This window comes from Oryx dammah, unplaced genomic scaffold (assembly GCF_014754425.2).
Source record: "Oryx dammah isolate SB20612 unplaced genomic scaffold, SCBI_Odam_1.1 HiC_scaffold_27, whole genome shotgun sequence".
NCBI lineage: Eukaryota > Metazoa > Chordata > Mammalia > Artiodactyla > Bovidae > Oryx > Oryx dammah.
This window is the reverse complement of record NW_024070211.1, coordinates 106,837,696-106,978,590: the sequence shown is the minus strand read 5'-3', so window position 1 is coordinate 106,978,590 and position 140,895 is coordinate 106,837,696. Positions and strand designations below refer to the sequence as shown.

General features: G+C 37.7%; 1 protein-coding gene and 1 pseudogene across 2 annotated transcripts; both read right to left on the bottom strand.

Moving 5' to 3' along the window:
- Positions 1-32,145: 32,145 nt before the first annotated feature.
- LOC120854876 lies at positions 32,146-33,018 on the bottom strand (annotated as a pseudogene).
- Positions 33,019-43,692: 10,674 nt separating this feature from the next.
- XIRP2 (xin actin binding repeat containing 2) lies at positions 43,693-118,734 on the bottom strand. 2 transcript variants are annotated; one of them, XM_040229265.1, is made up of 9 exons: positions 118,576-118,734; positions 92,417-92,577; positions 86,501-86,638; positions 64,501-64,611; positions 64,053-64,125; positions 62,766-62,896; positions 52,786-62,104; positions 50,296-50,429; positions 43,693-45,628 (listed from the first exon to the last, which is right to left on the bottom strand). In XM_040229265.1, exons 2-8 carry the CDS (start codon positions 92,471-92,473, stop codon positions 50,335-50,337), a joined length of 9,924 nt encoding a protein of 3,307 aa, XP_040085199.1. In that variant the 5' UTR covers positions 92,474-92,577; positions 118,576-118,734; the 3' UTR covers positions 43,693-45,628; positions 50,296-50,334. The 2 variants fall into 2 exon arrangements, with proteins under 2 accessions (XP_040085199.1, XP_040085200.1); XM_040229266.1 differs by lacking the exons at positions 52,786-62,104; positions 118,576-118,734 and having other exon boundaries at positions 92,417-92,569.
- Between the last annotated feature and the right edge of the window lie 22,161 nt (positions 118,735-140,895).

Below are 140,895 nucleotides of genomic sequence, written 5' to 3'. Positions count from 1 at the left end.
AGGAGGAGAAGGGGATGACAGAGGATGAGATGGTTGGATGGCATCACCAACTCGGACATGAGTTTGAGCAAACTCTGGGACATGTAATGGACAGGGAAGCCTGGCGTGCTGCAGTCCATGGAGTCATAAGGAGTCGGGCACAACTCTTTAAAGAGTCGGCTGAGTGACTGAACTGAACAGAACTGCCGAACTGCTAAGACAGTGCCACATATTTTAAGTTTTTGCTTAGTAGCATCCCATTTCTGACACCAGTTTCTGTGTTAGTCAAGGTGACACCAGTTGCTATGACAGATAAATCTAGAAATATCATTGGCTTAAATTAGTGGATGTGCAGGTCCTGCTCACATAAAGTTAATTAGGTGTGGGTTATGGTGGAAAAGGGCCGAGAAGAAAAGGAGTATATTAGAAAGGTTATAGATGAGGCACTGGGTGCTGTTGAACATGGAAACTCCTAAGAAGAAACCAGCCAGCTCCCGTGCAAAGAGGGCCAGGGTGACAGAGAGCGCTGCCACCAGCCTGTAGAAAGGAACAAAGTTGGCAATACTGAATCCATTCAAGAATTCAGACTGATAGAAACCCAGGGGGCAAAAAGGGAAGGAGATGACATAGCTGATGTTTATGAGCAAGGCCTGGAAGTAATATGTACTCATGGCCTATTAACTGTAAGGTAGGCTGAGAAAGAGCTTCTCTGGTAGCTCAGTTGGTAAAGGATCTACCTGCAATGAGGGAGACCCCGGTTTGATTCCTGAGTTGGAAGATCTCCTGGAGAAGGGATGGATACCCACTCCAGTATTCTTGGATTTCCCTAGTGGCTCAGATGGTAAAGAATCCGTCTGCAGTGCAGGAGACCTGGGTTCGATCCCTCAATTGGGAAGATTCCCTGGAGGGAGGGCATGGCAACCCACTCCAGTATTCTTGCCTGGAGAATCCCCATGGACAGAGGAGCCTGCAGGCCTCATACAGTCCATGGGGTTGCAAAGAGTCGGACACAACTGAGCAACTAAGCACAACACAGTCTGAGAAATGTGGTTAATCTGCCCAGAGGAAAAGGAGATGGGTTTCCTTAACAGCTTGCTAGTTCCTCACCAGATGACTTCAGTTCTTACTGATTTTTCATTACACTCACTGTAACACCATAGGAGATGATTTTTCATCACACCAGGATCTATATTTGTGTCAATTCTTCCTCATCTCCATCCAAAACAGAACTGTTTATATACAAACATAAAGCATATAGTTGATTCCTATTTCTGTATTGATAGTTGAGAAAGCTTAGGCTCTTGAATCAGTTAGTCCTGTGTTCAAAATCCACCTACACCATAAATTAGCTGTGCCATTGGGTTACTGAACTTCCCAGAGTATCAGTTCTCATTTATGAAATGGGAATAATCATAGCTACTTTGTAGGAATTTGGGAAGATTAAAGGATATAATGGCAAAAGATAAGGTGTATTTTTTTCCCTAGGTACAGAAAGTGAAAGTGAAATGGTTAGTCTCTCAGTCATATCCAACTCTTTGCAACCCCATGGACTCTAGCTCACCAGGCTCCTCTGTCCTTGGAATTCTCCAGGCAAGAATACTGGAGTGGGTAGCCAGTCCATTCTCCAGGGATCTTCCCAACCCAGGGATCAAACCTGGCTCTCCTGCATTGTAGGCAGATTCTTTCTGTCTGAGCCACCAGGAGAGGTACAGAGTACATACTAATTTACTTGATTAAATTATAAGAATTGAAAGGCAGTTTGCATATGCGATCTAAAATGGAATAATAAATGTAAGCCTTTAATTTACAGTATATCTTTGCCCTGACTATTATCAATCAAGGGTAATCTAAGGGACTCAAAAGACCCATAACCTTGATCTTACTTGTAAATTTTACCTTTTAAAGATAAAAATAATTCAGTGATGCTATGATTCAAATTAATTCCCAATTTTTTTTCTCTCTGAAGTTCCATTCTTAGATTTTTAAGCCTTCTATTTTATACCTCAAAGAACTAGGCCATACTTTCAGAAGCATAACCAAAGACATGTTGGCATTCTGATCATCTTTAAGCATCCAGCTTGTCAGTGCCACAGTGGTAGCAGTGGAATAGAAATTAAATTAAGAAGAGATAATCAGGAAAATACAGAGACTATAATGGGAGTTGTGTGTCAGATGACACACTCATTTATTCATAAAACCAAAAACAATTTTTTGCACTAATTTTCTGTTTAATGATCTTAGAAAACATTTAACACTCTTTTCTCTGTCTGAAAGTATTTTGCTTTTTTAATTCTGGATTTTCAAACTATAAGAGTATATTTATTAGCAAGGAATATGCTCAAAACGTATTGTTAAGTGGAAACAGCAGGTCAAAAACAACAAGCCTGATCCATGAAAGAGAAAAATTGATGTTGGACTGCATTAAAATTAAAAACTCTGCTCTGTGAAACACCCAGGAAAAAGAATGAAAAGACAAGCCATACACTGGGACAAAACATTTGTCAAATACATATCTGATAAAAGACTTTTGTATGCAAAATATACAAAGAACTCTTAAGCCTCAGCAGTAAATTGATACCCCGATTTTTAAATGGACAAAAGTTCTGAACAGATACCTCATAGAAGATATACAAATAGCAAATAAACATTTGGAAATATCCTCAAGTCATTTGTAACTAAGGAATTATAAATTAAAATGATAAGGAGATGCCTGTACATGCATGTTACAAGTGACTAAAATCCAAAAACCAACTGCTGGTGAAGATGCAGAGCAACAGGAACTCTCCTTCATTGCTCCTGGGAATGTAAAATAGTGCAACCACTTTGGAAGACAGTTTGGCAGTCTCTTGCCAAACCCAACATAGCCGTGCTTTGTTTGATGGTATGGTGAACCCCAATAAAATGTTTATGCTCACATACTGTGCAAATGTTGATGGTGGCTTTAGTCATAATCACAAACACTGAAAGCAACCAAGATGTCCTGCAATAGGTAAGTGGATAAACAAACCGTAGTAATCCATAAATGGAAAATTATTCAGAGGGGAAAAGTAAAAACGATGAACTATGAAGATATACAAAGACAAATGAATAATGCTAAGTGAAAAACAACCAGTCTGCAAAGGTTACGCACTGTGTTATTCCACTTATGTGACTTTCTAGAAAAGGCAAAACTGTAGAGATAGTAGACAGATGAGTGGTTGCCTAGGGTTCAAGGTGGAGGGTGCTGAACTGTTGAGATACAGGGGAATTGGGGGGATGGTGAAACTATTCTGAATGATTTTATAATGATGGATATATGACATGATGCATTTCTCAAAACATAAAACTTTGTAGCAGAAAGAGTGAATATACTAAACTAAAAAAAAAAAATTCACTTTGGGGGTTGGTGGATCCCAAGATGAAAGGCATTTAAATATTTACCTAGAAACAGCAATGATTATCTCTTGACATTGACTTTTAAAGAAAGTTATTCTAATTACATCAAATGGGAGGAATGGACACCATTATAAAATTTCCAAATCTTGCTTAAGGCAGTCCTTGGCTTACACAACTTCTACCACTCAGAATGCAGACTTGAGGAGACTTCACCAACCCCCCATCCTTAGGCAAGTGTAACACATTTTATACTTTCCTCACCAAGAACAATATGCTCCAAGTGAGTTTCCACAATTAGAGCCACTGCACTTATTTCTGTCCACATCTTCAAAAACTCTAAAACAGGAAAAGGTCTTCCCCCTCTCTGTTGCCAGCTCTCACCACCCGGGGTCATTGTCACTGAGCAAGTTCTGTCTAGGCTGCCAGTTCACTTCTGCTGCATAGCAGCAACCAGCAGTTGCCAAGGTCATCCTTGCTTTCCTAGGTGCCTGAGCTGTTGGACTGCTCCCTACTCCGATCTGTCCTGACTGCCCTGCTGCTTTGGGCAGGAAGTCCTCACTTCATTCAACATGTCCTCTTTACTCAAAGGGTATAGAATTTTCTTGACTTTTTCTGTTTCACTCTTATCTCTTAAAAACGACAGAGCTTTTTGGGTTGGAATGATAGAATACACTCCCACTATTACTGAGAGTTCTTTGGCTTCAGAATTGTTCATCACATCTTTAAGACTAAAACCTTTTTTGGTGATTCTGTCAATTTTTTTGTATGTGAATATATTTTTAGAAAACTCTCAAGAAAAACTTACGGAATAGTGGAGAGAAAGATTTATAGTTAGAAAACATGGTATTATAGTTTAAATCTCGAATTCACTAGCTGTGTGCCTTGCAGCAAGCCACTAAACTTTTACAAACACATGCATAAACTCATCTATAAAATGGACATAATATCTCCCCTATCTCTTTCACAAGGCTATTTTAAGGCTCAAGTATGATCATGAGTGTGAAAATGCTTTAGAGAGCCTGAAACTTAATGTAAGGGATTGTTTTTAAATGGAAAATAGACTCTCAAATGTTAATAAAGGAATGAAATTCAGGTATTTGCCTAATTTTTATGGTCTTTCTACTATCTATGTTAAGCAGAATAATGTACCCCCAAAGATATACACATCTTCATCCTCAGACCCTGTGAATATGTTATTTACATGGCTATATAATATTTACATTTACATTTGCAGATGAGATGAAGTTAAAGATACTGTGATGGTGTGCTTATCCTGGATTGCTACTCTGCTGGCATACATGAGCCAATGAATGCCAGAGGGCTCCAGAGGCTGGGAAAGGCAAGGAAACTGCTTCCCAAATTCGCTGGAAGGAACACAGTCCTGTTCATCTCTTGATTTGGGGACTTGTGTCCTCCCAAAAGAAAAGATATAAATTGGTATTGTTTTAAGCCACTAAGTCTGCAATTATTTATTATAGCAGCAATAAGAAACTAACACATATTCATTCAGAGTCTAAACTTAAAAAAAAAAAAGTGAAAGGGAATCATCCTACCTACATTATATCCCTTATTGTATTATTTGGAAATTTGATGACTGTTGTTTTAATCCTAGTCCCACATGGTTTAGACACACTTATTTCAGCACATTTATTCTTTATCTGATTATCCTACTCTGATTTTCATAATCAATATTCTATTGTTGGCATTCCCCATTCCAATATCTTATCCAAGTCTCCTCTTCTTGGTTTATCCAACTGTTTCCTCAAACCTTGCTTCGTATTTTGTCAGAGTGAAACCAGAGTAGTAATCTCTACAAGACTTTGGGTGACTCTCATTCTTTATGACTTATGTTACTCATTGAGCATGTGTATTTTCACGCTCCTGTTTTATTCGGTTGTGGTTTATTAGTCTGTCAACATCCAGTGTTGTTTGTCTTAAATCTTGAGCTCATAGGTACTACACATAAAGCTCAATCATTTATTTTTGCACACAAAACATATTGTCATGCTCATTCATGATTCTAATGTTTTCAGTTCAGCAGTCCTTATATATTCTGCCTAGGCAATTTCATCCATACCCATATCCATTTTGTGTGGATGAATCTCAATTTGATGCCTCTAGTTTTCAAGCCCTGACTTATTTTATTCCCATCACTGAGAATACAGACAGGATAAAGACACATTTTTTCCAACCTCAAGATGGTTGACAGTTTGTTTTAATTCCACACACAAAAACAACAGGCTACAGAGGATAGGCACCTAAGTCAGTCTAGGGTGGTAAAATGAAGTGAAGCTTGAATTAATCTTCAGAGACGTGTATGAGAGATGAGTTAACCTAGCGAAAGACAGAGAAAGGGCCTCCAGGGGGAAAGGATAGCATGAGGAAGACAGGAAGAGAGAGGAAGGCAGACATACCAACAAGACAGAGAGACGAAGACAGGAGGAAACAAAGGATGATCACCAGCTTGCTCTGTTGACTGCTAGCCATGGTCATCTCCCTCAACTAACACACCATGAAACACAGACACATAATCACACACATGAGAGGTCAAGGTCTGGGCAGAGTATACTGTGTTGAACATCTTTGTGCAAGACCAACCAATTAGAAACAAGGAGCTAGAGCTCAGGAGGAAGGTCCGGTCTCGAGAGCTGGAGACACAGCTGTAGGATCTACTCATGCAAGGTGAATATGGGTGTGAATAGACTGGTCTGGGCAGAATGTATAATGGAGAAAGCTGAAAAGTCAAGTCTGGAGAATACACATTCAAGTGAGAAATAGAGGAGGAGCTGAGGAAAAGGCAAAGGATGAATACCAAGAGACTGGGAACAGAACCAGGGGAGATGTGTGTTAGGGGAGCCAAAGCAGATGGTGGTTTCAAGGAGGGAGCCGTATTCTTGCCTGGAAAACCCCATGGACAGAGGAGCCTGGTGGGCTACAGTCCAGGGGGTTGCAAAGAGTCGGACATGACTGAGTGAGCTTGAGCAGAACAGGATGAAGATTAGGTAGAAGTTCTGGGAGATAGGAAGTACCATTGATAGAACGAGATCCCTGAAGAAGCAGGAGGATGAAGTCCAGAAGAGAGAAGGAAAGTTTAACCATAAATTAACTTTTGAGATTTTTGATATGGGGCAAAAGAGAAAAACTTCATTTCCTCCACTTTCCCATAACAATGTTGAAATTAAGGAAAATACAAAAGCATAGTGTGAGAGCCTTGTCACAACCCTTAGAGAAGTTTATGCACAATATATTTATACTTGTAGATACAGTGCAGCATGTTTTCAAAAATCTAAGCTCATTCTATATGATAAATCAACAGTTTTAAAATCAGCACAAAGTCAACTCTCTAATAAGTTGATGTCTGAATCTATTAATTATATTCTATTTCATGCATCCTGTCACTTATTTATTTTACGGGGAAAAATAAACAACTCCTCTTTCTCTTTTTTTTTTTTCGGGTTTGGAATCACTTTCAATCCTATTTTCTAGTACTCGGTCCACCGTTTTCCTCAAGCACATTTTCTTTAGCCACAAATAAGCACTCATGCTGAAAAATCATGATTAATTCAGTCAAGTATATGTTTAAGCTATGATTATCATTAGTGATACAAGGCCCATTCACATATGAAATACATGGTACTATTATGAGAGATCATCATAAGACAGTAGAGGACCAAGTACTGAAATGAATCTTTTTTTTTTCTCTTTATTTTTTATTTTTATTTTTTTTTACTTTACAATACTGTATTGGTTTTGCCAAAAATTGACATGAATCTGCCACGGGTGTACATGTGTTCCCAATCCTGAACCCCCCTCCCACCTCCCTCCCCAAATCATCTCTCTGGGTCATCCCAGTGCACCAGCCCCAAGCATCCTGTATCCTGTATCAAACCGAGACTGGCTATTCGTTTCTTACATGATAGTATACATGTTTCAATGCCATTCTTCCAAATCATCCCACCCTCTCCCTCTCCCACAGTGTCCAAAAGTCTGTTCTTTACATCTGTGTCTCTTTTGCTGTCTTGCATACAGGGCTATCATTACCATCTTTCTAAATTCCATATATATGTGTTAGTATACTGTACTGGTGTTTTTCTTTCTGGCTTACTTCACTCTGTATAATCGGCTCCAGTTTCATCCACCTCATTAGAACTGATTCAAATGTACTATTTTGAATGTCTGAGTAATACTCCATTGTGTATATGTACCACAACTTTCTTATCCATTCGTCTGCTGATGGACATCTAGCTTGCTTCCATGTCCTGACTACTATAAACAGTGCTGCGATGAACATTGGGGTGCACATGTGTCTTTCAATTCTGGTTTCCTCAGTGTGTATGCCCAGCAGTGGGATTGCTATGTCATAAGGCAGTTCTATTTGCAGTGTTTTAAGGAATCTCCTTAAAATCTCATGGCATCCGGTCCCATCACTTCATGGGAAATAGATGGGGAGACAGTGAAAACAGTGTCAGACTTTATTTTTGGGGCTCCAAAATCACTGCAGATGGTGATTGCAGCCATGAAATTAAAAGATGCTTACTCCTTGGAAGAAAAGTTATGAGCAACCTAGATAGTATATTCAAAAGCAGAGACATTACTTCGCCGACTAAGGTCCATCTAGTCAAGGCTATGGTTTTTCCAGTAGTCATGTATGGATGTGAGAGTTGGACTGTGAAGAAGGCTGAGTGTTGAAGAATTGATGCTTTTGAAGTGTGGTGTTGGAGAAGACTCTTGAGAGTCCCTTGGACTGCAAGGAGATCCAACCAGTCCATTCTGAAGGAGATCAGCCCTGGGATTTCTTTGGAAGGAATGATGCTAAAGCTGAAACTCCAGTACTTTGGCCACCTCATGCGAAGAGTTGACTCACTGGAAAAGACTTTGATGCCGGGAGGGATTGGGGGCAGGAGAAGAAGGGGACGACAGAGGATGAGATGGCTGCATGGCATCACGGACTTGATGGACGTGAGTTTGAGTGAACTCCAGGAGATGGTGATGGACAGGGAGGCCTGGCGTGCTGTGATTCATGGGGTTGCAAAGAGTCGGACATGACTGAGCGACTGAACTGAACTGAAGGAATCTCCACACTGTTCTCCATAGTGGCTGTACTAGTTTGCATTCCTACCAACAGTGTAAGAGAGTTCCTTTTTTTCCACACCCTCTCCAGCATTTATTGCTTGTAGACTTTTGGATCGCAGCCATTCTAACTGGTGTGAAATGGTATCTCATTGTGGTCTTGATTTGCATTTCTCTGATAATGAGTGATGAACAACTCCTCTTTCATAGGAAAATTTATCCCTTTGTTTTTTCCTAGATCTTTTCAACCTACTACTCACAGTGGGTGCAAGTAATTTCATATCCAATACAACTGAATTAACTTGTTAGTTAACATGTTTGAAATGTATTTCAGCAATGAGAATTCAAATAAGCTTTAGAAAACACCTGTGGCCTACTAGATATGAAATCCAAGGATCTCTATAAACATAACTGCATTTAATTTGAAAGAAAAGATAATGTATCCATATACCTGTGCACACACACACATACATACTCATATAAATATAAGAAGAGTATGAATCTTTATTTGACACACACAAGGACCTGGATGGAAAGAAAAGACTACCCCTGCCAAAGTATTCCCAGGTTTTTGCATCCATGAAGCTTAACTAGGCACTGATTTGAATAACTGCCAGAAAAAAAAATTATGAAGAAACACGCAAAACACAGAGAGAGAACTAAGGACTAAACTAAACTGCCTCAGATGGCCACATACCAGGAGGTACCCAGGCAGAAGGAGAAGGCAACAGCGGTAACTTGGTCTGTGATCCATGGGCCTGTCATTTGCCATTGACCGTGTTGCCAAAGTGTGGAATTACCCATCATCTACCCCAGCAAAAATGCAGAGGTCAAGATAATGCAAAGTAGTAGATAATGCCAGTGCCAAACCCGTTCATTTTGGGATTTAGAATGCCTTCTCCCTAGCGCATCTATCTAAAAACACTAATGATTGACTTTGGAAATTCTCCCCTTTTCCCTCAGAGGTTGGAGCTGGTGCTGTATCTTTGCCAACCCATCTGTAATCTTTAGTCTCATCATTTTTTTTTTTTTTGCCTTTTCCATTCTTGTAGGTTTAGCAGCAATCCTCCAGTCTCTGGCAGGGCGTCTTGAAAAATGCCTGCAAGCAAGGCTGAGAACAGTAGTCAGTCCTTTCCCAGGGCTCACACCTGGGCTCTTGGGTTGTTCTAAGTGAGTGATACTCTGCTTTGGATCTTGGCCCTCAGAGTTGAGTCATTATTGTAGTGTCTGCCACATGCCTCCCACTTGTGCAGCTTCTTAACCTTTCTATACTTGGGGGTGCTTTGAACTCTCAGATCTTCCAAAGACCCATGGTTGTTTGAAATGGCCCAGTCTGCATTCCCGCTTGAAGTTCTGTGCTGTAACTTTCCTGCCTGCCTTGTCTCCACTTTGCCTGCTCGTAACTCCTGAATCTGTGAGCTGTGAGTCTTTTGAGATGGCTCTGAGCCCAGTGCTCGACCTCCCAAAGGTGGTCTGCTTGTCTGTTTTGACTTAGATTCATCCATCCATATCATTGCTCAGCCATTGAAAAGAATACATTTGAATCAGTTTTAATGAGGTGGATGAAACTGGAGCTGATTATACAGAGTGAAGAAAGTCAGAACGAAAAACACCAATAAGTATACTAATGCATTTATATGGAATTTAGAAAGATGGTAACGATGACCCTATATGCGAGACAGCAAAAGAGACACAGATGTATAGAACAGTGTTTTGGACTCTGTGGGAGAAGGTGAGGATAAGATGATTCGAGAGAATAGCATTGAAACATGTATATTATCATATGTGAAATAGATTGCCAGTCCAGGTTCGATGCATGAGACGGGGTGCTCAGGGCTGGTGCACTGGGATGACCCCAAGGGATGGGATGGGGAGGGAGGTGGGAGGGGGGTTCAGGATGGGGAACACATGTACACCCATGGCTGATTCATGTCAATGTATGGCAAAACCCACTGAAATATTGTAAAGTAATTAGCCTCCAATTAAAATAAATAAATTAAAAACAAAACAAAAAAAAACGCAAAAATATTTATGGTGGATTTTTAAATGAAAGGCTATAACCCATACAGGTATTAATTTTAAAGAATAACATTTAGTACAAAGGTTCTGAAAAATAGATGTGGTTGGGTGTCTGAAAGTTTGGACTTCCTTTTATCTCTTTGTGGCAGACGTTCAGATATAAGCAGGTTCTTGTTTTCTTCCTGGGCCCAAAGTTGAGTACATTTCCAGGCTCCCTGGCAGGTGTGGCTATAGCGTGGAGTTCTGGACAATGAAACACAGGCAAAAGTGATGCGATCCACTTCCAGGCCTGGCTCATAGAAGCCTCGCACTGCCGAACAGCACTCCCCCTTACCTCTCCGTCTGCCAGTTCACGACGCTCCAGGGCTGTGCAGGAGGGCAGAGCCAGGACGCTAGGCTCCTGAAGGCCTGTTTAGAGCAGAGTTTCTTCCTCACCAACTCACAGTGGATTGTGATAGAAGCAAGAATTAAACCATTCTTACCTTACACCACTGAGATTTCAGGGTCTATCTGTTACACCTGGAGTCACTGACAGTAACCAATACGTTTCTCTAACTGCCCTTTCTGGGTTCTGAGGTTTCAGTCCTAGAATCTGAACCAATCTGTTTTTACTGACTGAACCCAGTTATGCTGCTAAACCCATTATTTTTCTGTCATCTGCTCATGATCACCCACATTTAAGTGCAAAACAAATAAAAACATATATTTCTAAATTTATTTGTTTATTGAAGGATAATTGCTTTACAGCATTTTGTCTTCTGTCAAATCTCAACATGAATCAGCCATAGATATACATATATCCCCTCCCTTTTGAAACTCCCTCTCATCTCCCCCTCCATCCCACCCATCCAGGTTGATACAGAGCCACTGTTTGAGTTTCTTGGCCCAAAAATTCCTGTTTGCTGTCTATTTTACATATGGTAATGTAAGTTTCCATTTTACTCTTTCCATACATCTCACATACCCTGAGGAAATCAAAATACATATTTTTTAAGCTGATCCTCTGGATAAGTTTCTCTTTTACTTACCTCTAATAAGTTACCTCTATTACTCAGCTCTCCCAAATTAGGTTTAGGAATACTAATTTTTGGCCAGTGTTCCCATGGTCTTCATCATTTATTGTGATCTGCCACTTTCTAGATGGGTGACCTTGAGAAAATAATTTAATTTTCTTCAAGATGTAAGCTATTTACATAGAGATAATAATTTCATCTCAGAAGTAAGTTGTTAAAATTAAATGAACCTCAATTGGTTACCTCAATTATAAAAACATGATACTAAAATACATGCCAGACATTTTAACATAAGTATCACATGGATATTAACAGATATTTATTTTGGAAAAACTGACCTTTGGCAAAATGTAGACATCCACCTGAGTTTCTTCTCTCCTTTTTTTCTTCCTGCTCTCTTATCTCTCCATTATAAGCTTATATTGGGGCACAAAGATCTGAAGGTGCTTTTGCAACGTGCTACCGTTCGCTGTCCACAGGAACATATGTCATTCATTCATTCATTCTTCTATCAAGTATTCACTGAGCACTCATCCTGTGTTAGTATTAAGGGAGATAGAGACAGGATGCCATGGTTAATGAAAAAAGCCAGAAAAAGTGGTGGGGAAGTAAATGGCTGCATGCCCTGGGGGCAGGAAAAAGAGGGAAAGGAAGTCCACGGGGACTGTCTTTAGCAGGATCTGGTTTAAGACTGCCATTGAAAGCAGAAGCGGCAGAAATCCAGCCTGGGTCATTTATGCTCACAATTCCCTTCCTTTTGCCTTGGAATAAAAATATCAGAGGAAATTATTCTGTAAATGTGGCCATTATGTTTTACTTCTGCTGATATTGAAGTGCGTTCTTATTCCCGCAGGACACAAGTGAAGGTGGAAGGGAGCCAGTGATCTGGGTAGGTTGGCAACGCCAACCTGGAATTGAACATTTTTTGTAGGCAGTCTCTTCATGGGTAATTGAAAGTGGGCTCTTTGAAATGCTAGTGATTTAATAACTTTCTTATGAATTAAAAAATAGGCACATGCTCTTCCTTTCTTCTTTATCAAGTAGCCATTTACACATCCTCCTGTGTTGGAAGTATTTCTAGCTTAAATATTTCAGAACTTTGAAAATCAAAAGGTTTGGTATTTAGGGTGAACAGTTCCTGTCCTGTTTCATATGGCCGCGGCTGAACCTTTCGCCTCCTGGCATTTCCTGGCACAGGAGAAAACGCTGCCATGTTTTACAGCCACACAGAGAATGAGGTAATCAGTAGCAGCAGAGGCCTTAATGTCTTTCTCTAAGTTATTCACAGCCTTCAGGTCCCACATGTGCTGATTCCTACCTGACATCTCCTCTCTGCCACATGCAATTGCTTTTGTTAATTTCATCGATTTAAAAAGAGCAGTTCTGCTTGCTGCTCGCCTTTAAGGTAGGCGAGCGAATTGATGTATTTCCTTCACTTTCATTCCCTGAGGTTGATGACATTTTCAGTAAGTAAATCTTTTTTTCTCTACTTTGCATTATAAATGTGTCTTTGGAATGTACAGGCATAAGTACCTGGTAGTAGTCATGTAATAATATGTGTGTGTGTACAAACACACAATTGCACATAGATACATTTACACACAAAAATGCAATGAGTATATGTATAACACACATGTATATTCATTGTAATATCTAAATATAGTTATAAACATAGTAGTTAGGCATACTTGTGCTCATAAGCATGTATGAGAACATCTGGTACATATGTTTTACTCACACAATAAAGGGCTGAAAGGCCAGAAGAAGGCGACAAGGCACAGTTAATAGACTTTTTAGTCAGTTAGGACTAATTTCAATCTGTGCCTCTGTACTCACAGCTGGATAACTTCGTAAAACTCAGTCAAGAAACCGAACTCCCTTAAGCCACAAACCCTTATTTCATGTCATAATCACGAAACCTAATTTCATGTCATACCCATGGAACACTTGTGAGAATTAAATGATATCAGGGACCATGGTGCTTGTCCTTGCTGTGAGGTTGGAGCACAACAAAAGAGGAATACTATCTGCAACTAATTTATATTATTTTTGTATGGACAAGCATAGCTGTTTATTTTCTAATTAATGGCAATTGCTTCTCTGCCTATCTGTAATTTCTGGTTAAATAATGGTTAGTCCAGACTCTATTCTTGTCAATTCTTGTTAAAATCTTCCAAAACAAATGTACTCCACAGATTATCTGAGTTCATTAAATTAATCAATACATGAAATTTCTAAATATATTGAAATTATGAGCGTTTATACAAAAGCTAATACTTTTCAGCCAAATCATGTGTAGGACCTTGTTTGAGAAATAGATGCTTCAGATTTTGTTCTAGAACATTAGTATGTGTGTGTACACATGTATATGTGCACATAGATGTACATGCATGCGCAAATCACACACACACACACATCACCAGTTATCACTCACACACACACACACACACACACATCACCAGTTATATACAAAGATAAACGAAAGGGCAAAAAACAAAACAGAGAATAAAAATTAAATGTTTGGTAGCAAAATCATCAGACTTCAGAGACTGTTTCAATGGAAGAAAGGGTATGGAACTTCAAACAATGACCTTTTTCATGTCCTTAATGTAATGTAATGAAAGTCGCTCGGTCGTATCCGACTCTTTGTGACCCCAAGGACTATACAGTCCATGGGATTCTCCAGGCCAGAATACTGGAGTGGGTAGCCTTGCCCTTCTCCAAGGGATCTTCCCAACACCAGGGATCAAACCCAGGTCTCCCGCATTGCAGGTGGATTCTTTACCAGCTGAGCCACCAGGGAAGTCCTTTCATGACCTTACATTACAGTATTTTAAGCATAACCTTAGATGACTCAATATCTCTAAATCTTGCTTTTCTCAAATATAAATTAGGAATACTAAAATCTTTCTCTTCTAATTTACTAGGTTGAGTGCTAAGTTACTTCCGTCATGTCCCACTCTTTGTGAGCCTGTGGACTGTAGCCCCCAGGCTCCTCTGTCCACAGGGTTCTCTAGGCTGGAATACTGGAGTGAGTTCCCATTCCCTACTCCAGGGGATCTACCCAACCCAGGGATAGAACCCGGGTCTCCTGCATCTCTTGCATTCACAGATGGATTATTTGCCACTGAACCACATGGGAAGCCCTGTATTATTTGGGGATAAATATGTAACCTCTCTGAGCCCCAGTCAAATGAAATAAAGATTTACATACAGTGTAGGATTTTTGTGAAAATTGAGATAAATCATATTGACATGATTTATAAGTTACAAGGAACTACATAAACTTCTATAGTTAGTCAAAACAATAGAGATATTACCATATGCATTCTTATACTTTAAATATGTTTTTTTAAATTCCATCTTTAACAGCATTTTATTTATATGTGGGTATTTTTTTGAAATGTGACCTCCAAATCAAGGACTTATCATCATTCCAGCCTTTAACTATCCAACCAGTATGTTCTATACAAGTTATTGTACAAAGTAAACTAGTAATACATGGGAAAATTCATACTTTAAAGCTAATGTAATGAATATTAATACAGATTTTAAATATATGTATGTATTTATATGAATGATTTTGTCTATCGTTAGGTATTGGATTAATTTTGTCAGTCTTTAAGAAAATAAACATGTTTTCCTGTAATAAAAAATCAGCCTAGCCTTATTTGCAATAATAAAGTTTACCCATTCAGCTGTTATTCTAGAAACATGCCCAATGGTGCCACTGACATTTGGATATACAGTCTGCCAGTACAACTGCAGTTCTCTCAGAAATGTTGCTTTTACATATTATCAACATGGTCTGTGATTGATACTTTGTGTTTAATCCAAAAGTGATCCCAGAAAATATCTTTATCCATTTCCATATGTTATTCTAAAACAGTATGTACTGTGGCTCAAGTTTTAGATTTAGATCGGCTCTTTACATTTTTTTTCTTCAAACTTTATTAAATGCCTACTGATGCCTAACTCATTGCTGGAATTTGAGGAAATGTGGAGAGTAAAATTAGACCTAGTCCTGTCTTTGTAAAGCTTCCAGTCAGTGTGGGAGGGGTGAGTGGAGTGCCACCAGCATTCATCAGATAATTTATTAAAACATGGAAAACGATCAATACAAATGTGATTTGTGCTAGGAAGAATAGATGAGTTTTCTAAGCAGTAAAAAATCAATTGGATTTGGTGAAAGATTTTAATTGTGAATGGATGAAAAACTAAGAATATAAACTATGAGTCCTAGTTGTTTTTATTTTTTATTTTTTTAGTGACTGGATGTTATAACAGAGTCTGAGATAGGAAGTAGCAAAAGAGACCCAAGTTTAAGGCTGGAGGTATGGAGTGGGTAATACTCTGATTCGGACATGCTGGATTTAATGTGCCATTGAAATACCCAAGAGAAACTGTCAAACTGGCAGTTGTCTATGATTCCAGCATTCAGAGGAAAACTCAGGTAAAGTAATATAAATGTGGGAGTCACTGATACTAAGAAGATAATCGAAGCCTTGGGCATGGATAAATTGCTAGGAATCATATAGGTGAAGAAATAAAAGAAATTAGTAAAACATTTTGAGTAGCTATAGCATGGTTATAAGAATTATGTTAATAGACACACACTTGCTTACCAGTACTATATCTATTTACATTAACAACAAACCAATGAAGGTATTAACAAAGAAGAGAAGAGTAAAATGCATCATCTGAATGTTACAATTGGCAACATAAATGTTATCCAAGTGATAAATATTTATCCAAATAATGTTGTTATTAACTTCTAACAATGACGTATTCAGAGTTGGTGATTTTGACAGCATTAAAATGGAATGTTCTGGCTTGCTAAAAACAGGCTGAAGAGCATAGAAAAGTGCTGATATTGATGTTTTTGAAATTTGGATATTAATTATTAAACACATATTCAGAGGAATCTTGCAATATTTTGGTTACATCAGCCAACTTATCTCCAACCATGTTCTGAATTCCATTTTTTTCCAAACAAGTCCCTGACCTTGGCAAATCTTTATGCTTCCATAGGGCCCAGCTACTCTTACAATTAAGCTACATTTAGTCTTTAATTGTTGATTGATAATTTCGGGGTTTTGTTAATTCCCCCACAGAGTGAGTGTTTGAGAATGGCCACTCAATTTCATTTTCATTTTGTAGTTACTATTTTTCCTACACTTCTCAAATATCTGACGTATGGTACCAGTTAAGCACTTACTTCAGTTAGATCAGCAATGCTGGGATTTTTAACAATTGCACTGCCATCTTGTGCCCAGTGTCAGGCAGCAAATATTTTGGCTCCAAAATATCATGCCAGTGTCTGTGTTCTGCTGGGGTCATTCCTAGTACCAGCTGGTCCAAGTGGGTTCTCAGAGACATCGATTCTGAGACAGAGATTGATAAAGGGATGGTTTATCAGGGTGTGCTCTTGGTACCAAGGGAAGGGAAGGGATGGGAAAGAATGGAGATTGGACAGAAGAAGGTGAGTTGTGATGCAGGCTCAGTGGAGAGCTTAGCCAGCTCTACAGGGAGATTCACACTGGAATGACCCTTCAGAGTTGTGCCAAGTTGTCCTTGAATTCATCACTTATTGAATACAGTCTGTGTTGAGGGAAGCGACTTTCTTTATCTAAAACAATCCTGGCATGGGACTGAAATTGGAGGGCTTTCTGTGGGCAGTATTTCCAGCTTTGGGGGAAATAAGTCCTTCTTCCTGTAGAGAGAATCTTGGCTGTGCATCACAGAGTCCACAATCATATAATTCCATCAAAATAAATTGTGATTATGGCAATATGAAGATAGTTTACCTTTCAAAGTCCCAAATTTCTCACGTTTATTCACTATTATTTTGAAGTACTCTAATTTAAGAGACTATTTTACGGTTGTACATTTTTCTGGGTTGGTTCCCTCTACATCTATAAACATCAGCTATAATTAGTTTTTTTTTTTTTTAATTCAAGTCTGAAACCTTATATGGAAGATACCATGAGTTATTCTTTAAAAAGTCACTCTGCCACCATATACTGAGTGTGCTTAGTCATTCAGTCGTGTCTGACAGCCCTCCAGGCTCCTCTGTGCATGGGGATTCTTCAGGCAAGAATACTGGAGTGGGTTGCCATGCCCTCCTCTGGGGATCTTCTCAACCCAGGGATGGAACCCAGGTCTCCTGCATTGCAGGCAGACTCTTTACCAGCTGAGCTACGAGGGAAGTCCCAACATATACTAAGGGTTCTATGATATTTGCAGAATGGCTGTTGACTGGGTCCTGCCACAGTATGTATTAGTCAGGCTTTCTATCCATCAGTTTACTTTTACAAAGAAGTACTATATGAAAAGGTAATGGCCACATTATAGACATTCTATGACTATTACTTTCCCTCTACCGCTTCATTTGCATATAAATACAGTTTTAAAGTTTTAAAATTTCTCATAATATTTTAGGGGGAGAAACATCTATGATAAATGAACCTTGTTAGGGGGCTTAAATTAGCCTTTACAAAGTACTCTGTCAAAGCTGAGATTAAATTACCTGTGGCTCAGATGGTAAAGAGTCCGCCTACCAATGCACAGATCCAGGTTCGATCTCTGGGTCAGGAAGATCCCCTGGAGGAGGGCATGGCAACCCAATCCAGTATTTTTGCCTGGAAAATCTCATGGACAGAGGAGCCTGGAGGGCTACAGTCCACAGGGTTGCAAAGAGTCAGATATGACTGAGTGACTAACACACACACAAAGTACTCTATATCATATTTGAGATTAAGTTACTCTTAGATTCAGTTCAATTCAGTTCAGTCGCTCAGTCGTGTCCGACTCTTTGTGACCCCATGAATTGCAGCACGCCAGGCCTCCCTGTCCATCACTAACTCCCGTCCATTGAGTAGGTGATGCCATCCAGTCATCTCATTCTCTGTCATCCCCTTCTCCTCCTGCCCCCAATCTCCCCCAGCATCAGAGTCTTTTCCAATGAGTCAACTCTTTGCATGAGGTAGCCAAAGTACTGGAGTTTCAGCTTTAGCACTTTTAGATTATATTTATCCAAAAATATTTCTTGTCTTTTATTAGAGATATTTCCTAAGGTATTGAGACTGAACTCTTTAGCACTCTCATATAGCCTCATGGCTCTTGCTTTGAATCTGAGAATTACATTCATGGTCCATTTGTGTTCTCCATGTAAAATTGATTTTTCTAAAGTAAGATTTTATATTACTGTGAATATATGCAGATTTAAAATTTTTACATCAGATGTGACAATAACTCTTGGTTCTCAATAGCATTTCCAGAGAGAAAAAAATGCATTGTACTTTTCTTTCACTGCAACATCTGTGATTATCTTTCTAAAAGTTCATTTTCTTAGAAATGGGGAAAGTTTTCTCCTCTTCCACTGGCTTATAATTAATAGTTATTAAAATATAGCAGAGAAGGTATACTTTTTCTATCCTCAAGTTCCTTAAAAAATTAATGTCCCTTTAGAAATTACTCTAGAGATGTTTATAGAAAACTGTTAATCTAGGAGAAAGTATGGTGGATGTACATGATTGTCACAAATCAGAGATGGCGTAGTGGGTGTACATTCTGAAGTTTCACTGAACTGGAGGAAAATCATTGTCCCAAACTAAAGAATGTGCTGCCCAGAGTTCCAAATACGTTACAAAGATGATTGTGTGGAAGTTGCAAAGATAGTTCAGCACAGTTTTCTGGTTAACATAACATTTTTATAATATTCATTGGAAGGTCCAGTCTTGAAAAAATAATACAAAACCCCTTATATGCTAAGCTCTGCTATCATACAGACTCCTTTGGTAAAGCACTTGTCTATAATAAACCCATTTTGATTCCTCTGAAAGAAAATTATGTTCCTGGAAATATTAATTTTTATAGCATAAATCTATGAATGGTTCTTTGAAGACCTCCAAGACATTTTAGAACTAACACCCAAAAATGATGTCTTTTTCATTTTAGGGGACTGGAATGCAAAAGCAGGAAGTCAAGAAACACCTGGAGTAACAGGCAAATTTGGCCTTGGAGTATAGAATGAAGCAGGGCAAAGGCTAATAGAGTTGACCAGTGTCAAGAGAACACACTGGTCATAGCAAACACCCTCTTCCAACAACACAATAGAAGATTCTACACATGGACATCACCAGAGGGCCAACACCAGAATCTGACTGATTATATTCTTTGCAGCCAAAGATGGAGAAGCTCTACAGAGTCAGCAAAAATAATACTGGGAGCTGACTGGCTCAGATCATGAACTCCTTATTGCCAAATTCAGACTGAAATTGAAGAAAGTGGGGAAAACCACTAGACCATTCAGGTATGACCTAAACCAAATTCCTTATAATTATACAGTGGAAGTGAGAAATAGATTTAAGGGACTAGATCTGACAGACAGAGTGCCTGATGAACTATGGATGGAGGTTTGTGACATTGTACAGGAGACAGGGAGCAAGACCATCCCTCCAAAAAAAGAAATGCAAAAAAAGCAAAATGGCTGTCTGAGGAGGCTTTACAAATAGCTGTGAAAAGAGAAGAGGCAAAAAGCAAAGGAGAAAAGGAAAGATATATCCATTTTAATGAAAGTTCCAAAGAACAGCAAGGAGAGATAAGAAAGCCTTCCTCAGTGATCAGTGCAAAGAAATAGAGGAAAACAATAGAATGGAAAAGACTAGAGATCTCTTCAAGAAAAATAGAGATACCAAGGGAACATTTCATGCAAAGATGGGCTTGATAAAGGACAGAATGTTATGGACCTAACAGAAGCAGAAGATATTAAGAAGAGGTGGCAACAATACACAGAGAACTGTACAAAAAAGATCTTCACGACCCAGATAATCACGATGATGTGATCACTCACCTAGAGCCAGACATCCTAGAATGTGAAGTCAAGTGGGCCTTAGAAAGCATCACTACAAACAAAGCTAGTGGAGGTGATGGAATTCCAGTTGAGCTGTTTCAAATCCTGAAAGATGATGCTGTGAAAGTGCTACACTCAATATCCCAGGAAATATGGAAAACTCAGCAGTGGCCACAGGACTGGAAAAGGTCAGTTTTCATTCCAATCCCTAAGAAAGGCAATGCCAAAGAATGCTCAAACTACCACACAATTGCCCTCACCTCACATGCTAGTAAAGTAATGCTCAAAATTCTCCAAGCCAGGATTCAGCAGTACATGACCCATGTAATTCTAGATGTTTAGAGATCAAATTGCCAACATCTGCTGGATCATGGAAAAAGCAAGAGAGTTCCAGAAAAACATCTATTTCTGCTTTATTGACTATGCCAAAGCCTTTGACTGTGTGGATCACAATAAACTGTGGAAAATTCTGAAAGAGATGGGAATACCAGACCACCTGACCTGCCTCTTAAGAAACCTATATGCAGGTCAGGAAGCAACAGTTAGAACTGGACATGGGGGAGGAAAGGGTCCTAAGATGGCAGAGGAATAGGACGGGGAGCCCACTTTCTCCCCCACAAATTCATCAAAAGAACACTTAAACGCTGAGTAAATTCCACAAAACAACTTCTTAATGCCAGCAGGGGACATTAGGCACCCAGAAAAGCAGCCCATTGTCTTCGAAAGGAGGTAGGAAAAAATATAAAAGACAAAAAAAGAGAAAAAAGAGGTAGAGACAGAGCTCCGTCCTGGGAAGGGAGTCTTAAAAAGAGGTTTCCAAACACCAGGAAACACTCACACTGCCAAGTCTGTGGCGAGCCTTGGAAGCACAGAGGGCCACATAACATGGAGGAAAAATAAGTAAATAATTAAAACCCACAGATTACGAGCCCAACAGTAACTCCCCCAGCGGAGAAGCAGCGCAGACGCCTGCATCCACCACTAGCACGCGGGGGCTGGGCAGGGAAGCACAGGCTGCATTGCTTAGAGTCAGGACCAGGCCTCAATGCCCCGAGGGTAATCTGAGCAAACTAACTTGGGCTAGCAAACCAGACTGTGGGATAGCTACCACGCGCAAAGCCCTAACCTAAGACACCGCCAGGCTCTTGCACAGAACAAAGGACTGAACAGAACTAGCCGGCTGTGGACCATCCCCCTCCAGTGACGGGCAGCCAGAGCCAGAAGGGGGCAATTGCAGTGCCAGAGAGACATTATCTACCAAACTGCAAGCAGGCTTCTTTGCTAAGACTTCTTGGGGTTCTGGACAGTCAACATCCGCCTGAGAAGGTGCACCGGTTGTTCACCCAGAAACCTGAGCGGCAGGGATGGGGAAGGTGATAAGTTGCAGCGACAGCGCTAGCCAAACACCTCATCACCTGAGCTGCTCGGACCTGGGAAGGGCACGACATGCAGGCCCAACTGAGTCTGCACCTCTGAGGACTACCTGAGTGCCTGAACCTGAGTGGCTTAGACCTGGGAGGTGCATGCAGCCAAGGGCTGGCCTTGGATGGTTCCCGGCAGAGAAACCTAGAGCCTGAGCAGTGTGGGCAGGGAGGGCACATGCGCCGTGAGCTGGGGCAGGCCCAGTGTGTCTGAGACACTGCGAGCACATGCCAGTGTTATTTGTTTGCAGCGTCCCTCCCTCCCCACAGCGCGACTGAACAAGAGAGCCTAAAAAAAGTGTCCACCACTACCCCCCTTGTGTCAGGGCAGAAATCAGACACTGAAGAGACCAGCAAACCGAAGAAGCTAAAACAGAGGGAACTGCCTTGGAAATGACAGGTGCAATAGATTAAAACCTTGTTGTTAGTACCGACTACATAGAAAGGGGCCTATAGATCTTGACAAATATAAGCTGGACCAGGGAACTATCCAGAAATGAACTGACCCCACATTGCCCACAACAACACAAGAGAAAGCCCTAGTATATTTTTACTATTTTTACAATCATTCTTTTTTTTTAATTAAAAAAATTTAAGTCCTCTATTACTGCTTTAATTTTCATTTTTATAACCTACTATTACTTTAAAAAAACCTATTTTTTAAAGTAAACTTCATATATATATATTTTTTTAAAATATTTTTTGTGATTTTTTTCTCCTTTTTTTCTTTAATATTGTATTTTGAAAATCCAACCTCTACACTAGATTTTTAATCTTTGCTTTTTGGTATTTCTTATCAATTTTGTACCTTTAATAACCCAATCTTCAGTACCCAATTTTACCTGGGAGTGAGATTACTGGCTTGACTACTCTCTCCCCCTTTGGACTCTCCTTTTTCTCCACCAGGTCGCCTCTGTCTTCTCCCTCCCTCTTCTCTTCTCTACCCAACTCTGTGAATCTCTGTGTGTTCCAGATGGTGGAGAACACTTAGGGAACTGATCACTGGCTGGATCGGTCCCTCTCCTTTTGATTCTTCCCTTTTATCCTCCTGGCCACCTCTGTCTCCTTCCTCCCTCTTCTCTTCTCTGTATAACTCCGTGAACATCTCTGAGAGGTCCAGACTGTGGAGTGCACATAAGGAAGTGATTACTGGCTAGCTTGCTCTCTCCTCTTTTGATTCCACCTCATCTCATTCGGGTCACCTCTATATCCCTCCTCCCTCTTCTCTTCTCCATGTAACTCTGTGAACCTCTCTGGGTGTCCCTCAATGTGGAGAAACTTTTCATCTTTAACCTAGATGTTTTATCAATGGTGCTGTATAGAAGGAGAAGTCTTGAGACTACTGTAAAAATAAGACTGAAAACCAGAAGCAGGAGGCTTAAGCCTAAATCCTGACAACACCAGAGAACTCCTGATTCCAGGGAACATTAATCGATAGGAGCTCATCAAACACCTCCATACCTACACTGAAACCAAGCACCACTCAAGGGCCAACAAGTTCCACAGCAAGACATACCACACAAATTCTCCAGCAACACAGGAACACAGCCCTGAGCTTCAATATACAGGCTGCCCAAAGTTACTCCAAAACCATTGACATCTCATAACTCATTACTGGACACTTCATTGCACTCTAGAGAGAAGAAATCCAGCTCCACCCACCAGAACACTGACACAAGCTTCCCTAACCAAAAAACCTTGACAAGCCACCCACATAATCCCACCCACAGTGAGGAAACTCCACAATAAAGAGAACTCCACAAACTGCCAGAATACAGAAAGGCCACCCCAAACTCAGCAATATAAACAAGATGAAGAGACAGAGGAATACCCAGCAAGTAAAGGAACAGGATAAATGCCCACCAAACCAAACAAAAGAGGAAGAGATAGGGAATCTACCTGATAAAGAATTCCAAATAATGATAGTGAAAATGATCCAAAATCTTGAAATCAAAATGGCTGCTGCTGCTGCTAAGTCGCTTCAGTCGTGTCCGACTCTGTGCGACTCCATAGACGGCAGCCCACCAAGCTCTGCTATCACTGGGATTCTCCAGGCAAGAACACTGGAGTGGGTTGCCATTTCCTTCTCCAATGCATGAGAGTGAAAAGTGAAAGGGAAGTTGCTCAGTCGTGTCCAACTCTTAGGGACCCCAGATAAATAGCCTGGAGACAAGGATTGAGAAGATGCAAGAAAGGTTTAACAAGGACCTAGAAGAAATAAAAAAGAGTCAATATATAATGAATAATGCAATAAATGAGATCAAAAACACTCTGGAGGCAACAAATAGTAGAATAATGGAGGCAGAAGATAGGATTAGTGAAGTAGAAGATAGAATGGTAGAAATAAATGAATCAGAGAGGAAAAAAGAAGAAAGAATTAAAAAAAATGACAATCTCAGAGACCTCGGGGACAATGTTAAACACCCCAACATTCAAATCACAGGAGTCCCAGAGAAGACAAAAGAAAGACCATGAGAAAATACTTGAGGAGATGATAGTTGAAAACTTCCCTAAAATGGGGAAGGAAATAATCACCCAAATCCAAGAAACCCAGAGAGTCCAAACAGGATAAACCCAAGGCAAAACACCCCAACACACATATTAATCAAATTAACAAAGATCAAACACAAAGAACAGATATTAAAAGCAGCAAGAGAAAAACAACAAATAACCCACAAGGGGATTCCCATAAGAGTAACAGCTGATCTTTCAATAGAAACTCTTCAGGCCAGGAGGGAATGGCAAGACATACTTAAAGTGATGAAAGACAATAACCTACAGCCCAGATTACTGTACCCAGCAAGGATCTCATTCAAATATGAAGGAGAAATCAAAAGCTTTACAGACAAGCAAAAGCTGAGAGAATTCAGCACCACCAAACCAGCTCTCCAACAAATGCTAAAGGATCTTCTCTAGACAGGAAACACAAAAAGGATGTATAAACTCGAATCCAAAACAATAAAGTAAACGGCAATGGGATCATACTTATAAATAATTACCTTAAATGTAAATGGGTTGAATGCCCCAACCAAAAGACAAAGACTGGCTGAATGGATACAAAAACAAGACCCCTATATATGTTGTCTACAAGAGACCCACCTCAAAACAAGGGACACATACAGACTGAAAGTGAAGGGCTGGAAAAAGATATTCCATGCAAATAGAGACCAAAAGAAAGCAGGAGCAGCAATACTCATATCAGATAAAATAGACTTTAAAACAAAGGCTGTGAAAAGAGATAAACAAGGACACTACATAATGATCAAAAGATCAATCCAAGAAGAAGACATAGCAATTATAAATATATATGCACTCAACATAGGAGCACCACAATATGTAAGACAAATGCTAACAAGTATAAAAGGGGAAATTAACAATAACACAATAATAGTGGGAGACTTTAATACCCCACTCACACCTATGGATAGATCAACTAAACAGAAAATTAACAAGGAAACACAAACTTTAAATGATACAACAGACCAGTTAGACCTAATTGATATCTATAGGACATTTCACCCCCCCAAAATGAATTTCACCTTTTTCTCAAGTGCACATGGAACCTTCTCCAGGATAGATCACATCCTGGGCCATAAATCTAACCTTGGTAAATTCAAAAAAATTGAAATCATTCCAAGCATCTTTTCTGACCACAATGCAGTAAGATTAGATCTCAATTACAGGAGAAAAACTATTAAAAATTCCAACACATGGAGGCTGAACAACACGCTGTTGAATAACCAACAAATCACAGAAGAAATCAAAAAAGACATCAAAATATGCATAGAAACTAAAGAAAATGAAAACACAGCAACCCAAAACATGTGGGACACTGTAAAAGCAGTGCTAAGGGGAAAGTTCATAGCAATACAGGTATACCGCAAGAAACAAGAAAAAAGTCAAATAAATAACCTAACTCTACTCCTAAAGCAACTAGAAGAGGAAGAAATGGAGAACCCCAGGGTTAGGAGAAGGAAAGAAATCTTAAAAATTAGGGCAGAAAGAAATGCAAAAGAAACAAAAGAGACCATAGCAAAAATCAACAAAGCCAAAAGCTGGTTCTTTGAAAGGATAAATAAAATTGACACATCATTAGCCAGACTCATCAAGAAACAAAGGGAGAAAAATCAAATCAATAAAATTAGAAATGAAAATGGAGAGATCACAACAGACAACACAGAAATACAAAGGATCATAAGAGACTACTATCAGCAATTATATGCCAATAAAATGGACAACGTGGAAGAAATGGACAAATTCTTAGAAAATTACAACTTTCCAAAACTGAACCAGAAAGAAATAGAAAATCTTAACAGACCCACCACAAGCATGGAAATTGAAACTGTAATCAGAAATCTTCCAGCAAACAAAAGCTCAGGTCCAGACGGCTTCACAGCTGCATTCTACCAAAAATTTAAAGAAGAACTAACACCTATCTTACTCAAACTCTTCCAGAAAATTGCAAAGGAAGGTAAACTTCCAAATTCATTCTATGAGGCCACCATCACCCTAATACCAGAACCTGAAAAGATGCCACACAAAAAAAGAAAACTACAGGCCAATATCACTGATGAACATAGATACAAAAATCCTTAACAAAATTCTAGCAATCAGAATCCAAAAACACATTAAAAAGATCATACACCATGACCAAGTGGGCTTTATCCCAGGGATGCAAGAATTCTTCAATATTCACAAATCAATCAATGTAATACACCACATTAACAAATTGAAAAATAAAAGCCATATGATTATATCAATAGATGCAGAGAAAGCCTTTGACAAAATTCAACATCCATTTATGATAAAAACTCTACAGAAAACAAGAATAGAAGAAACATACCTCAACATAATAAAAGCTATATGTGACAAACCCACAGCAAATATTATCCTCAATGGTGAAAAATAGAAAGCATTTCCCCTAAAGTCAGGAACAAGACAAGGGTTCCCACTCTCACCACTACTATTCAACATAGTTTTGGAAGTTTTGGCCACAGCAATCAGAGCACAAAAAGAAATAAAAGGAATCCAAATTGGAAAAGAAGAAGTAAAACTCTCACTGTTTGCAGATGACATGATCCTCAACATGGAAAACCCTAAAGACTCCACCAGAAAATTACTAGAGCTAATCAATGAACATAGTAAAGTTGTAGGATATAAAATCAACACACAGAAATCCCTTGCATTCCTATACACTAATAATGAGAAAATAGAAGGAGAAATTAAGCAAACAATCCGATTTACCATTGCAACGAAAAGAATAAAATACTTAGGAACATATCTACCTAAAGAAACTAAAGACCTATATATAGAAAACTATAAAACACTGGTGAAAGAAATCAAAGAAGACACTAATAGATGGAGAAATATACCATGTTCATGGATCAGAAGAATCAATATAGTGAAAATGAGTATACTACCCAAAGCAATCTGTAGATTCAACGCAATCTCTATCAAGCTACCAACGGTATTTTTCACAGAGCTAGAACAAATAATTTCACAATTTGTATGGAAATACAAAAAACCTAGAATAGCCAAAGCAATCTTGAGAAAGAAGAATGGAACTGGAGGAATCAACCTGCCTGACTTCAGGCTCCACTAGAAAGCCACAGTCATCAAGACAGTATGGTACTGGCACAAAGACAGAAATATAGATCAGTGGAACAAAATAGAAAGCCTAGAGATAAATCCACGCACCCATGGACAATTTATCTTTGACAAAGGAGGCAAGAATATACAATGGAGAAAAGACAATCTCTCTAACAAGTGGTGCTGGGAAAACTGGTCAACCACTTGTAAAAGAATGAAACTAGAACACTTTCTAACACCATACACAAAAATAAACTCAATGGATTAAAGATCTAAATGTAAGACCAGAAACTATAAAACTCCTAGAGGAGAACATAGGCAAAACACTCTCCGACATACATCACAGCACGATCCTCTATGACCCACTTCCCAGAATACTGGAAATAAAAGCAAAAATAAACAAATGGGACCTAATTAAAATTAAAAGCTTCAGCACAACAAAGGAAACTATAAGCAAGGTGAAAAGACAGCCTTAAGAATGGGAGAAAATAATAGCAAATGAAGCAACTGACAAACGACTAATCTCAAAAGTATACAAGCAACTCCTGCGGCTCAATTCCAGAAAAATAAATGACCCAATCAAAAAATGGGCCAAAGAACTAAATAGACATTTCTCCAAAGAAGACATACAGATGGCTAACAAACACATGAAAAGATGCTCAACATCACTCATTATCAGAGAAATGCAAATCAAAACCACAATGAGGTACCATTTCACGCCAGTCAGAATGGCTGCTGTCCAAAAGTCTACAAGCAATAAATGCTGGAGAGGGTGTGGAAAAAAGGGAACCCTCTTACACTGTTGGTGGGAATGCAAACTAGTACAGCCACTATGGAGAACAGTGTGGAGATTCCTTAAAAAACTGCAAATAGAACTGCCTTATGACCCAGCAATCCCACTGCTAGGCATACAAACTGAGGAAACCAGAATTGAAAGAGACACATGTACCCCAATGTTCATCGCAGCACTGTTTATAATAGCCAGGACATGGAAACAACCTAGATGTCCATCAGCAGATAAATGGGTGGTACATATACACAATGGAGTATTACTCAGCCATTAAAAAGAATACATTTGAATCAGTTCTAATGAGGTGGATGAAACTGGAGCCGAATATACAGAGTGAAGTAAGCCAGAAACAAAAACACCAGGACAGTATACTAACACATATATATGGAATTTTTAAAGATGGTAATGATAACCCTGTATGCGAGACAGCAAAAGAGACACAGATGTATAGAACAGTCTTTTGGACTCTGTGGGAGAGGGAGAGGGTGGGATGATTTGGCAGAATGCCATTGAAACATGTATAATATCATATAAGAAACGAATTGCCAGTCCAGGTTCAAAGCAGGATACAGGATGCTTGGGGCTGGTGCACTGGGATGACCCAGAGGGATGGTACGGGGAGGGAGGAGGGAGGGGGGTTCAGGATTGGGAGCATATGTACACCTGTGGTGGATTCATGTTAATGTATGGCAAAACCAACACAATATTGTAAAGTAATTAGCCTCCAATTAAAATAAATAAATTTAAATTAAAAAAAAAAAAGAAGTGGACATGGAACAACAGACTGGTTCCAAATAGGGAAAGGAGTACGTCAAGGCTGTATATTGTCACCCTGCTTATTTAATTTATATGCAGAGTACATCATGAGAAACGCTGGGCTGGATGAAGCACAAGCTGGAATCAAGATTGCTGGGAGAAATATCAATAACCTCAGATATGCAGATGACACCACCTTTATGGCAGAAAGTGAAGAGGAGCTAAAAAGCCTCTTGATGAAAATGAAAGAAGAGAGTGAAAAAGTTCGTTTAAAGCTCAACGTTCAAAAAACTAAGATCATGGCATCCGGTCTCATCATGTCAAATAGATGGGGAAACATTGGAAACAGTGGCTGACTTTATTTTGGGGGCTCCCAAATCACTGCAGATGGTCATTGCAGCCATGAAATTAAAAGACACTTACACCTTGGAAGGAAAGTTCTGACTAACCTAGACAGCATATTAAAAAGCAGAGACATTACTTTGCCAACAAAGGTCCGTCTAAGCAAGACTATGGTTTTTCCAGTAGTCATGTATGGATATGAGAGTTGGACTGTAAAGAAAGTTGAACAACTGATGCTTTTGAACTGTGGTGTTGGAGAAGACTCTTGAGAGTCCCTTGGACTGCAAGGATATCCAACCAGTCCATCCTAAAGGAGATCAGTCTTGAGTGTTCATTGGAAGGACTTTTATTGAAGCTGAAACTCCAATACTCTGGTCACCTGATGCGAAGAGCTGACTGATTGGAAAAGACCCTGATGCTGGGAAACATTGAGGGCAAGAGGAGAAGAGGATGACAGAGGATGAGGTCGGTAGATGGCATCACTGACTCAATGGACATGAGTTTGGGTAACCTCTAGGAGTTGGTGATGGACAGGGTGGCATGGTGTGCTATATAGTCCATATGGTTGCAAAGAGTCGGACACGATTGAGCAACTGAACTGAATTGAAAGCATAAATCTATATGTAACATAATTCTGTGATATAAATTAGAGAAAATTATTGGAAATTTTGAGTGAAAATTGAATGAAAAATTATTCATAATATTCATAGACATATTTTAAAAAATCAAGGTAAAATGTAATCACTGCTGTTATGGACTGAGTTGTTTCCCTCTAGACAATATGTTGAAGTCCTAACACTCATTATCTTGAAAAGTTACTATATTTGGATGTTGGGTCTTTGAAGTGGTAATTAATGTAAAATAGGTCATTAAGATGGATCCTAATCCAGTATGAATGGCGTCATTACAAGCGGAAGAAATCTGGACACAGATCTATACAAAAGAAAGACCAAGACAGAGAGAAGATAACCATGTAAAGCTAAATAGAGAGGCCTCAGGAAAAAAAAAAAATTGTTTCCAACTTTATCTTGGACTTCAGCTTCCAGAATTGTGAGATTTCTGTTATTTAATTGACTCCAGTCTGTGGTACTTAGTTATCGAAGCCCTAGCAAACTAATACCCTCTTTGCAAAAACAAGAAAATTTATTGAATTTGGATTTGTGTGTTTATCTGTACTTCAGTTCAGTCACTCAGTCGTTTGCAACCCCATGAATTGCAGCACGCCAGGCCTCCCTGTCCATCACCAACTCACAGAGTTCACTCAGACTCATGCCCATCGAGTCAGTGATGCCATGCAGCCATCTCATTCTCTGTTGTCCCCTTCTCCTCCTGCCCCCAATCCCTCCCAGCATCAGAGTCTTTTCCAATGAGTTAACTCTTTGCATGAGGTGGCCAAAGTACTGGAGTTTCAGCTTCAGCATCATTCCTTCCAAAGAAATCCCAGGGCTGATCTCCTTTAGGATGGACTGGTTGGATCTCCTTGCAGTCCAAGGGACTCTCAAGAGTCTTCTCCAACACCACACTTCAAAAGCATCAATTCTTCAGTGCTCAGCCTTCTTCACAGTCCAGCTCTGACATCCATACATGACCACAGGAAAAAACATAGCCTTGACTAGACGGACCTTAGTCAGCAAAGTAATGTCTCTGGTTTTGAATACGCTATCTAGGTTGGTTATAACTTTTGGTCCATTTATTTAGGTGAAAGATTTTGTCATAATTAGAGCGAACCAATACTCATTACTAAATAAAGCAATATTTGGACTTCTTAAATATATCTGTATTAAAAAAATTTTTTTGCATGTGTTTCTTTTCTTTTTTTATTGAAGTTTAATTGCTTTACAGAATTTTGTTGTTTTCTGTCAAACCTCAACATTAATCAGCCATAGGTATACACATATCCTCTCCCTTTTGAAACTCCCTCCTATCTCCCTCCCCATCCCACCCCTCTAGGTTGATACAGAGTCCCTGTTTGGGTTTCCTGAGACATACAGCAAATTCCCGTTGGCTATCTATTTTACATACGGTAATGTAAGCTTCCATGTTACTCTTTCCATACATCTCACCCTCTCCTCCCCTGTCCCCATGTTCATAAACCTATTCTCTATGTCTGTTTCTCCATTGCTGCCCTGTAAATAAGTTCTTCAGTACCACTCTTCTAGATTTCGTATATGTGCATTAGAATATGATATTTATCTTTCTCTTTCTGACCCACCTCATTCTGTATAATAGGTTCTAGGTTCATCCACCTTATCAAAACTGATGCAAATGCATTTCTTTTTATGGCTGAGTAATATTCCACTGTGTATATGTACCACAACTTCTTTATCCATTCATCTATTGATGGAGATCGAGGTTGCTTCCATATTCTAGCTATTGTTAATAGTGCTGCAATGAACAATGGGATACATGTGTCAATTTTGGTTTCCTCACGGTGTATGCCTAGGAGTGGGATTGCTGGGTCATATGGTGGTTTTATTCCTAGTTTTTTAAGGAATCTCCATACCGTCTTCCATAGTGGCTGTATCAATTTATATTCCTACCAACAGTTCAGGAGTGTTTCCTTTTCTCCTCACCCTCTCCAGCATTTATTGTTTCTAGATTTTTTCATGATGGCCATTCTGACCAGTGTGAGGTGATACCTCAGTGTAGTTTTGATGTGCATTTCTCTAATAATGAACAGTGTTGAGCATCTTTTCATGTGTTTGCTAGCCATCTGTACATCTTCTTTGGAGAAATGTCTGTTTAGGTCTTTTTCCCACTTTTTGATTGGGTTGTTTGTTTTCCTGGCGTTGAGTTGTATGAGCTGCTTGTATGCTTTGGAAATTAATCCTTTGTCAGTTGCTTCATTTGCTATTATTTTCTCCCATTCTGAGGGTTTTGTTTTCACCTTGCTTATAGTTTTCTTTGCTGTTGAAAAGCTTTTACTTTTTTTTAAAAAATCACTTGGTATTATCTTTAATTACAAAGACGTTTCCAATCACATCACATAGCGATCATTTTATCCACTGCTCTGTTTGGCTGCCAATCTCTTCTCTCTCTCCTCAGCAATGGTAAGGTGAATACCCTTTCCACGGGGAAGAGAGATCCATGGTTTGTTGCTTTTGCCAATAACGAAAATGTTAGAGAGCCGAGTGGCAAAGCTGTTGCCGTTTGCATCTTTCACATGAACTACATCAGAAGAACCTGGATGTCTCTCCTGGTTTGTAATCACACCAGTTCTTCCCAGGTTAGCACCTCCAGTCACCATGCACAGGTTACCAGTGTCAAATTTGATGAAATCAGTAATCTTGCCAGTCTCCAAGTCAATTTGAATGGTATCATTCATCTTGATGAGGGGATCAGGGTAACGGATGGTATGAGCATCATGGGTTACCAGATGAGGGATTCCTTTTGTCCCCACAAATATCTTTCTTACTTTGCACAATTTATACTTGGCCTCCTCAGGTGTAATATGATGAACAGCAAAGTGACCCTTGGTGTCATAGATCAAACGAAAATTCTCTCCAGTCTTATCAATGCTGATGACATCCATAAAACCAGCAGGGTAGGTTATATCTGTGCAGACTTTGCCATCGATCTTAATGAAACGCTGCATGCAAATCGCCTTTACTTCATCTCAAGTTAGGGCATACTTAAGTCTATTCCTTAGGAAAATGATTAGGGGGAGACATTCCCTTAGCTTGTGGGGGCCGGTAGATGGACGAGGGGCAAACACACCAGTCAGTTTACCCAGCATCCAATGTTTTGGAGCTGCTACACGTTTCAGGTGCTTCTTGGGACCCCGAGCCATGGCTGCGCTAGGTACGAAAAGAGCTGAAAAGCTTTTAAGTTTAATCACGTCCCACTTTTTTTACTTTTGTTTTTATTTCCATTACTCTTGGAGGTGGGTCATAGAGGATCTTGCTTTGATTTATGTCATCGAATGTTCTGCCTATGTTTTCCTCTAAGTTTTATAGTTTCTGGTCTTACATTTAGGTCTTTAAACCATTCTGAGTTTATCTTTGTGTATGGTGTTAGGAAGTGTTCTAATTTCATTCTTTTACATGTAGCAGTCCAGTTTTCCCAGCTCCATTTATTGAAGAGGATGTTTTTGCCCCACTGTATGTTCTTGCCACCTGTGTCAAAAATAAGGTACCCATAGGTGCATAGGTTTATTTCTGGGCTTTTTATCTTGTTCCATTGACCTATATTTCTGTTTTTGTGCCAGTACCGTACTGTCTTGATGACTATAGTTTGTAATATAATCTGAAGTTAGGAAGGTTGATTCCTCCAGCTCCATTCTTCTTTCTCAAGACTGCTTTGGCTTTTCGGGAATTTTGTGTTTCCATATGAATTGTGAAATTTTTTGTTTCAGTTCTGTGAAAAATGCCATTGGTAATTTGATGGGGATTGCATTGAATCTGGAGAAGGAAATGGCAACCCACTCTAGTGTTCTTGCCTGGAAAATCCTGTGGACAGAGGAGCCTGGTGGGCTGCTATCCATGGGTTGCACAGAGTCAGACACGACTGAAGCGACTTAGCGTGCATGCATGCCTTGGAGGAGGAAATAGCAACCCACTACAGTATTCTTGCCTGGAGAATCGCAGGGACAGAGGATCCTGGTGAGCTGCTGTCTATGGGGTCGCACAGAGTCAGACATGACTGAAGTGACTTAGCATCAGCAGCAGCAGCGTTGAATCTGTAGATTGCGTTTGGTAGTATAGTCATTTTCACAATATTGATTTTTCCTACTCAGAAACATGGAATATCTCTCCATCTGTTTATGTTGTCTTTGATTTCTTTCATTAGTGTCTTATAATTTTCTGTGTAAGTTCTTTTGTCTCCTTATTTATTCCTAGATGTTTAATTTATTCCTAGATATTTAATTCTTTTTGTTGCATTGGTGAATAGGATTGATTCCTTAATTTCTCTTTCTGATTTTTCATTGTTAGTTTATAGAAATGCAAGTGATTTCTGTGTATCGATTTTGTATCCTGCAACTTTGCTAAATTCATTGATTTACTAGAGCTCTAGTAATTTTCTGATACTATCTTTAGGATTTTCTATGTACAGTATCATGTCATCTGCAAACAGTGAGAGTTTTACTTCTTTTTTGATCTGGATTCCTTTCATTTCTTTTTCTTCTCTGATTGCTGTAGCTAGGACTTACAAAACTATGTTGAATAACAGTGGTGAAAGTGGACACCCTTGTTATGTTTCTGATCTTAGGGGGAATGTTTTCAGTTTTTACCATTGAGGATAATGTTTGTTTAGGCTTATCATATATGGCCTTTCCTTCTATGACCATTTTCTTTTGAAGAGTTTTAATCACAAAGTGGTGTTGAATTTTGTCAAAGGTTTTTTCTACATCTATTGAGGTTATCATATGATTTTTATCTTTCAGTTTGTTAATGCAGTGTATCACATTGATTGGTTTGCATATATTGAAGAATCCTTGCATTCTAGGAATAAACCCAACTTGATCATGGTATATGAGCTTTTGGATGTGTTGCTGAATTCTGTTTGCTAAAATTTTGTTGAGGAGTTTTGCATCTATGTTCATCAGTGATATTGGCCTGTAGTTTTCTTTTTTGTGTGTGATTTTTGTCTGGTTTTGGTATCAGGGTGATGCTGGCTCTGTAGACTGAGTTTGGAAGTGTTTCTTCCTCAGCAATTTTTTGAAAGAGTTTTAGAAGGATAGGCATTAGCTCTGCTGCTGCTGCTAAGTCGCTTCAGTCATGTCTGACTCTGTGTGACCCCATAGATGGCAGCCCACCAGGCTCCTCCGTCCCTGGGATTCTCCAGGCAAGAACACTGGAGAGGGTTGCCATTTCCTTCTCCAGTGCGTGAAAGTGAAAAGTGAAAGGGAAGTTGCTCAGTCGTGTCCGACTCTTAGCAACCCCATCGACTGCAGCCCACCAGGCTCCTCCATCCAGGGGATTTTCCAGGCAAGAGTACTGGAGTGGGGTGCCATCACCTTCTCCGGCATTAGCTCTGCTCTTCTCTAAATGGTTGATAGAATTCTCCTGTGAAACCATCTGATTCTGGGGTTTTGTTTTTTGGGAAATTTTGATCACAGTTTCAATTTCAGTGCTTGTATATGGGTTGTTCATAATGTCTATTTCTTCTTGGTTCAGTCTTGGAAGATTGAACTTTTCTAGGAATTTGTCCATTTCTTCCAGGTTATCCATTTTATTGCCATATAGTTGTTAATAATAGTCTCTTAAAATCCTTTGTATTTCTGCCTTGTTTGTTGTAATCTCTCCTTTTTCATTTCTAATTGTGTTAATTTGATTCTTCTCTTTTTTTCTTGATGAATCTGGCTAAAGGTTTGTTAATTTTGTTTATCTTCTCAAAGAACCAGCTTTTAGTTTTTATTAATCTTTACTATTGTTTCTTTCATTTCTTTTTGATTTATTTCTGCTCGGATCTTTATGGCTTCTTTCCTTCTACTACTTTTAGGGTTTTTGGGTTGTTTTTCCAGTTGTTTTAGGTGTAAAGTTAGGTTGTCTATTTGATGTTTTACTTGTTTCTTGAGCTAGGATTATATTGCTATGAACTTCCCTCTTAGAACTGCTTTACTGTATCCCATAGATTTTGAGTTGTCATGTTTTCATTGTCATTTGTTTCTTGAAATTTTTTCATTTTCCTTTTGATTTCTTCAGTAACTTTTTGGCTATTTAGAAATGTGTTCTTTAATCTCCATGTATTTGTGTTTCTTACAGTTGTTTTTTTTTTTCTTGTAATTGTTATCTAGTCTCATAGCATTGTTGTCAGAGAAGATTTTACTGAGATTTGTTTTGTGAGCCAAGATATGGTCATTCCTGGAGAATGTTCCATGTGCACTTGAGAAGAAGGTATATTCTTCTGCATTTGCATGGAATGTCCTGAAGATATCAATGAGATCCATCTCATCCAAAGTATCATTAAAGATTTGTGTTCCCTTATTAATTTTCTGTTTTGATGATTGTCCATTGGTGTGAGTGAGGTGTTAAAGTCTCCTAGTATTATTGTGTTGCTGTCAATTTCTCCTTTTATGTCTGTTAGTGTTTGTCTTATGTATTGAAGTACTCCTTTGTTGGGTGCATAGATATATACAGCTGTTATATCTTCCTCTTGGATTGATCCCTTGATCATTGTGTAGTGTCCTTCCTTATCTCTTGTAATCTTTATTTTAAGGTCTATTTTGTCTGATATGAGGGTTGCTACTCCAGCTTTCCTTTGCTTCCCATTTGCATGGAATATATTTTTCCATCCTCTCACTGTTAGTCTATATGTGTGTTTAGGTCTGAAGTGGGTTTCTTATAGGCACCATATATATGGGTCTTATTTCTGTATCCATTCAGCCAGTCTGATTCTTTTGGTTGGAGCATTTAATCCATTTACATTTAAAGTAATTATTGATATATATGTTTCTATTGCCATTTTCTTTGTTGTTTGGGGTTGATTTTATAGATCTTTTTCCTCCTCTTGTATTCTTGACTATATAAGTCCCTTTAACATTTTTTTGTAAAGCTGGTTTGAAGGCACTGAATACTCTTAACTTTTGCTTGTCTGAAAAGGTTTTTATTTCTCCATCAATTTTGGATGAGATCCTTGCTGGGTACAGTAATCTTGGTACAGTACTGAAAGATTTATCCCTTTCAGTACTTCAAATATACCCTGCCAATCCCTTCTGGCCTACAGAGTTTCTGCTGAAAGATCAGCTGTTAAGCATATGGGATTTCCCTTGTATGTTACTTGTTGCTTCTCCCTTACTGCTTTTAATATTTTTTCTTTGTGTTTAGTCTTTGTTAGTTTGATTGGTATGTGTCTTGGCATGTTTCTCCTTGAGTTTATCCTGTATGGGACTCTTTGTGCCTCTTGGACTTGACGGACTATTTCCTTTTCCAGGTTGACAAAATTTTCAAGTATAATCTCTTCAAAAATTTTCTCATACTCTGTCCTCTTATTCTGGGATCCCTATAATTTGAATGTTGGTGCATTGACATAGTCCCAGAGGTCTCTGAGACTATCCTCAGTCCTTTTCCTTCCTTTTACTTTATTCTGCTCTTTAGAAGTTATTTCCACCATTTTATCTTTCAGCTCACTGATTCATTCTTCTGCTTCAGCTATTCTGCTATTGATTCTATTTAGAGTATTTTTAATTTTAGTAATTGTGTTTTTTGTCTCTGTTTATTTTTTAATTCTCTTAGGTATCTGTTAATTGATTCCTGCATTTTCTCCATTTTGTTTTCATGGTTTTTGATCATCTTTACTATCATTATTCTGAATTATTTTTCAGGTAGTTTGCCTATTTCATCTTCATTTATTTGAACTTCTGTGTTTCTAGTTTTTCCCCTTCATTTATGTAGTATTTCTCTGCCTTTTCATTATTATTTTTTTTAACTTATTGTGTTTGAGGTCTCCTTTTGCCAGGCTTCAGGGTTGAATTCTTCCTTCCTTTTGGTTTCTGCCCTCCTAAGTTTGGTTCAGTGGTTTGTGTAAGCTTTGTACAGAGTGAGATTTGTGCTGAGTTTTTGTTTGTTTGTCTGTTTGTTTTTCCTCTGATGGGAAAGACTGAGTGAGGTGGTAATCCTGTCTACTAATGATTGGGTTTGCATTTTTGTTTTGTTATTTAGATGAGGGGTCCTGCATAGAGTACTACTGGTCCATGGATGATGCTGAGTCTTGTATTCAAATGGGTTCCTTTGTTTGTGTTCTTACTATTTGATACTCCCTAGGATTAGTTCTCTGGTAATCTAGGGTCTTGCTTCCCTGGTAGCTCAGATAGTAAAGCGTCTGCCTACAATGCAGGAGACCCAGGTTTGATCCCTGGGTCGGGAAGATCCCCTGGAGAAGGAAATGGCAACCCACTCCAGTATTCTTGCCTGGAAAATCCCATGGATGGAGCCTGGTAGGCTACAGTCCGTGGGGTCACAAAGAGTCGGACACGACTGAGCAACTTTATTTCACTTTTCTAGGGTCTTGGAGTCAGTGCTTCCACTACAAAGGCTCGGAGCTTATCTCTGGTCATGAACAAAGATTCCACAAGTGGTTTTTTTAATGGCATTTAGCGAGATTAAAACAAATATCCCAAAATGAGAAACAAAGATGAATTCCAGACAAGTGGCAGTTACAAAATCAGCAAATAATAATTAAAATAATGGAATACACACATATACATATACATCTATGAGCAAAGTCAAAACAGCCCAACAAAAATAAAGTACAGTAGATTGGCCTGGTGAATAAAGGAAATCAGAAATTATATTTACCAGTTAAGAACAAAACTAACCAAAGCACAAACTGGAAAACAAAGCTAATGCAAGGTGCCAAGTGGGGAATAAAGCAATGAAAACAAAACTAACAAATATGTTGAGAGGAAAGGAAAGAAAGAAAAGAAAAAAGAATAGATATGCAAAGTTAAATAAAGGTAGATGAAGAAGATTTATATACATTAAAGATTAACTACAAGGGGAAAAGAACAGTAGGAAAGGCAAACAAAGGAATGAATGTAGAAAAAATATAATAGGTTTTAAAAAATTAAAAATTAAAATCATAAAAAAGAGAAAAGAAGAAAAAAAAAAACAGAAGCAGAAAGAAAAAAAGGGAAAAAAAGGAAAATTTCACAGAACTACCAAAGCCCAATGTAGAGGCACAAGTTTATAAGAGCAATAAAAAGTGTAACTGAGTATACACATATACCTATACAACCATAAGCAAAATCAAAATAGTCCAACAAAAATAATGTACAAAGATTGACCTGGCAAACAAAGGAAACCAAAAATTATATCTACCAGAACAAAACTAACTAAAGCACAAACTGGAAAACAAAACTAAAGCAAGGTGCCAATTGGGGAATAAAGCAATGAAAATAAAATTAACAAATATGTTGAGAGGAAAGGAAAGAAAGATAGAATAGATATGCAAAGTTAAATAGAGGTAGATGAAGAAGATTTATTTACATTAAAGGTTAATTGCAAGGGGAAAATAGCAGTAGGAAAGCAAACAAATGAATAAATGTAGAGAAAATAATAATAGGTTAAAAAATTAAAAATTAAAATTAGAAAAAGAGAAAAGAACAATTAAAAAAAAAAAAGGAAAAGTCTACAGAACTGCAGAAGCTCAGTGTAGAGGCAGAGGTTTATAACAACAATAACAAATGTGACTGAGGAAATAAAAAGTTCAGAAGCTTAATTAGAGTTCATAGTGCCAATAAAATCAACTACTACAATAGAGGGGGGCGGGGCAAGGAAAAAAAAAAAGGAAAAATCCAAAAGAATCTACAGAACAAGTCAAACCATAAGAAAAATAGTTTTTCTTGAGTCGCTGCTTCAGAGTCCTTTCCCGTACTGAGAGTCACAGTCCACCTCACCTCCCTAGGATGCCCTCCAATACTGTGCTGATCTCTGGACCTGCTGTGGGGCAGCTCAGATTCTAATCTGGTCCTAGTCCTCTGTGTTCTTGCCTCCAAAGTCCACAGCTATCAGAACCAGTGTGTTTTATTTTGGGGGAGCGCTCAATGACCTTTTTTATATTCTGTAGATACAGAGTCTGCCTAGTTGATCATGTGGATTTAATCTGCAGCTTGTACAGATGGTGGGAAGGTTTTGGGTCTTCTTCCTTAGCCACATTGCCCCTGGGTTTCAGCTGTGGTTTTATTTCCACCTCCGCATGTGGTTCGTCCACTGGGGTTTGCTCCTAAGGCTGCCCTGGAGGATTTGGGTTTGCCCCTGTGAGGGCCAGATGTGGTGGCGCAGCTGCTTGAGTCGCAGGGGTTCTGGCAGCATCAAGTACTCAGGGGAGTTTGTGGCTAGGGAAGCAGGAAATATAGTGCTTTAGAAGGGTATGGGAACAAGTATTGGCCAGCTCCAGTATTCTTGCCTAGAGAACCCCATCCCTGACAGAGAAGCCTGGCAGGCCACAGTCTACAGGGTCACAAAGAGTCAAACACTGCTGACTGTGTGCGTAGATGCAAGACTTTTGCTTGCCTGTGGCAGCTCTGCCCCAGTGAGAGTTGAGTGTGAAGACGGCACAGCTGCTTGGCTTGTGAGGACCCTGGCTGTGCCGAGAGTGCAGGGCCACAGAGTGCCTCTGCCCCCGGAGTTATGGCCCTATCGGATTTTCGAGCCTCTTGTAGCTGGCGATCAGAAGGCCTCTTTGGCCAGTCTTTCACCATAGCTCCACCCATCCAGGCACTTAGAGGGCTTCCTTGCCTGGAGTCCTTCTCTGTTGTTCAGCACGTCAGGCACATAGGGGCCCCCTGGCTGGGGTCCTACTCTGTAGTTCGGTGCATCAGTCCCTTAAAGGAGCACCCTGGGTGGGGTCCTACTCTGTAGTTCAGTGTGTCAGGTGTTTGATGGGCCAGCCTCTCTACTGTTCAGCTGCCGATGCTGGCCTGTGGGGAGAGAGAGGGCTATGTGATGGCTTTACCCTCTATGCATGACTCGGCAGTATTGCTTTGCTTCCATGGCTGCCAGTCTTTCCTCCACAGGTATTTCCCACCACAATCTCCTTCCTCACATCATATTGATCTGTCTCTTCACAGTCAACAGCAGCCCTCGCACTAGGATTGCTCCACAATTCCTAAACTCCAGCTCCCAGCTGCTGTGCCTTCCAGAGGACCTCTGTCTCTGTCTGGAGTATGTATGGCTGCGGCAAGGACTGTCTGATTCTCATTCCATTTAGGCTGCCACAGGTCAGCTGTTTCACTCTTGGCCTTAAATGTTTCTCTTCTGACTCAGACAGTTGCCTTGATGTGGGGATCGGATCCCTGTTTCAGTTCCTCCACCGGCCAAGGGCAGGTCCAGTCCTACTAACACTCCTGTGTTTCCCCTTAGTTCCTTTGTCCTACCGAGGCTCTCTATATATTTTGTGTGGCTCTATATATTCTTTTCCACTGGTCAGGTACTCCTGTCTGCTCTCAGCTGGTGTTCTGCATTCACTTCTGTGTCTGAAGGCATCTTCCTGATGTATCCATGGAGAGAGATGTACTTCACGTCCGCCTTCTTCTCTGCCATCTTGTGCTTTCCCCAAATATATCTGAATTTTTAAAAAAAATCTTACATGTTACCCAAGGAAGGTGAGGCAGTCAATAATTATTTCTGATAAAGAAGGTTTTAAAACAATATGTTGTTGATTGAATGAAGGCTAAACAAAAGAACAATTCTTTTTTTTTCTATTGTCTTCCCTGATATCTACATTAGCTAATTTTAATCCCAAATTTTAATGTAAATGACAGTTATGTGGACTGTGATACCAAAATTAAATGAGCAGAATCCCAAGGTAGAAATTTTGTAAAGCAAACCACTTTTGTAAAAGTGCAACTGACATTAAGAAACTAAATCTCAAGATATTGCCATGATCATTTAAAAATTATTTTTTCTCTATGGAAACTATTGTGTAATCTTAGCATATATTATCTCACAAGACGTAATTAAAGGTTATGTGTGCCACAACTAGAATCCCAGATGCCACAACTAAAGATGCTGCACAATGCAACAAAGATGGGATCCCATGTGCCAAAACTAAGACCAGTGCCGCCAAATGAATAATGTGTGCATGCTCAGCAGCTCAGTCATGTCCAACTCTTTGTGACCCCATGGACTGTAGCTCACCAGGTTCCTCTGTCCATGGGATCTCTCAGGCAAGAATACCGGAGTGGATTGTCATCTCCTCTAGTGTATCATCTTGACTCAGGGATTAAACTTGCATCTCCTGTGTCTCCTGTATTGCCAAGCAGATTTTTACCACTGAGCCAACTGGAAGCCAATAAATAAATAATAAAGATTCAAAGAGTAGATCAAAAGTGGAATAATTCAATTTAAACAATAATTTTGCTATTTTAGTACCACAGATAACTGTTTTCTTTGCAGATTTTCACAGTACTCCATTAAACTGGGTAAATATATTTCCACAAAATGTATATGTTGAAGCCGTATCCCCAGTGTGACTATATATGGAGGTAGGGTTTGTATTAGAGGTGATTAAGGTTAAATGAAGTTACTGGAGTGGGGCCCTAAACCAATAGGCTTAATATCTTTATAGGAAGAGGAAGAGACATCAGCAGTACACCTGCATAGAGAAGAGGCCATGTGAGGACACAGTGAGAGGGCAGCTGTCTGCAAGTGAAGGAGAGAGGCCTTAGGAGACACCAATCCTGCAGACACCTTGATCTTGAACATCCAGCCTTCAGAACTGTGAGAAAGTAAATTTCTGTTGTCTAAGCCATCTAATATGTGGTACTTTATATGGCAACCCTGGCAAATGAATAATGTCTTAGGAACATGTTGAGAACATACTAACAGGAGAGAATTGTTATAATTTCTAAAAAGAATGAGTTTTCAACATTACATTTTGGTTTCATACTTGATAGAAAGGCAATGGTTTGTGCTCGTGTAGAAAAATACAGGATAAGGCCTATTTCATATATTTTACATCAACATGCCTTTTCATATTCTTGACAACAAAGGACCTTTGCCAACAAAGGTCCATCTAGTCAAGGCTATGGTTTTTCCAGTGGTCATGTATGGATGTGAGAGTTGGACTATAAAGAAAGCTGAGTGCAGAAGAATTGATGCTTTTGAACTGTGGTGTTGGAGAAGACTCTTGAGAGTCCCTTGGACTGCAAGGAGATCCAACCAGTCCATCCTAAAGAAAATCAGTCCTGAATATTCATTGGAAGGACTGATGCTGAAGCTGAAACACCGTTACTTTGACCACCTAATACGAAGAACTGACTTATTGGAAAAGACCCTGATGCTGGGAAAGATTGAAGGCAGGAGGAGAAGGGGACAACAGAGGATGAGATGGTTGGATGGCCTCACACTCGATGGACATGAGTTTGAGTAAGCTCCTGGGGTTAGTGATGGACAAGGAACCCTGTTGTGCTGCAGTCCATGGGGTCTCAAAGAGTTGGACATGACTGAGTGACTGAACTGAACTGAAGCCAACATGCAGGGCCTCATTTATATTCATATTATTTTCCTTCTCAGAATTATCACATGTATTTGAGGGGAAAATTCAGAAAAGAAATTTTCAAAAGACAGTATTTGGTAATAAAAAATTAATATCCATTAAATAGGATAAGAAAAAAATCTGACAAAATGTAGTGATATCATTTATATGTTCACCAATTGCATATATAGTAAGCATTAAAAATGTGTGCCATAATTTTTTTAAGTAACTTCTAATACTTTTTGGGTTCAGTTGATTTCTGAGTATGAACTTCACATTATTTTGATGAAAAGTGATATTTTTTCATTAAATGTTTATAGGCATGTTCCATAATAATTTTACACAGGGAAATAAACAACCATAATAGTTCTTGTATCTTTATAAAAAGAGCAAAAAAGGGAAAGAATATTTTATATTTTCTAATAATACTGTGGCTCTGGCTTAGTATTTAATTTTTCCAGGAGTGTGTGTTTGCATATTAAATACTTGTCACAAGACATATATTTCCTAAATCATGAAAACATACATGCTTAGAATGAAAATATACATGGAGAAAAGAGACACAAGTTTTTTGGTTTGCACCCCAGGTGATTCGATTTTATTTCAGCAGAAATTATAGAGAAAGTGTAAGAATGGTGATAAATATCAGAGTACAGAATGTCACCATGATGTTATCTGGCTTGAAAAAACAGAGCAATACACTTCAGTATCATTTGACAAGAAAACATTCAAGAATGTTTCATCTCTTGATTCCATTCAGACTAAAAGTAGATTCAAACCAATTATGAAAAACATCATCTAGTGTAATACAAGGAATTATTATATCCATGGTGGATCCAATGGATTTATTACATCCATTGTGGATCCAATGGATATGTTATATTCATTGTGATAGACATGAGATTTCTGAATGTTTACAAATTCAACAAAAGGTTATCAACCCCCCCCCCCCCCGAGTCTTCTTTCAGAACACTGATATTGCCTGAGTGTGGACTGCAAGTGGCCAGAGACGTTCTACTCAGTGTGACTGTAGTGCCTATTCCTTTTAATTTGCTCTTCCACTGTGAGTTGTTCAGACTGGACTTCCACTCTGGGAAATGGAGGCTTGGCTGTAAATTCACAGCTTGGAGCATCAAAATCTGTGTCTCTGTTGACGTGTGCTGCTCCTATTGTTTGCCCATGCCAATGTTTAATGTCCTTCCCCAATTCTCTTAAATACAAACATGGCATATTTTTAATATGATCTACGGAATCTATTAAATTATGCTTAAAAATGTTCTCATTCCTTTTGGAAAAAGCAGCAATTTTCACAGTGTTCGAAAAGAAGAAGTGTAGGTTTTTATTATTTGAGTGGTTTTCTTTGATGTTTAAAGCATTTATCTCAGAAGAGGGCATTGAACTTTTCCCGTCACTGAGGCCTGACCTGGAGACACACTGCACAGGACTGCCTGCAGTCGCTCTGTCAGTCTGTCTATCTAGAGTCATAGCCAGCATGTTTCTTGAGTAAGTCTTTTCAGATTCAAATATACCAAGTAACTCCGGGAGTTTAGAAGCATTTTCTAAGTTTTCAATTTGATGTTCATTTGCAGTGCAGCAGGCTTCACTCAACAGTGGCAATAGATTAGGAAATTCTGAAATAGATGTCTTCTGCCTGCAATTATTCAGATATGACACTGCCACATAATTGTTATTATTATTCTTATTCAAATGCTCTTTATGATTTTCTGATACCACCTCATCATCAGCGTTAGTAACCTGTAGAATTTCTGCACCATCGGGTTCCTTAGCTTTTTCATTTTTCTCTTTCTCAGCACTCTGCGCAACCGCATTATTGTTGTCATTAAGATCCGTTTCACTTTTCCTCTTATTCTTTGTATCTTCGGCCTCATTCACCTTATCTTGTACATCCTTATTTCCTTCCTTCTTCTCTTTTCTTGCTTCATATGCTTCCATTTCTTTGATTCCTGTAATATCTTCTTTCTGACACATGTGGATGGATTGAAGGCATGGCTGCAGGAAAGAAATGTTATCTTGTTCTTGTCCTTTACTTTCCACAGTTTTCATGTGTTGTATCAGTGATCCACTTTTAAATCCAGCAGATGTAGGGGTTGTCATTTCCGGTGGCCATTTAGGTTTACTCATTTTGAGCTCTTCCTCAAGGGAAGAGCTTTTCTTAGGTATCTCCCTGGAAGGAGGCCAAATGATTTTTAATTTCCCCCTCTTTCCACATTTTTTCAAGTCATCCCTTTGCCCTTCACTCTTACCAGCATCTAAATGCTTATTAAGTTCTCCAAGCATGGGGGTATTTTCCACATTGTTTTTACACATATTTGATTCTTCATTAGGAGTAAAGTCAACTGAGCTGCTTTGATTTTTGCAATTCCATCGATCTTTATGCTGTTTGTGTCCAAAACCTTCATCATAATTTCCTTTTGATTTGAAAAGTTGTTTAAAATGAGGTTTACAATATATTTGTCCACGAAGTGAGGCATAATTTCCCAAACTGTCAAAAAAAAAAAAAACATTTTTAAACATTTTATATATACACTTCAAATTCATACAACATTAGGGAATTGATTATTTTGAACAATGAATCAGAGATTGAGTACAATTAACTTACTGGCAATAGGAACGTGCCTATTAATTGAACATTCCTGTTAGATAATATTCACCACTAATGCCCTCTATCATACTTGTCTTGCAGTAGTCAGAATTTCATGCTGTATGTCAGATACTGCTACAAAAGGTGCTATAATGTAATGCATATGTAGTTATAGATGATGTAAAATGGTAGGACTAAATCTTTGCTAACTCAGAGAATTGTGAGGGGCTGCAGTTTTCAACAAATCCTGAATAGCATACAAAAATTAACTATTTGAACTTCCTAGTTAACTGGGTTTTGAATGAATGAATTGGAAAGCTTGTCTATGCAATTTTTTATCTTGTCTCTTTGGAAATACTAACAAATAGAAATGCCTGTTAAAATTAACATCAAACTTAGTCAAAGGCAGCAGCATCATTTTTTAATATTTCTGAATCACTACATAAAAATGGAGAGAAAAACTAAAAACCCAAGGATAAAATTACAACAAAACTAAGTGACAAGGTATCCTCATCAACCTCAAAATACAAGGAGGGAAGGACAAACCAACATCAGCTACAAGATTAGCATAATAGTAGCATGTGTGTGGATGACAACAGAGGGAGAAAGGAAGGTGTCTGATGGACCTGAAAATATGAGACTACAAAATAGTCAATCAATAGTTCCTGGAAAATATCACATGCCAATCGGAGAGCAGCAGCTCAAACTGGGAGAGGTTTTGGCATTTCAATAGCCAGTGAGAGTGCAAAAGTCCTGTGGCAGGAAAGTCTGAAGAGGCTGGAGAAATTAAACTCAAAACTGACCCACTGGGATCCTTTAGATCCTACACTGTGAAAAACAAATATGGGAGTGGAATCAAAAGTGAGGTGAACAATGATGACAGAAATCAAAAGGTCCCAGTCAACATGAAGGAGAGAATCCAAGACAGGAAACCCCAGGAATATCAAGGCACCATAGTTTTTTGAACAGTATAAGAAAATTAGAAAAGGTAGCCCTGTGAAGTTGGGAAAACCATCCTGAATTTTGCTTCCTTCCAAGATTTGCGTAAATTAACTCCATATAAAAACAAGCAACAGCAAAGTAGCAAGGCAAACAGTATATAAAATTATTATAAGAAGTGAAAGAATAAGGAGCACTATCATTGTAGGCAACAAAAACATGGTAGAAAAACATGTTCTTGAAACATCAAACTTTTAACCTACTATTTCAAAATGAACTAAAAGACATTAAGAAAATGATAAAAGACCCAAAAGAACAGCATGAATTGTAATTAGAAAAAGCAATAAAGAAGGTGTCAGGTATCAAGAAGAAAACAGTAATGAAAGGAAAAGTCAAACATGTCAGCAATAAAAACCAAACTAAAAGAAAAACAAGAGCAAATTAATAGGAAACATCTTAAGAAAAATATGGCTTTCCTGGTGGCTCAGATGGTAAGTAATCTGCCTTCAATGTGGGAGACCTGGTTTCAGTCCTTGGGTTGGAAAGATCCCTTGGAGAAGGGAATGGCAACCCACTCCAGTATTCCTGTCTGGAGGATTCCATGGACAGAGGGGCCAGGTGGGCTACAGCTCATGGGGTTGCAGAGAGTCAGACACGACTGAGAGACTAACACTTTCACTAAAGAAAAACAGGAAAATTAAAAGATAAAAAATTTAGAATCATAAATGAAAAATATATAATAGGAGTTCCTGAATAAGAAAATAAAATTATGCAACAAGTTAAATACTAAAAAGCTATAATTTAAAGAGCATTTCCCAATATAAAAAAGAGTGAAATTACATACTGAAAGATCACAAATTGTTATCAGTATGTAAAAACTAAAGGAATAAACTTCCCATGAGCCTTTTCTAAGGAATCTACTTGAAAAGAAGCTTGAGCAACCATAATGACTAAGGAAATCTCAACATAAGGATTGTGGTTTAGATTAAATACATTGTTATATATAAACTGAGATTAAATGAGGGCACAAAGGGAGGTACTATTACATGTAACAGCTACATATGATGACACCAAAGACTCAGTACACTATTTTAAAAAGTGGGGTATGAGTGATCAGCGGAGCAAATACAATTTTTAATGCTTTGATAATCAAATTAGTGGTGCTGATACTTTTGTTTTTCTAAAATTGTTGTTCAAATGAATATGGGATAGTCTAACTCTGTTATCTCCTTTGTCTTGAGAACTAGAAGCCCTGAAGTAGAAGAAGATACATCTGTAACAGAGAAGAGGCTAAGCAAAAACTATGAAATTGTGAATTCAATTTGGAAACATCACATGAATTCCTATTTTTTTTCTGTATATGTAAATATTTACTAGATCTTAACACTAAAAAGCTTAGAAATAGTGATCAACTCTGTAGAAAGAGTATCAAGATTATAGTCTTGAAATATTTTACATTTCTCACTAGAAGAAACCAAGGCTTAGAGAAATGACTGATTCTGCATCTGGGCCAGTAAATGTATAAGATGAAAATGGGACATCCAGACCTATCAGATAAAGAGGAAGTTATCACAGACAACTTGGGTTCTGTCAAAAGGACTCAGGAGACAACTTGAAGTAGCTTCCACTGGCCAGGTATAGAATAACTGGAGTTTCAGTAATGATGATAATTGTTTGTGTAAACATGTGTAAATCTGTAAGTTTATAAAGACATTAAAATATCTTAAAAGTGGTTATCTCTAGGAGATAAGAAACTATTATATTAAATTGCTAAATAAAAATTGATACATTGACAAAACTGATGAATAAAGGAAAAGAATTATGGACTTATTCTGCCTTTTTTAAAATTAACTTTATCACTGTGTAAACAAATACCAAATACAGGGAAGCATCTCCTGTGAAAGTATTCTAATAATAAAAAATAAAGAACAAAATTTGAGTATCAGGATTTTGCAGACATCATTGAACGGATATAGGTATTACAAGCTTCAATATCTGCTATGTCACAAAATGAGAGAAAAGCTGACATAATGTGTTAAGTATACTCTTGTCAATACTCCCTATGTTCTTCCAAAAGGAATCAAATCTTATTTTAAACTTGAATTAATCTAGAACCTGGATTCAGCTGACAGTTTTTGAAAATACAGAGGATAAAGGAGCATATGAACTGCAGTATGAGTGTATAATCAGCAATTCCAGGCTGTGCAAAACTCCACAGGTCAAATGTCCTGGGTCTTTCACAAGTAAACAGTATGGAATGAAAGGAATGGATGGAAAGCCTATAGATTATTTTTAAAAAAGAAAGGCTTGAGAGTGTTTTTAAAAAAGGATAAAACCAGAGTACAGAATTTAAGAAAGCACATTTGGGTAAATAAAACTATAAAATGCAAGGAAACAATTACTATAAAGGATGATATTTACTCACAGGCAAGAGACTGGTTAGGTTTGCATAGGGCAAAGGGAGGAAGGAGCTTCTGGAATGGCTAACAATGCTGTATTTCTTGATCTTGATAGTGTTTATGAAGTGTTCACTTTATAATTTAGTGAGCCACGTATTTGCTTTGCTTGGTTTTCTGTATCTGTGGGTGTTATATGTGCTGTACTGTGTTTAATTGCTCAGTTGTGTCTGATTCTTTCTGACCCCAAGAACGGTAGCCTACTAGGTAACCCTACTCCATGGGGATTCCCCAGGCAAGAATAGTGGAGTGGGTTGCCATGCCTTCTCCAGGGGATCTTCCTGACCAAGGGACTGAACCCAGGTCTCCCGTGTTGCAGACAGTCTTTACCATCTGAGCCAGCAGGGAAGCCTGGGTTTTATATAATGCTTTTTAAAAATAGCAGTCATTGAATAAATATTTTTGAGTCCTTATTGTATATTTGGGTTTACTTGGTATTGACAAGATAAACATTAACACATTTCCTACAGCCAGGGAAAATTACACTAGACTGTGTTAGAATGGGGCAAGCACAGGAGATGCTGTGATCCATATACAGGGGTAAAAGCAGGTCACTTCAAAGACATAAAGTCTCAGTTGAGGTCTGAGGAATGATCTGGGGGTGAGGCATGGGAAAACTCCTCCAAGGAGCAGCAACAACATTTGGAATCAGCTAGATGTGAAAGAAAAAAATGACTTTGAGGAACTGAAATTCAGTCTTCATGAAAAGCAACAGGCAACAGGAGGAAGGGGTGTTGGGAGATGAGAAGGGACAAGATATTGAATTGCTTTTTAATTCATATTTATATGTTAATTTTGGGAATAGAGGAAGCCATTATATGTTTAAAACTGGGAAGTGATCCCAGATTTGCATTTTTAGCAAGATCATTTTTCTTACTCAGTGGAGCATGGCATTGGGAGAGGTTGGTGGTGGTGAGAGTTATTTCTCTTATCTATGTGATCTTCATGCTTGGACTAAAGGGCCCCTTCTGAATTTTATTAAGAAAGCAAAACATCAAAAGGAAAAAGGTAACAGCCATTCCGAGCAACATAGAAAATGACCACATTTCCATTTGTTGTTTTAACTGATGGAAACAGGATTTGGAAAAACCGACATCTTTGTAGAGACATGATGTTAGAAGTATACTGCAAGCTCTTTGAATAGTTGTGCCCCAGGCCACAAAACAGTTTTACCTCAGTTTACTGTTGCAATGGTGGCAGCGGAAACAGGATTTATGAAAACTCTGCCTGTCTGCTACTAGGCACTCCATTGGATAAACTGTCTTTCGACAAAGTATACATATTTCCTTGTCTTGGAGTTGCAGTTTCTAAAAATAAAAATGTATAAGAGCTTATGTAATACTGTTTTCAGTCACATTGTAAAAGCAAAACAAACAGCAACAGCATATTAACTGGCCATGCAGTTAGTATAGAAAGCTCTGACACTACTGGTCTCGATGTTCCTCCTCTGGATGTAGGGCATCCACCATTAGGCTTAAGGTTCTGGTACAATCAGCCTTATTCTGGTTTATCTACTATTTATACATGGTACAAGTTAATTTTTATTATTTTAGGAAATATACATGAGTAAAATGTGTTCACTAACTTTAACACACTGAAAAGGATATATAGGAAAATCGGCCATGAGGAGACCTCCTGAGACCACTTGTCATTCTAAATGACTGAACTTTCTATGTATATAAACGTTTATACCTAACTTGGTCTAAAGTTTTAGTCTTTAAAGTATTCGATAGAGATTTTTCTAAAATATATCCATATATTTTTTCAGCTGATATTTTATTTGTTTAGGTATTTTCTTGATGACTTAGTGTTGGCTCTGTGACACCAATTCGTAACAATCAGACAAGACTTCTAAATACACTGAACTATTCAGGGCTATTTGTCCTCAGTCTAAATAGCTTAAGATTTCAGGGCTTTGGGGATTCTTATCTCTGCCTCTTATGATTTCCCTACCTCTACCAAAGTTACATGTGAATGCCAGTTCCTATGAGTAATAGTAGTTATATTATCAAGTGTTTGCATAGTTATCTTACCAGTGTTTGCACAGTGGTTCAAAACTGACACTACTTTTGCCAGAGTATTGTTTTGAGTCTCACAACTATTCTGTAAGAATAAGCTAGTGTAGTAGTTTTATATATGAGCATATATGTGCACTGCTCTTTATATAAATAAATATTATATACACACACTTTAATGTTTTGATGTTCAATTTGGGCTACTAAGAAATCTCCTTTATTTATTTTGTTCCTAATAGGAGACACACTCCTATATTTAACGCCAATTTCCTTGTATTTTTTATGTCTTCAGTTAACAGAAACTCAGCATTTGAAATTAGACAGCTTTGCTTAATTATGCCAGAAGCCAGTACATTAAGAAATCATATTGACCTGATAAAATAGACACATATGTTGCAAATATGATAAGGGCAGAATTATTAGTTTCAGCACTTTTTATTTTTAGGCTTGCTATTTCTTTCAATCTATCTAAAATAATGGGCTACATTAATTATGTCAAATCTTCTTATTGTGAAGCCTCATTAATTGTAAAAAGGAGGAAAATATAAAGAAATGAGCTGTTCTCTGATGTTAAAAAATCTGTACTAAGTTCAAGTGTTTTAAATCTCTTCTTCCAAATATAATTATATTTTAAAATTATTGTCCATGTTTATCTGTGAATGAGACCAATTGAGCTATAATTTGGGGTTTAAGAAAGGCAAAAGAAAATCAGTTATAGGGGAAAAAATAGCAGTGGCATTAGAGAGCCAATTCCATCCAACTCAACAACAATAATTAAATATACTTTTGTCAGAGATCTCAATCAATGAAAATCTTTAAAGCACATATGCAGAGTGTAAATTGTTTCTTGGATTATTACCAGGTTGTATTGAATGCAAACTCAAACACCACTTAAGTCTGGCAGTTAAAATTCTATCAATAATAGGTCAAGAAATATTATCTCATATTGTCTTTAACATGTGTATAAAATAATATTTTAATAAGAAATACACATAATGTACTGCTGCTGCTGATAAGTCGCTTCAGTCTGTCCGACTCTGTGCGACCCCAGAGATGGCAGCCCACCAGGCTCCCCACTCTGGGATTCTCCAGGCTAGAACACGGGAGTGGATTGCCATTTCCTTCTCCAATGCATGAAAGTGAAAAGTGAAAGTGAAGGCGCTCAGTCGTGTCCAACCCTCAGCGACCCCATGGACTGCAGCCTACCAGGCTCTTCCATCGATGGGATTTTCCAGGCAAGAGTACTGGAGTGGGGTGCCATTGCTTTCTCCGCATAATGTACGAATGGTATACAATAATTAATAAATATATAATTCCATATAATAATGAATGCTATCACAATAGCAATTATTATTATACCTGCTGCTTTATCTAAAGCCTTATTTACCTTGACACACATAGGTCTCAATAACCTATATAGTAGTGTTTGTTACTCTCACACAGGGCTGGTGAATCATATTAAATGCTTTTGTAAAGAGAAAGTAGTAAAAGCAAGCATAGTAAAGGGAAGGATAGCAACAACCAGGGAAAGGTGTTAGTTTTACGTTATGTTGTTTAGTTCTTTCCATGTACTCTTTTAATTGCAACTCGTCTTAGTTCTGTGCCTTTAAAGGGTTAATCTTACTTCACTCTTTGCAAGGTCATTTACCACGTATAAATGCAGATTCCTCTTGGAAGGTGGTTTCCATCTCAGTTGCAGAAGCATCTGAGGTTGTACATCCCAAGTTTTTAATAACTCTTTCACTCTCCTGCCAAGTCTGTTGAAAATTCCTCCTGAGTTCTTTAGGTGAATCAGAAACATCTAAAATGTGGCCAGCGATGACATCCTCATAGGTGGGTGGGGCGTGCTTGAAGTCAAAGCGAGATCTGCCAGCTTCTGAACCATGTGACGAAGAGACCGTCGTCTTCGACCCTACAACCTGACTCTCAAATGCATCCAGACCTGAGAAATGTTCACTGAGAGACCTTGTTTCAGAGCGTATGCTGGGCAGCTTAACAGGCATCATTTTTTGTCGCTCTCTAGGACGACTGTGAGAAAAACCCGTAAAGCTAGTGCTTTCTGAAGATGTCAATCCAAATTCCTCCTTAAATGAACGGCTTTCTTGCTTTATATTACGATTTGCTTCTCCATTTACATAAACTCTTCTATTTGACGGTGTGTCAAAACGTAGGCCATCCTCAAATCCCCTGAACCATCTGTTTATTTCATTTTCATGGTCACTCACGAAATTTTCAGCCATTTCAACAGTCCTGTTGGCTGCTTCGTATCTCTGCGCGTGCTCTGACAGGCGAGGGCCTTCGACTTTGCGGATGATTTCCACGGCGTCAAAACTCTCAGTATCTGGCACTATGTCTTTAGCGGAATTTACTCCATCTTTGTGAATGTAAGTCGACCTTTTCTCTACTTTCCTTACTTCCTCTTGAGCTTCCATGGATTCTTTGAAAGAACCACTATCAGCATGATTGACAGTTATAGGTATTGTGATTGTAGGTGGAGAGTCCCTACCACGAGCCTCTATCTTAATTTGACGGCGCAGTGTTGCAGGAGACGTGATAATCTCAGACCTCTTCTCCACAATGGGAACCGGGGTTATCGACGAACATGGGTTGATCCCTCTGGATAACTTTGCAGTGGTGTCTTTGAGTTTCACAAGTTGTTCAGAACGACTCTTGGGTGGCGAAGGGGAGGTACTTGCTCTGAGGATTCTAGTTGGTTGTGACGGTCTTGGTGATGGTTCAGCAAAACTGTCCTTTTTAGGGGACTGGGAAAGCTCATCCTTAGGAGAGGTTTGTGTTCGCCGGGCGGTAGACTCGATCGTTATGAAAGTTGGTGATGGTGGGCGTGTTTTTAAAGATGGAGGAGGAACCTTGGCATCCTCTAGTTTAATTTCCTGATGGGTTTTCACTTGATGATGAGCAGTAGTTTCTTGATGAGTTGCTACTTGGTGGTGCTCTGCTTTTTCCACAATTGTATTTTCTTTCTGCTGGGTATTTTTATTATAACTGACATTAGCATTAGACACTTTAGATAATGTTTCATTAAGACTGGTAGCTTTATTTCTCTGCTTTCCTGCTTTAGATGATATCATGGCCGTTTGAATTGTATTTTCACAGGACACAAGCATATCCTCTGCCTGAGTCTTAATCTGTGTTATTTCTTCTTTGATTTTTTCTATGTTATTCTCCATAGCAATGCGAACTCCATATTCTCTTTTTTCTTCACTTAATAGCCATACTGGAATAATATTTAACAGCATCTGAAATGTCTTAAGGCCGTTTTTATCTGGCTCTGCTTCAAACTCTTTTACCCTAGACAGAATCTGTTGTAGTTCTTCACGTTGTCTCAAGAATTCCAATACATTTATAGCACGTTTTCCATCATCCTGCTGGGATTCTTTCGCAGAGGAAAATAAAGATTTGTCCTGTGTAATCTCTTGCTTTGACTCTTTAGTATTAGAAAAGACTTGTTTCTGTTGTATGCCCTTGATGCCAAGAAATTTTTCTTCCTGAAGATTATTATTTGGCTGGGGCAATTTTTTATGTTCAACTTGACTTTCAAAAGACTGTATATGTGTTTGCTGAAAATTCTGAGTCTGAGAATCAAGATGTGCCTCAGCAACCTTTTGTTCGACTACCTTCTGAGCTGATTTATTCAAATGTTCTTGTTTTGCTTCAACTATTAGACTTTCTTTCTTTGGACCAATCATCGGTGGTCCCTGAATTGTTTCTTCACTTCCTAGAGGTTTCCCACTCTCAGATTCTCTAAATTCTCTTTGCTTCTCATGAACTATTTTGAGCTTACTTTCATGGCTTTTCCCTGGGATTTCTGTAGGTAACTGTATTGTTGCTCTCTTTTCCTTCGCAGGTAATTGATAATATTTTTCAGTCACTGATTGCTTATTGCTACTACCTTCAGTCCTTGCTTCTGTTCTCTCGGTTTCCTGGTACTGTTGTTTGGTAATGGTTTGAATATCAACTTCAGATCGCTTTTTATGACTTTCATAGCTGTGGTTTGTTTCATTTAACTTATGATCTAGAATTGGAACCTTGATGGTTTTAACTTTGAAACTGGGGGAAACTGGTTTGCTTTTGGGCAAGTGCAATTGCTCCAGATGCTTCTGTTGTGTTTGCTGGATCCTACATTCTTGCTGACTGTGTTTAATTTCACAAGCTGATTTAGATTGGATCATATCCTTTGAGCTTTGCAAAACTTCCTTTTTCATGGTATCTTCGCCTTCCAAGGTTGCTGGAACATGTTGGAGCCTCTTGGCAGAGAATGTCACTGCCGGTGTTGTGGAAAGCTGGTTATCTGTACAGACCCCTAGTTCTTCAGAAAGACTTTGAGAGACTGGGTTTGTTTGGACCACAGTGACCTCTGAATCCATTCCAGTTAGGGGGACCTCCTCCTTTGTATTTTGTAACAGCACTTCCTTTTTCAGCTCTGATATGTTTTGATTTTGGCTCTCTGTTCTAACTATGTTGTAGCCCGAACTCCCCTGTCTCTGGTTTTCAAGCTCTTCTCTTTGTTGTCTGTATTTTTCTTCAGCAATCATTAAAGGTGTTTTAAATTTTCTCATATAAGGTTTTGGACTTTGCTGCCCTGAACCTGCTGGAAATGAATGAGATTTTATGAGAGGTGCTACAGGTATTTTCTTGGCTGGTGAACTTTCTGGAACTGCCTGTGAGAAAGCCCTTGTAGAGTCCATAGATAGTTGTTTTCTTTTATCAAGACTTTTGCTAGATATGTTCTGCTTTGTCTCTATGTGTTCACTGCTAGTTGCCGTTATTACTCTTTTCTGATCCATTGAGGGAGTCATTTTACATTCTGTATCTGGCAGAGAATTTTCCAAATCAACTTTTGGGGAACTGTTATTCTTTATATCTTCTATCTGCTTGGGAAACTTGGGTTTGGGGAGTGTGGGAGGTGGCAAACGTCCTCCAGATTTTCCTGTTATGATTTTAGCCTGAGAGCCTGAGGCTTCTTCTTGGGAGTATTGTATGAATGTTCCATTATGCTTTTCTTGAACGGAAGAGGAAAGGAGATGTGCTGGTTTTAGAGCTGGAGCTGGAGGAGGAGGGGGCGGTGGTGGAAACATGGATAGACATTCTCTCTCAAATTTCTCATCTTCTGGTGGTGGAGGAAGAGGGAGGCCAGGAAAACTTTCAAATTCAGCCTGTATCTTCTCAGTGGACAGTGAAGGAGGAAACACATTTTTTTCAGGCAACATCATTAAAGGAGGTGGAGGAGGAAGAGGAAATTCAATTTCAGATGATGCATTGGAAGGTAGAGGAGGGGGTGGAGATGGAGGTGGAAGAGGGAACTCATTTTCCTTTGCATTATTTTCAGGGTTAAATTTGATTGGATTAAAGGACATTTCCATTGCCATTTTTAAATCTTTGGTGGTATTTGTCTTCATTAGAAAGTCCTGGCTCTTCAGATGAATATCAGTCTGCTTTCTGTCAGTTGCCTTAAGTTGATTGTGGCTTTTTTGGGAGACTTTTGCTTCTGTTACATTTGACATGTCTTGATTCACAGGCAAAGTCTGCCACCTTGGTTGAGGGGTCACATTCTTTTTCATTATATCTTTATTAGAATATTGCTTTTCTTGCTTTAACAGAGTCTGCTTCTGAAAGTCCTCTGAAACCTCACGTGTTTCTCCAACCATCTTGTAGACTGGAGCCTGGGTTAAACCAGGCCTAGAGCTTTGTGTATCTGTTGATGTTTTAGTGTTTTGGGGATTTTTAGGACACTTGACAGGGAAAGCCTCAATCTGCTGGTGGTCATTCCACAGTTGGCAAGTTTCAGTCTGTTTCTTTCCAATTGTTTTATCAATAGATTGCAAAAAGACAGCCTCCTTCTTCTGTGCTCTCGCTGTCTCTGCTTCCTTGGTTTTTCGATGTTCCCTAACTGACAGGGTTGAAGTCAACTGTCTGCTTACATGTTCATCCCTAAGATGTTGCTCTGTCGTGTTATCAGTCCAGATACCCACTTGGTGTGAATTAGATAGTTTTCTAAGGTTTTTCTCAAGAGCATCATTGTTTTGTTCTCGATCTATGATGATCTTTATAGGGCCTTTGGGGGCTTTTGGAAGATTAACCTCAGTTCTTTCTTCCATTAAATCTCCATGACAAGATTTGTTGATAGTTTGATTGAGAATGTCTCCTCCCTCCTGCCACCTGGCTGCTGGCTCAAAGGGTCCTGGTCTTGGCTGAAGAATGCTTTCCTTGTCCCTCTGGACAGCCACCTGATGAATCCCTCTTTTCTGCTCTTCTTTGGATCCTGCCAGCACAGTGTGCCCATCGTCTTTGACTGCACTTTTATTTACCTCTTTGAAAGCTCTTTGTGTTTCTTTTAGATTCCTTAATGATGCCTCAAGGTCATCTAGGATAAGCTCCTTTTTCAGTATTTCTGTCCTTGTATGTGCAGTCTTTTCAAGGCATTCAATAGCTTTCTCAATATCCCCAGGGATGACATCAGGCTGTCTAGAGTCTTTCCATTTTTGACTTGATTCCTTAAGTGACTTGAGGGAGGTCAGCCTGTCACCTTTTAAAATTTCTTCTGTTTTAGCCACTGTTTTCTGACTTACGGCCTGGCTGAGGGAGTTTAGGGTTGACTTCACATCACCTTTAATAATTTCTTCTTTGGGTAACTTACAAGATGTATTCTGAGGCTCTGTCAGAAAAACCTTAACTGTGTTATGCACATCTCCTGGGATGATGTCAGTTTCATTAACAGTACGTTCAACCTGAGATTGCCTTTTCTTTAATAACAGTTTTGTGCCTTCTACATCACCACCAATTATTTCTTCCTCTTTTTCTTGTTTCCTACCTGTTAGTATTTCATTTGAGCCTGTCTGGAGTTGTCTGAGATAATCCAAAGCTCCAGTTTCTATGCATGTTGTAAAAAACTGAACATTTCCTCTCTCAGAGGCATCAATTTTAGCCCTTTCAGATATTTTATTGTTCGATATGGAAGATAGCAAATTATGAATCGTACGTTTTACATCACCCCCTACTATTTCTTCACGCTTAATTGTGTCAGCAGCATTTTCATGGAGAAGACAATAGATGGTCATGTTAATATCGCCTCTCTCATCTTCCTGAATCAAAATACCTTTCTTTACAGATCTTTCCTCAGAGAACAGGTTTTTTATTGCTTGTTGGACATCACCACTCACTATCTCTTCTTTTTCAGCATGAAATTCTGTTGATCTGTTTAATAACTGAGTTTTGGTCAGATTAACATTTCCCTTCTCTTCTTCACTGACCAAGATCTCTCTTTTCTTACAGTCTCTTTTGGAAAGAAGGTTCACCATTATATTTCTGAGGTCAACCTTGATAATCTCCTCTTTCTGTATCTCAGGTGATGCTTGATTCATTAGCTTGTATTTTGCCATTCGAACATCTCCAACCTCATCAGCTTCAATGATGATTCCAGGAGCCTCGATAACTTTTTGAGAGTACAGTTCTCCTAAGGTTTCTTTAATGCTCTTGCCAATAATTTCCACCTTTTCTACCCTATTTTCAGTAAATCTGTGAAGGGGTGTGGTTTCAAAGAGCCATGTAGTTGTCTTGACGTCAGCAGAAGGGATTTCTTCCTTGGTGATTTTTGTGATGCTTTCATCTGCTTCCTTAATAGAATCCAAAGTTTGATTTTCAAAGAGCCATACTGCCTGCTTCACATCACCTTTCTGCACATCTTCCTGGGTGACTGTTTTGATATTTTCATATTCTGACCCTTCTCCTCTCAGTTCATCTAGAGTATGGGTCTCAAATAGCCACGTGGATGTTTTAACATTGCCCTTCTGTATTTCATTGACACTTACTGTTCTTACATAAGTATTCTTATCCACATTTTCAGACTCAAAGAATTGTTTACTTGCCCTTACATCCCCACCTTGAATACAGTTCACAGTGGGCACAATATCACATGATTCTTTTGCAATCTGATCCAGTGGCTGGGTTTCAAATTTGTATCTAACAGAACTAACATCTCCCTTCTGAATGTCTTCTTGTGTGACAGATTTAATCACATACACAGTCTGAGATTCATTAATTGAGTCTAATGGCTTTGTTTCAAAAAGCCACCTTGTCCCCCGTACATCTCCGTGAATTACCTCTTCTTTTTTAACTGTAGTCACTTCATGATAAAACCCTTCTCGATCTCGAATTGCATAGAGTGGCTGGGTTTCAAAGAGCATTCTATAGCTTTTTACGTCGCCCTTTATTACTTCTTCAGTAATTGTTTTCTTGGTGCTAATATAGTCCGATTCTTCTTTAATCTCATCTAAAGAAAAAGTCTCAAAAATAAAGCACCCCTTTCTTACATTTCCACCTTGTATGTCTGTCACTGTCTTAACTAATTCATCACCTTCTTGACTTTCTTTTATCATATCAATTGGTTGGTTTTCAAAGAGCCACCTACAATGTAAAACATTGCCTTTCTGAATATCTTCCGTCTTTAGGGTTTTGATCTTTCTCAAAACCTCCTCTGAACCAGCACTTATAGAATCTAAGGACTGACTTTCAAATTTATGCCGCATGCTGGAGACATCCCCAGCTTGGATATCCATTTCTATGGCTTTGATCTCCTTTCCTTCTTCTCCTTGTATGCTGTCCAGATTTTCTGTCTCAAAAAGGAAGCATGTTGTACGAACATCCCCACCATGGATTTCCTCTTGTTTCACAGTTTGCAATTTGACTGTTGCTTCAGAGTCATTTTTTATCGTATCAAGTGGCTGAGTTTCAAAGAGCCAGGTACAGGCTTTCACATCTCCCTTATGGATTTCTTTACTGCCAGTCATTAGTGAAACTTTTTCATAAAGAGATTCCATTGGCTGGGTTTCAAAAAGCCATCTACAGGTTTTGACATCCCCTTTAACAATATCAGTGACTTGTTCAGTTTTACTTTCTACATCTTCCATATTGCTGAATTGTTTAATTGAATCAAGTGGTTGGGTTTCAAATAGCCACTTAGCAGATTTTACATTCCCAGTCTGTATTTCTTGAGCAGATATTCCTCTAATTATCTGATATTTATGAATGCTTTCATCAAACTGATCAATGGGCCTTGTTTCAAAAAGCCACCTACAGCTTCTTACATCACCTCTTAGGATTTCTTCTTGCTGGACTGTCTTTACTTGATGGTATTTTCCAAGGTGATCTTGAATGGCATATAATGGTGTTGTTTCAAAGAGTGATTTATTTAGCTCTACAGCACCTCTTGCGACTCCTTCCACCTCTATTTTATGTGATGCATCAAATTTAATCAAGTTGTTTGACTCAAAGATATGTGTATAATTCCTTACATCTCCTCTGTCAACTTCTTCAAGTTTCACTGTTCGTATGTACTCTTTTTTATCTTCTCTAATCTCTTCCAGAGGTTGGGTTTCGAAAATCCATTTTTGGCGCCTGACATCCCCCTTTTCTTCTTCAGAAGCAGTAATTTTTTGAAGTTTTCCTACATCAGGGCTATCTTTTAAAGCCTCTATTGGAAGTGTTTCAAATAGTTGCTTAGTAGTTTGTACATCACCCCCTATTATCTCTTCAGACTTTAGATGGTCTGCATCAGGAACTTCTTTCAGTATATCTAATGGCTGTGTTTCAAACATCCAACACTTTTTAGAGACATCTGTACCTATTACTGTTTCCTTTTCAACGATGACTTCTTCTATCTCTTCTTTGATTTTCTCCAAAGGTTGAGTTTCAAACAACCACTTGGCCCTACTCACCCCACCTTTGACATTTTCTTCCATGGATATTCCTCTGATGACTTTAATTTCTGTTATATCTTTGTTAATTGTATCTAGGGGCTGTGTTTCAAACATCCAACGTGCTGTTCTCACATCCCCTTTTTCAACATCTTCTCTGTGAACAGTTTTAATTTCTAGCATTTGACCTGAGCCATCTCTAATAACATATAATGGTTGCGTTTCAAAACATTTTATGCTTCTCTTAACGTTCCCCTTAATTTCTTTGAGCTCAGATCTGAGTTGCAGTAGGTGCATCTCATCTACTGAGTGAAGTTGTCCAAGTTGATCCAGATGTTGAGTTTCAAACATGTATCTCACAGTCTTGACATCCCCCCCGGTTATGTCCTTTATGGCAGTTGCTATTGATTCTTCTTGACTTTGATGCAATTTATTCATCGAGTCTAATGGCTTTGTTTCAAACATCCACCGAGCTGTGTGGACATCTCCTCTGGCTAGCTCAGGAATTTTCTCAGCATGTTCCTCAGTGCCAGAAGAATGATCCCCCAGAGTATCGATGGGTTGGGTTTCAAACATCCATGTGGTATATTTCACGTCACCACCAGCGATGATTTCTTGATCAGCAATGCCCTTGGAGATGTTGTCTTCATCTGGAGAGCCATTGTTGATGGAATCTAATGGCTGATTCTCGAAGATCCATCTCATGGACTGCACTTCCCCCTTCAGAATTTCATCCCACTCCAAGTGTTCTCTTTCCGAGTTCAGACCTTTTTGAGAACTGTCGTTCGTATTTTCAAAAACATACCGGGCTTGTTGCACATCTGCTGAAACTGAGCTCCCCGCATTCATTTGACGAGAAACAATCTCAGAAACCTCACTGATATAATCTTTTTCTAAGTTTTTCCTTAACTCAGGATGGATGTGTTTATATAAACGGTTTAATTCATACAAGTTTCTTTGTTTGGAGTATAATTCTTTGGGGACTGGTGGTATTCTAGGAGGGTTGGGGAGTTCAGGGGACTGGGAAAATGCTGTCACGTCTACTGGAGGTTGAAGCATGTCGGGTGGGGGAGGAGGAAATTCTTCTGTCTTTTCCGAAGGAGTGGCATTAATTTGTGCCAGAGTTGAGGAAGCGGCACTGTGCTCACTGTATCTGGTGGCTGATGCTTCCTTCCTCTGGCTGGTTGAAGTGTAAGAAGTAGGAGAGGTACCCACAATTGATGATGGCTTTAAAGTCTCTTCAGATTCACTTTCAATCTTTAAGGGAGAGAAAACCAAATCTTATAAAGATGAGTATAGTGGTGGAGACTTTCTGGGCACTGCCTTTCACCTGCCCATACTACGATATCTCCCTTGGGAACAACAGGTGATAGACTCCATTTAGAGACCTACTTCAAAGCAACATTCAGTATATGTTACTATCTTTCCTATAATCCATTTACACTTTTTAGAATTATATTCCCTATTCAATACATCAGTAACTCAGTATTTTAACATTTACCCATAATCTTGACTGTCTTTCCTTCTTTACTTAATGTGTAATGCAGAGTAATCTAGAGGGAAACAATTAAAATCTTAAAGTACTTTTGAGGGTTGTTTTGTTTTCCTTGGAATTTTAAACACAACAGAGTAAGTAGATGACATTTAAAAACTGGCTTTATTACTTTATCTAATGTTAATTATTAAACTTAAGTGCATACATAATTTTTTATCCCCTAATTTGCTTCAGTGAGAAAAGTTTTAATTCTCTGTACTGCTTTTCTCATGTAGAAAAATATTCTTCTTCTGGAACAGAATAAGTACTGGTTCAGGATATTTTTTGCTATTGAAAAACCTCTTCATTCAATAATTCGAAAATGTTATGTGTTTACATGTGGTTTTATACTTAACATGTCTCTGTGCAGAGAAATTATCTTACCTTAATCTGCTTGGCTGGGGTCAGTTCTTTGTCAGAATAAAGGACCTTCTCCTGGACAGACTTTTCAAATTGTTCTTTTAAAAACTTAGTCGAAACCTTTGGAATCTCTTCATCTTCAGGTGTATCTATGACTAAAAAAGAACACCATGGATATTATGTAACTAATAAACATGATGTTTGAGAAGTCATTATAATACTATGGAAAACTCCTTATAACATAAGTTAAATAAAAGTATTGAGGATATAAGTCTATACGTATGGTACTACTTCATTAGGTAAGTTAGTAGATGTCAAAAATTTTTTGGAAGAAAAATGATGGGGGTTACTGGATGGAAAGTCATAAGTTATGAAGCTGTTATTTATTTTAATTGTATATATTTTCCAAATTTTCTACAAGCATGTTTTACTGTTGCACTCAAATAATAATAAAAGTTATAAAACAAGAAAAGAACAGCAGAAGAACAAGAAAGGATCTACTTCCTTAAGCAAAACTACCATAAAACCAAATTCAGATATAGTTAAGTAACATTTGGGTCACAGTTGGCTTAAATCTTCCCTTTTAGCACTTAGGAAGAGCAAAACTCATTCCCCTTTTACAGGCAAGACACTCTGTACCCATTTTATGCAGATCTGCACAGGTTTGCCTGGAATCTAATCTCATATCTGTAGGTTGGAGAATTAGACTTAAACATGCTTGAATCTATCATTAAAGTGAAGTGAAAGTGAAGTTGCTCAGTCGTGTTCGCCTCTTTGCAACCCCATGGACTGTAGCCCACCAGACTCCTCCGTCCCTGGGATTTTCCAGGCAAGATACTGGAGTGGGTTGCCATTTCCTTCTCCAGAAGATCTTCCCGACCCAGGGATTGAACCTGGGTCTCCCGCATTGTAGGCAGACGCTTTACTGTCTGAGACACCAGGGAAGATTATCATTGAAAGTAATGCAATCTAGATAACTTTTCTGTTCCCAAGGAGCTTGATAAACATCAAGTTTATTCTAGATCCCTAAGGCAAAAACAATTCAGAGGTGACTGGCTTATCACTTTCTAGGCTTTTTGGATACATCATAAAGTTGAAGGGCAATGAACTATTTTAGAAGCTTATTGCATCTCTTAGCATAGACAGAACCTAATTATATATAGAAATACTGCCCTGTCTCCATTAGAATCATGAGTAATAGTTACTAACTTTATTTAGTGGGAAGGCTTGTGCTTTGGAAGTCCTCTATTCAAACACAGAAGCATCAACAGTAAAAAGGTACCTTCAAATCAAATAATATCAGATTCTTACCTGTTTCTTGAACATATTGATGGAGCTGAGAAGCTTGATTTATTTCCTCAGTGTGCTTTTCAAGATGAGAGACCTGTGTTTAAAGATAATTTTAAGTAACTGTTTTTAAGAAATCAGTTATTTCAGGATTGTACGTGTATTCTACATTGCAGAGTGATTTTCATCCAAGACTTCAGTACACATAGAGAGATGCAAATTAAACACTGATCATTTGATTTAATGCATGAGCTCATGCTGTAACAGAACATATATGAATGGACATCTAAAGTACCCTTGTATTTTCAGGGTGCTCATTTTATATTTCAAAGACTTCAAAGTCGGGAAAGAGACACTGATGTGTATTGGTATTAAATACATAAAGGAATATAAAAACAATAGTTTATAACAAGATCAGAATGTCCACACAGTTCTGGAAACTGTGTGGAAAGTGTTTTTTCTAAGTAGTTACCATTTCTGTTCCAAGAACATCAATTTTGTGTGCTTCGGAAATTTCTGGTTCATTTCTTTCCATTTCCTGGCTGCATCTTGAAATGTCGACCTGGCTGCTACGGATTACCTCCTGAAAATGAATGAATGAATAGACATGCCTTAAGAAAATTCTGAAATTTTTAACTTTTATTTTATCAGTGCAATTTCAGTGAAAGAGACTTCTGAAAAAAATTGTTTCCTCAGCATATTGCTTTGCTTGACTGTTGTAACAAATGACCACAAACTTAGTATCTTACAGTTGTATAGGTCAGAAACACTGAATGGGTCTTGCTGGGTGTTAGCAGGTGTCATTCCTTTCTCTAGGCTCTAGGGGAGGATCCATTCTCTTGCCTCCAGCAGTTCTAGAGGCTGCCCACTTTCACTGGCTCATGGCCTCCTTCTTCTAGTTAAACTTTTTCTCTCTCTGCCATCTTGCTGATTTTCTCTTCTGATCCCCCTTTCACTTTTATGGACCCTTGTGATTACATTGGACTAATCCACAGAATCCAGGATTATCTCCCTGTCAAAAGGTTAGCTACTTAGCAGCTGTAATTCCATCTTCAACCTTAATTCTTCTTTGTCACATAACATATCCACAAATTCTGAGGATTAAGATACAGGTATCTTCAGGAGCCAGTATTCTGTTCACCACCCTTAGAAAGCAATGACTGTTAATGAGGCAACTCATATCCCATATGACAGAGATGAATCTCAAAAAGAAAGTGAAAATCCTTGATGAAAAAGAAATATATCAATATTGTTGTTTATAAGCCAGATTTTTCATGTTACAGAAAGACATTCCTGTGTTCAAGCTGACCTTCTGATTTGGTGGCAGATCTAGAGTCTAATTTAAGAGTATAACCATTACATAAAACCGATATAAACAGGCCGTATTATGCTAGCATATCTCCATCATCACACGTCAGGCTACTTTTGATTTTAGTTATGCCATTGCCTTCTCCAGTTAAGCTAGCATAGGTGATCCTGACTGAACTGGATGGTTGAAACTGCTGCTAACTTTGGTGATCCATCCCCGCTGTTACTATGGGATGGGATCTGATGCAAATATATGATTGATTGATTGATATGAAGCATTTGGCACACTGCTAAAAATCTTACCATCAAAAAATAGAATGTAGACAGATGACTCTCCAAGAACACATCTATTTGAACACCTTTGAAGTTGGGATTTCACTTTACTTGTGATAATTTACATGATTAGCAACTACTGTTTTTGATATGAGATTTCATTAATAAAAATGTTGTCTTACTAAAGAATAGTCAAGTGAGCAAAGGTGAATTATTATTATTAATCAAATAGAAGCACTAAAGGTTTTCTTTTTAAACATGGAGTTAAATAGTTTTAAGTGATTAAGTTCTAAACCTTTAAACCAAGAATAAGTTTATATTAAAGTTAATTCATGAGATCTTGACTTGTGATTTTTTTTTTCTTGCTAGTATACTTGCAGTGTTTGGCTTTTTCCCCCAAGTCTATTTGGTATATAGGGTCAAATTTAATAAAGTGGCAGTCATATATTTGCATATATATATATTTGCATATGTGTGTATGTATATATATATATATATATATATGGTTTAGTTGCTAAGTCATGTCCAACTCTTGTGACCCCTTAGACTGTAGCCTGAAAGGCTCCTCTCTCCATGGAATTTTCCAGGCCAGAATACTGGAGTGGGTTGCCATTTCCTTCTCCAGTGGATCTCCTGACCCAGGGCTCAAACTCTGGTCTCTTGCATTGCAGCTGGTCTCCTGCATTGCAGGCAGATTCTTTACCAACTGAGCCACCAGGGAAGTTGTATATACATATATATGTGTGTGTGTGTATATATATATACACACACACATATATAAAACATGACTTGATCTTATTATATTTCTCTGGGAAGGAGAATTAAGACAAAAAATTGATAACTTCTCAAAAGTCCTGCAGAGAATTGAAGCCAAAATCTAGGTTTGCACTTTAAAATGTAGATTATATTCCATCCAGTTCAGTCCAGTTCAGTCGCTCGGTCGTGTCCGACTCCTTGTGACCCCATGAATCACAGCATGCCAGGCCACCTTGTCCATCACCAACTCCCGGAGTTTACCCAGATATTTTTGGGTAAACCTAATATTTATACCTAATATTCCATTAGGTGTGTTAATTAACTAGATGGGAGGAATCCTTTCACAGTGTATAAGTATACCAATTATCACTGTGTATGCTTTAAATATCTTATAATTTTTTCAATTATACTTCAATAAAGGTATAACAATATCTGAAAAAGGCATTTGAAAAGGTACCTGAAAAAATTTAAATTATACCTCATGAAATTAAAGACCAGTGTAACATTTTCCTAAGCAGAATGTGCTTCCAGCTCTAGTCATTTATCATATGATATTTATTAACATGCTTGATGCATAGTTTATGCTAAGGAAAAGCTTACTTAATGAATGAATGAATAAAACAAAATAAAACTTCCATTAATAAATTAATTTCATTCAACCTTCTATTTGACTGAGAATGTCCTAGGACCGGGGGTTAGAACAATGAACAAATGTGTACTTTACTTTCTCAAGAGGGAGTATAGAAAATAAATAATCCATATTCTTTCAAGTTCAAATAATCATAATTCTATATAATAAGAAGTTGTGCATAATCAAGTTTTACTTAAGGTTGTTAATAACATTAGGCTGGAGGAAATAATAAAAGTATTATCTTTTATTGTCATCACCTAGATTTCCTAGGTGGTGCTAGTGGTAAGAAACCCACCTACCCAATTCAGGAGACCTAAGAACCTCGGGTTCAATCCCTGGGTCAGGAAGATCCCCTGGAGTGGGGCATGGCAACCCACACCAGTATTCTTGCCTGGAGAACAACCCCATGGAGAGAGGAGCCTGGCAGGCTGCAGTCCATGGGGTTGCAAAGAGTCAGACACAACTGAAGTGACTTAGCATGCACGGAGAGAATAATAACTGTTATTGAAGAACACAGAAAGGAATGCATGGGTTCAAATAACATTTCTTTGTGTAAAAACTGTTTGCACCTATGGCGGATCTTTCTATCTATCGACATATAATGGGGATATTCTATGGGTTTCTTTTGACGCACTGAGAAATAGAAAGTACTGATTAAACAGTGAAAGAGCAAAGGACATGGGAACTTGATTAGTGACAAGATCCTTACTGAAGGGCACTTTGATCATTACTACAGAATCACATCTCTGCCTAGAGGCGCATATGACAAGCTGTGGCCCAGAGACCCATTTATTTGACCCACTCAATGATTTTAAGGTTCTGAACTAGTTAACACCTATCAAAAAAATCAAGATTCCTGCTTATGTTTGAAAATTTGAAGATCTGGCAACACTGGATTCACATTCCAACAGGGCAGTGGCTTGCTGGACAAAGTAGTGGCCACCTGTCTTTGCTGGGACATATACTTTTCAGTTGGGCACTTTTCCTATCATTCGCTAATGTTTAATACCAAACCTGCCTGGAACCATAGAAATTTGAGTTTCTGATACTTGCTGCTAATTGTCAGGCTGAAAGAATAAAGTCCGTACGTTAACTTGGTGTGTTGAGAAAGATAAATGCAAAATGTTAGGAGTAGAAAAACAGTAAATAAATATATTTTGACACATTAAAAAAAAATTATTTTCTGGGGCAAACACTTTCTACCTAATGTGTATCTACTTGGTTTAAAACAATCCAGGCCTATCATCTCTAAATATATTTTCTTGTGGGAGATGACACAACATAAACACATAAACAGTACAAGGATACATAAATTTAGTTTAGAGTTATAAGCTTCTACTTCAGCACTTATGTGCTATTATGAAACAGAACTATAACTGTTACACTAGTTCGGTATGTTAGTGTCAAGGCATCAATTTTACTGCCCCCTGTTTTTTGTAATTTACATAAAGCCTGTCTTAAAATATTCCAAGATTTTGTTTCCATTATTTACTGTGTTTCATATTTTGTAAGTAGTGGAGTTGGATTTTAAATCTGACTTTCTTTCTTCCCAAGTGTTGGTGTCTATAGACTGAAGGATTAGATAAAAGGATGGATCGTCATAATGATCAGGAAGAAATCCAATTATGCAAATAAATGCAATAAAGAATTCTGGCCAGAACATCATACATAAATTCACATGAAAAATTCAAAAAATTGGTATTAATACTTTAAAAATTAAATTCAAGTATAGATTGGCTGCTAGAAGAAAAATACAATTTTGGGTTCATAGGTGGATTAACCAAAATCAGTAGTCACGCCCTCCTTTATACTAGGTATGTCATAAGTTACTATGGGTAACTTACTAAATCACACTTAACTTAAAAAAAAATCTCATTTATCCCTGAAAAGAAACATATGATATATATGCTCTAATTTTGGAATCTAGACAATATCAGGCAAAATAAAAAAAAGCTCTAATGTTTGCATAACTCATGCCAATCTGATATCAGCTCATAGATTATTCAAGTATATTACAAAGTTTCCATGGATGTACATTTCTCCAAAAGGGATTTCTCCAGCACAGAAAAGATTCTGCACTTCACCTACTTAATTTGCCATTGTTCTTATCACTGTAAGAAAAGGCATTGTACCTTTCCACTGATAAAAATGCAAACTCATGCTACCATAATGAGTAAGGGAAGAAAAAAGACAGTTTTTTATGATGACTCATTATTATTGTGACTCTTAGAAGTACATCCATTAAAATAAAGTGTGATGTAAGACTGGCAGAAGAATAGTTGATAACTGCCTCACTAAAGTGGAAAAAATAGCTCATTCTCAATGCTAGTAATTCAGCAATTTTACCCATCACTAAGTTCATTCTTAATAAAACCAGGAAGGGTTTGTACCATTGTCAAACAAGCGGAAATAATACCAAAAATGTGCTGTTTATGTTAACAAAAATGTCAGTTGATTCAAGACTTGAAAGAATAATCAGTTCTTTAAGTGATGAACATAAAAATTTGTGGTTAATATATTGTGTTTATCTAGATTTGGATATATTTGAATTCAAACGTTTTATTTTTGCCCTGAGTTTTCTCTCTTCACTTTTTAAAAAATTTACTTTAAAATTTTACAGCCTAAAATTTGATATCCCTATAGTTTGAGCTTCATGTTAGGGTTTTTCCTCATTCACTACACACTTTTGAGCCTTGGCTCAAAAATTGTATTTTCTTTGAAACCTTTCCTGACTTTTCTGTACAGAGTTACCTGTTCCTGCTTTTATTATCATATTCCTATATGGTCAGTATATATCTCTATTATCTGCCTATCACATTTCACAGTCATTATTTGATGATATGACATTATCCTTTAACTGAACTCATGCATCTTCAAATCTTGATGTTTATCTTCCTGGTAGAGAGTAGATCCTCCCCTCTAAATGTCAAGAAGTGAATGCATGGATAAAAATAACTTTTTTTTTTAGGAATGTGAAAACTTTATGATTTTATAAAAATCTAGTTTAAAAATTAAAGTTCTATAAAATCCTATGATTTTATTTTTTTAATATTTCAGTTGATAGTCTTTGATACTGAATATTTCATAATTGGTAGGCAGAGTTACTGAAGTTGATGCATATAGCAATAATATGTCAATCACTGACAAAGTATACTTAGCAGAGTTCTCCTGATAACATTACAAATGGTTGGAATGTTTACAGAAGAACATGGGCAGTGCTGTTATGCTATAAAGAGCAATTGAAATCATTAGAGGGAAGCCTGTATCAAGAAACCAAAAGATACACAAAGGCAGCAAACACATACAGAAAGTAAAGAACCTTTCAAAATAGGAAAATTTATTTTCAAATGTTCTTTTTATAAAAGATCTTATTGGTGATAAACTAACTTGTATGTTCTTTTTCTTTTGTAAATTGTTATTATTCATTGAGTTGGTAAATCAATGCATTATCAAGCATTATGTAAAAACAACAGTAGAATGCATTGGGCAGAGTTTCTATGACATCAACAAATTAAGTTGATATATTTGTGATGACAATAAAAGATAATATTTTATCCTTATTTTCACTATAAAGGGGAAAGAAGAGTCAAGGCAAATGTGAGTCGTGATCCTTGGTATAACTGTATATACTTGGAAGTGAAGACTCCAGCTTTACTTCATTTAGTACTAGTGCGGCCTGAAGCCGTGAATGCTCCCTGAAGCTGGTTGGACTATTGGATCCTAAGAGACTGATGATGCAAAACATTTGTAAAAAAAATTAAAGTAGCAACTTTTTCCTTTGAAATTACTGCATCTCTAAATGTGAGTGACCTCATATCACTTCACCTATATATTTATTTATTCTACCAACAGCTACTGAGCACCACCTATCTCTATAGCATTTTGCTAGGCATTATCAGTATTGTTTTAATAAAAGTTTTATCTACCAACCTATCTACATATCAATAATCTGTCAGTCTATCTCTATATCTATGCAATATATAAAAATATGTACATATATATCTAATGGAATAAAAATGGCTCAATCAACTTGAAATTCTCTTAAGATCTGTAGTATATAGACATGCACAAATTATGTAGGTTTGTTGTATAAGTCTCTGAGAGAATTGAATTCATACATTATTGAATTCATACTAATTCATACTTTAATTGAATGCTATCATTTAATTAATATCAACTATTTCCTGACTCAAGAGAATTATGCTTTGGTCACATCTAGCTATAAAGAACAAAACATCATTTTTAATAAAATATTTAATTTAAAAGTAGAAATATTTGACTTCAAAGAGAGGTTTCTGAATAAGTAATGCCAGCTTTCACTGCTAAAATTCTGTCCTCTTCTTTCCCCAAAGTGTTATTTATACAGTCATATCTCAGCATCTAAAATGCTAAAGATTCATAAAAAGAACTTTAAAAGATGTACTCTCAACTGAGCCAGCAAACATATTAGTTATATAAATAGCAATACTTATTTGACAAACTAAAAAAAACAGGATACATAAAACATTTGATTTTCAGTAAAAGACACATAGAAGTTTTATGTAGAAGTATAATATATATATTATATATTCACACACACACATATATACATGTATACAACATTTCAGTCTAACATAGAGGTAAGGCATCTTAAAACCAAAAGGGCATTTGGATATAAATAAACATAAAAGTACAATAAAAGAGGCTAAAACATGGAGTCTCAAGGAGTAGTGAAATTGCAAGTAAAAAGCTTGCAAAAAGAATGAAAATAAAGAAAAAAAAAACCAGCGGTAACATGTATATTATGTTAATACAAACCAAAATAGAGAAAAAGAAGAATTGTATCTTTTCATTACACAACTCCTCTTCACCAATATTCAGTTGATTTGTCAGTGAAAGCCCTGCCAATTCTACCTTTAATTATCTTTTGAGTCAGTGTCCCCTTTATTCTAGAATTTCTGACCCATTTAAGCCCTCATATATTTAATCTGCTATTTCAGTATTCTCCTAACTTACCTTCTCCAATCTAACTTTGACACCCTTTACATCAATCCTATACAGCTAGGAAGAACATTACTTAAATGCATATCTATTCTTCTTACTCCCTTGTTTCTTTCTTCAATGGTTTCTGATTGCCTTAGAATAAAATAAAAATTATATTTTTTTCTCTTATGCAGGATGCAGGCTTTGGCTACACTTCCAGCCCCATGACTCAATTATGTTTCACTATATTCATAAATATACTAATTTACCTGTGGCATAAGCTGTTTCTTTCACCTACAGTGTAATTCTACATTTATAAAAAAAAGTATTTTAAGTCTCAGTTGAAGCATTCTCCTCTCTCAGATTCCCCTCCTCAATTATCCCTCATCCAGAGTAAAGTTTATCACAACCTTTGTGTCCTAACACACCTCATTTATATTTTCTATCATAGACTCTACCATATTGCACTTGTAATCATTTGTTATGTGTCTGTCTCTCTGATAGAGAGAGCTTCTTGAGGGCAAAGTAATATCACACTCATCACTGAATCTTTTGTGCTTGACATATGGTGCATGCTAAATGATTATCAGCAGAATAACAAAATTACAAGGCACAGACTCTGGAATTAGCCTTCTTGAGTTTGGATCACATTTGCTCACTTTCTTTGGGCAAGTTACTTAGCTCTTCCATGAGTTCATTTCTTGTCCAAAAAAAGTGTGTGTGTGTGTGTGTGTGTGTGTGTGTGTGTGTGTAGGGGGCAGATGAAATAGTACCTATCTTGGAAAGTTACTGCAAGGAGAATCGGAGTAACATATGTGAAAACCTGGCTTATAAGTGCTACATTAATATTTGCTATCTTTGTTTAACAAATATTCATTGTATACTTACTCTGCATCAGCTATTTCCCCAGTAATTCAAGATACAGTAAATAAGGCAAAAGAAAAAAAAAAAAAGATTTAATGAAAGTAGATTGTCTCTGGTTATGTCAATATATTTTGCCATGAATTTTTTCATTATAGAAATGAGTCCAGACACAAAAGAAAAAACAAGTTTCAATATGTATATTCTTATTTCCACCAGAGAAGAAGTGGATTTGTGAGGTTTATTGAAAGGGAAGCAAAAAGGTGCCTGTGCATATCATAACCCTTCTAAATCATTCTGGCCCCCAGGACATGGAAATTTCTATAGAGGCATGGCCAGAGAGTAGCTTTCAGATCACCGATTTAGTTTTTCTCTGAACTGATATCCAATGAAGAGTCAGTTCACAGGGATTTGATCTACTATTATACAATTCTTTTTACACTTAACTCTTCATTAAAAGGTCCTGTTTTGTGCCTGTCATGTAAATAACAAATTGAATGTTAAGATTTATAATTTTCCCTCATAGCTCAGTTGGTAAAGAATGCCTGCAATGCAGGAGACCCGGGTTCAGTTCCTGGGTCAGGAAGACCCCCTGGAGAAGGAAACGGTGACCCATTCCAGTATTCTTGCCTGGAGAATCCCATGGACAGAGGAGCCTGGCGGGCTTCTGAGCTACTTCACTTTCACTTAGTCACTAAGTTGTGTCTGACTCTTACGACCCCATAGACTGCAGTCTGTAGACTGTAACTAGGCTCCTCCATCCATGGGATTTTCTAGGCAAGAACACTGGAGTGGGTTGACATTTCCTTCTCCAGGAGATCTTCCCAAGCCAGGGATTGAACCCAGGTCTCCCGCATTGTAGGCAGATGCTTTACTGTCTGAGCCACTAGGGAAGTTCAAAATATAGTGACTAAACCACCACATATATATGTATACTATCAGTCACAGCTCCCAGTGCCAAGCATCAGAGTCTAACTGATATAAATAGGAAAGGTACTTTGTTAAAGAAACAATTCACAGTAGAAGTGTATTTCACAGACCCTCCAGGAATAAGATTCCCGAAATATTCTTAGAGAATGAGACTTGGAGATTTTATAGCGAGAACCATGCTGAATAATGCTGCAGAACCTTCTGGTGAATCCACCCTTGCGGTTGACACTGGATACACCCACTGCCAAAGCCACTGACACTATATCACGAATATTGTTCTTACAGTGACTATTTCTTGAAACTTGATGCAGCTAATCTCCTGTTACCAGCCATCACCAAAACTGTTTCTGCATAGTTCTTGCTTTTCATGTCGTTTCTTCCTTATGCAAAGCTGGAATTGGAAGTGTCTGATTGGTGCAGTCTAGTTGACAAGCTTGAGTCCTAGATACCAGGAAGGCCAGGTGAGTGAGCGTATGGTATTTGCAGCTTCTGCTAGTGGAGACTGGTTCTGCCTCATGGGATGGTGAAGTCACCAGGGGTAGATGGAGGTGTAGATGTCCAAAAGAATGAAAATAGGACATTATCTCTCCTGCTGCTACTGCTAAGTCACTTCCTTTCACTCTCTCTCCTAAGTGTTATTTATCAACACTGCAGTCTTATTAATCAAACAGAAACCAGTTAAAAACACAAGAAAAGGGATGCCATTCAATGTAGAAAACACTATTCATGTCTTATGATGAAATTGATTCGGGCTTATTTCTTGATAATATATGTTCCATTTGACTTTACAAATTCCTTTGGGAGGACTGAGACAGTAAAATTTCTCTGCTAAAAGGATCATGAAGAGTTCCTGTTATACAAACCTGCCTCCTTCTTTCACCATCCCTCTGAGTCTTTATGGTCATCAGTCTTACTCACTGGAGGGATACATTTTAATTCCTTATATAAAAATCCAAGCAGAAGAAAGTGCAATAAAACAGATTTAGCTCTGATGTAAGCATTCCAAGATAATCTGTGCAAACAAAGCACTTCAAGGTATTTATTAATTATGATTACAAATTAATTACTCTGATCACTTGGGTTTTCTTCAAAATGAGGGGAATTTCTGAAAATTAAAAGGGTAATTGGTTGCAGTTGCACTGGTGAATGTATCTACTAGTAACATCAGGAATGGAAAGATAATGAAGTGGAAGTAGGAATGGTGGATTATGAGCTGGAGTTTGTCATCAATTCAAGTAAGAAATCAGGTAAGTAAATGACAGCTAATTTCAGTCGCAGTTAGAATCCTGATTCGTAACCTGCTGGGGTAGAGTGTAGGGAAGCACTGAAGGAGACAGAAAGAAAGACCTACCACTGACTGAGTGTTGTATATGTCAGGAAATACACAAGGCCCTTCACACTTCATAACATCTGATTTGTTAAGAATTTTACCATTTTTAAACTACATGTTGATTACCCATGGACTTAATCAGTAAAAGGAGTTGAAGGGAAAATGCTGCACAAGATTTGAAAATTCCAAACATATCCCATGGTACAGAGGTTAACAAGAATTCTATCAGTATAGAATCAATGCTTTAACACCTAAAAGCAGTAAGTTATGTGCTCAACATGATTTGTGATATACCTAAAGTGTGTTTAAACTAGGAACAAGAAAGAAGAGTCATTGTCCTCAAGTAGCTAAATATTTATGCTGAAGAACTGCACTGAAACACCTTCAAAGAATTAAAAAATTAAGTCACGTGCTGTAATTTTACAGTGATTTAAAAAATCACTGTGTCTTTTCCCCTAATATGGTTTTTACTAGTCTATCAGGTAACTGCCCAATTTTCTTTATTTCTTTTAAGGTTGGTGATTCAGTGAAACATCTTTTCTGTCATTGTAATACTGGTAATCGCATGCAAAGATTTAAAAAATACAAAAGTTAGAGGGGTCTCAAAATTGATAAGAGACCCTTCTAAAAAAAGGACAAAGAATTTGCTTTAAGTAGATGTTTAAATAGTTTCATTTTGCCTAAAAGTATACATCTATAACTTTAAAAAATTGAGCCATTTAACTCTTAGACATATATAGAAACAAATCAGATGAAATGAAATTTAAGGACATAGCCTTTGATCTGTATTAGATTTTTCCCCAATTATACTTATCGATTCCAGGGCAATGTAAAGGGTAGAACACCCACCCACTTGCTGGAGATTCATGACTGAAGATCAAATTAGTTCTGTAAGGAGGGGTCAGAGCAGATGAGATTCAAATAGACTTTGCTAAGAAGGGGTGATAGTCTTTTTAAAACTTCAAGAATAGTGGTCTAGGAAACAGTAAAAGATAAATACTTGATTATATATCTCAAAATTATAAGAGAAATTATACTGAGCATAAGTGCTAAACACAGAGACAATGATCGTTATATTTAAATAAGCTAACCTGTATTTTGTCTGAAATGATATTGTCTCAGCACTAATTTTACAGGAGGAAATCAACACATTTGTATCTGATTCTGATATAGAAAAAGTAGTTGTGTATGTAAGTATCTCTAATTCTCTCACCCATATTTCTTTACATTCCCTCATCTGCATAAATTACTGCTTTTTCGTTCTCTGTTTTCTGTACCCAGACTTGATGGTACACTCTCATTGTCATAATCCCCTCTTTAGTAATGAAAAGGCTGGGAACCATAAAGACAGAAAAGAAAAGAAACTGAGGGAAAGAAAGGAATACTCCTTTTTTAGATCCTCTAAGAAAAACAAAACAACGGAAATGTGATTGGGGGAATTTGTTGTTGATACTTTTAGAATAATGATAAAAAATGCTTATGATAACAGGTTCACAAACTGGACCCCAGCCTAAAGTCTTGACTTCACTGAAGCCTCACAAACCTTCCCCAAACATATTTCTATACACTGTGCAATATGATGAATTGCATAATCCAATGGAGGGATTTCAAATACCAAAGCAGAATGATGTCTCTAGAAGACCATGGCGTATACCCAAGGATAAGGAAGATGGATTGAGTACTTGGCTCCCCACTTTTGGTGTCCACCTAGTGGCTGCTACCTGAAGTGCTCTGTCCTCCTGACGGGGTTGAAAATGAAGGCTCTTCAGGAGTTGGTGATGGACAGGGAAGCCTGGAGTGCTGCAGTGCATGGGGTCACAAAGAGTCAGACACGACTGAGCAACTGAACTGAACTGAAAGAGCTGTTTATTGGACCATGTTGAGTAGATCACTCAGGACAGAGAGGGATAAAGAAGAAGCACAAGAAAAGCCTGTTGGAAGGAGATGTAATCTTACTTTTGGGTTCTGTGATGTTGAGATTTGCAAAGAAACTGGAAAAAAATGAAGAATTTCCTAAACATATCTCTGCAGAAGCATTTCCTCTAAGCACAGAATCTCTTTATGCTTCTTCTTCTTTGTTCATGCCTTGTGTTCTTCCAGTTTTGCTTTTTTAGCAGGATAATTCATTTGTAATTATGCAAACTAATAAACAAATGAACATCCAAAAGAACAGACAGGCTTGACTCAATCCAATCATTTTTAGAACCCCAAGAGGATAGGTTTATTTTGAGAAATATCAGATCCAGAAGCAGCAGAAAAAGCTAATAATATATCCTCTGATGTCAAGTGCTTATAGAAAATGCCCATTTTCATAAAAGTAATTATATGGGAAAAAATTTTTGCAGATTTTACTAAGTTCTGAAAACATAATGATTGTATAATGTTAATGATTTCTATTGGTGCTATAATTTTCCTTGCTCTTCACAAACTAGCAAAATCTCAGAACTTAAAATTCTGTATCTTGCCATTTTATTATTAAATTTAAAAAGAAAGTTTATTTAGTAAATATATTATACTATATTGTTTACATACTTGAGAAGCTTTTTAGGTGTAATTATACAAAGAGCACAGTTATAATTCTAAACTAATAGGACAATTTAGATTGAGGAAGGGGCTATACAAATACATATTCTTTTTTCTATTCCAACTTTCCCTAAATGTCTACTCTCTCCCATAAAAGAAGACATACAACTTGATTATGTCTAAATAATCTTTACATCTTTATCAACATCAAAAGCTTTTTGAGATCATGTGTTGGAGCACTGAGAATATGAAATTCTGCTGTGATTTTGTGTCTTTGTGGAAAGGGTCCAGGTGACACTCCCTCAACAACCACAGGCCCTGTGATAAACACAATGCCATTCCTTTCCTCCTGAGCAATCCTAACTCCTTTTACTTGAACAAAGTGAAGGGTATATCTGTAAGCACACTTGTCTTCTGTAAAAGAAATTGAAAATGGGTTCTATAAGAACAAATAGGTTACAGAAATGGAAAACTCACAGTACCACTCAGAAGAAGAGGAACTATGGTCATAATATTCCAATAACAGGGATAAATCTTGTTCCTACAAATTTTGTTTTGGAGAATCAGTAAGATGATCATAGAAAGAAAAGCAACCAATTCAAGATATTTTGAAAGTGTTGAATCTATGCTTGTAACTTAGTCTTATTTATGAGTATTTGTACTATCCCCCAAGGTCCTGCCTGCCTGGGAAACAAGGGGATAGGGGTGGGGCTTCATATAGTAATGCTTCTAAATCCCTCTAAGCCACCAGGCAGATTAGTTTCTTTGCTCATTTTCAGCACAGTAAAGGTTAACAGAGATTTGTCAAGAGAACACACTGATCATAACAAGTAGCCTCTTCCAACAACACAAGAGATGACTCTACACATGGACATCATCAGATGGTCAATACTGAAACCAGATTGATTATATTCTTTGCAACTGAAGATGGAAAAGCTCTATACAGTCAGCAAAAACAAGACTGGGAGCGGACTGTGGCTTAGATCATGAACTCCTTATTGCATAATTCAGAATTAAATTGAAGAAAGTAGGGAAAACCACTAGACCATTGAGGTATGACCTAAATCAAAGTCAGGAATAGATTCAAGGGATAAGATCTGGTAGACCGAGTGCTTGAAGAAATATGGACGGAGGTTTGTAACACTGTTAGGAGGTGGTAATCAAAACCATCCTAAAGAAAATTAAATGTGAGAAGTCAAAGTGGTTGTCTGAGGAGTCTTTACAAATAGCTGAGAAAAGAAGAGAGGCAAAAGGCAAAAGGGAAAGATATACCCAACTGAATGCAGAGTTCAAGAGAATAGCAAGGAGAGATAAGAAAGACTTCTTAAGTGAACAATTAAAAGAAATAGAGGAAAACAATGGAATGGGAAAGACCAGATCTCTTCAAGAAAATTGGAGATACAAAGGGAACATTTCATGCAAAGATGGGCACAATAAAGCACAGAAATGGCAAGGACCTAATAGAAGCAGAAGAGATTAAGAAGAGGTGGTAAGAATACATAGAACTATACAAAAAAGGCCTTAATGACCTGGATAACCACAATGATGTGGTCACTTACCTAGAGCCACACATTCTGGAGTGTGAAGTCAAGTGGGCCTTAGGAAGCATTATTATGAACAAAGCTATTGGAGATGATAGAATTCCAGCTGAGTTATTTCAAATCCAAAAATGATGCTGTTAAAGTGCTGCATGCAATATGCCAGCAAATTTGGAAAACTCAGTAGTAGCCACAGGACTAGAAAAAGTCAGTTTTCATTCTAATCCCAAAGAAAGGCAATGCGAAACAATGTTCAGATTACCACACAGTTGCACTCATTTCACATGCTAGCAAGGTAATGCTCAAAATCCTTCAAGCTAGGCTTCAATAGTACGTGAGCCAAGAAACTTCAGATGTACAAGCTGGATTTGGAAAAGGCAGAGGAGCCAGAGATCAAATTGCCAACGTTCACTGGATCATAGAGAAAGCAAGAGAATTCTGGAAAAACATCTACTTCTGTTTTACTCACTATGCCAAAGCTTTTGACTGTGTGGATCACAAAAACTGGATAATTCGTAAAGAGATGGGAATACCAGACCACCTTACCTGTCTTCTGAGAAACCTGTGTGCAGGCCAAATAGCAACAGTTAGAACTGGACATGGTTTCACCAAGACGCACAGAGCTATAGGAAGGTGGACATGAACAGGAAGAGAGGAGGCAGATGGAGCCTGGGTAGCCGAAGGTTACAAGTTGCAAAGCGTGTTCAGGGATGTTAATTTTAAACTAATCTTGAATTGCCTAATGAGCTTCTAGGAAATGATTCTGTCTCCCTAGGCCAAAAAGGCAAAAAGAAAGATGGTGTGAGGCATAGAACAATGCCATCCTTTTTATTTACTTATAAATAAAATAAGTTTATGAATCGTATTCTACTTTGAATGGCAAAGTAGTGGCAATACTACTACTGATAGTAGCTGGTGTTTACTGAACTGTTCATATCTGCTGGTCAGTTCTGGTAAGAACTTTACATGAACCACCTCGTTTTATTCTTAACACACACAGTACTTAATCCTCATTTTATAGAGGAGGTTATGTGGTCAACTCAGGAGACTATAACCTGGACTGTCTGATTCTGGAACTGATAGGCTTAACCATTCCTCTAAACTGCCTCGGTTTGATTGGGTTACTTTAGTTACAGCAGTCATTTAAAACCCACGCACACAACTTCAAAAACAAAAAACAAAACCACATTTCAAGACATACTTTTGGTCACAATCCTGTGTGCTGATAGAGATATAAGTTAGGTTGGGGTTGTTAATAGCAATCCAGGCCCTTGAAAACGTACGTATGTGGCAGAAAGCTAAAGTCAGGCTTAAAACACTTTTTATGAGAAATGCTTTGCAACGTGGACATACAGTTGATAAAAATATGGTTAGCTTGCTAGAAAATAATTATGGGTCACCTTTAAAGAGTCTAAAACACACAGATGTCAGATACATCACAAGCTGTCAAAAATGTTTTCTATCAGCCTAAAATTGTCTAGAGATTGCTTCAAATCCACATAATCTTAATACAGTACGACTGTTCATGTGAGGCTTTTTGCAACAGCAGATGTGTGTGGAAAGATACACCCTGTCTTGGAGCTCCCTACTGGTCCACATCAGACTTGGCAGCAGGGAGTGGAGGTCAGGCATGCTTTAGACTCTTGACATAGATTCAGTGCAGCCGTTCTCATATGAAAGCAATTACCTAAGCACAGCATCGCACTGAGTACTTACCAGATTTTTGGAGCTCCATCTGTTCTTCCCTATGTACACCACTTAAAATGAGGGAAAAAAGAAGCAACTCCAGAAAAGAGCTGCTAAGACTTCACAATTAATACGCAAAGAGCTACTCAGTACTGTGTAAATACAAGAGAAAGAAAAGGAAGAGGAAATAAGCATGAGAGAATGAAGATCAAATCCTGAAAGTGAGAATATGGCACAAAGAAGGGAGCTCCTAAGATTGCTAATGGGTCCAAGGTTTGGTTTTTGGAAGAATGGGAATGTTCTAAAATTAGATTGTGGCGACACCGCACAACTCTGTAAATATATTAAACAGCCATTGAACTGTACACTGAAAATGGGTGAAATTTATGGTATGCAAATTACCTCAATAGAGCTGTTAAAAATGAAGAAAGAGAGGATGAAAGTCTTTAAAAAGAACAACAACCCAGCAACCATAGAATGGGTGAGGGAAAATAAACTCTGACAGGAAGAATGGCATTTTCCTACCAACAACATATTTATCCTAATATCCGCTCCATGTACTTCAAGATCTCTTTTTAAAGATGAGGGGATGGATTATTCAGAATGTTTTCCCAAATGGAGCCTGTTGTAGTGAGTGGATTAAAAATATCCCTCTTAAGTGGTCCTTTCCATTCTAGTATTAAGAACCTACTGCTTTTCACTGGCATAGAATTCTGAGAATTCAGTCCTAAGACAAAATGAGAAACAATGCTAATGTGGTATTTCTAACCTAAATATCAACAGGACACATGCTGAATGGCTCATAATCCCTTAAGGAGGGTTGGATTTCATTCTTATCTACAGGAATAAGTAACGGATGCTTTGAAAAACAGACTCTAAATGGGTGATATTAAAAGCAGTACTAACTGCCAGAACCACCGATAATAATAAAGTTTTCCCCAACACATTCTTCTAAGAAGCTGAACTCCATACCCCTGCTACCCAGAGACCATGACTGTCCAGAGTGGCTTCTTTTTCTAATTTACATGAGGATACTCCCACAGGCTAGCAGTGATGCTGCTAACTGTTAGGCAGAACCATAAAGTCGAAGTCTAGAATACATAAATAGGACACTATTCCAAGTTTAAAATGTTTGGCATAGTGAGTGTTCCTGTATCTTGTACCTGCTTTCCCCCCACTATTTAAACCTCTTTTTCAATAGGTGTAATCAATTAAATAAAAGAGAGAACTTTACCCTCAGAGATAGCTTAATTTTCAAAACCTGTTTAGTCCTGTTCCCTGTCTTCTAGACAAACTGCTTCCGAATAGCTAATTACCTTGAAACATTTGACTTCAGTACATTAGGAAAAAAAAAAAAAAGAGGCGGATTGGAATTCATATTACACCTTATGAAATTATTAGAGGAGGAAATGGCAACCCACTCCAGTATTCTTGCCTGGAGAATTCCATGGACAGAGGAGCTCGGCAGGCTACAAGTCTATATGGGGTTGCAAAGAGTTGGACACTACTGAGTGACTAACATTTGCACTTCATTAGAAGAGTTGGCTCATTGGAAAAGACTCTGATGCTGGGAGGGATTGGGGGCAGGAGGAGAAGGGGACGACAGAGGATGAGATGGCTGGATGGCATCACGGACTCGATGGGCGTGAGTCTGAGTGAACTCCGGGAGCTGGTGATGGACAGGGAGGCCTGGTGTGCTGCAATTCATGGGGTTGCAAAAAGTCGGAAACACCTGAGTGACTGAACTGAACTGATGAAGTTATTACTAATTGTGATGTTAAATATTGTCAGAAATCCAAAACAAATGCTCTTTTTTTTAACTCTAATTAAACTTGATTTTCAAGTTAATTTATATATGTTAGCAAACTAAATATTTTTCTGGCTATGGGTAGAACTTAGCAGAGAGATAAATCTCAAGTACTTTAAACAGAGAGACAGAAAATACTCTCAGGCATGACAACAATTTGGATAAAACAGAATTAACTGTTTGTCTACCAATAAATGTTTTGTTCTCAATCCCTGCTGATAAAAGAAGAGATTTTTAGAATGCATTCAGAATGCTTTAAACATTTAAGTGAATATCTGAAACAAGATTTTTCTACATTTTCTGCTCTATAACCAAATTTGATAGATATCTCAAATTTCCATTAAGGATTATAAGTCAGTAATTTGATTTTTAATGACAGATAACTTGTTTCTTTTATTTCCCTACAGATTTCTGTGTAAGGGTCAATAAATGGTATTTACTTGTTCATTCTCCCATGTTTCCTTTCTATTTTATTTATATTGCATTGCAATATGACTTAGATTTAGCCATTTCTCATGGAATTATGGGGTATTATTAGTATGTCTAAAGGCAGATAATGAAACTGAAGTTCAGAGAGGTCATTACAGGCCTAGAATCATGCAGCTATTCAGATTTTTAGTGCATTTTTAAAATTACTCTTACATACTTTAGTATTTCATGTTCTCAGAGCAGGGAGTACAGCTTATAACAGTACACTATATTTGCAAGGAGAAAAATACGTCTGCAATACACACACACACATATATTGCTTGATTGCTTTGATTTTTTGGATTGTTTTTTGATTTGATTGTTTTTACCCAGGTTTGATTTGTTTTTGACTGGATGATTGTTTTGGTTTGATGGTTTTTACCCAGCCTCTGTTCACTGTTTGTTCCTAAGGGGATGCTGAGGACATGCACAGAGGCTGCTCAGCCAATCAGCATCCTCTGGAGGACATGCACAGAGGCTGCTCAGCCAATCAGCATCCTCTGGTTATAGTACTTTAGTTCTAGGGGAAGCACATGTATTCCATTTAGAGCCAATTAGATGTCATAAGGCTTTTTCCTGAGGCTTCTGGGAAAAGGATTTTCCCTCTTTTTCTCCATCATTTTTAGTCTTTTCTGGGGAAAATTTGAGTGAAAAAGGGGCCAACTGAGAGGAAGTAAGGCTGAGAGGTTAAAAAAGAAAAGAAATATGATCAAGGAGATATTCAGTTTTTAAAACAAACACTTGGAAAGTGCTTATAAGGTCCAGGCACAATCTTAAGTACTTGACAAAAACAGCTTTTTTAATGCTCTTAAAACATACCTATGAGGTGGGTGCTATTCTAATCTTGGCTTTATAATTGAGGAAATTGAGACGCAGAGATATAAAGAAACTTGCCTAATGTCACCAGCTAATATGTTAAGGAGGGCTTTCCTAGTGGCTCAGCAGGAAAGAATCCACTTGCCAAAGCAGGAAATGTGGGTTCGATCCCTGGGTCAGAAAGATCCCCTGGAGAAGGAAATGGCAACCCACTCCAGTATTCTTGCCTGGAAATCCCATGGACAGAGGAGCCTGGAAATCCCATGGACAGAGGAGCCTGGCAGGCTATGGTCCATGGGGTCCCAAAGAGTTGGACACGACTGAGTGACTAAAGGACAACAACAGTGAGTTAAGGAGCAGGGATATGGACCCACGCGATCTTGCTCCATCTGAGTGCTCCTAGCTACTGTGCTAGAGACATGCTGTGAATCCTTAGTTAAATCCATGGTAACGTAATACATGCTTAACAATGGGTTCTCAAAGAAAAGACAGAAAGAGGAAAGGGAGGAAGAATAGAAGGGAAGGAAAGCAGGAAGGAAGGGAGGAAAAATATTCCTGATTTGTTGCCAATTCCCTTAGTATTAATATTCATAATATGGCTGACTTCAAGCTATTAACATGATATTATCTGGTTTTCAAAATTCCTAAAAATTTAATAATGAAAGTGTTGGCACAAGCCAGCTGCTCTAGTATACCTCTGGAGATTACATCAAATCTCCCTTCTACAAGATTGCATTTTTATGAATTTGTAATATTCTTTTTAGCTTAAGACGTTTGTGGTTGGGTTTTTGGTCTTTTGCAAAATAAAGCATCCTAATTGATATCAAATTTTATAGATGATGAAATGCTTTCATGGAAATGTCCTTTGGTATCTTTGACCACCACAATCACCTCATGAAATAGACAAATCACTCATCGGTTTCTCCATCTTAACAGAAACTAAGACTTGAGGGGGTTATGAATTTGGACTATGTAGTGCTGGCAACATAATTTGCCATACTCAGTGTAAAATGAAAATGTAATGTTCCTTGTTCAAAAATCACTAAGAATTTCAAGATAATAGCAGAGTATGAAAATAAGTGCAGGGCCCTTCCACCCAAGTGGTTCTGTGTAACTGCTCCCCGTGAAAGTGGCCCTGGGTCTATGGGACTCAGCTGGTAAATGTCAGAGGTGGTGAGTGAACTCATATCTACCAAGTCTCATAGTTCTTACACTCTATCACACCGCTTTCCTGTAAATTAAAGGACCTGTAAAAACCTGTACTTCTACATAGGATTTATTTAAATTGTTAATAATGACTACATATCATGTAGTTGATCAATTTCAAGTAAACACACATACTTGATTCACTTAGATTCCTATGTGGCAAAAGCTATATTTTAGATCGCAACTATATCTAATCCTAGGTTTCCTTGGTGGCTCAGTGGTAAAGAATCCACCTGCAAGTTTGATCCCTAGGTTGGGAAGATAGCCCTGGAGAAGGAAATGTCAACCCATTCCAGTAATCTTATCTGAAAAACTCCATGGGCAGTCCTTGAGGTCACAAAAGAGTTGGACATGTCTTAGCGACCAAACGGCAACAATATCCAATCTTAATTTATTTACATTACATTTCCTTTAGGTAAAATTAAAAGAAATCTTGCCTTAAACTTGAGCTACTTATATTGCACCTTAAAATTTTTTTTCAAACAAAGCCAGAAAAATAAAACAAATACTATTTCACATATCAGACTTTTAATTAATCTATCTGATAGAGTTTCCCTGCTACCCGACCACCATACACACTTGACCGCCTTAATATTCAAAACTTAGAGAACTCTAAATATCCTTGGGATTTTTCTGAAAAACCAAAAACAAAAAGTACTTTTATGTCCTATGACAACATTTCAGAAATATCCCAGTTACTTTCTTCCTCATAGAAAGGCTATTTACAATGCAGTTACTATTTTTCACAGTGCCAGGCTCAGTCTAATGAGTCTTATTACTAATATTTTCACAATCAAAAATCATTATAACCCATGACAATATTTGGTGATATATGACAATGGAGTAATGAAATGAGAAAATAAAATCTTTTATGTAAGATGGCATTTAGAGGTTGCATTATTAAGTTTTATATAACATCTAGGTTCCACTACTCAATTTTTGATGATTTTAAGAAAACAGAAAACTCATCAAAATAAGCAGCTGAATAATGCTTCAAATTAAATCTATGCAAAGAAATAACAGGTAGTTTATCATGAGTTATAATGTAAAGGCAGAGGTTCAATGTAAATATTGTTCTCAACATTTCTGTTTACCTGTTGACTAACTTAGACTATTTAATTTTCATTTTTGAGACATTAGAAGCCGAGAAAAAAATATACCAGTGTGATTTTCTAGAAACATGTCAAAATGCTCCAATAAGTTAATACACTGATATGCTTTCAGGATGATTTTCAAAACATTTCAAAATTACCATTCTTGATGAGTAATGAAAACAAATATACCACCAAAGAAGACGGGTGTGTGTGTTTTATATTAACACTAAAATAAGAGCATTTCAGCCAGACAGGATTTATGCTTTACTGATAGTAGTATTACCTGCTCAGATCTGTTCTGGTGTTGGTATTGGTACTGAGTGAAGGTATTAGAGGAAGAAGCAGTTTTGTCCTTCTCAAATTGTTTCTTCACTCTGGCCAAACCACCAGGCACTGTGCACATTTCTGATTCTTCCAGCATCTAAGACAAATTAAGAAAAAGGAAAATTCAACTTTATATCATCTCAGGGTAGGATTCTCAAGCTATCTAAAAATAAATCATTGACAGTTATTAATGGGTGATATAATAGAAAGACAGTAACATAAATATTTCAGAAGGCCTTTATTACAGAAAACCTTAATAAAAATAATCTATCCATGTTGGTTTTTCATGTGTCAGTCTTCTGATATAAAGTTAGAAGATTCTTCAAAGTATTGAGTTAATTTTCTTTATCTCAGATAGATTTTGATGTCTGGAGATTAGACCTGTTAGAATGTATTTCTCTCATACTACATAAACTAGCCAGATATTAGAACAATGGATTAAATTTTAATCCATAATAAAGTTGTTATTAAAATTTCAAATGTCTAGATAGGTAACACATCATTAAGAATATTAAAAAAAAATTTGACTTATTCAAAAATGTACTTAAATCATTAAGGATAAACAAAATAGCTTTGAAGTTATTTTAAGGGAGCATATTTTTAATCCTATGAAAAAATATTAAAGTTAATAAAAATAACCACTAATACATAGTGCTGACTGATTTTCTTCTATATATTTACATATATTTTTTTCATTTGATGCTTCTCCATATTCTGTGAGATATGAACATTTATCATCCTCACTTTAAAATGAGGAAATTGAGGTTTGGGGAAGTAAGACATCTTGTTAAATTCTCACAACTAGGGTGTGAGTGTGGGAGCTGGAGTTTGAAACCATATCTGCCTGTCTTAATCACAGCTGTCTGTCTTAACACTAGCCTTTGAAAAATAGGCAGAAAAACAGATACTCCGAGATGGATGTACTCTAGGACTCAGCTCTTAGCCTTGGTATATGAGACTCTGGGTTGGGTGGGAGGGTCTAAGTTTAGAAAGATCCTGGTCTATCACTGGCAGTTTACGGATGAGAAAGCTCATTCTAGTAGGAGTCACTTGGAACAGCTTGAACAACTTTGAGAAGTTGTCTCAGATACTCTATCCCTGTGGGAAGCTCAGTAACTGGATGGCTTTTGTTTTGATGATTCAGCATATTCCGCAGCCCAGCAGGCACTCAAGCCCAGGTGGGATGACAACTGTTGAGTAAAGAGGCCCCGGGCCAACCCACTCTCCTCTAGGATGTGTCCCAGTATGAGACTGGGAGGAGATTCAGTGACCCTTCATGCCCAGGAGGTCTCCTGAGGTCTGGCCCAGTCCTGACATAACCCTGGAAGACTTGAAACCTGAGAGTATCTGGGTACTTGTGAGCTGAGGTTCCCTGGACTGTGGATTCTTACGATCCTGAAATCCTGACTGAAACAGTTTCTCAAACAAGTACTGAAAGTACAACACTATATTGAGGTTTTCTTTACTCTAAAATGGGTTTCCAGAGGTGGCACAGTGGTAAAGAATCCACCTTGCAATGTAGGAGACACAAGAGATGCGGGTTTGATCCCTGGGTCGGGAAAATCCCCTGGTGGAGTAAAGGGCAACTCACTCTAGTATTCTTGCCTGGGATATCCCGTGGACAGAGTAGCCTGGCGGGCTACAGTCCGTGGGGTCACAAAGAGCTGGACAGGACTGACCGTGCATGCATGCCCACACGCAGGCAATACTCTAAAATACTGGAGATGAAATGAATGTTCAGGATTGTCTGAATTACTGGCAGATACTCAAGTGGTTGCTTTATCAAGTTTATAACCTTTCTCCAGTTACAGGGCCTGCCAAATATTTAAGAATAGCACATTAGCTCAATGGAAAGAAGGGATACATTCTATCAAACTGTAACAAACTTCACATATATATCCTGGTCAATTACTATCACTTGATACATGTTAAAATCGTAAGAAATTATGGCATCTTTTTTGAAATTTAAGATAAAGAAAGGGAAGGGTAAATTAAGGCTACAGTATTTCTCTTATCCCCTCTATCATTTAATTTACATAAATGACCTTTTTCAGTTGATCATGTACGCTGCTGCTGCTAAGTCGCTTCAGTCGTGTCCGACACTGTGGGACCCCATAGACGGCAGCCCACCAGGCTCCGCCTTCCCTGGGATTCTCCAGGCAAGAACACTGGAGTGGGTTGCCATTTCCTTCTCCAGTGCATGAAAGTGAAAAGTGAAAGTGAAGTCGCTCAGTCATGTCCGACTCTTCTCAACTCCATGGACTGCAGCCTACCAGGCTCCTCCATTCATGGGATTTTCCAGGTAAGAGTACTGGAGTGGGGTGCCATTGCCTTCTCAGATCATTTATAGGTAATATATAAATATCAAATTACAGAAATCAAGCCAAATTTTGTTAAGAAAGTTACCTTTTCCAACAACTATAAACAATGTCCAAATGATGTACAAATTAATCTGGTAGGTCTGATTAATTATGCTAATGAATGGATACTTTCCTGGTATGTGTGTTTGCACAAAAATATCAGTTCTTACACTGAATAGATTGCCTCTTATCTACTAAACGAATTAGAAAAAAATGAATATATCCATTAATTTCCTTTAGCATCGTGCTTTGGAATTAGACCATGTTACACACGCAACAATGCATACAGTTTGTTGATATTTTCTAGTAATACAACCCAGTACTCCTGATGCCACTTGCTGGCCTAAGGGGGAAAGATAGTTCAGTTAGTAGGAGTGAAAAGGTTTTTTTGTTTAGTTCAGCTTGTAAGTGCAAGTTTACCTATGTAAGATGGCAGGACTTACTCAAGAAGCAGCCTGTGACTATGAGCTGGAGTGATGTTTCTTTGCTTAGACTGAAATCATTATGCCTTGGTTACCACCATGTACTGACATCCCAACTGCTCCATGTAATTGTCAATGACCATATAACTTAGATTGCTTTGCGTTGAACCTTTAAAAAAAATGTTTATCTTTATTCTATGTTTCCTATTCTTGGACACAGCAATAAGATTTGGAATTTAATGGGTACACCAATAAAATTATTCTATTAACAAGTCAATTTCCTAACACAAAATCTACCTAATGTTATTTTAATAGTAAGTTAATTTAAATATATAACGCTTAAACCTAGGCAAGTATATTACATAGAGAATCAGCAATTTTGTTTAAAAGAACTGTTCTTGGTTTCTAGAGCATAATAGAAATAACATAATTTGGGGAGAAAGACAAACAGTGATTCTAATCCCATGTATGAGCCTTGAAACCTTGGGCTAGAGTTCCTTAACCTCAGTTTTCTTTCTTATAAACTGGGGTGGGGGGTGGGTAGCAACATATTTCTCACAGATTCTTAGCAAGTGATAAAAAAGAAGATAAAGGAAATAAAATTGCACAGCACCAAATGTGTTGTTTTGTTGCTTAATGAATGTTACTTCTCCTTTCTCCTCTATGGGGCTTCTGTAGACTGATGCTTTTTCACAGGCAGGTCTTTCCTTTGGTGGTGGTGGTGGTGTAGTCCCTAAGTCGTGTCAGACTCTTGAGACCCCATGGACTGCAGCCTGCCAGGCTCCTCTGCCCATGGATTCTCCAGGCAAGAATACTGGAGTGGGTTGCCATTTCCTTCTCCAAGGGATCTTCCTGACCCAGTGATTGAACCCCAGTGTCCTTTGCAGGCAGATCCTTTACCAACTGAGCTCTGAGGGAAGCCCCAGCCTTTGCTTTATGTTCAACAAAATACCATCTGGCTGATTCTAGGACGAAGAGAAACTGATCTAGGACAGAGAAACTGATCTAGGACAAAGAAACTATCTCAGTGTAATTCAAATATAATGGATTCAGTTTGGGCCCAAATCAATGACTTCCAAATTCTGCACATAAAATATTTGGTTTATTTATGTAGACAACACTTGGTTATAAGTAGTTCCCATGCTTTTTGATTAAACAAACATTTGATGCAATTGACCAAATGAGGCAGTTATTTTGCTGTATCTTAGATACTTATCAGGATTTCTCTGAGATAATATATGTGCTCATTTTTCTCAAAATATTAGCTTAGGGGCAAACCAAACAATAGGGCATTTTTCGGGCCAAAGATGCTTTCCTGTATAAGAAGAGGCAGTTGAATATAGTTAAAAGAGTACTGGAGTCAAGAGACTTTTTGAATCTAGTCTGGCTTCGTTGCTATCTAATTACATGACCTCCCATAAATCGTTGTCCCTCAGTTAGTTTTATCTGTACATGGGCAGGAAAGACAGGGACTATTAAATTCCTTTTACATAGACTTTCTTCAGAATAGCACTGAAATTAAAAATTTTTTATATTAAATAGTGAGAAATTTAGTTTCCCATGTGCCTGATTTAAATGTTTTCCTTTTAACATAAATACAAATCATGCCTTGTACACATTTGTTTTATGGTATATTATCCTCGTGCCTAGCAAGATAAAAGTCTTCCTAGATAAAAGATAGCTTAGTAAATAGCTAGTCTTTATCTAGGTATTTTCAAAGTCAGCTTGTTTCCCCAAGAAACATTTTTCCAATTTATTATCTAACTTGTGGTGAAATTGCTTAATGATCCAGCAGGGGGTGCTATGTAAGAAGACTGGCAGGAGGCGCTGGAGGGATACTATTTGTTTTGGAAGTATTTAGATATTTATTTCTCTACATTCATTCAACATCTATGCTGTGTCTAAAATGTATTTTAATTACTATGTAAAATCTTAAATGTCAGCTAGGATTGCAATATTGTTAATGAGTTTGGCACAGTCATTCTTGTCTCTGAATAATTTGTAAAGAAAAACGCCGCTTCACAGTAGCTATTTTAGAATACCACCCTTCTTGGCTATTCTCTCTCTCTTGTGGATAAATGAACATCTTTGCTAATTTGGAGATTATAATTATAAAAGAATATCCTTACATTCCATTAAAGCTTCTACTAATAAAATGACTTCTCAAATCCTGTGGCTTGCAGGCCGCAGAATATGGAGCCCAACAAACTCTTTTGAATATGACTTTATTATGCATTGGCTCTAAATATCGGCGGTCTTACTGAATTCTGCTCTTTCCTATAATCATAACTGGTTTAGCAGAGTGCCTACATTGCTAATCTCCCTCATTTCTATGTTGATTAAGCTACTCGTAATGGATTTAGTGCATACAGAGAAATGAAAAAAGCAAAAGAAATTATATTGCCAGTGAATTTAAATTAACTATACATGTGAACAAGAAGGATGGGAGGCAGACCCACATGATTAAGATTTTGAAATTAATTCCCAACCTTCCTGAGGAGAATAGCTATAGGTTAAATGATAATTGGGGCAATAATAACACATTTATACAGTGCCTTACAGCTTACATGTAAATTATCTCTTTGACTCTTCACAGAGACTCTCTGCAGTAGGTGGTTTTCCCCATTTTTCAGTTAAGGAAACTGAAGTTCAGGGAGGGGTTAAGATAGGAGCCCAAGTTTATACAAATTGTAAGTGGCAGCATGCATGCTAAGTGGCTTTAGTCATGTCTGACTTTTTGTGACCCTAGGGGCTGTAGCCTGACAGGCTCCTCTGTCCGTGGGATTCTTCATGCAAAAATCCTGGAGTGGATTGCCATGCCCTCTTCCAGGGGATCTGCCTGACCCAGGGATTAAACCTTAGTCCCTTATGTCTCCTGCGTTGGCAGGCAGGTTCTTTACCACTAGTGCCACCTGGGAAGCCCCAGGAAGTGGCAGAGCTGAAGCTTAACTTCAGACACCCTGAATTTGATACACATTGTTTCTGTTTTCTCTACTTTATCCAGTTGTCCAGTAGTATTCTTATATTGCCATGTAAAGAGGGATGTGAAAGGCAATCAGCCGGCCTAATGCAGGAGCACCAGGAGCAGCTTACATTGGCGGAGAAGCTGCGGCAGTCGCCCCTGGAAACAGCTGCCTGGTACCTCGCCATCCGTTCCTTCAAGGACACCACTTCTTGGAGGTCTGACACACTCTTGCTCTGCGCGGCAGTGTCTTCTGCAAATCCACTCGCAGGCTTATTAGGGCCAGCAGTCACTAAAAACAAATGTAGCATGGTCAGATATGATTCAGGTTTTGAAAAGAAAATAACATCATCTTAGGAACAGTGAAGGCACCTAAAACATCTGGTTTTGGAAAGCAGACTGTATACCACAGTATTTCCCATGTTTCACAGTCACCTTCTTTTTTTTAAACCTTCAAGCAAAGCTACAAAATGCCAATAGAGAAGCATCTGCTTATGCAAACAGCAAATGAAAATACTGCCTCACTTTCCTGCCATTATTCTGATAAACAGTAAGTATTTATTAAGAGATACATAATGTTAATGAAACTCCTGAAGCACTATGTGTTGGATTTATGCTAAATGCTATAAAAGCGTAATCTCATTTACTTCTCTAACAACCTCATGAAGTATGTTCCATTAGTTTCTAAAATTTATAGATAAAGAAAATGGAGAATCAGAGTAATTCAAAAACTTTCCCATGATCACACAATTAGTAAGTGTCAGATTTGGTGGTTTGACTAAATCTTTAGCAAGTCTAAAAATTGCTCTTTGCCTCTTACCTTACCCTTCAACCCTCAAGGAGATAGATCTAGAAAGATCTATTGAGATAGATCTAAAATATGTGAATGCTATGAGAATTACAGACTGGAGTTTTTCCTTTTATTTCATAGAGGCATGTGTTACATAAGACAATTCATTGTTCCCTTTAAAAATAAGTTTTACCAGTCATTTCAGACCACCTGATATTTTCCCATGAAAGCCATCTACCTGACAAAAATATAGGGCATTAGATATTACATATTTGCAAACAGAGCAAAAGCCTGATTGCATGATCACAGAATAACAGATGTTAGAAGCAGAAACGTCTTTAGAGATACTGTAGTCTCATCTGGTCTAATCTGTTCGTTTAAGGCATAAGGAAACACATCTAAATGTTTCCTGATGTGAAAGCACTCTAAGAAGCCTCCCTGGTGAGTGTGATTCTCCATGTTTATTTAAATAGAGGTGCCAGAGTTGATTTCAAAACTAGTTTTTGTTATTGAATTCAGTGTTCTTTGCTGCTATCACTCTGTTTGTTGGTTTACTATTTACTCTTTAAAAATTGTAATTCCAAAATCATTTCAAGGGCTCCTTCTAGGGCCAACCAGTGAATGGTGTGTGTGTTTTGATATGTTCATCACTCATTCATACACCCCTGCCTTTCTCCTTAGGGCTGTTGTTTTTTGCACTCATAGGGTAGTGGTCTTTGGTGTGCTTTGTTATTTGAATTGGTTTACTAACACTGACTCAAAGCCCCAGACAACCCCAGATTACAGACCACCAAGCTGTTTCCTCCCTGCCCTGCTCCCCTATCTTCTCACCTTGTCCCCACACTGAACCATCTTAGTAAATTGTTTGGTTTTTCCATCAGCTACTTCAAAATTCATGTACACACAGCAATTTGAGAATAATATGTGTGACCCAGGGGAGATTAAAAATCATTTGTAGTTTGACCCTGTATTTGGCTTTCCTTAAGGACGTCTTATTATATTAAATTATAGGTATATTTTAAAGTTTTAATTTTTTTATATTTTATTTCACACATATCAAAAATAAAATATAAAGGAATAAGACGTATCATATGCATGCTGTGATTGTATAACCTGATATATTCACAATAAATGTGAATTAGTTTTTAAAATTCACCTGTCTTCCAAAAACTCTATATATCCACACAAAAGTATAACTCCTCCAGATAATCCTGATAAAAAGAGATTCCCACAAACTACTGAAAGTCTTTCACATGCAGAAGAAAATATGTCTTTATTTTTCTCTGTGCATTGTCTATTTCTACAGATGAATTCTGATTATGTTCAGCCATACTCCTCTTGTTGTAAATGGTCACTATATAAATTTTATTGAACATGAACCACTAAAGTTTTTCCACATTATGATATAAATTTCATTTTGTACATTATTCATAAAATATGTCATTCTTATATCAATCTTAACAGAAAGTCAGTAGTTTATTTTTGCAAAAATTTACAGAGTATTTACTTTCCAAATACTTCAATTTTTATCCTACTTACTGGGAAATGCCTAAGATTATTAATGGTCAGGAAATCAGTTGCCTGAGTATTAGAGAGATTTGGCTTCCATTGCCTTGTGGCTTTTTCTTCTGATCACAGAAAAGACATTATATTTTAATCTCTCTGTTTCTCTCTCTCTCTCTTTCTCTCTTTTCCCCATCAGTGACTCTGCCTACACAGGCAGGGTAGTGGAGTAGAAAACCTACCTGGAGCACATAAATTGTGTCCATGTTGTTTTTTAACCTCCTAAGTCAATGTCTTTTAATTTCCTCATTTGAAAAACAAGGTGATGCTTCCTGTCGAATGCACTGTGAGGCAGCGCACCCATTTGTTCCTATCCTGATGTTGATGACACCTGATGTAAATTTGTAAGGTTCGTAAAACAGTCTCTTTTTTTCTTTTTGAAGGATAATTGCTTTACAGAATTTTGTTGTTTTCTGTCAAACCTCAACATTAATCAGCCATAGGTATACATATATCCCCTCCCTTTTGAAACTCCCTCCCATCTCCCTCCCCATCCCACCCCTCTAGGTTGATACAGAGCCCCTGTTTGAGTTTCCTGACCTATACAGCAAATTCCCATTGGCTACCTATTTTACATATGGTAATGTAAGTTTGCATGTTACTCTTTTCATATATTTCACCCTCTCCTCCCCTCTCCCCATGTCCATAAGTCTATTCTCTGTGTCTGTTTCTCTATCACTGCCCTGTAAATAAATTCTTCAGTACCATTCTTGTAGATTCTGTATATGTGCATTAGAATACAATATTTATCTTTCTCTTTCTGACCTACTTTACTCTGTATAATAGGTTCTAGGTTCATCCACCTCATCAGAACTGACTCAAATGCATTCCTTTCTATGGCCATTGTGTATTTGTACCACAGCTTCTTTATCCATTCATCTATTGATGGACATTGAGGTTGCTTCCATGTTCTAGCTATTGTAAATAGTGCTGCAGCGAACAATGGGATACATGTGTCCTTTTCAATTTTGGTTTCCTCAGGGTATATGCCTAGGAGTGGGATTGCTGGGTCATATGGCGGTTTTATTCCTAGTTTTTAAAGGAATCTCCGTACCATCTTCCATAGTGGAAGATGTATCAATTTACATTCCCATCAACAGCGCAAGAGCGTTCCCTTTTCTCCACACCCCCTCCAGCGTTTATTGTTTGTAGACTTTTTGATGACGGCCATTCTGACTGTTGTGAGGTGATATCTCATTGTAGCTTTGATTTGCATTTCCCTAATAATAAGCGATGTTGAGCATCTTTTCATGTATTTGTTAGCCATCTGTAAGGACAGTCCCTTTCTTAGTGATGTGTGGCAAAGAAGATAGGAACATTGGTTGTCTGACCTCATGATATTCTCTTTCAGAATACGACTGACATTAGAAACAGGGTTAACTGAGTTTAGGGAAACTTTAAAGAGAAAGGTAACACAGAACAAAGTGGGTGTAAGACAGACTCAAAGATATCCTGTACAACACAGGGAACATAGCCAATATTTTGTAATAACTGTAAATGGAAGATAACCTTTAAAAATTAAATAATTTTTAAAAACATTACTAATAATTGACTGGAAACTAAAGATGCCATTGTCATAAAATACTTGTAGAAAATAGGGAATAATAGGACCTGTAAGTATTCTAATGGAAAACAGAGTGGAGGACCATGCCATAAGGCTACAGTGGTCTGTGAAAAAGAGGAAGGGAAAATAAAATTTTACATGACTATTTCTGATAGAAAGCATTATAAATATTTACATCACAAAACCATTATACTAGAAGTTATTTGTCTCTGGGATTTAGAGGTAATTCACTGTGCAGATGAGTAAATAAACTTTTTTTAAAAGTTCAATGAATTCTCTCAAATCTCCAGTTAATGAGTTCTCCAGCCCAGCCTAGAATCTATTGTAATCCTATATATAGAATATTTTATTTGCTGATAAGAAAATACTTGCTAATCTACCCCCAAGTTAATTCTTTCTGTAATAGAATATATCCTGTAAAGCAGAAAGAGCATATAGGGAAGTACTTGGAAAGAATATACACCACCAACAAATCTAAGCTGTTATCATGAGACTATTAGAAACCAAGGGTAAGAATGCCTTTTCAAAGAATTCTGAGGTTCTTAGGGGAAAGATTTCTATTATTACCTTTTGTAATATAAGAAGTTATATACTCCAGTTAGACCCAATTTATGTCCACTTCCTATTTTCTTAAATCATGAGAGAGTGTGTGACTATTTTTCATGTCTCTATTTTCCATGAGCCCCAAACATGTGCTTTTCTTCTGCAGTTTTTAAAAATGAAGAAACTGACTAAACCAATTGATCAATCAAGCAAATTTACCTAGGTTGCAAAGTTTATTATGAGTCCTTGAATTTTACTTTCTGTGGAAAGTCCTTGTTTAAGGAATTTTTTAAAAAGCAAAGTAGTATAAGATAAGGCAGAATGCCCTGATTTTGTTGAGCAATTATTCATCTGCATGTAATCAGTCACAGAAGGGTTTGCATAGTCAGCCTTCTGTGTTTTCTTGGAGGTGATAATAGTTTTAAGATATCAGATATACAAAATGATGAGGAATAGTCAATGTTTTGAATACACATTGAAAATTTCTCCTAATTTCACAATTTCTGTTATCAGTGAAAGAATTCTTAGAAATATGCAGAGACTAATATCAAGAGGCATTTCAAAAGGGTCACTGAGACATTTGCTATGAACTAGTCTTCAAATTAGCTGTTCAGGAATTTTCAAAGATGCAATTCAGTTTTTTTATCTTATAAATGATATGTTCCTAGAGCATTAAAAAATGACAAATCTATCCTTATTTCTCACTAAACAAATGTCTAAAATCTGAAATAACAAGTTATAAACATAATTCTAAGGTCTTTTTAGAATAATGACTTGGAAATAAAGGTTAATGTCTAGATACATAGTGGTAGGCTCAGTGTATTGCTTCAAAATACTGTCAAAGTCATAAAAGTGTTTATTTAGAAAACACCTAATGTGGCAGGATTCACACAGCCAAGTGCTTTGTCATGATCTTATTTCTAAAGCAAGATTCAATCTCAACATGTTTTCTAAATTTAAATATGGCTTATTATTTTCAAAATATGAGAGGCCCATTCCCAAATTGTAGTTGTGGGTAAAGTTTTATGGAAAAGACGATTATGTCAATGGATGTTATTGGATGAAAGACTGATATTGAACGCCAGGAGCTTTAAAACTGGCTTGCACAAGGATGGTGTAAATTTTTGTGAGTCACCTCTTTACTTCTCCCTTTTGCCTGCGCAATATGAAATATGTGAAATAAAGTAAAAAATACTTTGACCTCTTTATTTCACTAAGAGACTGTTTGCTAGAGTCTGAGTTGTGAAGCTGATATTTGGTCTCTTGATTTAGAGCACAGGTATAAGCAGAGGTGTTTCTGATTTCCTAGCTGTGGTGAAATCAGAAGGAAGGTTATCAAAGGTGGGAAAAGAACTAAAGGTATAAAAGCTTTTTAGAAGAATTAAAGCACACATTGAAGGCAGTTAATAGAGTTACTGTATGTTGCAGAGGGCTCCCTGGGTAACTCAGATGGTAAAAAATCTGCCTGCAGTGCAGGAGGCCTGGGTTCGATCCCTGGGTCCAGAAGATCCCCTAGAGAAGGGAACGGCTTCCCACTCCAGTGTTCTTGCCTGGAGAATTCCATGGACAGAAAAGCCTGGCGAGCTACAGTACATGGTGTCGCAAAGGGTTGGACATGACTGAGCGACTTTCTTTTTCATATGCTGCAGAAGAGAAAAACCAGTAGCGAAATACTAGTGACAATGTGAAAGAAGATGACAAAGATAGAGAAAAGACAGCAAAATTCAAAATGCTACTACAAGATAGTAGCATTTCAGTGGGAAGGTGGAGGAATGAGCAGAACAAATGAAAAATAGAATTTTTGCTGAAAATAGAAGAAATATTTGCTGAAAATAAAAGTTGGGCATTGGTAGATTTAAAGTATTTATCATAATCCAGGATAAAAATTAATTTTAAAACACCGATAGTAAATCCTGGTGAAACATTTCAGAATCAAGGAAAAGAAATTGTCTAGACAGATGGAGGATTTCTGTGATGATGAGGCAAAATTCAGGATGTCTTCTTTTTAACACTAGACACTAAAAGCAGTTAGAGAACTGATTAGTGAAATTTTAGTTTCAGTAGAGAACTAGAGTCTCTGTGAATTCAAGTTTATGTGAATTCAAGACTCTGAGAACTAGGGTCTATGTGAATTCAAGAGTCTATGTGAATTCAAGACTTTGAAAACTAGAGTCTATGTGAATTCAAGAGTCTATGTGAATTCAAAACTCTGAGAACTACCGTCTATGTGAATTCAAGTTGGTACTCATGTGAAAACTCAATAAAAATCAAAACACAATCCTTTTAACAAGTCAGCCAAAAACAAAAGAAAAAGACTTAACAAAATAAAATGGAATAGTGTAAAACCAAATGTAAATAAACACGTGCCAAACTTCACCTAAAAGACAAAGGCAAATATTAATAAGTCCAATCACATGCCACCTGCAAGACAAAATTTAAAAAGGAAATATTGGGCCAGAAATTGCCAGGCCAAAATAAATGAAGAGGAGTTATCATGGCTGTAGCATTAAAAACAAAAATATGTTCAATGAAATGGAGAGCTCTTCTATCAATAGAAGATGCCACCCCACTAGGAAGCCATAGCAACAATGGGCTTCTGCATGCTGACTAGCATAGAACAGAAACATATAAAGGTCATCTGTAACAAAAAGGAGAATTTTTATATAATTGTTGTGAATATAATCGCTGTAGATGACTTTAATATTTTTCCATCTTTGCCATATGAAACTTCAGAAATAAATTAGCTGAATTCTACTTTAATAAGGTTTATTTTAATGTCATTTATGTATTCTTTATTATTAAACAAATACCGATCACAATAAACATGACATGTTCACTAGGCTCCAGGGCCTCCAGTCTAATGGGTAAGAGAGACAGGCAATTTTAGCCCAGAGCGTTTATGGGTTTCCATCAGGTCGAGTGGGGGGCCCCTGGGATGGGGAGAACCTAATCCGCCTGGGTGTGTCATTGCATTTGTGTCAGGAAGGCATCCTGAGAAGTGGAGCATCCGCACTGAAACAAGAAAGGGCTGGCATGTGGCCGTGTGGAAGAGAAGATGCAGAAAAGGAAGGAGACGGCAGCATTACCAACAGATCGTGTTGGGAAAATTAGGCCATGCTTTTGAGGAAAACATTAAGAGTTTCTCACCACATGTTAGAGTCAGGAAAATATTTAGAAAACACCTAGTGTAACCAGATTCACACCACCAAGTGCTCTGTCGTGATCTTATTTCTCAAGCAAGACTTAAGTGATTTTTAAAATGATGAAAATTCCTTAGAGAGATATAGCTAATTCATAAAATGAGTTCAGTTGGACATTCTTAGCATAAAAATTCAAAGTGACAAAATCTTTCCAAATGTGTATTGAGACAAAAGAAAACTGGAGGACAGACAAGTTTAATAAATAGGCTGAAGTGTGAATTCTCTAATTATGTTCTAACATTATTGAAAAGACAAATAAATGACTCAAAGGAATGATTCACAAGCAAAAAAACAATAGAAAATATGTATAAAGTGCTTTCTACATGTCAGACCTTAGTCTTTTTAATGCTCTCAACTGCTGTATGAGGTAGAGACTATATTTATTTTTAATCTCCATTTTATAGATAAGGAAACAGAGACATGGAAAGGCTGTCAAACTTGTTCAAGGTCAGGTGGCTAGTAAGCTTCAGAGCTGGAAAGGAAGCTAGACAATCTGGCTCTGGGTTCTGTGACTTAAGTACAATTCTATGCTATATCTCAAGAAGTACAATTGTCCAAAAACCAAAAGACAAACCCAAACAATTACCTTCCCAAGGAAAGAGATGAAGTAAAATTCAAACAACATAATGATGTCATTTTTTTTTTGCTAACTGACTCACTGCATATGCAATAAAAACATATAAAATAAACAAATAGACCTAGAAAACTGATCTGATGTATAATTATGACTCAAAAGAAGTTCTAAGGTTTAATAGTAATTTGAATTCTCAGGCAAAAAAATAAGAATTTAAAGATTTTTTTATTAGAAATTTTCTAAAATCAATTTAAGAAGCCTTTATTTAGTCCAGACTAAAAGCTAGGCAGAGAATGAGCTGGAGTGTCACAAAAGTCCACAAAGCTGATTCAAATACAGATGTCAGCTTCAAGAAGGCAAGTGTACTTCTGGAGACATATCAATAGCCTTGCTATTATATTCTGGATGCATTCTAAAGAAGTCAACTACTCAGAAAATTGACTTAGAACTAAATTGGGAGAATGATGAACTAAATTCCATAAAATCTAAATATATGATTTATAACCCAGCTCAAATTTGTGTACACCAGATAAAATCTATGGACATACCATAGACTCAGAGCCATTAGCATGAATAAATTTTCTATAATTCTTAATATTTGCATATCCCTCAGCTAATAATAAAATTCATCTCTTTTAAGCATTCAGAATGCTGCTGCCAAGTCAAATTTGTACTCAATTTGAGTTTTATATATTTTACCCTCATTTGAATATTATAAAACCAAGAAATAGGTGGAGAATAAAATGAAAGAGCAAGTGTATAGCAAATCTTGCATTAATTTACAGTGTTTTAAAAAAACATGGAGAAGAAGGGCAGAGAGTTAACTGAGTAAAAGTGTTTGACGTGACGGCACAAAAGGCATGCTGTGGCATATGAACCCAGTAAATCAGATTCCACCTTTTAGACCAACCTCCCTTTGGCCCCATTCCCCCCAGAAGCATTGTGTTGTGTATACTCTAGTCGCCTCTCCAAAATCCATTCATTCATGTGATTTGCATGATTTATACATTAACAAGAACAGATCATCTCTCAGGATAATAAAAAGGATTAGTTCTTGCTTTCTTAGTAAATCTTCCCTAACCACTATTCTCCTTATTCAGGTACTAGAAGAGATCCTACACATCCAGTTGCCTTATAGAGGAGAAAGACAAGGTTTAGCAATGTGGTAAACAAAGTATAGGTTCTCAAAAGATGTGTACATCCTTATGCCCCAAATCTGTGAGTGTGTGTGTGTGTGTGTGTGTGTGTGTGTTATGTGTTGTGAGCAGTCATGCTGACTCATTGCGACCCCATGGACTATAGCCCGCCAGGCTCCTCTGTCCATGGGGTTCTCTAGGCATGAATACTGGAGTGGGTTGCCATTTCCTTTTTCAGGGGATCTCCCTGATCCAGGGATCGAACCTGTGTCTCTTGCTTTTCTTTCATTGGCAGGTGGGTTCTTTACCACTGCACCACTGAGAATCCCCAGAATCCGTGAATATGATATTTTATTGGGTTGACCAAAAGTTCATTCAGATTTTCCTGCAAGATCTTACAGAAAATCTTGAATGTACTTTCTGGTTAACCCAATACATGACAAAGGGGACTTTGCAGATGTGATTAAGTTAAGAATTTTAAGGTGGGAAGATTATCCAGGATTGTCCAGGTGGGTTCAATGTAGTCACAAGGTTTCACATGAGGGAAAGAGAGGCAGGAGAGTCAGAGTCAAAAAGGAGAGATAATGACAGAGGTGGGAGAGGGGGAAAAAGGTGAAGAAGGAGAAGAAAAGGAGGAGGGAGAAGTGGAGGAGGAAGGAGAAGAGGAAGAGGAGTGAGAGGGAGGGGAGGGGAGGAGGAGGGGGAGGAGAGTGGGGTGGGGGAGAGAGAGAGAGATGTAATACAAAATCTAAGCTACTGGCTTTGAAAGCAGAGGAAAGATTCCATGAGTCAAGGAATCCAGGTAGATTCTAAAAGCTTCAAAAGGTAAGCTCCCTCACAGAACTTCTAGGAGGAGGGGGGGTCCCAGGCAACACTGTGATGCTGATCCAGTGAAACTTGTTTTGGACCTCCAGAACTGTAATAGAATGGATTTGTGCTATTGTAAGCACAACTGTATGTATTAATAACTGTTTGCATTAATCTGTTACAGCAGCAATAGAAAACTAATACAAGCATCCACTGTACATGTACATGCACCTCACCAAGTCGGAAATCACTACATAGTCAATTCTTTTTATGGCATATTTCAGTTCTAGCTGCCCCAAATTTCATAGATTTATATACACAAACCATGCTCTGTTGGAAACATCTTTGAATTTCTTTGTGCCTCAAAGAATAAATGTCTACCTACTCATAGATAAGACTTAGTATAAAAGTCCGCTTAGATTCTAATCTGAGTAACAGAACTACCATTTCTAACTGTAATAACAACTTCTCGTATAGACTTGTCTTCTCTATTCTGCAGCCTCTGGCATCTCATAAGAAGTTCTCCTGGTACAAGAGCAGTTATAAATGTATAGAATTTAGATGGAAATTAAATAATCATTCATGCTTAATATTGCTAGTTTGGACATATTTGAAAATTCAATCATATTGCTATTAAATATGTTAAATTGATTGCTTAAAGTATTGGCCAGTTAAAAAATCAATAATTGAATTAAATGACTTAAATTTCTTTGAAGTGGTCAAATAACTTGAAACTATTAAATGCCTATAGATGATGCATACTTTTACAAAATAAGTCTTGTTAGATATTTCCCTAACACAATGAGACTTATATTGCATTACAACAGTAACTACTTGTTAATGGGTATCAATTATGTGTTAGCCATTTTACATGTATATTCTTACACATCATTTAATGTCTAATTCTTATAACAACTCTACCTGATGGGTGGTATTATTTCCAGTTTACTAATGGCAAAAGTAACATTTAAAAAGATACAATCATACAGTAAGGAGCTGAGCTTGAAAAGGTTCAGGTATTTCTGAGTACAAAGCTATTTAACTCTGCACAGTCTTTTATGTAAGTATTTTTCATTAACATATAACATTATAAAGTAAGCTTTTAATTAAGGGTATGAATCTCCCTTTCTGCTTCCTAAACATCTACACACAAATCCTTTATTTCAGAGTATCTAGGGATAAATCAAAGGGAAACCAGTAAGTTGAATTTCTGTGCCTCTAAGTGAGTTCTTTTTTGACCTTATAAGCTTGAGTTTAGAACTGGAAATCAAGCAAATTCTTCATCTATATTTCTTTGGTCACTCACTGTAGAGCTCAAACTTGCGATGGGGTTAGGTATTGATCCAAGCCAGCAGGGACAGAGTTAAACTTTTCTGTAAGGGAAGGAAATGCAAAGCCAGGACTGCTCTCATTGCAATTGATTTGTTTTGCCTCAGGGCATGGGAGGTGGTGGCATGATTCCATCAAAGTTTCTTCTTGTTTAAATCGGTATCCAAGGTATACAATAAGGGTATTTGATAAACTCTCCCCTTAAGGCTTTCAGCATACATTTGGTAAACATTTATCACTCAGCTAATGTTGACCATAAAGAAGGCTGAGCCCGGAAGAACTGATGCTTTTGAATTGTGGTGCTGGGGAAGACTCTTGAGAGTCCCTTGGACAGTAAGGAGATCAAGTCAATCCTAAAGGAAGTCAGTCCCGAATATTTATTGGAAGGACTGATGCTGAAGCTGAAGCTCCAATATTTTGGTCACCTGATGCTAAGAGCTGACTCACTGGAAAAGACCTTGATGCTGGAAAAGACTGAGGGCAGAGGGAGAAGGGGGCAACAGAGGAAGAGATGGTTGGATGGCATGACCAACTGAACGGACATGAATTTGAGCAAACTCCAGGAGATTGTGAAGGGCAGGGAAGCATGGTGTGCTGCAGTCCATGGGGTCACAGAGAGTCAGACATGACTTAGCAACTGAACAACAACTGTTGACGACGCATAGTGCTCAGGGCAGGGCACAAATTAATCACTGTTGTATTTAGTCCTGCTCTCCTTGAAAAGAGAAGAAAAGGAAAACCCCAGAGTGATCCTCAAGAAACACAATGTTCTAAGTGTTGATCTGGCCTTGTGTCTAAAAATAGAACCACAACAGCTTGCATCATTTCCACATGCTGACTTAGGAATAAAAAGTTCCCATATGGCTGGCCCTGCCAAGGAAGTTAGCTTTTGTGAATATGCAGCAGATGGAGTCCTCCTGAGGTGGGGAATCCTAAAGGAACTTGGTGACACACACACAACATCCCCATCCCCCAAACCACATTCATTTATACTGAGATGAAACTGAATTAAAATAGATCAAGACTAATCATTTTGATGGGGTTGAAAAGTCCCTCACATGTATCCTCATAATGGCTTAATTTCTCTTCAGATTTTTCCCACTTAACCCAAGCAATGAGTAGCTCTCTCTACTGTGCTCTCCCAATGTTTGAAAATTACACTTCTGTTTGTATTAAGTGTTACTTTTTATTGTATTGTTGAATCTCTCTGTCATCCCTACTTCTCTGCCCTTCCACCTACATGCAAATTCCTCCAGCACAGGGCTGGGTTAAGCTCATTTTGAAACCCATTTTATATCCGTTCTACCTGGGTTTCATCCTGCATGAGGCAAACCCAAGGGAGATTAATCATCTACTCTGGACCCAGAAAGCCTGATATTTATTCTGTCTCTGACACTTACTTTTGACTTTAAGCAAATTTCTTAACCCCTGGAAGCCTTCTTCTTCTTACCTATAACAAGAAAATGATACCAGAACCTGAATGCCTGTGAGGACTAAGGGATATCTGATTAAAGTAATGAGTTTTACATAGTATCTTGCACATAGTAAATAATATATGTTCCCTAGCTTCCTGTCTTCTTGCTGCTGCTGCTAAGTTGCTTCAGTCGTGTCCGACTCTGTGCGACCCCACAGACGGCAGCCCACCAGGCTCCTCTGTCCGTGGGATTTTCCCGGCAAGAGTACTGGAGTGGGGTGCCATTGCCCTCTCCTTAGGTGGTGATATATATCCTAGGTAATATTATCCAGATAATTTGAGATGATACAAGTCTGAGAATAATAAAAGTTACAAAGTTCCCCAAATCTCAAAGCTAGTAAGTAGAAAGGATAGGACTTGACTGATCCGTATGAATCTCAAGGCTATTCCACTCCTTTCTAAAGTCAAGTATCTGTCATGTTACTTGAAACAAGGAGAATACAATAGATCATGAAAGAGTAGATAATTACTGGGAGAGATTGGGGCAAAGAAGGTGTACAGTCATGTTCATATGGCTGCAGGAATGGAGAAAGTATTTAAAAGAGAAGAATGTCAATGAATGTGATATCCAAAGTATTAGTCTGTCTGTGTTTTTGGCATTAGCCTGCTGGGAGGGATTGGGGGCAGGAGGAGAAGGGGATGACAGAGGATGAGATGGCTGGATGGCATCACTGACTTGATGGACATGAGTTTGGGTGAACTCTGGCAGTTGGTGATGGACAAGGAGGCCTGGCGTGCTGCGATTCATGGGGTCACAAAGAGTCGGACACAACTGAACTGAACTGAAATGAATGAACCATTAAATTTTTACCAGGAAACAAGAGGGCAGTCCCCTAGAAAATGTGAAATGTGTGAAAATCACTCTAGTATATCACACTGTGGGGATGGATCTACTCCCTTTCTCCTGCAAATGGTTCCTCACATTTCCCCCTGCCCTCTGTTTTGTTAGGTAAAATCATGAAATCATCACTGAAAGCTATTCACATGTTTTATTTCCCTGTGGTGTCTCTGAGCAGTGGGCTTGGCACAGTGAACCCTGGCCTGGACCAGTTAGGTAGTGATGACTGGGCTGCTCCTTAAGACTCTGCCATCCTTGTTGCTGCCTTCCAAAGGCAAAGAAAGAGAAGGATCCTGGATTCCGTGTTTAACGAGCCATTCCATTGCTGCTCTGGTAAGTACCTCTACATTGCTATGTACCTCTGCTAAGTACCTCTACATTTCTGGTTACCTCTGCTAAGTATCTCTTCTAAGTACCTTACTAAGATGTTTGATAACTGCTAAAGGAAGAGGGGTTTTTATATTTGGTTAGTTGGAATATAGGTATTCTTTCTATTATTTCATCTGTATATTCCTTTACTTAAATTGATTTCCATCCCCCTTTTCCCCTAAGGTCTTGCTCTAGAAACCCTCCAAAGTTGATATGTTTCTGTATAATTCACCTCTTGCTACCTCATTTCCTCTTTGATGTAACTTAACTTTTTCTCACCCATTATTTCCTAATGTATTCCTTTCATATTCCTACTGCATACTAGCTTAGAATGTGTTCTTTCCCTAAAACAACCCTTTCTTCAACAGTAATAAAATGCAGATGAACCTTTAATCATCTGCAGCTTTGAAAAACATCTTCCCAGTATGCCTACCTTTAAAACAAGCTTGGGCAGAGTAAGAAAGTTATTTATTAAATCAGTTCTATGCTAGCTGCAATCTGGAAAAGCCAGACATTTTTAGGAATTCCTCAGTTCTTCATCCTCTAACTTTCCCCTCTCCATTAAGGTTAGCATCTGAGATTTATTCTGACAGAGGGCATTAATACAAAGCCTGAATCATTCAATTCTGATTCTCACTGACTTAGACAATTGACGCTGCGGCAGCTTCTCTCCTACTAACCATACTTTTCCTTTGAAAAACAAAATGCATTTAATTCAGTCTGCTTTTTGTCTTAGAGAAATTCAGTCTCTAAATTTACACAAACTTTTCAATGACCTTAAGTCAGTCTTTGTTTAAAATGCTTTCTCTGCCTAAGTCCACAAATAACAGCATACTTTGATATGGCTTTCTTTTGAACTAAATGGCTAATAGACTTCATCAAAGAAAGGAAAACTCACTAACTCTACAGTTTCCTTACCGAACATTATTTGGAAAGGCTAAGCAACCAAGGAGAAAAGTGAAAATGCTTACGTAATGCAATGTTTTGCTTGCTAAATAACAGACTTCTCTGGAAGTAAATTCACTCTTTCAGAGCAGTGATATACTAGAAAAATTCTACAAACACATTCCAAACAATGTGATATTTAATCATTTAAATGTTTCCTGGATAGGAAAATAAAATTGTGAATGTTAAGCAGAAATAATAAGAATCCATCCAGTCTATGGGGTTGCAAAGAGTCGGACACAACTGAGCGACTAAGCACAGCCCTTACCAAAGTTCTAGGTTCTCCTAATATGCTTTAAAATGAAAGGTAACCATCACTTGTCAAATGTTTGTACCGGCATGACTCCTTTCTGATTATTGTCCCCCATAATTGTAAAAGACACTTGATAATACTGTATACATTTTGAACAGTCTTTTAATTTAGAACAAGGATGTTTATAAATTAAAACTATAATAATTTTAATTACGTCAAAACTGAATCAGCCAGGTGCTGGGTTACTGTCCCTGTCACCATTAACATGCCCTAAATACCCTTTGCATATCAACGCAGCCTGTAATTTCAAAAGAAAGAGATGATGTCAGTTTCCTAATGATATCCTGGTCCTAGAACAGTCCAAAGAGTGGAAGTAATTTAATAGTCTTCCCTGCTTAAGATACACATGGGACACATAGTCAGTCAGTCTCATCATCCCTTAATTTATTTATAGCTACTATCTTTGAAAATTTGGCATTGGCATTTGTTTCTGTTCTCTCAGATTCAAAACCTAATCCTATCAGGCCCCATAAGTGGTGGAACTCAGTTTATGCTGCTTATTTCACTCCTGTTTTTAAATGGCGAAGTGTAAAAATCAGCCTCTAAATGTTATTCGGATTGAAACTTGCTCTTTTCTGTGCACGATAAGACAGTAACATCTGTGAACAGTGAATTTAATTAAAACTTGCAAACAAAAGTTTTGATAGACCAATTATATTTAAATTCAGGTGTGGTGGTAGGTAAGGGGAGGAAAGTTGTGGCGGGGGGCAGGGGGAAAGAAACGTAAAAAGGAATTAAAAATTATATATTGTGCTTCTTTGTAAGATTCCACATGAAGCTAGGCTTTCACAGCTTTCAAACAGAATCACTTTCCAAGACTACTCCCTTTAGGCACCAAAAACCTTAGGCAGCTGGACAAATCACTTCAACTTAGTGTAACCTTCCAATGTTTTAAGACAACTTACCTGAAAAGGAACTCAGACTATAAAGTTAAGTATCTCCTTGCTTATTTTTAAAGATTATTTAAAAATCTAGACACTTAACTACAGCTACAGACGGGAACTAACAATCACTAGCCAGGGACTCAGCATCAGGCTCCATCTCTTAAGTCTTCTAGTAGCATACATCACCATGATTACCATTATTTCAGTCAAAGAATCTCTTAGTCTCATCAGTTTATAGATGGTCACACCCAAAATGTGAATGTGAAAGTCTGGTCATTAAACAGTGGCCAGAAATGATCCCCATGGGCCTTTATATGGGGATAAGAGAAATACAATCCATTTGTAAGAATGATATTCTTGTGCTTTTCCTAACAATGAGTGCCAGAGCCTCTCCTAAATTTTTTTTTGTTTTTGGAAGAACAGGTTATATGCACTTTTTATTATTACCAGGAACTAAAATTCCTAGATTGCCAAGAAGCAAATTGACAGTTGAGATGAATATGGCCAGTTTCACAGGTATTTAACATATAACATTATAACTTGCCCAGTAAGCATTTATTGAATGAATTTGCCTTGCAACAATACTGCAAAATTCAGTGCACATCTTTTTAGGGTTCCTATTGACAGATTTTAATTTTTCTCTTGTAGTTCTTTTTAAAGAGTAGAAAACAAGTTCCAAATTCTGTAACAGAAGTTATTTAAGCAGAGCAGTGATGTGAAATTTGGGATTAGAGCTTCCAGGAGGGAGGAGAAATAAACTTCTTGTCTGTGAACCTGTGAGTCTCCCACAATGAAATCCAGCTCATCTCCCAAAATGCTCAGCAAGACACCACATGAGCAGGTGAAAATTAAAACTGCATAAAATCGTGTGTTTGGAAAATGAAACAAGTCAACTTTGGGCTTTCTGCCCAGTTTCATTTCTGTCAGAAATTCTCTTGTTATTACATATCTGCAGAAATAAATTAGAAAAGTGTTATAGCTAAAAAATTTCAGATACATTCATATATCCATCACAGTTTGGTCCAGAAGAAAATAACTAGCTTCCTCATTCCAGTGGATAAGTACAAGATTACAGATAGAAGACGCAAGTACTAATACACACACACACACACACACACACACACACACACACACACTTTTCTTTAGGGGACTATTTAATCACAAGTAGTATCCTGTTTGCTTTATGAGATAGAGGAGGAAGACCTCAGGAGGTTTTCAGACTATCCCAGTGCAGCTCTGGGCTGGAAGCCTGCCAAGAAAAACATATGGGGCAAAAATCCCCAGGCCCCATTCACCAGCCATGCAGGACCTGAGGAAAACATCATGAAACTCTCTGAGCCTAACATTTGCTATTACAGGAAGTATCTCAGGAGAAGGAATTTAAAATGTTGATGCTTTGCAGCATTCTCTGCAGTGTGCTTTATAAAAAAATCTTAAAACTGAGTGTGGAGTTGGTGAGTAGCTTAGGCCAGACAGAAGTTAATACTCGTCTATCGTGACCAGTCTCCTGAAACACACACACACACACACAATTCTTGACACCCAATCATGTACATTTTTCAGGGTTCCACCCCCAGTCTTCTGTTTTTGTCTTACCACACACATTCTATTAGCTCTTAATTTCATCCATATTATATCAACGTATATCTCTAGTAACTATTTCAGACTTAATCTTAACCTTGCCATACTTTTGAAAATTCAATGTGACTTTTAAAAAGAATATTACTCACAAACTTCATTTTCAAATTTTCCAATTGTATATTACAATGGAGAACATCTGGAATTGTCAGGAATAGTGGCGAATGTGACATGAAGTCAATTAAAAGTGAATAAAATGATTGTTGGATATTAGCATATATGCAAAACCACAAACCTTTAAATATATATATATACACACACACACACACACACACACACACACACATACACACACAACCTGGGAATGGGGGCAAATATATCAGATGATGAGGAAAATGTTGAACTGGCTTTTGATAAGGTATATTTAGCTCAAGAATGTGGGGACAAATGAAATGGGAGATCAATGGAACCTCTAATCTTGCAGCTGACAGTGGGCCCAGGCTGAGTGGGCATTGGGTCTGGCATGGGTCCTTTAAGCTTTAGACCCATGCCTGAAGCCTGGAGTCAGGAGCGCTTAACACCAGGCCACCAGCACTCCTGAACTGTTCTTGGCCTCAGTTGAAATGTGTGCCCTAATCCATCCTAGGTTCCATCCTGTCTTGTTCTTAGTTTTCCTTATTTCTGACCTTGTGATTTATTTTTCTGTTTATAGCTTAGCTTCATCCATCAAACCTGATACATTGTACCATTTCACTGGCTCATAAACCTTTGCTTCCTCTTCCATTATTGGATTCCTCTTGGCCTTTTCTGCTTTAGATTCTACTGATGAACAGGTGCCCACAGCTGCATCTTTCAATGCTTTCCTCCCAAGTAAGAGCTCTCCCTCCATCTTTACTCAGACACTGAGTGGATTCAAAATGCAGAGAGATGAGGCAAAAGAGCAGAGGGGCTGATGGGCAGGATGTGTTGAGGATGGGAACACTATGCTGTGGGTCAGGGTTAGTTGCAGCTAAAAGAAAAAAGACTGTGATCTAAGAGTATTTTGAGAGTTAAGAACTAAGTCAAAGTAATGAGGGGGTCCAATGTGTGGCTATGAGCAGCTCCATCAGAAAGGAGACAGACGCATTATGGTTGAAGTGGTTGAAGAGCTCAGTTTCTTGAAGTAATGTGATATTGATATCACTGAAGATAACCAAAAAGTTATTAGTTTCAAGTGTTGGAATGATTATAATAGAAAAATGATATTTAATAGCTTTCTACAACTCCAAAGAGGACAGAAATTTAATTTGAGCTCAAGAGTGCACCTTTGAAAAGGAAGGGTGCCTTTAACAAGAGAACAACCTATTAAAATGGGTAGACAATTTTCTCTCTTAAAAACGTTTTTATTTAGTATGGTGTTATTTTGAATCTGCAGCATCTAGGATAACTTGGTACTTTAAATTCTTAAGTTGTTCTCTGGGAAAGACATAAATGTTATTATATTAACCCCATATATTAGACAGTAATAATAATGATAATAATAGCAAAAACTCATGTAGCATTTACTGTATACCGGCACTACTGTTTTAGACATTTTACAAATATGAATTTATTTAATCCTCAAAACAGTAATCTATGAGATAGATTCTATTAGTATCTCCATTTTCAAATGAGGAAATAGGCACAGAGATGGATTTAAGTAATTTACCCAGGATCAATCAGTTGGTTAGGTTTAAGAGCCAGAATTCAAACCCATACTGTCTTGTTTCAAAGTCTGTACTCAACTAGTTAGAGTTTACGTGACACAGCATTTTCTGGTTTCCTAGTAAAGTGTTATTTGGGTTTCCTTTGAGATCTCTCCTGGCTCTAGAAGGTGATGTTCTTGTGATTTTGGTAAACTGAGGACACTCCATAAATCTTAAGGATAGTGATAGAGCTAGGATTAAGTACTATATTCCACAGGTCTTTAAGAGAAATGAAATAAAAAAGAAGGAAGGAGAAAGGGAGAGAGAGAGAACAATGCACATCATTTGTGAAATCTTTCTAATTTTGGAAAATTTTCAAAAAACTTTCTAATTTCAAAATATAAAGATGATTATAAATAATGAAATTTTATATATCAACTCCATACAGCTATCTATGGGAGAATAATCTTATAGAAAAGGTTTATTATTGTTATAGTTTTTATAAAAATATAGCTTTGTACTTTATCAGTACAAATGTTTACAAAACAGTAGTTTTTAAAGCAATGTTACACAAAAGGTAAAGTGTCACTATAGATGATATTGTGGTTATTGGTTATTGTTCGAAGACTACTCATTTTTTTTTTAACATCTAAATGGACTTTGAGAACATAAACTAAAGGAAAAGCAATATGGAGACATGGGTAACACTGTGCCTTGTGTATAATAATGTATATATATACACGTGCTCAGTTGCTCAATCATGTCTGACTCTTTGCAACCTCATGGGCTATATAGCCTACCAGGCTTCTCTGTCCATGGGGCTTTCCAGGCAAGAATTCTGAAGTGGGTTGCCATTTCCTCATCCAGGGGGTATTCATGACTCAGGGATCAAACTTATACCAGCAGGTGGGTTCTTTACCACTAAGCCCCTGGGAGGCCCATACAGATACATACACATACATATATATACACATATGTGTATATACATGATCATAATGGAACACAAATTAAAAGAGATGGTAACCATATAACAAAATGGCATAGTAGAGAAGCTGGGACCAGTTGGGTTGAAATGATGAATTAAAAGAAAAGCAGTGAAAATTGAAATTTGAGGTAATTTGTTGCTTCTAGTTAAAGGGTGAACTGTTAGAAACTATAAATTGTAGTTTTGAGCCAACAATTGAAATAACTGAACTAGATCTTTACAGGGAAAAAAAAAAGATTGCAACTTAAATACAAACACATGGCTTCCTTTCAAATTTCATTTCTCTAATACTTTATAGAGTTAAACTTGTGGTTGTTGCCCAACTCTGGATGATGAAAGGATGATGAATCCTGAAACCATTCCTATTCCAGAACGAGTCAGTGACTGAAGCACACATGCATAATACAGTTATATTCCTCAAAATAAGCACTTTTGAGTCCTCTGAGATCCAGAGGGCTAGTAGTTTCCACTGCAGAAGTCAGGGCTGTAAAACAGGGTTCTGTTCTTGCTCTGAGCAGTCTGGGGTGGCACAGAGGACAGAGGGAGTGACCAAGCGGCTGATCGCCATCCACTGCTCTGCCTTTGGCACCTCTAGCTCTAGCCCCTGTGTTCCACCTGGAACCTGGGCTGGGCTGCACCCTAGTTGCCACAGCAGACTTTCATCCTATACAATACTCAGGAGTCTAGGTCAGGATCCAACAGAAGCAGAGGCAGTGAATCAAAGTTTGGAGCTGGAATTGACCACCCTTAAATAATGTGAATGAACTCATTTTATTTTTGTCTCTTTCCAGGATTTTCCAACTTGATAATAAGGTGCTTGTGTTGACAATAAAAAACTCTAACTTATACACAAATAAATTAAAAGCTGATCCTTAGCTTTACAAAAAGATTTCTCCCTGTTTCTCTGGAACACTTATTTACTGTAGTTACTTCTGAAGTCTAATTACTTGACAAAAAGGCTTGGTGGTTAGATAAGATAAAGCTGAATTCTTGTTATGACTTCATGGACTGAAAACAGTCAACAACAACAGAGATAGTGATAAAGTACCTGTGGATTTTAATGCAATCCAGCGGGGAAATGTGACTCTACTCATCAAAACTTCATATATATAGCTTTTAAAAAAACCCACCACTTAATAAAGTGATCTGCCTACATCTTACTTCAGTGCAACTAACTTCTTATGAATTAAGCAAGAAAATAAAGTAATTATTATCTGAACATTCTGTTATATTTATAGTTCCTGTTTGTGAAAGTTTACATGAAAAGCATTGACATGTTTTGAAACCATTTATAACACTGGACTTAGCTTTTAAAATTAACGGTGATATGATCTTTTTTTTTTCTTTTAGCTTTTCTATGTTGCTGACTACCAAGTAAATGCATTTAGAAACACATATGCTGATATATTCAGATTTGGGTGGAATTGGGTCTTTGACAAACAAAAATTTCCTAAAATAAATTATTTTAGTATTATATTCATTTTAAGTCATATGTATGCCTGGAGCAATTTGGCAATTATTTATTTTTGAACAGCCAGACATATCTAAAGTGTTCAGCTCACCAGGCAACAGGATATATCCTGCATACAATTAGAAAAATGTAGAAGACACAAGCCTACTTGAAGGTCTGCCAAAAACAACTGCAAAATTGTGCATATGTGCATATGTGTCCAATGATGGGGCGATGGTGGAGGGCGGGGGACATGAGGCAGAAGTGCTGGGGGAGAGGGGAAGGGTTCATCTAGCACAGATGACAAGCAAACTTAGATGATAGTAAAGTTAAAAAATAAACCCAGCGCCATTTATTAAGTTGTCAATAAATATGTGGATCAGGTCTCCTTTTCCATAATTTACCCTAAATTTGAGAGAAATATGAAATGAAAAATAAAAAGAAAAATAATAACCTGGGACAAAAAGACTTTATCAAGTTGTACTTTGAAATGTATTCCAAGTTGTGGGAGTGGACTGGGGACGGAGTGATGGTTTCATGAAGCTTTGCAGAATAAAATACAGTCAAGAGAGCAGGTTTCTACTGCTCTCTGCCTAAATCTTGTAAGTTACTAATGAATGTTCTGTGCCTCAGTTTTCTTATCTAGAACTTAAAAGTGTTAAATCAAATGAGTCAGTGGGGTTCTTTGTGTTATCTATGTGACAAATTCCTTTTATTCTTTGTGACATTTTAAGAACTACAGCCACTCTACCAGGAATTTGGATTACCTATTGCACTGCTCAGTGCCAGATTATTTTTACGCCACCATTTAGGCCCATGGAGTCCCAGGAGTCATTAAATATAGCCATGCTGTCATTTGTTGTATCCAACTGACACAAATAACTCATTGAATTTGCTGACTTTCAACTCTTTTAAGAAAGCAAAATATTTGTTCTTTACATTGTCTGTCACTGTTCTTTGTGCTTTTCTTGACTATAATGTACAAATAGAAAAATACTCAGGTTAGTTAAATTTGCAAAAAAAAAAAAAGATTTCAATGATTAGGAAAATAAATACTATGAATATTTCACTCTGGAGTTCATAGGTAGCATTTCACAGAGGAGTAATATTGTGGGACATATGTGAAATAATTAAAAAAATATATTTGGCCTGTTTCCCTGATTCCTGGCGTAGAGCTCCTAAAACTCTTGGAATTTGATGGTGTCTTTACCCAGATGGTAAAGTGTCTGCCTGCAATGTGGGAGACCCGGGTTCGATTCCTGGGTCAGGAAGATCCCCTGGAGAAGGAAATGGCAATCCACTCCAGCACTCTTGCCTAGAAAATCCCATAGACGGAGGAACCTGATAGGCTACAGTCCATGGGGTCGCAAAGAGTCGGACACGGCTGAGCTACTTCACTTTGGTATGTGAGCTAATGAGGTAACTCCTGGCTTCCTGTTGGTTGTGGGGGGGAATATAGATAGTTTCAGGACAGGGTTTGCATTCAGAAAAACCAACTGAGTAATTAGAGAGTTGGAATATTCAGCTCTACTTTCCATTTAAGAAAGAGGGAGAGGGATTAGGCACTGAATCCTATTACCAATGGCCATGATTCAGCCAATTTCCCCACATAAAGAAATCTCAATTCTAAATAACAGCATTTAGGGAGCTTCCAGGCTGGTGAACATGTTGATTGATGGTGAGCCCAGAGAGGGCTTGGAAGTTCTGTGCACCATCTCCACACACACACATTACTCTCTAAATCTCTTCCATTTGACTGTTCTTGAGTTGTAACCCAAATTCAAGGCTAAAGTGGGGGCAACCTGTGGGTTCTGCTCTAACTCTGGAAGTTAGTATGAGTACTGAAATGAATTGTTGTACACCCAGTTGCTTTCAGAGAATTGGAGAACTGGTTGGTGTTAGAAAACATCAGTCATTTGGTATAAGGGAGGAAAACCAACAATATCATATCTTACACAGTCACATGAAGACCATTTATCTAGGGGAATTCCCTGGTGGTCCAGTGCAGGGGGTGTGGGTTTGATACCTGGTTGGGAGTTAAGATCCTACATGTCTCACAGCCAAAAAACACAAAATATAAAACAGAAGCAATATTATAACAATTCAATAAAGACTTTAAAAAATGGCCCACATTTTTAAAAAATCTTAAAAAAAGATTGAATAAATCAGTGTTCTAAAATAGTTATTCCTGAATCAGAAAAGTCTGAAGTTAACCACACTCTGCAAAGGATGAAACTGTAATTTGAATGAGCAAGTGGTTGTTTCAGAAGCAGGAAAAAACAAATTACAATTTAATTAAATTTCAAAGTGTAACTCGAATGCTTTTAAAAAAGGAGGTGGAAAACAAATAAAAAGGACAACGTATTGTCAATTAAGTACTGTTCCCCACAGACTGTTCAATCACAAGTCTTGAAATTATACTGCCAGGCACTTATTAAGTTGCTGCCCTGGTCTATAAATTACTGAATCTAGACATGACTTTGAGGTAACAAATAAGTGTTACAAAATGGTCTCTTACTGCCCAAAGCTGTGTATATGCATGAGGAAGAAAGAGAGGAGAGAGATGGAGAGAAAGTGAGAGAAGTGAGTATCAATTCCCTGTTCCAAGGTTATCACAGGAGTCCAACCCCAAATTGTCTCATCGTAAGTAATATTTTACCAGACAAATAAAAAAGAATACTGATGTGCAGAAGCTTTTCAATTGTGGTAAATGTGAGAGGCAAAATGCTTGACTAGCAGACAGCTATCCATGGTAAACAACAATAAATTATACCTGAACTTTGTGGTCTTTTTACCCAAAAGTCAACTTGAAGAAAGAGAACCAACCCTCTCCCTCTGTAACTGCTGAAGACTTGAGGCCCACCTGACATTTTCTAAAGTGATACTCTCTGTGATCATTAAACAGTGCCTCTTTTTATTTTTCAGGTGGTTATAGGCAGTTGTATCAAAGATGCCCAGTACTTCATGCAGAAACATTCATGCCAAACTCCAGACTACATTTTTCCCAAACAGCTGGCACTTTGCCATATTGTAGACATTTGAAATGCTGACTGACTTAAAAAAATAGGTCTAGTTGTTTGTTTATATATTAACAATAAAAAAGTTAAAAGAATCAAAGATTAGGCAGAGAAGTAGAGAAATACTTAAGCAAAGAATTCAAGACTTTCCCATTTTTGATCCGGTATTTTTGCTTCTAAAAACTCAATGGTAATAGCTTCTAAAACTCAAAACAGGTGCTCTTTCATATTAAAATTCATGGCTCTGAAGGTAGCTGAGGTAAATATTTTACTCGTCCTTTGGCACTCTGTACATAAAATTTTAAAATGATTCAAACAACCACCAACTTGTCAGTGACCAAATAGAGCTCTGATAAAAATAAAATATCTTTCAGTTCAGCACCAGCTGGCTAAATTTAAACCCTGTATTATGTAATCTTAAAGTGTCCTTGCTTTTAGTTGGTGTCTTAATTTAAGAGAATCTGTTATAATGTCTCTTCCAAATCACTTTAGTCTCTAACATTCTAAACATTTAAGGCACAACAGGACCAAATTAAGGTGTTCACAGGCAACTGAAGACAGAAAAAATTCATTTGAAACAGTATATAGGGCATGCTACTTTTAAAGTAAAATCTGTCTTCTCTCTTTAAGTTTGTAGTTAACTATAATTAGGGCTGGCAGATCCGACTGGCTGCGCTTTTCTTAATTCTGGAAAACATGTAAGAACCTGATTCTTTAATCCTTACTCCAGTAATACTCCCAGAGGAGATGAGACTGTGGTTGGGGCAAGAAGTACAAAATCAAACTAAGGCTGAATAAAGAATACATTTCATACATTTCTCTGAATAAGCTGCAACAGTTGAGAATATTTTAAGTTCTCTTTTTCCCTCAGCAAATTTTAAGAAATATAGTTTAGAGTTTTAAACATATTCATTGTACAGATGATCAATTTATGCTCATAAAAGATGAACTAATTTTTTCAGTTTTCTCTTTTAGCTAAAAACTGAAGTATAACTTCCACTCATGTCTGTTTATCAAATTTGGCTCATTATTCTTTAATAGTAAAAATAAAAAAGGACTATTAATCTGTAAAGAGATTAATAGATGAAGCCCTAAATGTAATAATCTGAAGTAATGCTAAATATTGTCATAAGAACAAAATCTGACTGAATATTTCCTCTGCTAACAAGTACAGTTAGACCTGTGGCCTTCCTTGATCTTAAGCAATCAGTAAGAACATATTACAGCTATGGAAGTAGACATTTCTCAATGACAACGTAACACATACCTTCTGCAATATTTAGACTTAACCCCAAGTTCGTGGAAATATCGTATATCTTTACCGTTCTTCACAGATTAGTTTCCTCCTTTGTACAGCAAACTTCCCAGTCCCCTGAAAGCAATCGGTGGAGTGGAGGCCAGCTCCACTGAAGGGTCTATCAAGCAAGTAGATGGGACGGCTGAATTTATTTTAGCCCAGCGTCTGAGGATGTAACTTAGCACCTATTTTTAGGAACTGAGCTCTGTATAGGTGGGGCCTGAGTCAACTACTCTTTTCAGAAGTGTGTCTCTGAGGGCACTCTGCCTCGTAGTTCCTCAGTAATGTATGCATGGTATTAACACATGTGCAGTCAATCAAACCTCCTTCTGCAGCCAGGACCATCAAGCCAACTCCCCACTTCCGAACAAAGCCTAAAAAATAACCAGCACCGATGAGGGAAAGGACTGACAGTCCTTGAATTAGTTTCATTTGTTTTAATAATTTCAACATTTTAAGAGTCAAGAATCTGAAAATAAAGCATAGAGGAAATGTTCTAATTTATCATGATGGAATTTGGGTTTTCAGGAAGCAGAAACATTTTTTATTTACAAACAGCTCTTAGGTATTGAAAATATTGGTTTGCGTTTTGAGGCTTCACATACAAAGCAAAACACTGCTGTGGTATATTAAGTAAGAAAGTGCTCTCTTGTTTAAAGAAAGTGAGAGAGGAAGGAGTGATAAGGCATTCTAGAGAGAATAAAGGGCACTTGGCAGAAGGAATAGTAGGCCAGGGAAAGGAGTCACCTCACATGCTCCTGAGAGAATCATATTAGGTGTCCTTTGCTGCCACTCTCCTTACTCAGCACAACCTGGAGACCTGACCCGGAAGGAAGTAGGAGAACTCGCCTAGAATTGCAATTGAGCTCCATAATGCCAACATCTAATACCTTCTAAGTAAACATGAAACAGGCAGCACCCTCTATCTTTCCTCTCTTCTATTATTTGCTTCTGATAGGTTTACTGTGTACACTAATGGCCTCACAGGAAGCCCAAATAAAGAGAAAAATCACACTTTGACTTAAATCACTTGACTTACATATTGTTTATTTCAAACAAATGCTTACAAGTAAGCTATTCATATTGTTTACTAATAAAGACTAGTATATACATTACATTTTCCCATATACAATATTCCATATACATGTACTTTCTATTAAAAACAGGTCAAGGAGTGATATTCCAACTGATTAACTCTAGGAAAAAGCTTCTGAGACAGGGTTCTTGTACACCCCACAGATTTTTCAAGGCCAGAAGCCAATACAATCTAATTATTTTAGAGTTGTGCTGTCCAGTGTGGGAGCTACTAGACACATGTGATCATTCAAAGTTTCAGTTTCAGTTTAGTCACTCAGTCATGTCTAACTCTTTGCAACCCCATAGGCTGCAGCACGCTAGGCCTCACTGTCCATCACCAACTCCTGGAGTCCACCCAAACTCATATCCATTGAGTTGGAGATACCATCCAGCCATCTCATCCTTTGTTATCCCTTTCTCTGCCTGCCCCCAATCTTTCCCAACATCAGGGTCTTTTCAAATGAGTCAGCTCTTCGCATCAGGTAGCCAAAGTATTGGAGTTTCAGCTTCAACATCAGTCCCTCCACTGAACACCCAGGACTGAACTCCTTTAGGATGGACTGGTGGGATCTCCTTGCAGTCCAAGGGACTCTCAAGAGTCTTCTCCAACACCACAGTTCAAAAGTATCAATTCTTTGGTGCTCAGCTTTCTTTACAGTCCAATTCTCACATCCATTAACGATTACTGGAAAAACCATAGCCTTGACTAGACAGACCTTTGTTGGCAAAGTAATGTCTCTGCTTTTTATTATGCTGTCTAGGTTGGTCATAACTTTTCTCCAAGGAGTAAGCGTCTTTTAATTTCATGGCTGCAGTCACCATCAGCAGTGATTCTGGAGCCCCCCAAAATAAAGTCAGCCACTGTTTCCCCATCTATTTGCCATCAAGTGGTGGTACTGGATGCCATGATCTTACTTTTCTGAATGCTGAGCTTTAAGCCAACTTTTTCACTCTCCTCTTTCACTTTCATCAAAAGGCTCTTTAGTTCTTCTTCACTTTCTGCCATAAGGGTGGTGTCATCTGCATATCTGAGGTTATTGATTTCTCCTGGCAGTCTTGATTCCAGCTTGTGCTTCATCCAGCCCTGCGTTTCTCATGATGTACTCTGCATGTAAGTTAAATAAGCAGGGTGACAATGTATGGCCTTAATGTACTCCTTTTCCTTTTTGGAACCAATCTGTTGTTCCATGTCCAGTTCTAACTGTTGCTTCCTGACCTGCATACAGATATATCAACAGGCAGGTCAGGTGGTCTGGTACTCCCATCTCTTTCAGAATTTTCCACATTTTGTTGTGATCCACACAGTCAAAGGCTTTGGCATAGTCAATAAAGCAGAAATAGATGTTTATCTGGAACTCTCTTGCTTTTTTGATGATCCAGCGATGTTGGCAATTTGATCTCTGGTTCCTCTGCTTTTCTAAAACCAGCTTGAACATCTGGAAGTTCACAGTTCACATATTGCTGAAGCCTGGCTTGGAGAATTTTGAGCATACTTTGCTAGCATGTGAGATGAGTGCAATTGTGCAGTAGTTTGAGCATTCTTTTGCATTGCCTTTCTTTGTGATTGGAATGAAAACTGACCTTTTCCAGTCCTGTGGCCACTGCTGAGTTTTCCAAATTTGCTGGCAAAAGTTTACTTGATTAAAATGAAATAAAATTGAAAGTTTATTTCATCACTTGCATTAGGCACATTTCAAGTACTTAATTTCTGCATGTGGCTGGTGGCTATGTATTAGACATTGCAGTGATAGCACATTCCTATTATTACAGACAATTCTATGCTGATTTAGAGCACAGGATTTTAACATAGCTTTGATACCAACTAAACTCTGTGACCTGACAAATTTCATACATTGCTTATGTTTCACTTTACTTCTCTATAACTAAACGGGACTCAGTTTATCTACTTTAAATGATGGTTGTGAAGATTAAATGACTCTCTGTGTGTGTGAGTGTGTGTGTGTGTGTGTGTGTGTGTGTGTGTGTGTGTATGATACTCAAGAGCTTCCTTAATGGCTAAGTGATAAAGAATTTGCCACCAAAGCAAGACACGTGGGTTCAGTCCCTGGGTTGGGAAGATCCCCTGGAATAGGAAATTACAACCCATCCAGTATTCTTGTCTAGAAAATCCCATGGATAGAGGAGCCTGGTGGGCTACAGTCCACAGGGTTGCAAAACAGTTGCACACGACTTAGCAACTAAATGACAACAATATATAATATGCATGAAAGTCTAAATCTAGGACAAATATTTATTTAAAAATTATCATTATTATTATTATGACTTTATCCTGCTATATGGTTAAGAAAATGGCACTAGATCTATAATCACAACAGTTTGATTTTAGTCATGAGGAGATTGACCTACAAGGTGAGTATAGTAATCTTTACTTTTGTATTTGAATATAGAAGCTAATGATGCTATCATGGTTTTAGTATTTCAAAATATTATCAGTTATTCAAAGACAGGACTTGTAGCTTTGTATTTTCTCTTCTTACTCAAAACTGCCTGCTTTCTCATTCCACTGTAGTGATAGGTTTCTTCACTTGTTTCTGTAAGTTTAATTCAAGATAATATTTCTTCAAACTTCCAGCTTTTGGCCCTTTCAGGAAATAAATATATTTGATTTAAATACATGAATAAAATTATTTTTTTCATATTTTCTAGTGTTTGTTGTTGTTAATTGCTAAGTCATGTCTGACTGTTTTGCAATCCAAAGCACGGTAGCCCTCTAGGCTCCTCTGTCCATGGGATTCTCCAGGCAAGAATACTGAAGTGGGTTGTCATTTCCTCCTCCAGGGGATCTTCCTGACCCAGAGATCAAACCCACATCTTCTGCATTAGTAGGTGGGTTCTTCACCACTGATCCACCTGGGAAGCCTTCCTTTAGGTTACTTGCTTTCAGAGTGGCTACCAGAAAAGCTGAGTTTGGTTTTGCATCTCCTTGCTTCTGTCATTGTTCCCTGTTATTGAATACTTTTGAAACAACACTTACTGGTTGAGAAGGATTCGTTTCAAATACACAATCTGACTTCTACATTTTTTAAACCTCTGGGGCACTTTGCCTGATGAGGGTCATATTTATCATCTTTACATTCTCAGGGACCTCCAGGTCTGTTCGCATGTAGCACCTATAAGCATGTTGTGGATCACAGTGAACTGTGGAAAATTCTTCAAGAGATGGAAATACCAGACCACTTTACCTGCCTTCTGAGAAATCTGTATGCAGGTCAAGAAGCAACAGTTAGAACTGGACATGAAACAATAGACTGGTTCCAAGTTGGGAAAGGAGTACATCAAGGCTGTATATTGTCACCTTGTTTATTTAGCTGAGATGCAGAGTACATCACGTGAAATGCCAGGCTGGATGAAGCACAAGCTGGAATCAAGATTGCTAGGAGAAATATAAATAACCTCAGATATGCAGATGACACCACGCTTCTGGCAGAAAGCAAAGAAGAACTGAGGAGCCTCTTGATGAAAGTGAGAAAGGAGAGTGAAAAAGTTGGCTTAAAACTCAACATTTGAAAGACTAAGATCATGGCATCCAGTCCTAACACTTCATGACAAATAGATGGGGAAACAGTGGAAACAGTGACAGACTTTATTTTCTTGGGCTCCAAAATCACTACAGATGGTGATAGCAGCCGTGAAATTAAAAGATGTTTACCCCTTGGAAGAAAAGTTATGACCAACCTAGACAGCATATTAAAAAGCAGAGACATTACTTTGCCAACAAAGGTCAATGTAGTCAAAGCTATGGTTTTTCCATATGGTTGTGAGGGTAGGACCATAAAGAAAGCGGAGGGCCGAAGAAATGACACTTTTGAACTGTGATGCTGGAGAAGACTCTTGAGAGTCCCTTGGGCTTCAAGGAGATACAACCAGTCCATCCTAAAGGAAATCAGTCCTGAACATTCATTGGAAGGACTGATGCTGAAACTGAAGCTCCAATAATTAGGCCACTTGATGTGGAGAACTGACCCATTGGAAAAGACCCTGATGCTGGGAAAGACTGAGGGCAGGAGGAGAAGGGGACGACAGAGGATGAGATTTTGGGTGACATCACCGACTCAATGGCCATGAGTTTGAGTAAGCTCTGGGAGTTGGTGATGGATAGGGAAGCCTGGCGTGCTGCTGTCCATGGGGTCACAGAGAGTTGGACACGACTGAGTGACTGAAATGAACTGAACTAAGCTGAGCCGAACCTAAGAGCTTGATAAACTCTTTCTAGAAACTCTGATGGATCCTCAGTTGGTTTTGTCTCCTGAATTTTTAAAGCTCCTTTGTCTATGTGCCCTTTGGGGTTTTCTCTTCGACCTCCATACCGTAATATGGTAGTCCTCTGACTCCTTTTTCTCCTGATGCGATAGCATAAATGCTTCTATATATGGCATCTCATCTCTTTTCTCTGCTCTTTTGCAAAACACTTTTGTGAGATTGTATGATAGCTGAGTGGACATTGAGAAGATCCTCTGGAGAAGGAAATGGCAACCCACCCCTGTATTCTTGCCTGGAAAATCCCATGGACAGAGAAGCCTGGCTGGCTACAGTCCATAAGGGTCACAAACCGTTGGACATGACTGAGCGACAGCATGCACTGTTCCCATTGAGAACAATTAGAAAAGTCGAATCAATTACAAAAAAAGTGTATTAAAAGCATCAAGGATCAGCCAAACAATAAGGACTAGAGGGAGTACCTTTCAAGAAATATGGCTTTTCAAATGTGAGCTAAGAATCTGAAGCTATCCCTGGAGGTTATTTTTCATTTCTACATGCAGATGAAGCTGACAATCCAGGCTAAGTCAGGAAGAGCACTGAGGCTGGGGGACAAAAGAACAACAATAGTTTTGGCAGTTGCACTGGACTGGGATAATAAAACTGGGGAGGAGCAGGACCTCAGATTTATTTTGCTCCTCAAGATATCAGCTAAGTTTCAAAATTTCACAGGACAGCAGGCTATAGCTATAAGCCCAAACACAGAAAAGTGGAATAGCCTACATTTTCATGATCTACTAGGAGGACAGGAGGCAGCTCAAAGTCCTCAAAGGAAAGGGGAATTGACTTTTAAATAATCTTCAATAACGGCTTTGTCTCTGGGGGTGCTTGATAGTGCAGACTGAACTGGAGCTCAGTGAGGATCCTGTCTCAGCCCCTAGAAGATGGAAGACAGATGAAACAACAAAGGAGGGACCTGTTTAGGCACAGAGTGATAAAATTAATGACTTGAATAGACTTAACAATAGCCAGTCTCTCTTCCTCAATTTACCAAACTCAGAAGCTTCACAGGGTGTGTCACTACATATCCAAGCTGAAGACCTCTGAAAAGTAGAGCAGAGATAGGATCTGACAGATTCTCAATAAAAACTTAAAGTAGTCAGCCCCTCTACTTCCTCTGCTGTGTCTGCCTAGCAGAGGAGAGGCTAACCTCTCTAATGAAAGTATATCATCTGGAGATTTTTATACCTTTGTTTTTTGAAAACGCAATGCTTGACTTTCAACTAAAAAAAAGTACTTGGCATGCGAGGAGACAGAACATTGTCTCTACATGCAAAAAGGAAAAAAGCAGATATTAATAGATGGTTAATTAGACGATAAGGACTTTAAAACAATCACGATTTATATATTTAAGAAAATATAGGAAATATCACAGGATGTATATAAAAATACGGAGAAATTTTCAATAAAATCAAAATTACAAAATAATAATGAAATGGACATTCCAGTGTTGATCACAAATTAAGAACTTGAGGGATAGTTTAACACCAGGTGGGAGACCGTGAAAGACAAGATTAATAATCTGGAAGACAGGTGAATAAAAAATAGAAGGTTTTGTTTGGATATTTTATATTGGATATCAAAAAGTATTCATGAGATTTTCTGTAGACATATGCCATTGTTGAATCATATAACTACCACTCATTAAAATGTAAGCCTTTTTTTTGCATATGTTACTGACAAGCCACATTACATTCTCTTATTTTTAAAAAATTTATGCCTAAGTGAATGGTAATGGTGCCATCCCATTAGTCCAGCATGCTTCTGCCATTTACCATAGTTTTCTCTTCGCAAACTGCAATATATGTTTTATCTAAGTGAATGATAAAGAATATTGAACAGAAAAGAACCACTGACATATTTAAAGTCATACTGCTGCTAAAGACCTCCTTCTGAGGGGAAACTGATGTGTGAGTTTAGGTTCATTTATGTATATACAATTGTATTGTTCTTGGTGGCTTGATATAAAAATGCATTGATTAGGAGATTTCAAAATTCTATGTGCTTATTTACTAGGTCATCAGTTATCTTGAATTTATTCCCTTATTCTACTTTTCCTGGTACCATTTGTTGGTTGAAGACTATTATCCTTGATAAAAAGTATAGACACACTCTGGGAATTCATTTGGCTCACTTTCTTTTCTTGTTCATTAATAGTACAAATTTCCAAGAAAAGTAGTGAATCTTTTTTCTTTAATTTTCTCTTAATAAATATAGACTTTATGAAAAAGAATTGTATCAGAGTGATTTACATATATTTTATTTTATTGTCACAACACCACCAAGATTTTCGGTATTATCACAACTTCATATTAGGAAACTGAGGGTCAGTGAAGTTAAGGAACTCCTTCAAAGACAAAAGTTAATAATCAGCAGTATTGGAAATTAGATTCAGTTTTGTTGATTTCATATGTTTGGATCATTTGGGATATATTATTTATCTTGACCATAATCTACACATTCTATCCAATCACTGTTATGTATGCTGGATGATATGCTTTGAGAGGGATCACCTTGTTCAGTTTAGTTCAGCCGCTCAGCAGTTGTGCCCAACTCTTTGTGACCCCATGGACTGCAGCACTCCAGGCTTCCCTGTCCTTCACCAACTCCCAGGGCTTACTCAAACTCATGTCCATCGAGTTGGTAATGCCATCCAACCATCTCAACCTCTGTCGTTCCCTTCTCCTCTCACCTTCAATCTTTCCTAGCTTCAGGGTCTTTTCCAGTGAGAAGGTTCTTCGCATATGGTGGCCAAAGTATTGGAGCTTCAGCTTCAGCATCAGTCCTTCCAATGAATGTTCAGGACAGATTTCCTTTAGAATGGACTGGTTGGATGTCCTTGCAGTCCAAGGGACTCTCAAGAGTCTTCTCTAATACCATAGTTCAAAAGCATCAATTCTTTGGCGCTCAGCTTTCTCTATAGTTCAACTCTCAAACCCATATATGACTACTGGAAAAACCATAGCTTTGACTAGAAAGACCTTTGTTGGTAAAGTAACATCTCTGCTTTTTAATATGCTATCTAGGTTGGTCATAGCTTTTCTTCCAAGGAGCAAGCTACTTTTAATTTCATGGCTGCAGTCACCATCTGCAGTGATTTTGGAACCCAAGAAAATAAAGTCTGTCACTATTTCCCCATCTATTTGCCATCAAGTGATGGGATCAGATACCATGATCTTAGTTTTCTGAATGCTGAGTTTTAAGCCAAGTTTTTCACTCTCCTCTTTCACTTTCATCAAGAGGCTCCTCAGTTCCTCTTTGCTTTCTGCCAGAAGCGTGGTGTCATCTGCATATCTGAGGTTATTGATATTTCTCCCAGAAATCTTGATTCCAGCTTGTGCTTTATCCAGCCTGGCATTTCGCATGATATACTCTGCATCTAAGTTAAATAAGCAAGGTGACAATATACAGCCTTGACATACTACTTTCCTGATTTGGAGCCAGTCTGTTGTTCCATGTCCAGTTCTAACTCTTGCTTCTTGATCTGCATACAGATTTCTCAGGAAGCAGGTAAGGTGGTCTGGTATTCCCATCTCTTGATGGGAATTTGTTGTGATCCACACAGTCAAAGGCTTTGGCTTAGTCAATAAAGCAGAAGTAGATGTTTTTCTGGAAATCTCTTGCTGTTTCGATGATCCAACAGATGGTGGCAATTTGATCTCTGGTTTCTCTGCCTTTTCTAAATTCTTTCTGAACATCTGGAAGTTCACAGTTCATGTACTGTTGAAGCCTGGCTTGGAGAATTTTGAACATTACTAGCGTGTGAGATGAGTGCAATTGTGCAGTAGTTTGAGCATTCTTTGGCATTGCCTTTCTTTGGGATTGGAATGAAAACCGACCTTTTCCAGTCCTGTGGCTACTGCTGAGTTTTCAAATTTGCTGGCATATTGAGTGCAGCACTTTCACTGCATCATCTTTTAGGATTTGAAATAGTTCAACTGGAATTCCATCACCACCTCTAGCTTTGTTCATAGTAAAGCTTCCTAAGGTCCACTTTGCATCCAGGATGTCTGACTCCAGGTGAGTGACCACACATTGTGGTTATCTGGGTCATGAAGATCTTTTTTGTATAGTTCTTCTGTGTATTCTTGCCACCTCTTCTTAATATCTTCTGCTTCTGTTAGGTCCCTACCATTTCTGCCCTTTATTGAGCCCATCTTTGCATGAAATGTTCCCATGGTATCTCTAATTTTCTTGAAGAGATCTCTAGTCTTTCCCGTCCTCTTGTTTTCGTTTATTTCTTTGCATTGATCATGGAGAATGGCTTTCTTATCTTTCCTTGCTATTTTTTGGAACTCTGCATTCAAATGGGTATATGTTTCCTTTTCTCCTTTGTCTTTAGCTTCTCTTCTTTTCTCAGCTATTTGTAAGGCCTCCTCAGACCACCATCTTGGCTTTTTGCATTTCTTTTTCTTGGAGATGGTCTTGATCACTGCCTGAAAAATAGGTAGACTCTGGAAAGCCCCTTTGGTGCATTGCAGCAAAGTTAACTAACAGTGGACACTCTAAAGACAAAAAGAGTGGATGAGTGAGAACTTTACAGCTGGGACATCTGCACTTCAGTCACCTGATAGATAATCCCTGGACCAATGGGGCCAATCTAAGATTTTTAGAATTAAAGAACTAAATGTCTAGAATCTGTAGAATTAAAGAACTTGAATATATAAAGCTCCAAATTCTGTGTTATTATCCAGCATACATGAAGTACTAGTCCACCGATTAGAGTTTAACAATCTGCTTTGAACATTGTTGATGACATGACCCATTCAGTTTTTATGCAAGCAGGATTAGGATATTAGTAAGTCTGAGTGAACTCCAGGAGTTGGTGATGGACAGGGAGGCCTGGCATGCTGCAGTTCATGGGGTCGTAAAGAGTTGGACACGACTGAGCGACTGAACTGAACTGAACTGAACTAAATTGTAGCTCAGTTTAATTAACAGCAGTTTTCACCTGCTTAAGTTTAATTCCATTAAAATTACATCACAATATTAAGGAAGCATGAATAAGTCCTTCAAGGATATATGACTAACATTTAAATTGTATCTCATAGTGTCATATAGGATGACCATGAAATTTATCATGCAAACCAGAATGCTTTAGAGAGTGAACAGAACACTATAAATAAGTATGATAACACAATAGCACAATCTGTAACAGTCCAGGGCAAACAGGACGGTGGAATGACATGACTAATAAGCCTAATGTGGACCCTCTTGACTCACCATCAGGGTCTGCATGCAAGAGACTGGTGACCTGGCTCCCAATATAAAATAGCCCTTTACTGGGTACTTTAGAATGTGAATCATCTCTACTCTTTAAGTATAATTTGGATAAAACATGTTCCCTATAACAAAGATGGAGATGAATTAAAGAACTCCAGGGACTATGAGATTTGATTCCAATAAAGTTAATATTAGGGTATAATTTGGTTAAAAAATGACAGATGACTAGGTATTCCTAATAAGCCACTGTCAGTTAAAATAGTAAAAAAGAATAAAGCTGTCCAAAATATCATGGATTGCTAATAATGAGAGAGCTAGAATATTAAAGTGATGCTGTTTGTGTAAGAGAGAAGATGAAAAAGAAGAAAATGAGAGAAAAGAAGAAAGAAGAGGAGAAAATATGCTGATGTTTGTATAGAATATCCAACAGTGGTTTCCCTCCGAGTGACAGACATGAATCACAGTTTTGGATGACACATTGCATAGAGAACCCTCTGAATCAGGCAACACATAATTCTCTCAAATAAGAGAGAAAGACTGACTCACTCCACAGTCTCATGTTGCTCTGACCAAAACTAGGAGGTCTTCTCTCTATATCATGTGAATACCTTCTGGACCAAGCTGCACTATAGTCCTGAGTCATCTCCACTCCTTCCCCTCTTACTATACATCAGTACATACACTACATCTATCAGAACAGAATGGAGAAGTGGGGTGGGTTGTTAGGGTTCTAAAGGGGCACTTTAGACAGTAGGCGGAGGAACTTTGTACAATTTGTCATGCTTTGCATCATGCAAAGTCAAGTTTATACACTGTATCTGATAATCTTAGTTGAATTCTGTAAGGTAGAAGGTAGAAGCTTTAACCTCTACTCAGCAAATTTGGATAGGAGCAAAAATTAAAGCTTTTAGATGTAGTTCAAAGAGAAAACGGAAAAAAATTATGGTAAGAATGAAGATCCAAGTGTTCCAGGATGGCAAAAAAAGAAAAAAAGGAAAAAATTCCCTCACCCTATATGAAGGAAATGGCAAGCCTGAATCAGTCTCAACACAGTGCAAGTAAAGTAAACAAGTCAAGATGTCATAAAGAGGCACTGCTGGAAGAAGGCAAAAGTGTACTGACTTGATGAGGCTAGTTGAGAGAATAATTCTGAGAATTAGTTTATTTTTAAAATAGCTGAAAATTTTACAGTTATATTCTTCATTTTAACATTTACAGTCTTGATGTGCTCAAGAAGATTCATGAATAAAAGCCTCTACAAAACTATAATATGTGTTATTAAGGAGAGAATAGGATGAAATAAAAAAATGAGAAAAGCGAAGGCTATAGTAGGTGGCAAGAAAATGCAAACTTCAATAGAAAATTAAAGTAGCAGTTGAGATAGCAAAGAGCATGTAAGAAAAAAATGAATCCAATCGATGAAATGGGAAAAGATTTGAGAAATTTTTTGTAATGCAGGAGTGAAATCAAAGAGATGAAAATGATGGCCTAGATAATGATGGATATGAAGGACAGAGATATGATCAAAGAAAGATAACTGTTTAGGGGAAGAAAGAAAAAAATAGCAAGGACATAAATAATTAAATTTAAAAGAAAAGAAAAAGTTTTCAAGCTGAAGAAAGATCTGAGAAGACAAAACCAAAGGCTCATCCAGATACCTGGATATGCCCTTATAAATTTTTGAATTTTAAAGATAAAAAGTAATGAATAAGGAAAAAGACAAGCTAGTCTCAGAGTTCTCACTGAGACATTATGTACCATGATAGAGTGCAATATTGTGTATGAGGGGTTTTGCTTTTGTTTGTTTTTATGATGGACATAGATTGAATGGACAATTCTCTTTATAGACAAGTACCTGTTATTTATGTATGAGGCACATAGAGACATATTTTCAATAAATAAAAAATTTCTCAAAGCAAGTGGTTAATATATCCTCAGTAGGGAAGCTGCTAAAATATATCTGTGAGCCTACAAAAGATGATTCAAATCAAGAATTAAAAGAATGAGAAATTTATTGTATAAAAGCTTTATTATTTGAGTTAAAAGCAGACAAATATTGTAAATGCAGTTATAAAACTGAATGTAAGGCACCCCACTCTAGTGCTCTTGCCTGGAAAATCCCATGGACGGAGGAGCCTGGTGGGCTACAGTCCATAGGGTCCCTGAGAGTCGGGCATGACTGAGCGACTTCACTTTCATTTTTATGCACTGGAGAAGGAAATGGCAATCCACTCCAGTGTTCTTGCCTGGAGAATCCCAGGGACAGGAGAGCCTGGCGGTCTGCCGTCTATGGAGTCGCACAGAGTCAGACACGACTGAAGTGACTTAGCAGCAAGGACTTCCCTGGTACTCCAGTAGTTAAGACTCATCTGTTCCACTGTAAGGGAGAGGGCAGGTTTGACCCCTGATCTGGGAACTACAATCCCACATATGCCACACAATGCAGCAAAAAAAAACAAAAAAAAACAAAAAAACAATTGAATGTAAACTCCCCCCAAATCCTTAAAAAAGCATATATGGGAAACAACATTTTAGTATTCATAGCATCTTATTTTAAAATATAATAATTCAGGGTTCTAATCACAGATTAAAATAAATTATGTGACATTAAATGTCAAGTGTGTATTTTTTTTTGGAATTTGATGAATTTATTCAAATCACTCACTCATACATTCATTCACTGAGTAGGTCAGTCATCAAATATTAATAGAGCAGCTGTATATCAAGCACTGTGATAGATAAAGTGTTTATAGGATGAAGGAAACATCCATGGGCCCTAGTAAATACACAAATAGATATACTATATAGGCGATAAGTTGATGAAGAAGAAATCAGCAGTATGAAGAAGAAAACACTTTAGGTTGAGTGGCCAAGGAACACATTTAAGGTAGTGACCAAATTTCAAATTTTATCAGGAAAATAAATACAAAAATTGAAAAAAAAAAAAAAGAGTGCATTAAAAAACATGACAAACCAATACGACACACTAGCCCCAACAAAAATTACAATTTACAAAGCTGCTGCTGCTGCTGCTAAGTCGCTTCAGTCGTGTCTGACTCTGTGCGACCCCATAAATGGCAGCCCACCAGGCTCCGCCGTCCCTGGGATTCTCCAGGCAAGAATACTGGAGTGGGTTGCCATTTCCTTCTCCAATGCATGAAAGTGAAAAGTGAAAGTGAAGTCGCTCAGTCGTGTCCGACTCCTCGCGACTCCGTGGACTGCAGCCTACCAGGCTCCTCTGCCCATGGGATTTTCCAGGCAAGAGTACTGGAGTGGGGTGCCATCTCTGATTTACAAAGCTGTGTTAACTCAAATATAGTGAAATTGGCATTGAAATCAATATCCTTTTAGTGGAATAAAAATAATCATTCTGAATCAAGCATATAAAATGGAATTAGTTTTCTAGAGCATAGAAACTCAACTAAATAACTGGAAAAAAGAAAAAAAGAGAACATTTCAAAGTCACACGTTATATTTCAAATATATATTCTAAGCTAATAAAATACTTAAGCCTAAATGCAACAAACAACCATAAGAAATACAGACATGTATTTTTTCACAGTCATATATAGTCAACATTTCACACAAGAGAGTAAGAATAAAATTAAATCTCTCTGGAGTCCAGACACCCAGACCTTTTTTATGTGGGCAACACATTGTTCTCAAGTTTTTCAAGTATCCTGAAATGTTCTTTGTGTGTAAAAAGACATATTATATGAGTGATAGTATATGCATAAACACATATCTATATGTGTGTGTATATATATATATCTCCATACCCTCCTTTTTTATAAAAAATGGGATAATTTTATACCCAGTGGTTTATATTTGCCTTATTTTTTCGTGAAAAATTATGCAAATCCATTTGTGTCTCCAAAGTAAATAAAGTCAGTCACCGTAATTATAGATTAAAAATATCTTAAGTAATTTATCATTCCAGTAACCAAAGAACCATATTTGACAACATTCAACACCTATTCATGATTAAAAACTTTCAATAAACTAAGAATAAAAAGATTTTTTAAAGTTCATAAACAGCATGTACATAAAATTCTGTAGCCTACATCACACTTAATGATGGAAAGTGAATGTTTTGTCTTTATTAAGATTGTGATGAGGATGTCTACTCTTATCCTTTCCTCTTGATATCATGCTGGAGTGTTTGCCAGTGTAATAAGGTAGGAAAAATAAATATGAGACAAATGATTCGGAAGAAGTAAACCAATCACTATTCAAATAGCATTACTATATACGTAAAAGTCTTCAAAAATTACTATAACTAATAAAAGCAAAACCAAATACCACCACACATCTAGTAGAATGTGGAACTCCACTACATAGCTAGTAGAACACTAATTTCTAAAAGTGTATATTTCTACATGTTATTTTACATGTATATCCACTGAAAAAAAACTAGGAGGAAATACACCTGATTCTCCATGGTAGGAACATCAGTAATTTTTATTTTTTTTAAACTTTATCTCACAATGGAAAATCACATATTTATAACATTAACAAAACAATAAGCCTCATTAATGTTTTTCAAGTAAACATGCTGTCATTTGCCATTGAAAATACAGAAGTGGAAGAACTTTTGTAGCTAGAATTTTTTATCTTTTGTGTGTGTGTGTGTGTGTGTGTGTGTGAGATACATCATGTAGCATGTGGGATCTTCCCTGACAAGGCATCGCACCTGTGCCCCCTGCTTTGGGAACATGGAGTCTTAAACACTGGACCTCTAGGATTCTATTGCCTATATAGTCAAGATGTTAGAAACAACTAGATTGCTTATAGAATTATTTATTAATAATCTCTTGTCCCTCAAACCTGCATACATCATTCTACTGTTTTCTAGCAGAGCATAGGTTGGAGAAAAATTCAGTGCATCTTGACAGTGTTACTTTGTATATGACTGATTTTCTTCTTAGGATGCTTGTAAGACTTTTAATTTTTTATCCTACATATTTAAGATTTGTAATGGGAGAAATAATAACAATATATGAAAATAATAGCAGCAAATAATAACAATAACAGCAAGTGAGCATATGTATGTGCCGGTTGCATTCCAAATATATTACAAGCATCATCTAATATAATCTTCATAAGAAATATATGTAGTAAGTTCTTTTTTTAAAGCAAACAAACCAAAATATAGAGAGAAGTTAATATTTTTCCCAACATATTTTGCTCAAAGTCTAACAGTCAGAAATTGGATCCAAACTGTCTGGTGCCCAATTCAATGCTTTTGATTACCAGGTTGTAAGTCTTACTCTTTATAGTAATGGGCAAAGTATTTTTAAAATTTTTTTATCTTTTAGAAATAAATAGATGAAATATATTTTAAAAAATGATTTAATCCATTAGGGAAGAATAAAATATGTATCCCCTTAGTGAACTGTGACAAATAAATGATATTATGTAATTCATCTAAATGTTCTTGATATACCAATGTGTCATTTATTATTTTATTCCTCTAAGCTTCAAATCTACCCTTGGTGGCTCTGCTTGCAACACTGGAACATTTTTCTCTTGCCAGCTGGCAAGATGGTAAGCTTCATCAGTAGAGAACCCTGGTGGGATCCTGGAAGAGAAACAGCTCTTGGTTTCTGTGCATCCTCTCTCCTGGCAGCTTCCTATAATGCTTTGTGGCCAGGGCATATGGTACCTCTCCATGGTACCTCCCTCAGAGGCCCAGAAGGTGATTCCCCAGTTTCCCAGTGTAGCCCCTCTATGAACTTCTCTGCCATCCGGTGGGCCTCAGTAGTGCTCTCTCCAGGGAGGTCTGGATCCCAGCCTTAGAGGGCAGAGGACCCTTTCTATATTTGTTAGTTTCTTGGGTGATCTGTGTTACCTCTAGAGGTTGTGGTTGCTTTCTATATCTTCTATTTCTGTATTCCTTAGAGTTTTCTTTACTCCTTTATGCACAATTCTCTTTTGCTCCTATCTCCTGTCATAGTTAATGATTCCCTGTTTTATACTTTCCCTGTTAAAGTTACTGTATGTTTCTTATCTCCTGATCGAAATCTTACTGGAAGAACCATTAAGTGCAATAAAATATAAATGGATGTATCAATTTACATTCTCAACAGTGTGAGAGGATTCCCTTTTCTCTACATCCTTTCCAGCATTTATTGTTTGTAGATTTTGTGATGATGGCCATTCTGACAGGTATAAGAGGATACCTCATTGTAGTTTTGATTTGCATTTCTGTAATAATAAGTGATGTTGAGCATCTTTTCAAGTATTTGTTGGCCATCTGTATGTCTTCTTTGGGGTAATGACTATTCAGGTCTTCTACTCATTTTTTTTAAATTGTTTTTTTTTTTTTTTTTTATATTGAGCTGCATGAGCTGCTTGTACATTTTATAGATTAGTCCCTTGTCAGATGCTTCATTTGCAAATATTTACTCCCATTCTGAGGGTTACTTTCTTTGTCTTGTTTATGGTTTCCTTTGCTATGCAAAAGTTTTAAGTTTAATTAGGTCCCATTTGTTTATTTTTGTTTCTATTCTCATTATTCCAGGAGGGGCATCAAAAAAAGATCTTGTTGTACTTTGTGCCAAGAGTGTTCTGCCTATGTTTTCCTCTTAGAGTATTACAGTATCTAGCCTTACATTTAGGTGTTTAATCCATTCTGATTTTATGTTTGTGCATGATATTAGGGAATGTTCTAATTTGATTCTTTTACATGTGGCTATGTCCAGCCACTAGGTAGAATAACATGGAGTTTCCTTTAAAAAACTAAAAATAGAACTACCATGTGACCTACCAATCTTGCTACTGGACATATACCTGGGTAAAACCATAATTTAAAAAGAAACATGCACTCCAATGTTCATTGCAGCAGTAGGTACAATAAACACGGATGCCAAGGGAGAAGGGGGGGGTTGGGATGAATTGGAAGATTGGGATTGACATGTGCACACTATTGATACTATCAAGAACCTACTGTAGAGCACAGGGAACTCTACTCAATGCTCTGTGGTGACCTAAATGGGAAGGAAATTTTAAAAAGACAGGATATATGTATACGTATAGCTTATTCACTTTGCTTTGCAGTGGAAATTAATAAAATATTCTAACCAATCATATGCCAGTAAAACATTTTTAAAGATATATAAATGGCTATTTTTTGAGATTGAATATCCTCTATACATATCTGTAGTTATCTCTGAACTTTCCAACCTTAAAGTGTTCCAGTTTCAATAATCTCATTTACATGTTGGGAATAATAACACTTATCTCAAATGATAAGAAGTAGATAACACAAATGTTTATAAAAATGCATTACATATTGTGAAAGCACAATAGAAATGTGAGTTATTATTACTACATGGTAAATGCTCTGAGGACAGGCCCATTTCTGTCCTGCTGTTACTGGATGCCCAGTGCCTTTCACAGGGCTTGGTACACTGTGGGTGCTCCATAAATGCTGGTTTGGTGAACAGATGCATGAACACATCTCTATCATTCCATTTTACATTCAAGTCCATTTGAGCTAAATTTAAAAAATGTCAGATAAAGACATTGAGCAAAAGGTAAATATTATATAATAAAAATTTACTTTGCATCCTTCAACAGCATCTTAAAATCTTCTCGACTCTTGCCTCAAACACATTTGTAGTTACAAAAGAGATAGAAAACATGGAAAAAAAAACCCTATGTAGTCCCAGAGATAAAACTGTGATGTACTGTTTAATGATTTTCAGGTGTATTTTGTAAGAACAGTTACTGTTTGTAACCTGCTTTGGCCACCTGATGCAAAGACCTGACTCATTTGAAAAGACCTTGATGCTGGGAAAGATTGAAGGCAGGAGGAGAAGGCGACGACAGAGGATGAGATGGTTGGATGGCATCACCGACTCAATGGACATGAGTTTGAGTAAACTCCGGGAGTTGGTGATGGACAGGGAGGCCTGGCATGCTGCAGTCCATGGGGTTGCAAAGAGTCGGACACGACTGAGTGACTGAACTGACTGAAAACATTTAATTGTGTATGAGTCTTCTTTTATTATCTTTAAGGAAATTATAGGTTCTGATGCCAAACTGTTTATGTTACAGCACAACTAGAACGCTGTTTTAAGTTATTATGTGGATAAATAACTTCACATTTGATGCCCTTTATTTTCAGGGAGAAAAGAAACAGCTTTCATGGATTTTTTTTTCCCCCACTCTTAATAGTCTCTCCTACAATATTTTCACCCAAAAGACTAGACAGATATCAAGTTAAAATATGTCACTATGGCCAAGATGAAGCTCTATAATTTTTTTCTTCTTACATCTGTCCATGGGCTTGTATACACTGATACTGTTTGTTCCTCTCATTGCAACACTTTTCATAATGATCTTCAGCTGCCTTGTCAAGGAAGTTTGTTGCTTTTTTCTAAGAGTATGGGATTAGTAACACTTCACAAGCTGCTTTGATCACAGGGATGGATGGGGAAAGACAGGCAAAAAATCTGGATTCTCAAAATTGTTTCTTGAAAGTAATGAAAATCACTTATTTTTTGGTGGACTTCCTTCTCTGTGTGTCTGGTGTTTCAAAAAAAAAATGAAGACACAGGATAGTCTCTGAGCTGTTATACATATACGTGTATACTGTATACAGCATATGTGTAAGCTTCTTTCCTTTGCTTCCTGTAAATGAAGAGCAATGTCCATGTAAAGTAGATACTGACTCTTTCACACAGGAACATCCCACTGAACACAGTGGGCTCACATGTTATCCCAAGCATGTGCACGTGTGCTCAGTCATGGACGACTCTTTGTGACCCAGTGGACTGTAGTCACCAGGCTCCTCTGTCCATGGAATTGTCCAGGCATGAACACTGCAGTGGGTGGCCATTTCCTACTCCAGGGGATCTTCCTGACCCAGGGATCGAACCTGCTTCTCTTGTGTCTCCTGCATTGGCAGGCAGGTTCTTCACCACTGCACCACTTGGAAAGCCCCCCAGAGATAATGAATTAAGTCAAAAGCACACTGAAAACATCTGTTTATGACACACAGAATAAACAGATAAGTGAAGGAGTGAATGAATGAATCAAAGCTGAGAAGATCTGATGGAAGAATTTAGCAGTGAAAACTAGGATCACTAGGCTTTCTCATGAATCTAACATTTTTCTCAAGCATGCCATTTGGATGTCATAAACTGCTTTGTGTGTCTGTTGAGAATGCTTGTCTCCATGTCTTTATTGCAATCGATGCATTTTGTTGTTGTTGTAAATAACAAAGCATAGTAAACATTTCCAAGCAACATTTGATTTGTTTATATTGAGAATTGGGAGAATGTGTAAGGATGATTTAGCATGTGCATTTTTAGACTGTGAATTGAAAAAAAAAAAACATAAGACGAAAATAGAAATCTAAAAGCTTCCAGTGGAGCTTGGAAGAGGAAAATCATGAACAGTCAGTTTCATTGTCTTTGAAGTTTTAGACATTCATCTAATTTTATTGACTAACCAAAAAGCCATTTAAGCTTTGCTTCAGATGTCATTTCAGGCTGATAGGTCCGTTTCTCTTACTCTTCAAGACTTAGTTATTAAAAAAATGTTTTTTCCTATTGACAGGTCATAAAACATGAACACAGCAGACTTTATTTGATACAAATTTTTTTCAAAACTTATTATCTAAATTTATGCCTGGGAAGTGCAATCCATAGTCAACCACCTTGTCAAAAACTGGAAAATCATGTATTCACACAAACTACATTCCTTGAACATCTGTGTAGCACTGATTATGCAAATACAACTTATCTTGCACTGATGAACTTACAATTGGTTATTGATGCAAAGAACTTGGAAACATCTTAGAGAGATTATTTAAAATAATTCACTCTAATTATAAATCTATCTTATAGAAGTTTTATGGACTGCACTTTCCCTAGCTGGCAAACTATTTCTGTGCCATTTTGAGTGCTATGAAGAGTAATAGGTTATTTTCCTGTAATATTTTAGGCAATACCAACAACATGCCTAAGAGATACATATTATTAACTTTACTATTTTAAAGAATAGGAAACTAGAGCTTAGAGAAGTTAAGTAACTTTCTCAAGGTTGCACAATTTGTAAGTGACCCAAATAGGATTTAACCTGAACTTGCCCACCACCAAATCAGCATGTTCAACTACTTTATCGTGAGTCCATATATGAAACAGCATATTCTCATATGCTCACAATTATAACTATGTTCAATGATTCTTGGTATTTAAAAATTAATTTATTCATTCAACAAGTATTTTGAGCATATAGTCCACACCGGGCATATATTGCTATGTACTTGTGAATAACACAGACGAATAAATCATAACACAATGTAGAATTATCATATAGATACTTGTAAAGGTTGCGTGTGCAATTAGGAAGGGGTTGCATCTGAGGGAGCATCTGAAGAAAACATTTTATCTGGGATCATTTTATCTGTTATTCTAATGCCAGTGGCTCAGAATACCAACTTCTCTTTAGGCTGTCTAGGTATTTTCTATTTTGTAGAATGTTGTACTTCTCAAAGTGATTACATGGGGGAGGGGCGTCAATGTGGCAAACAATTCTCTATGGACCCATTTATTTACTTATTTTAAAAATAATCTCATTTGTTTTTGGCTGTGCTAAGTCTTTGTTGTCGCTTGGACTTTTGTCCAGTTGTGGCAAGCAGGGGCTACTCTCTAGTTGTGGCACAAGGGCTTCTCATTGCAGTGGTTTCTCTTGCTGCAGAGCATGGGCTCAGGGTGCGTGGGCTTTGGTAGTTGCTGCACCTGGGCTCAGGAGCTGCCGTTCCTGGGCTCTAGAGCACAGGCTCAATAGCTGTGGCCCCTGGGTTTAGCTGCTCTGTGGCATGTGGGAACTTCCCAGATCAGGGATTGAACCTGCATCTCTGGCATTGGCAAGCAGATTCTTTACAACTAAGCCACCAGGGAAGCCCCAGCCCATTTATTCTTAATGAAATAGCTATTCACCTTATCTAGAGCTGAGATTTCTGTCATATTGCTTTTCTAGCTTTAATTAAATATGATTTGACTTGTCCTCTTGCTCTTCAGGCCCAGGTTGTGTTGGGCATGAAGACATATCAAATTCATTGCTGTGAGGACATAAATGATTATGTGTATATATATATATAAATAAAGACTAACAATGTAAGCAATAATAACCAGCTGGTCTAAAAAAAAGTAAGCTTAACCTGAATGAAATGAAAGTACATGGTCCAAACATTTCTCTCACAGAACTGTCAGCCTCTGGTGCTCACTTTAGGACTAAGTTAATTTAAAAATACTACAGGAGAAGAGAGTTGATATCACCTCTATTAATACAATCATTTGACAGCCTACTGACACATAAATAGAAAATAACTTGTCAGACTTAGCTAATTCTTCTGAAATCTAGAGAGAAATTCAATTTTAAAGATTATGTGTAAATGGTTCCTTTGTCCCCAGTAATTCTACAGCCACCTCATACACCCAATTTTCTTCCTTTATTCTCAGTTTGTCATTATTTATTTTGTTATCACTTTATATACTTATTACCTACTTTATTCACCAGCAGAAAAGATCCATATGGGGAGGAACCACATTTTTGTTTATCATGGTGTATCTGGGGCCTGGTATCCTGTAGTCATTTTATTAATGTGTTGCTTGAATAAATTAATAATGACTTCTATAGCCCTACTGGGCTTCCCCTGGTAGCTCAGATGGTAAATAATCTGCCTGCAGTGTGGGAGAC

Bases quoted from the DNA above. Each gene is read 5' to 3' on its own strand.
- XIRP2 (XM_040229265.1), bottom strand. From the start codon at position 92,473: ATGGCGAGGTACCAGGCAGCTGTTTCCAGGGGCGACTGCCGCAGCTTC. The intron at 86,639-92,416 runs GTAAGCTGCTCC...AATTTGTCTTAG, and splicing joins GCCGCAGCTTCTCCGCCAAT to ATGCTGGAAGAATCAGAAAT. The intron at 64,612-86,500 runs GTAATACTACTA...ATTCATTTTCAG, and splicing joins ACCAGAACAGATCTGAGCAG to GAGGTAATCCGTAGCAGCCA.